This window comes from Coptis chinensis, chromosome 3, assembly GCF_015680905.1.
Source record: "Coptis chinensis isolate HL-2020 chromosome 3, ASM1568090v1, whole genome shotgun sequence".
NCBI lineage: Eukaryota > Viridiplantae > Streptophyta > Magnoliopsida > Ranunculales > Ranunculaceae > Coptis > Coptis chinensis.
The window spans coordinates 119,561,298-119,704,600 of record NC_141458.1 but is presented as its reverse complement, the minus strand read 5'-3'; the positions used below and the strand labels follow the sequence as shown (position 1 = coordinate 119,704,600).

Genomic DNA, 143,303 nt, shown 5'->3' with positions numbered 1-143,303 from the left:
ACGCAATGGTCTTAACATTACTTTTCTCAATATATGCGCACAACATATTACCAAGTGACCAACCCTAGGGCCTCAGGCCCAATTGTATATATCCAACGACATTTTGAATTTGAGGAGTTAGCAAAAGCAGAACACGCAACGGTCCCAACAGTAGAAAAACAACGTTGCCATACAAAAAATCTAGAAAGCCAAAAAACAGAACACCACTCACGCAATGGCGTCTCCAACTTTCCATCTCTCTACTCCATCCTTTTGCCTCAAAAAAATTCTCCATCCTCCTCGTTCTTCCATCATTTCCCGCCACCACATTTATCGTTCCTCACCAAACTCTCTATCTTTCCCGCCGAGTTTCATTAAATTAAGAAGAAGTAATAGTAGTTCAAACTTAATTATTACTTGTGCTTATGTATCTGCACCAGCTTCTGACCCAAACATAACTGAAAACGATGAGTCGAAACTCGACCAATCAAATTCGCCAGAAACAACTGTGCGCTCTCATGATCCCCCGGCTACTATTAGTTGGCCTCTTGTTTTTAGTCTCTTGCTTAGACACAAGTTACAACTAGCTATTTCAGTAGCTACTCTTATTGGATGTACTTCTTGCACTCTCACCATGCCCATTTTATCGGGTACGTCTTGTTTTAGATTGTATTATTTTATGTTATGTTTGTCTATTCATCAGGTTATGGTATTACTTGGTGGTTTGATGACAAAATGCAAATAGGATTGCCACTTTCTTTACATATTTTTGTATGTGTTTTTTGTAGGACAATTTTTTGAAGTAATAATTGGTGCAAAACCGGATCCTTTATGGAAACTGCTTAGCACGATTGCAGTTTTCTATACGTTGGAGCCTATTTTCACTATCATATTTGTTACAAATTTGAATACCGTATGGGAAAAGGTGATGACAAAGTTAAGGGCAATCGTTTTTAGGCGGATCCTTATTCAAAAGGTAACAATGGCCTAGTTAATACTCTTCGCACAGTATGAAGTTAATATCTTTAATGGAGCTTATTTTTGCTTGTTGTTGACTATATCGTACTAGGAAAACCACATTACTGTTTTTGTTACCATATATATTTCTGATGTTGTTCAGTTTTCATTTTGGATGAACTTTTTTTCACTCAGCCCACAAGCATCGCTGAGAATGCTTTGTTCCTCTAGGCTGGATCTTTGTACAGAAAACCCATAGTCAACCGTTCGCCATGGCCTTATGTTTTTTTCCTTGTTATGAAGGAAAAAAATTGAACTTTTTTTTGACACTTATACCATTATGTTAGCTGTCTATTTACAAATCTATATACAGAGGTCCATGTTTAACTAGCTTTTTATTGGAATATTATATTTATATTGGTATGAAAACCTATTCTTAATAGTTTTGTAAGATTTATTTTATCTTGTTATTTATTGAGATGTGCCACTATCTTCTCATTCTACTTGTCTTGTGATTATCTTTGTTGAACTCCATGACCCTCATCTAGTGCAATGTGAATATTTAAGAGCTTTACTCTTTGAAAGTTAGAGTCTAATTGCCTTGATGATAACACTTGGAGAGCCCATGCTAGAAATAAAGACGAGTATTTTAGACTAACATACAAATTAGTATTCCTGTATTCTAGATTGATCTTGTCTATTTGTTTACTTGATATATAACTGTTTCTTGCATCTCCAATTTCAGGTTGAATTTTTTGACCGTTACAAGGTATGCGTGTCATCCCTTTGTCATTATGTATTGTTGTGGTTTCTGAATTTTATATTGGTGACACATTTATAAGGAAAATATGTTGTTGTGATCTAATTTCTTGAGTATCAATAGTGCAACCTTTTCATATAGGTTGGTGAGTTGACTGGTTTGTTGACATCTGATTTGGGTTCTATAAAAAATGTGGTGAGTGAGAATATATCAAGGGATCGTGGTTTCAGGGCATTTTCGGAGGTAAGCTACTCTACCCTTGATTATAGAACTCAATTTTGCATATATTAATTTTTTTTGTTTTTTGCCGTCCTTTTTCCATACTGTAACCGAAATGCTAAAATGGTGTGGGAGTAGCAAATGGACTCTCTCTCATTTTTGCTTTTGTTTAGTAATTGACGCATTGACAGTATTGTTGCAGGTTGTAGGAACAATAAGCATACTGTTTGTTCTTTCCCCCCAACTTGCCCCAATTCTGGGAGTATTGATGATCTCCATTTCAATTTTTGCAGGTAATGTTTCTCTATGAAATAATTTGTTTCTTTTTGGTGTATACGTTGATGCGAATAGCTGTTATATCCTCATATACTAGGACCTTTTTCCTTATTTTCCTTACACAGTTGCATACTCGTATCTGTATTGCAAGTGATAGAAAGTCATCATTTTATATTCGACAATATATCACGACTCCAAAGTAAAATAAGAAGCTAAATAAAAGATGCTCGTATACGAATGTAAGTTAAAGTAACTTATTCTGCTTACAAGTGGATATGGAAGGTAAAGATGTCCAGAAAGCATCCTAAAGTATTCGGTGCTGGTTATAGCGATGTATCCAGGTATGAAAATTTAGGGTATCAGTATGCTGACTTCTCAGCTTAGGATTTTTCACTACTTGAATTTAGGAAAGCAAGGGATGCAGCAATCATATATGGAAACTGAGATCACAATGTACAGCTTAGCTCATTATTCTCAACTACCCAAATCTCCTTTCATGCCACTCAAATGTGTTCCAATTATGTTACATGGACACACCATATTTCAATAGTAATCTGTGTCGGATATGTATCCACGTGTCCGACACAGACGGACACATATTGTATGTGATATACCTCAATTTTTGATATTTCGTCATGTCAAACACTTCGTATCCGTGTCGGATATGGACACACGTGTCCGTGTCAATGTAACTTAGCGACTTCCAAACTCTTTTCATGCTACCCAAATTTGTTTTTGGTAATATTTACTCTCTGTTTTTGGGATTGTCTCTTACCTCTTTCTATTACATTATCAAGGTTTTCTTACAACCGTTGACTAACTGTGAATTAAAATCACAAGCCATATACAAGCGATCAACTGTACCTGTCTTCAAAGCTCATGGAATGGCCCAAGCATCTATATCTGATTGTGCGAGTGAAACATTTTCAGCCATCCGTACAGTAAGTGTCCAAAATACTCTGCTTGAGTGAGTGGATACTGAGTAGCCAATTCAATGTACTTTATCAAGGATAAACTGTAATATATGGATTGGCTTTCTGTACTTGTTCTGCTTTCAGGTTAGATCCTTTGGTGGTGAAAAGCGTCAAATGTCAACATTCGGTAATCAGGTAATTTACATTGTCATATGGAACTGTGGACATGTTGCCTTCTTGTCAGGAATATGATTGCTCTACCAGAAATACTAGAGTTTTAGTCATGCTATCATTCTATAGACCAAAAGTACTAAAACCTTTGATGGGCTCATTTAAACTTGACAGATTCTGGCCTACCAGTCGAGTGGCACAAAGCTTGGAATTTTCAGATCTGCAAATGAAGCTGTGACTAGAATTGTAGTTTATGTTTCGTTGTTGACTTTATACTGTCTCGGCGGAAGCAAAGTGAAAGCAGTAAGCATTTCCACGTGACTGTGACCTCTTTTTGGAGTATGTTTATTTGGATATGATTCTCAATGTTCAAATGGACAACGTGTCAGACTTTGGTAGTCGTATTCTCTGATATAGGAAATATGCAACGGCCAGTCAAAGCTTCGTAAGAGTAATTAATGCTTAATAGAAAAATGTATTTTATATGAAGAAAATCTTACTAGTTCCATTAAGTACTTTTATATTGTTTTGGTTGGCTTGTTTTGCTCGCATAAGACTTTGATGTTAAATAGCCATGTACTTCTTTTACCAAAAATACTAAAAGAATATTTTCGCAGGGTGAGTTATCTGCTGGAACAGTGGCTTCTTTTATTGGATACACATTCACACTTACATTTGCTGTAAGTCATTTTGGGTTTTTCAGGTTATCTAATTGGTTCTTTGTATCTCCTGTCTATATAATATTGGCAATGTTTTAGGTACAAGGGTTGGTCAACACATTTGGGGATCTTCGTGGGACTCTTGCTGCTATTGAGCGGATAAATTTTGTGTTATCTGGGACAGATACTGATGATTCTCTTGCTTATGGTTTAGAAAGGGAACTCAATGAAAAGGAAGTTTGCAATGAAAGCCTTAAATTGTTCTACAATGAGGGGTTCACTGAGGAGAATTTTGCTCCCAATAAGCGTTTCATGTCAGCTTTAAAATCAGCTAGTAATGGATGTAGTGTAGCGTGGTCTGGTGACATTTGTCTTGAAGGTATTTTTTTTTTAATCTCATTCTATATACTTTCTATGATAGAGCCTTGGTTACAAATGTCTGATGACATTTGTCTTGTGGTTTTGAGTGTGCACCTAGGATTAACATGTACATGACCTCATTCCTTTGTATATTGTATAGTGACGATAACCAGTAGTGTTGTGAGTGGATTTGCAGCTTTTTAGTATATGTTTTCATTTTTACTTCACATTTTTCTATCTTCTTTTGTAAAGTTGGGCTGTCCACCCCCTCTGATTCTTTTATATGTACCATTTGGAAAAGAGATAAATATGAAAAGGATAGGAAAAGTTAAGCGCAATGGTAGTTCAGTGTGTCAAAGCAATATAATTTTGAACTTTATTGCACTTTGTACACTGATGTGAAATATAGGCCGAGGTTTTTGCTTGTTTCAGCATCGGGTTTTATCTGAAAGGCAAATGAAGCTACTTTAGCTTCTGCACGGTGTGTTTTACCTTTCAGGAAAATGTGGAATAGCAAAATCTGTGTTGTTTCTTCATCTTGCAACAAAGTTGTATAGAACTGACTCTTGTTACTTGTGCTTGAACAGATGTTCACTTCTCTTATCCTTTGAGACCTGATGTCAAAGTCCTAAGTGGTCTCAACTTGACGCTAAAATGTGGAACAGTAACAGCTCTGGTTGGTTCTAGTGGTGCTGGAAAAAGTACAATTGTACAACTATTGGCACGCTTCTATGAGGTGTAATATCTTTCTGTAGGTTCCATTTTTCATTTAACGGAAAAGGGTCGAGAAAAGGTTATATTTTTCTCAGTCAGCGTCTTACTTTTGCAGCCAACCAGAGGCCGGATAACGGTATCAGGAGAGGATGTTCGAACATTTGATAAGAGTGAATGGGCTCGTGTTGTCTCTATAGTGAATCAGGTAATGTCATCCAGATGCAAAGCAAAAATGTTATGGTAGAATCACAGTAGAGTTTTGAGGAGCCTTATATCCATGACTTCTTTCAGGCTTTCAGTGTCAAAGTACTAACAGAACTTGTCGATCAATTTTCATCCTTTAACCGGTGATGCAGGAACCTGTTCTGTTCTCAGCATCTGTTGGAGAAAATATTGCATATGGGCTGCCAGATGATAACGTCTCAAAGGACGCCGTGATAAAAGCAGCTAAAGCTGCAAATGCTCATGAGTTCATTATATCCCTTCCACAGGTTTGTTCTCCATGAGATGCATATATTGGTCTTTGTTGACTCTCCCTGCATGAACCATGTAAAGTTTCATTCCAGAGTACAACTTTGACTGAATTTTTTATTTCGACAAAGGGCTATGATACACTAGTAGGTGAACGTGGAGGCTTGTTGAGCGGTGGACAGAGGCAGGTACTAAGTTCATAATTCTTGGGGGACAAAATGACTGAACTTTCATAGCAGTTTTGTGCTCTTTTTAAACTCATCCAACTTGCAGAGAGTTGCCATTGCCAGAGCGCTACTCAAGAATGCTCCTATTCTGATACTTGACGAGGTATATCATATGCGTTTATTCCATCACCTCCACTTCCCTCTTTATTTGGAAAAAAAATATGAGTCTAAAAGAAGTCTTTCAAATGTATAATTATGATTTGCATTACTGTTCTTATTAAGGCAACTAGTGCTTTAGACGCTGTAAGCGAGCGCCTGGTCCAAGATGCTCTTAATCAGCTGATGAAGGGGAGGACCACATTGGTGATTGCCCATAGGTTAAGCACTGTCCAAAATGCACATCAAATTGCTCTTTGTTCAGATGGGAAGATTGAAGAGCTAGGTACCCACTCTGAGTTGTTGGCTAGGAAGGGCCAATATGCCTCATTGGTTGGAACACAAAGGCTTGCATTTGAGTGACTTCAGATATCAGGATATACATGGTGGGTTTACTCCTATGCTAGGAATATTATAATTTTTGAAGTTTGACGCACCTATTTGCAATATATATCTCTTTCTTTTAGGTACTCCATCACACCTTACTAATACCCAGGTTGGAGATGTCGAAGGAATTTGCCGGCAGGTGATCAGCATGTATATATATATTGTTCTTTTTGTTTTTTGTTTTTCATGTATGGTTCAAGAATTTAGTTTTCATTTCAGACGGTAGTTTACCTAGGCTGACCACCTGGCTGTTTCTGAGCAGCAGGACAAGCAACAGATGCACTCTCGCTCATTATCACATTATGATATATTCTCCAGTTAGGCGACTCCCTCCCGAGTGCTGTCTCATGCCGGACACCAACCTGAATTGACTGACACAAAGATGACAAGAATTTGTGGCATATGTAAATTATGAAAATATGTAGACTTTGCCTCTGGGTTAGTGTGTTTACTGTGTTCTCGTTAGGCAAACAAGATAGATCCAATATAATTCGAAACCCAGTAGCTTTGGGATCTGGCTGCCTTTGCTAATACCAGAAACATTTGTGTATATGCAATGTCATTCTATGATTGTATCTCTGTATCCGCAGCGGATATCCAAGTGATTGTGTGGCATTTCATTAATCATTATTGTATGACTCTACTCTTGAAATTTGATTATCAAAAGAGCTTAGGCAAATTGTTATTTAAATTGAAATATGTTCAGGAGAGGAAATTTTAGGAATTAAAGAAATAAAATTAGACCTATCAGCCTTTGTAATTTTGTTTATAAAATTATTTCAAAACTTTTAGCTAATAGATTAAAGTGTTATATTCATAAGATAGTGTCTCTTTTCCAAAGAGCTTTTGTTAAGGGTAGTGGAAGTTTGTTATACAAGGTATAATATAAACTCAAACTTGACTCATTTATTAAATGAACGAGTTTGAGCCAAGCTCCGAGCTGCTCGGCTCAAATTCCACCCTTAATTTTAAGTGATAACAAACTGTCAAACTTATCCACTTGGGTTCAAAACTATGCGAGTGAGAGAGTAGTAAAGCTTTGAACCATGGCAGCTTTGAACTCCTCATTTCAGCTGACCGAGTACAAGAGAACTCACAAACGCTTAGTCACTTCTCCAATTATTTGCTCAGTGCAAACCTCACAAAACAATATCAAGGTACATTTCTAAGTCTTGTCTCTTTAAACAACTTACTTTCTTGAGTATTCCATCTATTGTCAGACTAAGGTGGCATTGTTCCCATTTTTTTTTTCTCTTTTACCTTGTGTGGAAAATAGGTGGTGATCAATGGTGCAACTAAGGACATTGGTAAGGCTGCAATACTGGCAGTAACAAAAGCAAGAGGAATGGAGATAGCTGGTGCAGTTGATTCTCATCTTGTTGGACAAGATATTGGAATGGTTTATTTTTCTTTTTCTGTTTTGTTACATTCTTCTAGTGTCTGAATTCTTACCTATAAATATTTTGTTCCTAAATACTGGTAAGATATTGGATATTCCAATAGGTATGTAACATGGAGGAAGCCCTTGAAATACCTATTATAAACGACCTCACCATGGTGTTGGGTTCAATATCTCAGGTAACTTATTCATTCTTCCTGTCTCTTTTCCAGTGTTTCTGTTCTACTGTTACTATCAGTGTTTTTCAAATTTTGCTTTTTGTGGACTCATAACAGTCGAAGGCAACTGGAGTTGTCGTCGACCTCACTGAACCTTCCACTGTATATGACAATGTAAAACAGGTTTGTGCACTTGTGCTCTTTAAGATTCATAACGTCCTCTTTGATTTCTATGACCAGTCGTTAGGATCTTCTATTCAATGATCTTTTGTTTTGTTGTTTTGACACAATTGGTCTCTAACTCCACAGGCAACAGCCTTTGGCATGAAGAGTGTAGTCTACGTGCCCAAGATTAGCTTAGATACAGTAACTGCATTGTCTGCATTCTGTGAGAAAGCCAGCATGGTGAGCTCAGGGTGAGATATAACCTGTTTTGGTTCCCTAATACATCTCAACGTTTTTGAGTGTGTTCTTTATAGGGAGACTTCGTTAAACAAGTTATTCATCTCTCTTTTTTCAGGGCTGTTTAGTTGCCCCAACTCTGTCCATAGGATCTATACTTCTTCAACAGGCAGCAATCTCTGCGTCATTCCACTACAACAATGTTGAAATTGTTGAATCAAGGGCAAAAGCATCAGTAAGTTGAACCATAATTTCTGAGAACATACATCAACTCAGTTGCTATGCCCAAAATTCAATCCCACGAAAGGCAGTCCATAGACCAAAGTGTTTTACGGTCAGGAGGTTAAAGCTTGATCGAGTTAAGTTGTATGGTTAGTTTTCTAGATGGTTCAAACCATAAATATTATTTTCACAACCTTTGGATTCCAATTTGTTAGCCCTGTAAGATATTTCTTTTGACAGATTATCTCTTCCCTCAGCGAGGCCACTAGAGACACAAAACTGCTACAACAAAGTGCTTTTATCCCATGTTGCCACTTCACTCCAAAGACCATAAATGTGAAAGGGAAACATAACTACGTATATAAAAGGGGCTGCAGGTACGACAGGATTAAGCACACTGCTCACCCCAAATAGCAACCTCCTTAGGGCTACCATCCATCATAAACTGAACACGGAAGGAAGTGTTAAAAGTTGAAATAAATACGTGGTCGTATATGATATATTGATATTACATCTATTCTTTGACAGGATTTTCCATCACAAGATGCAGTCCAAATAGCCAACAATCTATCGAATCTTGGTCAGATTTACAATAGAGAAGATCTTTCAACAAATGAGCTGGTAAGCAAAATATTGGAACAAATTATACTTATACCTATTCATGTAATGTTGGTTTACAGATGTTACAGACTCACAGTGCATCAATTACTTAGTAAATCCATTCATATTAACGCTGATCACCATTCCTGATCTTGTCTAACAAGGCAAGGGGACAACTTCTAGGAGAGGATGGAATTCGTGTTCACAGTTTGGTCCTTCCTGGGCTTCCCTCGAGTACAACTGTCCACTTCTCTGGCGCTGGTGAGGTAAGTTTTGCGATTTATTCACCAAACTAACTGAAAGATTGCTCCAAGAAAATACAATCTGATCTCAGTACAAACTGCACTCCAGGTATACAGCCTCAAACATGATATTACAGATGTCCAGTGCCTTGTGCCAGGCTTAATCCTTGCTATAAGGAGAGTCGTGCGCCTCAAGGTATAAAAGTTTCTCAGAGGGTCACGTTTTGTCATTGCCCATACTCTTTACAAGCATGAAAAGCATCACTCTTAGAAACGATAAGAAATCAGCATTTGAGCTCCTCTGTAGAAACATTACTTGATTCATTGTTGTCCTACGTGGCTCCCAAATTTGGTTTTTTGGACTGATACTTTTAACATGTATGACTACTGAATCACATTATCCTTTTCTTTGGCAGAACTTGGTGTACGGCTTAGAGAAATTTTTGTAGACCCAAAGTGTATTTCAAGCTGCTTTCCAGGACAAAAGGTTCCAGTCTATTTCCTTGACGATCTCAAAATGAAAATCTTCCCTGACTCTATGTGTTGTCCTGGATACCAATTGATGAGGGGCAGTTCATATGCAAAATTATGTTGTACATTGTATTCAGAGAACGCTCTCAAGAAGTACACTTTTTGTTCTTGATCAAAAGAAATTCCATACCTTCGAAGTACACTTTCATGTTTCACCCCTATCACGTCTGACGTCTCGTTTCCCATTTAATAGCAGATTCAAATCCAGGCGGACGTGGTCATATGTAAATATTCTCCACGTTAAAGAATATGAAGAAAACCCACATTGAATCGGTTGGTACTGTATATAAGTGCAGCAATTGACTCGAAAAAAGTACAAAAACTATGTGACAAAACAAGGGAAAAATTATGTACCTCAATTGACCACTAACTCAAAATGTTAAATCCTACTACAGATGCCTGATGCATTAGAAATCAATACACGCAACATTCTCTCTGAATTTGTTTGCAACAGCTCCTATCCAAGCTCTGTCTCTATCGCCGTATGCATAGCTCATGCTGGAGGCTAAAAGGATGAACCCCCTGATCTTCTTTTTAGTCTCATTTGGAGTCACTTCAGAAGCTCCAAGCACTGGCTGTATCAGCAAGGAACGAGTCCCTTTGGGGACAAATTCCCAAACCCCAGAATCTACATATAAATAAAATCGTACAGGTTGAATATCTAGCGAGCTACATGAATTTCTTGAAAAACCAAAAAATAAATGTTGTGTAAAGCAATATTATATCAAGTTCTCGTCAAAACTAAGTTTGAATTGTCAAAATAAGGAAGGGGAGATCCCAATATAGCTAACTATGGTCTATGGAATGGTTTTAGAATTCTTAAAATCCCTCAAGTTCCGAATATAGAGCATTTTGATGCCTTTTTCTTCATCCAACTCAAAACCAAATGGCAATGAGTGGAGACGGGCCAGGAGATTATATATTGATTGCTAGGTTGTAACTTCCCAATGCTGGACACTCAATTTCAAGAGGCAAAATAGGGTAAAACACAATCGGGCATGTACCTTCGCTCTGAGGAAAATAAAGGGTGTCCTTCAGATTAGAAAGACCAATTAGCTGAACCTCTCTCTCAAACCAATCAAGTATGTGAGCACTTGAAACTTCTTCGGGTATACTCCAATAGCCACGTACACATAATGCTTCCCGAACTGATATAAGCTGAGGACAAGAGGTGTTGAGAAGAAACGAGAACTTTAATATTCCAAACTATAAGTTTCATCTGAAGTAATGACATAGAAGCATGTTTGGCATATCAAATTGGACTTGAGTTGGAGGGAACACCACTGATATGGTATTGGTGTTCTTCAGTAAAACATATGTACCCCAGGCCAAATCCTCCTTCTGCATACCCGAAACAGATTCTGACATGGAAAAAATTTGCTTGTTTCCCTCGGGGAGAATTGGTTGATCCACCAGAGGAGCACCCTGCATTTTCCGCACTATCAGGCAAGGACCTGCCAGTTCTAGTTCCTATAAATTGTAATAAATTCACCAAAAACTGGCCTAGAAAGGTATTGAAGTAATACAATCAACTGCATTGCAGATTTTTGAAGAGGTGTAATAGAAGAAGTTCTGCAAGATCAAGAGCAATATATGCAGATAATCATGGGCAACACAAACAAACAAATGCAGCACTAAGTAACTATGAACAAAATAAGAAAAAGTTCTAATAGATATATAAGAATATATCGTTTCTTCCCCATTCCATGTCAACGCAGATTGAACAAAGAACATTCTTAAAAATCTGAAACAGACAAAAAACTTGTGCCATTTCTTTGTTAAATTTTGGGGAGCTGAAAATTAAACCTTTAATACAACTACAACTACAGGTCGACCAAAACATCACATACATGTAGCCTTATGATATTAGTGTTAAACAAAAGCTTTCCACCATCCACCACCTCAAAGGTTCATTGCACTATTCCAATATAAAAACCAAGAGTTTTATATCATGCACAAAACAGTTTAACATAATTATCTAAAAAATAATAATAATAAAATAAAAGTTAAACAGTTTAACATCGATAACAATGAGGCATCTAATTACTCATTCTAATTTTAAAAAAATTAAAATTAAAAAACACACAAAAACTCATAGTATTATTACCTTGAGAAAATTTCCAAGATAGGGAATCGCAATCGAAAAAGCCGCCAAAGAAAGGCCCATAGCTTCTGATCTCTAACAAGTATAAATATAACAAAAGTAAGTGACAGTTATAAATTAAGAAGCAGTAACGGGAAAATAAAAATAATAAGTTATTAGGCTTACAAGTTGAGCTGGGGTTGTGGGTGAATATGAACCAATGAAATGGTTCAAGAAAAGCAGTGACCCAAAAGTGTAACCAATCCATCTAGGCAAGTTCGACTCATCTAATCCACGAATACCTGAACAAAAATGCACAAAAAAAATTAAAGAAAGAATTAATTGTAAAGAGGAAATTAGAAACAGTTTACTTGACTTACCGAGTGTAAAGCGAAGGACAGAGAGATTGAGTTGTTGGTCTTGTTCTTTGACATCGTTGAGACTAACTGATATACTCAGTTTCTTTCTTTTTGTTCTTGTAATTTTATTGCTCGTGTTGGCGCGAAATTGAGATGGAAAGTGTAACGGACTTATCCAATTTGAAATTAGAGTGTTCATCTCTCTTTTTTTCGGTTGAGAGGACAAGCAGGTGCCAAGTGTGGTCTTTCCAGAGTTCAGTTTTGGTGGTTGATAGTTCATAGTTGACTTGATGTTGGAGTTATCTCTCACATGAAGAAGATGAGAGAAATCGGTTGATGTTTGCGTGGAGAAGCATGAGCGCGCCCGCGCTCAGATTAGCATAAGCACGGAGCGCGCCCGCCCTCATGTTATTAGATTTTTTGGTTCTAGGAAAAATCAAATTTTGCCTCATTAGATAAGCACGGCGCTTCGCCAGATTTTAAGCAGCCCCCTCATGTTACTAGATTTTTTGGTTCTAGGAAAATCATCGAGTGCGCGCGTGCTCGATTTTGCCTTGAGAAGGGCGCGCCCGCGCTCATGTCTAAATTCGCAATTTCTAGTTTGCTACAGTAACCACGAGATTGCGGGTTACTATATAAACAGAAACAAGGTTTTGGAAAACCTAACGCAGAGAGAAACCCAATTTTGAGAGCTATCAAAATTGAGAGATAACATTTACAGAGAGAAAAGCCAATAAAGAGAGAGAGTGATCTAGTAAGGTGAGATTAAAAAGAGTAACCCAATATAACCTAACACATAGAGAAACTCAATATAAATAGTAAGGTGAGAGACTGAAAGGAGTGATTGTAATATTCATTTCCACTTTATAAAAGGATTAGCTTTTGTGGAAATAGGCACCATTGGCCAAACCACGGTATATCTTTGTGTTGTGGTATGTTTGTTCTTCTCTTTACATTAGGTATATCTTTGTGTTGTGGTATGCTTGTTCTTCTCTTTACATTATTATTTGTTGTTGATAGTTGTTTAGAGAGTTGGGCATGGTAGCTAGGTTGTAGTTGATATTTAGAATTTGTCTGGAACAGAAGTATTTCATATTACAAATTATATGTGTAGTGGAGGATCGATTGGTATCGGATTAAACCCCAACACTTGACTCGTGAGACTTCGGACTTGGGAGCCACTCTTCCTGAGTTCGTGCAAGTCCGATTTAACTAATCGATATTCCACAATCAAATCATGTGTGCAGGACATTGTGGACATTGCCTCCAAGCATTTCAAATCTCTGTAGTTTCGGTACATCCCCAAGTCCAAAGCATGATTAGAATTAAGAATTTTAAAATGCCTCACAAAATGGCTGTTAAAATAGTTTCTTTTTACAAGTAATGTAGATTCTTGCCCAGTTGAATTTGATATTTAAAAAACCAAAAGACACGTACTCTGTCGGCAGCAACAGAATTGTTCTTCCACATATTCGCCTTTTGACTATATGGATCGGAATAAAAATAACTTTTAAACAAGGGAGATATATGCATGTGGGCGGCCAATAGGTTCTAAATTTCTAGTGGACAAACAAAGCATTTTAGCGTTCGTTAATAGTTCTTATAATACTAGTAGCTGTTTAATTTTAAAATGCTCGCATTGACGCCTACTGGTGTAGCTATCTAATAAATTCAAAACCAATGGGCGGACGTCAAACATAAACAAATACATTCCAAGAAAATCTTTATTAGCGCTATATAACTGAGATAAATAACTTGATAGTTTGCCTGTTAATAACTTATCTTCAATTCTTCATAAAATAGTTTTTGATCAGCACTAGCAGTCTAATTGTGACATTTGATCAGCACTAGCAGTCTAGTAGTGACAATAATGGTCGTAAAGAAACTAGCTTATTACTCTCAATGGAAATGGATACACGGACATCTCTTTGAAAGATAAACCTATTACCTAATACAGTAATACCTATACTAAACATTGCGGGCTGAATTTTTATATTTGAAATATCCGTTATCAGTATGTCAAACTCACCGTTATTAGCACTAAACGGCCTTAGTATCTCTAACTATACTTCCAAGACAGTATCCTATATACTTGTGGTGCAATACCTGCTTTTAATATGCACTACAAAAGTTCAAATGCATTATGAATTATGATGCTAAAAAAGAAAATGGCAGAGCCGTTTGCTGAAAATTCCACCAGCTCAATGAGGCACTATTAACTGGCATTGAGTTTAAAGCGCTGAGATGCCTACGAGTAGTATACATGCAGGTAATAATAAGTTCATTTAGCTGCAGGCAACAAAACCAAGTTCAACAAATAATCAAATTAAATATAAGTACAACGAACTAGCAATGTCACAGTAACTCTACTATGCGGGATATATACCAGTGTAATACGATTGCCTAGAAGAAACAGAAGAAAGACTTTTTGTTAATTAGCGAAAATTAACAAAAGAAATTTGCTTCACAGGCTTCACTTTTATTCGATAGGTCTCGTTTTATTACACATGTGAAGCCTTAAACCGCATTCAGAATGTTAAATGATCTAAGATTACTTTCAGATGGATTCAAGCCATTTGAAGGGCAGAATACAACCCTATAGTTACCACCACCAGGGCAGGTAAATGTGCTCGTAGGGTCATCTTGAGGATAACTATAAGCATCTCTGCACCTATCCTTGAAGAACCTGGACAAGTTAGTAGGTCCACAGCTGCCTTGCCCATTAGTGCAGCAAAACTCATTAGTCCTGAAAACAGTGCAAGGGTTGTTGCACCCACCAGGTGCCCTTAGTTCATTTGGACATTGCCCATTGATATCAGCTGTGCATAAGATACCCCGACAACCACCTGATAACGGGCTGAAGTCCATGGGAATGTTAAATCCATCAACCAGAGAGATATCGAAAAAGTCCAAGTTATTGAATTGATTTAACGCATATTCAGCTAGAGTATTTGGAGGCTGACCAAAGCCTTGGCAACTTAGGAGCCCGTTGCAGTCACCAGTTTCACAGCGTCCGCGCCCACTCCCATCAAAGTTGCAATTGGTACGGCCCCAAATGCGTGCCTGTACGGTTCCAGCGTTCACATTGAGGGTCCATGATTGGCCTGGATTGAGTTGTCGGCCACCCCCAGGGACTGCTGCGGCCCAAACTGTATATGGGCATTGATTTCGGATCTCAAAGAGGGCAGCATGGGCATAAGTGATGAAAACAACAAAGAAGAGGGAGAAGCAAATGGAATTTTAGAGGAGCTCATTGTGAAAAGTTGGATAGACTAAGCAATAAAGGGAAGTGTGTTTATGCTGTGAGCTGAAGTAGTATTTATAGTGTAAAGGCGGCATTCTGTGCTATAAGGCCAAACTTTGAAGTTAATGTAGATATTACACGTGTTAAACTGTTTGAGCGATTTTCTTGACTTCACTTGACGCCCTCAACAGGAGAAAGACAATAGATTAATAGCTGTTTTGATCATACTGGAAGTCTAGAACTCAGTGACTAAATTTGATAGCCTACCAGGGATATATTTGTGATGGGAATATAGATATATAAAATGCTTTAAAGAGCTGCTAAATATAGTAAAAAAACCAGCCAATCAGTGAAAATTTGATCATTTCAATGGAGCTTTTAAAAGTGATATAGGACTAAAAAACAAATAAAATTAAGACCACAAAAATGTCATTTCAATAGAGCTAAAAGGGGGTATTATAATAAAGTTAAGAGATCGCGGTAGCTATTATAATAAGTTTTTTTTTAACCGCCTCCGTCCAACAAAAATTCAACTTAAATTACAAAATAATGGACGGTCGGCAGAAACTATATCATCCGTATCATTTAGCACTTCAAAATAGAAAACACGATTAGATTGGTTTTTTGATTTTGGAGTGCCAAATTTAACTGGGCAAACTAAAAGGCCTATGTAACAACTTTTAGCAGCTCTTCATTGGACTTGCTCTTACGCATTCTGGGGTAAACATTATCCTACATTAGTTAGATACTTAGATCCATTCACAAGTTTAATCACTTCTTTCCACTCATCCCGTGGTTTACTAACTTAGTAACTCATAACTTGAGTGTATATAAAAAATTGTATATTCTAAGCATTTCTAACACATATTAAAGTCTGATGGTCCTTTCCATAGATTTTTAAATTTTCAAAAGCAATTTGAGTTTCGTAGCATGTGATTGAATGCTAAAAAATTTAGCAGCAGGTTGTTCTATTTTGCAATGCCGTTGGCATTTGAAAGAGGCATGCATAACCAATGAAAATTTATAGATGCTAGCTTTGTCTACCCCAAGAGTTGGGCCTGCCAGTATTTCACAGTAAAAGATCGAGATGGGTCGCCTCAAAGTAAATGAGTGTGTGCTTAGGAGATGTGTTTTGCTGGAGGCGCTGGCTACTGTGAATTCCCTGATTTTTTGTTTTTATCCAGAACCGACAATGCATATCAGATTTAAGGTAATATATCATATCCAAGAGCCACGGCTAAAGCAATATGGATAAGATTGGGTATATTATATTCATTTGATAATGTTAGGTAGACAAATTTCAGAGATTAACTACAATAAGCATTGAAATTGTTACTACTCAGGAAATACTTGTGTTTTCATACAAATAAATGATTTACAAGTCTCAACTTAATCCTTCTTTTTATTTTTATTTTGGAATCCTTCTGTAGTTACGTATTTACAGCTTCATCCTTCGTATGAATCAGTCAATCAGGCAACCACTATATCTCGTTGGTTATACTACTTGAGGAAGGCATGAGGGCCTAATATGGCACTCATAAACTATCAGCAATTAAGCATTTCGGCAGGTAGGGTACTTGATAGTTGACAGTTCGACACCTACATCTAGTTTTTCAGTTTTCCTCTTAAAGTTAGTTTTCTAGTTCACACTCAGGGAATAAACCCTGAAAATGTTTGACATTACAAGAAACCATGATTTGGACTAAGAAAGAGCTCAATATTATTACAAGGGAAAGCATCCTTACGAGAAATCCCGAGTTTACATCTGTCAGTCCGGGAATTTAATAGGACCAAAAACAAATTAAGAACCCTTCCATCTAAATCAGAAAAAAAATGCTACAGTTTCCTAATACTACGGGAAGAGATCGTGACTCGGATGAGGCAGCTTCAACTATAGCAAACAAATGCCATCTCACACCTCACTCTTCTTTCCGAGCTTTAGACTTTGCAGGCTTTGGAGACTTGATGACATTACTGATAAGTACCAATATCATGGGAATGATGGTGCCAATGTAATACACACTCCCGTACGAAGCTAGTGTCTCATGCATGCTCAATACCTTCACATCACAATTGCGGGTTGTAAGTACTTAAGGGAATCTTGAGCTATAAACAATAAATTGATGTCTGGTTGCATGGAAAATTTTCATTTCCATCTAAATTATTATCCACTATCTGATGTACATAGAAAATCACAATAACAAAATACGTGATTTGCTATATTTATTCACTATCTAATGAACTAGTGACAATTCCAAACAGCAATAATTATTTCCTGGACGAAATTTCGGAGAATTCCTGCCATTAATCCATTAAACATGGATAACAGGAAAACTTCCATGTTGTTTAGGTTATCTTGGTGGCACATCAAATAGAGGATACATAAAATTTTATGTGCAACCAGAAAGGCTCTTGAACAGAAAAAACTAAACAGGTTGAAAACTAACCAGGAAGCCAATGCAAGAATAGTTCAAAACCAGTAGCGTATATAAGATGTTTGCAAGATCCAGTATCTTCTTCACCAGACCCATATTTCCAGGAAGAGCTTGCTTCCATCTGTAGATAACTGCTCCCAAAAAATAATTAATTAATAATAATAATTAACTGATTTCCGACAAAAAATTTCTTTTATACGCTACTAGCCATATGGTCAGAAGGGTACCTCTTGAACCTGCAATCATCAATGCTGATTGGACAAAGAATATAATGTACCCAGGATAGAGTCCCTGTTATTTGATGGAAAACAGAATAAGAATCGAGCTCAATCTTATGAAATTAAATTTAAATAAAAAACAGAAATTTGGATCTCCATATAATGTACTTCTCGTACTAATATCACAATGAAATAGTTACTTATAGATGCATGAAAATAAATCAGAAACATCAGAAGATGGCAGTTTTCTCCAATAAACTTCTTAATAAGGGATCTGGGACTGATTGCAAAAATGCAAAGCTGAGCGAGGGTGCAGTAGCATCAGGTATCAGCAGTTCTCCAGATGGAACGAGAGAGAAAGATTTACACATACGCACTCCCTTGCGTGCGTGCGTGAACACACACACTGGGTTTCTGTTTACTGCAAATTCCTACGCTGAAGCCCATTACATTCAACTCTTAGCAGCTGAAAATCGGGTAACTCAAAGATGCACCTGCGAGCTGACCGGTAATGAAGCACACCTAAACCATCTGCTTACCCTTAAAGCAACTTATACTTTTAGATTTGTGACTTCTGAATCTCTAAAAAAACTTTAGATATCAAATAAGAAAGATGTTTTTTTTTTTCTTTTTGTTATTTAATGAGAAAGATATAAGCAGACTAAAAGTTTATAAAGTAACCCTCGGCCAAAGAATGACCTCATCTTCCCCATTCAGGGAAAACTGCTTAATAATAATTATAAGCTTTTCTTGTACAACCTCAAAGACTTCATCAGGTGTCCAGAGATTATTTTTTTTTTTAACCAAGGAAAAAGGTCTCGAGAAACCTATGTAACATTTTCACACCATATTTTCAAAATATTTCGTGTCAGGTACTGATACATGTGTTCTAGTCCATGTCCCTTGGCAAGAAACTAATGCATCAGTCATGCTTCAAGTATCAAAGGCAAAAACATCTCCAGGTAAATAAACAAAAAAGATCATACTCACATGCCAAACAGCACTAATAGTTTGAGTAGCCAGCAGTTGAAAGAAACCAGGTCTTTTCCCCTTCTGAACAAGTCTATCGTAAACATCTAAAACAACAAAATATGTTAGCTTGTACAGCAGGGGTTACCAATTTAATACAAGCACACAGATTTGTACATGACAACAGATTTTTTATGTAATCAAACATTATAATACCAAACAACCACGGTGCATAAGATACTGACACTGATACTGACTACCCACATAATGAGTTCCCTTTTGGATGGATATCAGGCCAAATTGAACTCAACCGAGAAATGTCGAATTCCCATTAACATACATGTGCGATGCGTATCCAACAAAGGTTTCTAAAATGAATAACTCAACATCACCAAGTTTCTGCTAGGTCTTGTGAGATTTTACACCATGAAGTACAAATGGGAGCTCCTCCTACTTCTGACTTATTACTAACAGATTTTAACATCGCAATTAGATATGTATTTTGGTTTCGATAGTGTATTAGTTATGTACATGGAGTCGGAGAAACTTACAATGTCGTAGCCATGTGCTGACTTGTATGTTCCAAAAAAGTGGTAACTGGACAGCACTCTTTGCCAACTCAACTCCAAGAATGTCAACATTTTTAGCACGATCCCATTGCGGTTTCGGTGGAGAAGAATCTGTCCAACCACTGAACCCCAGACCAGATATTATAATTGAAGCCTCTGAGATGGACCAGATAAAATAGTATTTCCACCGTGCAGTGAAACCAGACATGTATTGGTAACTCAGACGTTTCCAGAACCCCCACTCATGGTATTCTGGATCAGTGAACTTGCTCAAGGGATAATGTGGTACCAAATATAGATACAAAGCCATGCATGCCGCGGCTTGAGCAAGAGCTCGAAGGGTTGCACCATAGGGTGATGGTGATGGCCCTTTCCCAGATGAGCTCCAAATCTGCGCAAGTCAAACTTGAGCGGTTTAAACTACATAAATGTACAGAGGAATAAGAGAAAAAAATTGAAAAGGTACTAAGCCTACCCCTTTTCCTTCTGTCCATTCAAGATAATCCTTCGTTTCAAAAACTGGCCCAGCAAAATGACTTCCACAACAAAGGCAGTAACCAATATATTCAATTAATGAGGGCAACCGAAGCAAGCGATTTCTCTTCTGAGCCTCCCGAAGACCCTCTTCTTCCAGTAACCCATCTTGGTAATTAATGGCACACGAGATGACCTTTAGCGTCAAAACCATTAACGCTCCTATTGAGGGAAGAGAAGGACAAATGTAAATTTGGAGTACAGTAAATGGACGACATGAAGATATTGTCCTATTTGATCATATATCAGCTTCTTGCAATTACACAAACCACAAGATGTAATGCACAATTGCAACCTCACAATCTTCAAGTAGGAAATTATAGACAAGGGCAAAAGCCAAAAAAAAAGTATTACCAGTTGCGTCAATGCCTCCCTCCTTCCATGCATCCCCACTCATGTAATATACGTGGCTACAAAAGTATAAGACTAGTCATATTTATTTCCGAAACATGATATTGCATAAATCTCAAACAAAAAAAAAAGATACTGACCACACAAAAGGTTACATTATTACCCCTATAATAAACCTAGCTTTAACAAGATCACCCAGTGGTAGAGTAAGTAGAACAAGAGACTAGTTGTTCCGTATAACCATTTTTGCTTAAAAAAGTAGTTATGTCATAATTCATTTGATAAACAAAGTAATTAAGTAATTAAAAAGTTTAACATATACAGGGCCTGATTTCTATGGGGTGGGTGCATGGAATCAAAATAAAGTCTTCTTGATCTTCTACCAAGCAAAGGGGCACATGCTCCTGATTGGTTGGAAAAAAATGAGATACTACTGAGAAAGAAGGTGAAATGATCAGACAGAGTATTCTTTTAGCAGGTAAATAAATTCATAGGAGACTAATGCACTTTTGACAAGCATTGGTTCATCAATCCTACTTGTCAACACACATAAATCATGAATTATTACAAATTATTCTATCATAAACCAAGTAATGTCAATTAAAGCTACTACTCAGTCAAAAAAATATGGAAAACATACCAGCCGATGAGATAACCGAATCCAATGAAAAAAGTAATGATGCCGCAACGTTTACGATAAAGAAGCATAGAAGCATAACCCAACAACATAGGAACAAGAAAGTGGAGATTTGAAGAGAAGCCAAACGATAAATAAGACAACAAAGCTCCTGCAATCGCGGCATATAGATGTTTCGGTAGGGGCCCCCCTGGAATAAATCTCCATATATAACTTACAGGTATAGTTGCAATGTAACATAGGAGAAATCGAAGTACTGCTACTGAAACACCAATTGCTGACGCCATATTTTTCATGTCGAGCTCCATGACTCGGTTTTAAGTGACTTGACTCACTGAGTTTTTGGGATAAAGAAGCTTCTTTTTTTCTTGACCAGTGAAAAAAGGTTTGTGCCAGAAGAATTGTGAGAACTGAGAACAGTGTCGTTTTGGAGATTAGATTTGGTTTTTTGTATTGTGAAAGGACGAGTTTGTCCTTGAGTTTTGTTTAAACGTCAGGGAATCTGACGGTTTTTTTGGTAGTTCTGACTCTTGACACGTGTTATGCGAATCTCGATGTTTTTTTGTTTTGTTTTTAATGTAGTCTTGAAAATAACGAAAAAAAAATAGGTATGGCATTTGCTGAACTCGTTGAGTTAAACTGGTTGTTGAAGAAGCTTCTTTTCCTGGCCAGTGAAGTGAAGTTTGTGTGGAGGGGAAACTGATAAGAGGGAAAAAGTTGTTGGATTTTTACTTTGGAATTACGATTTTATCCTTTGTTTGTTGTTGAAAGTCGTTTTAAGAAACTGACGGAGTTTTCGGTAAAATGGAGAATGTGATTGATTTTGACTTGAGATGCTGCCTGGATGTAGTTTTGGAGATTTGAATTTTGACACGTGTTGATTGGAATCTCGGTGCTGTTGTTGCTTTCCGTCCGTTTCGATGAAGTTTTCATGTTTTTATGTCGTAGATGAAGAAAACATAATTAATGTTGAGCCGATCTCAGTACAAAATATTATGATATGGGGAAATTTCGATTTCAATTTCGATTTTGATTTTGATTTTGATTTCTTTTAGAGCAACAATAACCAATTTAAATTGGGTTTAATGTATTTGAGAATATGGAGGAATTCTCCTTTTAAATCTTTTGAGAAATTAAAAGATATTATGTGGAGAGATGGAAGTTTTTTTTTTTTTTTTTTTTTTTTTTTTTTTTTTTTTTTTCCGATGATGAAAGATGGAGGTGAAGAGTAGATGCTAAGTGCTTGCGTGGTGGAGGAGATAGGAATGGGAAGAGATGAGTGCAGGAGATAGGAATGGAGAGAGATGAGTGTGTGACGAAAAAAAGCTTTTTGTTGCAACTCTCAATCTAATTTACACAATGAATATCATAATTGCAGCTAAATCAAGAGATAATGTTATACGATTAATGGGCTTTTTTGGTGTTCGTTATTCATAAGTTGTGGCATGTATTCAGTAGATAGACATGACCAAACAACTAAAAACCTTATTAAGGGCCTTATTCATTATACTAGCTTTCGAACCCATCATACGAACGAATGTCGTTATATTAAATTATTTAAAAAAATACATAGCTATGAGATATGAAAATTATATTAATCACCCATTTAAATTTCTTGCACCACTCTCTATAAAAATGAAACACCAAACCTTGATAAAACTCATCGACTTTTTTTTGTTAGGTTTAATAATATAAGTTTAGTTAAAGTTTTGTGATAATGTCCAATGTGGTGAAGATAATATTGAAGTTACTTAAATATAAAGATATTTGCAATATAATCATAATAAAAGAATTATGATAAACACTACTTAAAATACAAAACTATATTTGTCGAGACATTTATTCCCCCTGTATATAATACAAACATATTTTAGGGTTATTAGTTCAATGCATTTACATCAAGCATATGATTTTTCATTAATTATTCTTTGAGGTTAGTTCAATGTTCAATGTAGTACGTTGTATCCAGTTTCTAATTTATTATTAATTATTATTTGAGGTTAGTTCAATGCAATTGCATCAAGTTTTCGATTTCCTGTTAATTATTATTTGAGGTTAGTTCAGTGCAATTGCATCAACTTTATGATTTTTCATTAGTTATTCATTAAGGTTAAATCAGTACAGTTGCATCCAGTTTTCGATGTTTCATTAATTAGTCTTTGAGATTAGTTCATTGCATTTGCATCCAAGTTCCAATCTCCCGTTAAATATTTTTTGATGTTAGTTTAATATATTTGCATCCAATTTCTGATTTCCTGTCACACCCCAAATTTTCAGAAAATTTAAAATAGGGAATTTTCCAAGATATTAATACCTCAATCATAACCCTATTCAATCATATGAAAACTCATGATGAAACGAGACCCTAATAACCCATTTTCCAAATTAACTCATAATATAAAATACCACATACATTCCACTTATTAAATACACATATGACAACTTATTTAAATATGAGTTTGATACACTTTACCTTTAAGCCAACACGTCGTCTTAGGGTAGGATATCTACGTCTCTGTATACAAGATTAACGGATCCTACCATCCTTCAAAAACAGAGTTAGACATCACAATAAAAAGATTTATCTCAACCAGTCAAATTTCCATTCATAATCAAAATCTCATTTAAGACATTGAAGTCTAATTGATACCACATAGTTTGTCCCGCATATTAGGAAATATCACTTATCATTACACTAACGGGTCACTCATAACACATTCAATGAATACCTGATTGGGTCATTCCCGCCACATTCAAATAATACATATCATAACACCAACAGGTTATTCATGACACATTCAATGAATACCTTTTTAAACCACCACTATCACGTACACAATTTAATACTAACATTTTACACATATATTTATCACTAAAACTAATATATAATATATAATATGGTGGCTACACTTTTGCTCAAAGCTGCCTACGTATCCAAATCTTTCAAGATTGGAATCAAATTTTGTTAGTTTTTAGTTTTATTTGTCTCACATAAATATCATATATCCCTCTTGTAAACTCGTACTTGTGAGTCACAACCATCTTTGGGCTTTCAATGCTTATAAAACCAAGCCTCTTATAGGCATAAAACTAACAGGTCATTCCCGTACATTCAAGGAATCCATACCTATATTCCCGTTCACTCGAGGAATAGAACAAACCCGCAAGGCGAATACCTTAGTTTCTCTCTAGGGCAGTTTCCTCCATGACTTCACTAGTCATAATTAAACATTTCTTTTTATCTCAACCAGGAGGCGTGGAGAGTTATAAAGATATGGGTGACACGTGTAATTAATTTTCTTGATGTCTAAGTGTCATAGCGTCGTATATAATAAAAGACTGAAATATCACATAATAGTTAATGCACATACACACGTATATATATAAAGTCTTATCCTAAAGCCAAGCACGTTAATATCCCTTATCCTAATATACCTAATCATTAGCCGAGTTAAAAGTCAAACTTGGTCAACTAGTCAAAGTCAACCCTGGTTAACATCAGTTAACCAGTCCTAAACTCATCTAACCAAAAAACCCAAAGACTAAGGCCCAAAGTCTTTAGCCTTTCCCAAGCCAACTAAAACTTAAGCCCATAATTGAAAACTAAAAATAAAACACTTAAGCCCACATAAACTGATTTCGGCCCAAGCCGGAAAAAAAAAAAATAATAAAAAAAAAAACCAGGATCGCTTTCTTCTTCTTCCTCACCAGCGCACCACCTCCACCGATCAGCGACCACAACCTCCACTCTTTGACCACTCTAAACCCATCGATTTTACTCCTTACTAAAAACCCAATATGTCGATACCATCAAATCTCGATTCCCTCACTCCTCACAAATCGCGTTCTACGCCATTAACGCTCATGTCAAAACTTTAACAGCACTCGAACAACAATCAACCACTACCCATCATCCCCCGGCAACCCACGAATCATAAACCAACCCAAAACAACAACCATATGAGTTCAAACCCACAATCAATAAGAGTTCAAAAAGGTAGACAGGACAATTTCTTTCTATTTGGCTTGCGCCTCCATTAATAACCATAAGCTTCAACATTTCAATCTTTCAATAGTAATTCGGCAAAATAACATACTAACATTTAACAAGTTTTAGAAATACTAACAGGATGAAAAAAAAAACATATCGACAAAAGGATAAATAGAAAAAAAAAAAAAAAAAAAATTGAGCAAAAAACTCTGACAATAAAGCTTTTTCTTCGTACCCGTAAAACTCTAGGTTAGATGAAAATAGAAAAAAAAATATAACTACTCACTCGTGATACGCTCCTGCTATCCGCTGATATCAGCTATCAATAAATCTCCTACAAGAAACCTCTCTTCTTCTCTATGTGAAAAACTCTATTTTTTTCTTCTCTGTGTAAAAATAATCTCTACATGCAAACTCATTTTTTGTTCTAAAACCCCCCGAAAAAAAGGACAAAGGTTTATCTTTTTACCTACGGGTTTCCTATCCTTAACTAATATCTATCCTATTTTTGTTTTATTTATTATTATTATTATTTATTGTACTAGTAAATATATTTAAAAAAAATAGGGTGTTATATTTCCCGTTAATTATTTTTCTAAGTTAGTTCGATAGTTTACAATTTCTAGTTATTTATGCTTTGAGGTCAGTGCGATGCAGTTACACATCCAGCTTCCAATTTCTAGTTAACTATTCTTTGAGGTTATTTCAATGTATTTGCATTCAATTTCTGATTTCTCATTAGTTAATCTCTGATTTTAGTTTAATGCAGTTGCATATAGTTTCTGATTTTCCGTTAATTATTCTTTGAGGTTAGTTCAATCCAGTTGCATCCAATTTCCGATTTTATGTTAATTGTTCTTTGAGGTTAGTTCAATATATTTGCATAAAGTTTCCGATTTCCCGTTAATTATTTTTTGAGGTTAGTTCAATGCAGTTACAACAAATTTATAATTTATTGTTAATTATTCATTTATGTTAGTTCAGTGCAGTTTCATCCATTTTTCAATGTTTCGTTAATTAGCCTTTGAGATTAGTTCATTGCATTTGCATCCAGTTTTCAATTTCCCGTTAATAACTCTTTAAGGTCAGTTCAATACATCTGCATCTAGCTTTCTGATTATTTATGTTTTGAGGTTAGTTCGATGCAATTACATCCGATTTTTTATTTCACGTTAACTATTCTTTGAGGTTATTTAAATGCATTTGCATTTAGTTTTTGATTTCCCACCAATTATTCTATGAGGTTAGTTCAATGCAGTTGGATCAAGTTTCCGGTTTCCCATTAATTATTATTTGAGGTTTGTTTGATGTATTTGCATACCGTTTCCGATTTTCCGTTAAATATTTTTCAAAGATTTGCATCCAATTTCAAATTTTCCGTTAGTTATTCTCTGACATTAGTTTAATGCAATTGCATCCAATTCCCAATTTATAGTTAATTACTTTTTGAGTTTAGTTTATTGCATTTGCATAAAGTTTAATTTCAAATTTCCCGTTAATTACTCTTTGAGCTCAGTTATGTATTTGAATCTAGTTTTTTATTTTATTTTAATTATCTAGTGTGGTGTGTAATATCAACTTCTACCGATCCATCTGTAGTGTCATTGCAAACAGCAAACATGACATTAAAAATAAATTATGCTTGATTTACTATGTGGGAATCATTGAAGATTATCCAATTTCCAATTTCCTATTAATTATTATTTAAGTTATGCATGACTCACTATGTGGAATCTTCAAAGATTATCTATGAACGGGTGTTGTTATATTAATTATTCTGAAAAATATTTGCAAATATACAGAACTATTATATATTAACATTATATATATTGATCACTCATCCCAAATTCATTATAACGTGAAAACCTCACTCTCCATTAAAAAAAAAGAACTCGCCTTTGATAAAACCCTTCAACTTCATTTTGTTGTTTAATAATAGAAGTTTGATTAAAGTTTTGTGAGATTGCCTAATAAGGCGGAAATCATATATATTGAAGCTACTTGAATAGCAAAGAGTTATCAATCATACGGAAAGAGATAAGATAAACACCATTTTAAATGCAAAACTATAATTATCGAGACATTCCCACAACATATAACCCAACTATGTTTTGAGGTTAGTTCAATACATTTGCATCCAGTTTTTGATTTTCCGTTATTTATATTTTTGAGGTTAGTTCAATGCATTTGCATTCAATTTCCAATTCTCGTTATTTATTTTTTGAGGTTAGTTCAATGCAGTTGCATCTAGTTTATGATTTCTCATTAATTATTATTTACGGTTAGTTCAATACATTTGCATCTAATTCCCAAGTTTCTGTTAATTGTTCTTTGAGGTCAGTTCGATGCCAGCGTACATGTAATATTTCCCATAGGATGATGATGTCTCTTTCCCCTATTTTGGTTGTTGAGCTTTTTGATGTGTGGGGTATAGACTTTATGGGTCCTTTTCCTCCTTCCTTTGGTTATCTTTATATCATCGTCGCAGTAGATTATGTTTCTAAGTGGGTTGAGGCAGTGCCATGTAAAACGAATGATCACAAGGTTGTAGTTAACTTTTTGAAATATAATATATTTTCTCGTTTTGGTACTCCTCGTGCAATTATAAGCGACAATGGCATTTGAATCCTTAATGAAAAAGTACTCTATTACTTATAAACTTGCTACCCCTTACCATCCCCAAACTAGTGGCCAAGTTGAGGTATCTAATAAGGAAATTAAACGGATTTTAGAAAAGACGGTACGACCTGACCGTAAGGATTGGTCTCAAAGTCTTAATGATTCCTTTTGGGCTTATATGGACTGCTTATAAGACTCCCATTAGTATGTCTCCTTCTAGGCTTGTGTTTGGGAAGGCATGTCATTTGCCTGTGGAATTAGAACATCGTGCTTTTTGGGCCATTAAAACTTTTAACTTTGACATACGTAGAGCAGGTTCACAACGTAAGCTTTAATTAAATGAGTTAGCTGAGTTAAGGAATGAGGCATATGAGAATGCCAAGATTTACAAGGAGCGGACTAAGATTTTTCATGATAAATCTATTCTTCGCAAGTCCTTTGAACCTACTCAAAAAGTTTTGCTATATAATTCTCGTTTAGTCTTTTTTTCTGGGTAAGTTACGCGTTTAGGTGGATTTGGTCCTTTCATTGTTAAAACTATTTTTCCTCATGATGCTGTTAAGATAGAGGATCCTACGGATGGTCGTGTATTTAAGGTTAATGGTGAACGCTTGAAACCATATCTTGATGGTTTTTCTAATAAGGATGTGGTCATGTGGAAGAGGTGGATCTTATTGATCCTGTTTATCATGACTGAATGAGTATGCTTGTTGTATTTTAGTAGTTTAGGTTTTGTTTTTCGTTGTTTTTAGGTTTTGTTTTTCTGTTGTAAGAGTCGCTTTGTATTGTTCCCAAATAATTCATTCCATCCCCTAGTCTCCATTTGGGTCAACCAATGAGAAACATATTATTGTGATTTTCAAGTTATGACAGGTGTTATATTTATGAAATGTCGAAAATACAAAGGAGACTCTGTCGATTTTTTTTGAATTTTGGGGCATTCATTTTATGTTTCGTTGGTAGACAAAGTGTTAATCTAAGAATTGGGTGTGCAAAGCATTAGATGCGCTAGAGATGTTAATCTGAAAGCTTATGGGGAGGCAACCCATGTTTTTATTTTTGTTGAGTCTTTTGTGCACGTGTATCATGCATTCCACTATAGCACCTTTTCTCTGCCTTTTTAGAGACGTGTAACTCTATGGGATGAGACACGTGACACATTTTAGTCATTGTAGTAACTTGGTTCCTCTTTTATATTATCATTGTTATATCTTTTGTGAGGTACTAATTTCTACAGGTGACTCAAAGATATTATTTTTCGTTTTTGGAAGCTCTTGGTAACCTCTTTCCTTATATACTTTTACTTGTCCATGTTGTTATCTTTTAAATTCCGTATCTATGTTAACATTGAGGACAATGTCTATAAGAAGTTTGGGGGTGGGAACAAAATGTTTGTTTAGCGAAAAATAAATATGTCCAACATGGTATGATTAATGGTGGTTTCCTATGATGATAAATTTAAAAAAAAATGATTTATAAAGCCACTGATTTTCAAGGAATCTATGAAGTTAAGAGTCACTTTTGAAGTCATTGTTGTTTTTAGACTATTTTCTACCTCTAGAAATAGATTTTGTTGATGAAAGTCTAAACCAAAATGGAATATGCACTATTAGCCACTTGATACATGTCAAATTGAAGAGTAATTTAATCTCCTAGTGAACTAGAAGAGAAATATAGAGACTTAACCCGTGAGACTTGAGCCTTTGAATTTCTTTGAGAGTTTTTATGTAAATTCAGAGTCCAAGTTGACTCAATCATTCTTCTATGCTTAAATTCGTTGTATGGTCTCATTTTTTCTTATTTTGGTCGATCAATGGCGATATCAACTGGGGAGATAGCCATTAGGTCTTGTAGTCTATTCGAAGCGGAATATCATACTGATAAGTCAAGTAGTGAACCAATTAGCCTTTATTTATCCCACCTAGTAGGATCATCATGTTAACCCCTTTTGAGCCTTATATATTAAGCCTTTTCTTCTCAAACCAACTATACTTAACCCAACTCCAAATAAGGAGTGTAAACCCATATTATTGGCCTTACCCATATTTCTGAGAATTTCTAAAAGACTAATGAGAAAGTTAGAAGAAAGAAGATTCAGAAGGAAAATTTACCAAAATCAAATGAAGAAAATCATTCATTTTGCTCAAAGTGATTCAATAGAAAAGAAAGAAAAAATAAAAAAAAAATAAATATATATATATAGAAAATAAAAAAGAAAGAGAAAGAGAAATCATTGAGAAGAAGTAGTGAGAAAGTAAAGTAATGTGGTCTACAAAGTGAAAACGCAACCGCACAACTGATAGGAAATTAGTCACTAATAGGAAATTAGTCGGTCTATTTAATTAGGCTAATCTAACCCTAGTTAAACCGCAAGCGCACAGCTATCGTTGAAAATAGTTGCAGCGAACGGGTCGATTCCACAGGGATTGCTACTTAGGACAAACAAGTATTAAAATTATACTTAACTAATTCGACAATATTCTTTTATGGAAGTTTGAATTACTATTAACTAAGATTAACTAATTACTATGAAAATAATAAATTAAATGGATTAACTATTAACGAAGAAAACACTAAGACATTCGAATCCACCCTAGACCGTTGTAGGTTATCATAGTCAAATCAGTTTATAGTTATCTTTTTATTACGAGTAGCATGAGGGAAAGGCAACCCTTGCTTGCTCGAAGATGTGAGCGTGTAATTCTTAAACAATTCTAACAAATTGTATTAATTGAATTTCAGCAAACAGATATAAACCCCTAGCAAAAATTGTCTTTTTATAGTACAATTTCTCACAGGTTTAACTAAACTTTAGAACCGATGCTTCGATATCAACATAAACTTAATCCAACAATTGACTAGTCTAGATATGGATTAAACATGCAGGATATAATCAATGATAGAATTTCTACAGAAATCAGAGAATTCAATTAATTATTTACTATAAAACTTAAGTCAGAGAACAATAACCCAATTAAACTTAGAAAACCTACGCAAGTCTAGGGCTTCATCTATGCCCTAGCTTGGAATTTAGCTAGACATGATAATTTGCAACACGAAAATAAAAGAAGAAAAAATCATCGACAAAACCGTAATCCACTTTGAAATCTTCTTTTCAACTTCGTCTGCTGCTCTCGCTCCAATTCGTGCCTTCCAAAGATCTGGTGTTCTGTTCTGTCTTTTGTGTTCTTGAGCGCCCCTTTCTCTTTGTTTCCCCTTGTATATATAGAGGTTTGGTTAGAGCAGTGTTTGATTTCGAATGAAATTCGAAGTCGATCGCAAGAGTTTCGGTTTCGATCCAAGTCCGAATTAAAGGAGATGTTGTTTTGGGTTTTCCTTCCTATTCGCGAGAATGAGTAGAGTTTATGGTAATGTAGTGTGTGGGTTATTTAGTTGTTTGGTTCGATTTCGATCAATTTGCCAGAATTTAAGGGGGTTTTGTGGTTCTGTTCGTGAGAAGTGAAATGGAGAAGGAACTAATGTTCCAATCCGGTGGTCCAGTAGGTAGGATAGATAGTTGGCCTTTAGTTTGAGTTGAGTGCACATGGTCCGGTCTTTCTTGGTCCACCCCTTTGCTGGTCATGTAAGCTCATGAGCCATAACTAATTTCGCTCCATATTCCCCACTCACAACTCCTTACTTTCTTTTAATTTAGCCATGTGACTTTAAGCTCATGACCACATTTTCGCTCAATTCAAATACTTGAGGCCAAATACTTAAGGTCCAACCAAAGGTCAAAGCTAGAGAATATAGGTCACGTGCTCACTTAAATTTCGTCTTCATGTGCATTCACCAAATATTCATATCCATAGCTTTGTTTCTCTATTATTGATCATCAGGCGCTGTGGTAGTAAGGTATCGAGCCCAAATTCTCATTAGTAGACAACAAGGCCAAATCCAATGCACGCAAATAATATCTTGACCAACACCGGATACCTCCACTGAACTAGATCAACGTACACACACTAATATCTTCGAATCTCGACAGTTTCAACACTTTTAATCAAGTTAACTCCAATCCTGCAAAATCACTAAAAACACACTAACTAAATGAAACAAATAAAATAAACGGACTAACTAATATAAAATTGAGCATAAATATATAACATTTATGTGCTATCAAATGCATTTGTATCCAGTTTATGATTTTCCGTAAATTATTATATGAGATTAGTTTAATGTATTTGCATCAAGTGTCCAATTTCTCGTTTATTATTTGATAAGGTTGCATTTGCATATATAGTTTTTGATTTCCCGTTAATTATTGTTTAAGGTTAGTTCAATGAATTTGTATATAGTTTTCGATTTCCCGTTAATTATTTCTTAAGGTTAGTTCAATGTATTTGCATCAAGTTTATATTTTAAGATTAGTTCAGTGCAGTTGCATCCGATTTTCAATTTTCTATTAATTATTCTTTAAGATTAGTTCCAACGCATTTGCATAATGTTTCCAATTTATAATTAATTTTTCTTTGAGGTTAATTCAATGCAGTTGCATCTAGTTTCCGATTTTCCGTTAATTTAATATTTAAGGGTTAGTTCAATGTATTTGTATTCAGTTTTCGATTTTCCGACAATTATTTTTTTATGTTAGTTTGATGTATTTGCATCCAAGTTTTGATTTTCCATTAATTATTCTTTGAGGTTAGTTTAATACAGTTGTATCCATATTCCAATTTTCTATTAATTACTTTTTAAGATTAGTTTAATGCTTGCATTTGCATCCAATTTCCGATTTATCGTTAAATATTATTTGAGATTACTTCGATGCATTTGCATCTAGTTTTTAGTTCTCCATTAATTGTTATTTGACGTTAGTTTCATTCAGTATTATATATATTTTAAAATATTTGTCATTATTGCTTTGCCGTTATTTTTTTTTTTATTTTCTATTATATATTTTGTGATGTTATTTTTTGTATAATTTAATTTTCCACATGTAATTTGTGTTGGTTTGGTATATAATTTATTTAAGCCCAATGTCCACTGAATTATATATATATATATATATATATATATATATATATATATACGGTTTGTCTAGAGTGCCACTCTAATATTGCCACTCTTATCTCACACTTCTCCTCACCGTCCGAAAATCTAATTCACTAAAAAATTATTTCAAAATTTATTTATTTCAAAATCTAAAAACGAAATAAACCAAAAACGAAATTTGAGAACTCTCTCTCTCTCTCGGCTTCTTCTTCTCCACTCAATTCTTACTGAGGAACCATTCAATTCACCCAATATGACAGAGTTCACCGCGAACAAGTGGAAAAATTAGGTTGGTTTTAGATCCCAAATTAGATCCTATCCAAAACAAATAAAATAAATAATCCTCAATTTGCATGTTTTGTTTCAATTCCCTCTCATTTTCCCCCAATTCCGTGTTGGAGTTTAAACTCAAACTAGTAGTATTGTTTTGTTTCAATAAGGGTCGTGTGATGTGTCACCAAGTCTTTTGTTGGACCGTCTTTACACAATTCACAATCTTAGATAGATAGTGCCACAAATATAGGAAGTGGTGATGGCTTAGTTGAGTTTTCTTTAGGAGCAAGTAAGAGTCTATAAACACCTATAAATTGGTGTAGTCTTTTTGAATTGAATATGATAGTAAGTATTTGATTAAAGTCTTCACTCTTTCTAAACTTTTCTGCGGCTTTATCTTTTCAGTTTTTGATCATTTAGATATTAGAATTCATATCTAATATCTTACATTTGGTATCGGAGCTTGGTTATCTAGTGTTCTTATTGTTTTAGATTGCTTGAAAGCAAGTTACAATGATGAATGGATCAATTCAACCTCAACCGCCGAGGTTTAATGGAAAGAATTTTGATCAATGGTGCATCCAGATGAAGGCTTTGTTTGGCTTTCGGGAGCTATCCAGATAGCTTGGGTATGTTGAGCCTATTGATCAAGCTTGAGCTCTCCTCCAGCCCGAAAGGAGAGTTTGAAAGAAAAACGAAAGAAGGACAAGAAGGCTTTGTTTTTCTCTATCAAGCCGTGAAGAGCGAGATTGTTTTGAAAAGATTTCGATATAATCGGCGTCTAAGGAAGCATATTGCAGAAAACTTATAAAGGAGATGAGAAGGTGAAAAGTGTAAGGTTGCAAACTTTTCTCTTTATATGAATGATTCAAACTATCTTTATTTTTCAAAGTTCAATCTTGTGAATCAATTACGGGTTAACGGTGAAAAATTGGATGATTTTTGTTCTTCAAAGATTATGAGATCCTTGGCGGGACGTTTCGATTATGTTGTTGCTGCAATTGAAGAAGGAAGAGATCTTTCAGCCATGACAATTGAAGGGTTGATGGGTTCTTTATGTTCTCATGAGCATAGGATGAACCAAAGGAATGCAGGGTCGTCTGTAGAACGAGCTTTTCAGATCCTAAAGATCCAAAATTGACCACTAACAGATCCAAAATCCAAATTTCTATTCTAGATCCCTAATTCACCTAAAATGCATCATTTCATAGATTCCCAATTCTCCCATTCAATCCATACATTTTACCAAAAATAAAAAACAATTAGCGATTCTAATCCCCAAATTTGAACTATAGATCCCTAATTCACCTAAATCCCCAATTCTCCATTCTCTATCCATCAAATTTTAAAATAACGTCAATTTCAATCTACTAGCATTAAACAATATAAATAACAACAAATATGATTAAATTATCACAATCAATAGATCCAATTACATTAAAATCCCCGATAAAAAAAACAATAGTAATCTCTAATTAGTTAAATTTTCAATGAGAAAACTGACCTTCGAATTGGGGAAAAGGAGAGGGAATTGAAACAAAACATGCAAATTGAGGATTATTTATTTTATTTGTTTTGGATCGATCTAATTTGGGATCTAAAACCAACCTAATTTTTCCACTTGTTCCTCTGTCATATTGGGTGAATTGAATGGTTCCTCGATTTGTGGAGAAGAAGAAGCCGTTCTCAAATTTAGCGTTTTTGGTTTATTTAGTTTTTTATAATATTACTGAAATTTTGAAATATCGGATTTTTTAGTGAATTAGATCATCCTTGAGGTGGGATCCGGACGGCTGAGGAGAAGTGTGAGATAAGAGCGGCAATATTAGAGTGGCACTCTAGACAAACCGTATATATATATATATATATATCATAAATTACATTATAGGGTTCAAAATTATAAATTCATAGATTTAATTGGAATACGTTGTAATTATTGTGGCCAAAATTGTGATTTTTGGAATCTTTAACTATGAATAAATATTTAAATCCCACAGTGGATGACGCATCAAATCGAAAGGGTTTTAGGAAAATCGTTTTCGGTTGAAACTATTGTTTTTAGTAATTTAGTTTTTCGTATTCTATTTTTTTTTTCGTCATTAGCTACATTGTTTAGGAAAATGTGAGATTCTGTGAAACTCTAGATGAGATTGTTTTTTTGTAATTAGCTATAGTGTTTAGGAAAAATTAGAGACTATGTGAAACTCTAGATGAGATTGTTTCTTTATTGGAGTCTCTTTGTTTCAAAAAATAGATTGGTGAGGATATAACTATAATATATATCTAAGGATAAAGATAAATATTTGTTTTCTAATTTATCTCATATTTTGTCTTAATTAGCCATGACACGTGGACACTCTAGAAACGCTTCCTCAATTGAAGAGGGTAGAGCTATAATATATATATAAAGACAAGCTATCTAATCCATGCCACCAAACAGGCCCTTAGGGCGAGTAAGACATCTGCTTAAGGCCACAAATTTTTAAAGGCCTCAAATTCCTTGAGCTTTGAATCACTGTTCTAAAAATCGGTATAGGCGCCGCCTAGGCGATCTCTAGGTGCTAGGCGGTGCCCAGCCGACTTGCCTAGGCCCAAGTCGTTTAAAAAATTGGCGGACCGATTAGGCGGGATAGGCGGTCTCTAGGTTGCCTCTAGGCGGTCCAATCATTTTTTTTATTATTATTATTATTTTTGAATGATTAAATGTTGAAAATTAAAGGCCCGTGTAAACTTAAGGTTTGAATGAGTTTAAAAACTAAAATCTAATGTAAATTATATGCCACTATAACAAAGAGTATGTTTTTATTTGAAGTCGATATTCTTTAACTATTACGCATTTTTGTAATAAATATATTTGTTTGTGTTTATTTTTTGAATTATGGTATATGATTTTATTAATTTCTTGTAGTATATGTGTGTATTATTATACATATTAGTAAAAAAAAACTGCCTAGCGCCTAGGCGCTCTCCCACCTCCGACTACTTATATATTGTCTTGCACAGCTTATATAGTGTCTTGCACAGCTGCCCATGAACAAGTTAATTATCGTAAATTAAAAAGTTGTTCAAGACACTATATAAGTTGCCCCACAAACATGTCTGTAGACATATCCATTTAAGAGAAAGCTTGTAAGGATATTTTACAATATGCTGGTAGTTATCATGAGTCAGAATGGTGTCTATAATCTTACCGGCCTAAACCAGAGTGATGTTTCTTCATCCAAGTTTCAGGTTGTTTATGTAATTATTTCCATGTCCCTTGTTTTCTACGCACTTAAGCACTAGTCGTGCTTCTCTTGTGATCTGTAAAAGCTACTCCGTAGGGTTTATATCCGGATTGTATGTAACTTGAAAGCTAAAGAAATGAAGTACGTACTCATTATACATTACAAATTCGCTTATAGATGTCATTATAGGTGATAGGCGCTACCATACGTTGATGCCCTCCCGTGTGAATTTCCTCTTAAAATCTCCCATTTCAACTTTCCAGATTTATGACAATGGGTTGAGTATGGAGATTGTTCCGGCCCCCACAAATGTGGCCCAATAAAAGCCCAATTCAATATAAAGCCTACGCTCAGAGTCCATGCTACAAAAAAACTCACGCTTAGAGCACATGCTCAGAGCTTATCTACAAAAAGCCCACGCTCAGAGCCCATGCTCAAAGCCTACATACCTACACAACTTCGTCCACATTCAAGAAACAACTTCCACCAACTAACTTCATCCCACGAGCTGACAGATGTCCAGCCAGTTCTCCAACTTCATCCCACGACCTGACAGTTCTCCCGCCAGTTCTCCAACTTCATCCTACGAGCTGGATGTCCCGATTCTCAACTTCATCCCACGAGTGACAATTCTCCCGCTACCACTGAACTTCATCCCACGACGACAGCTCTCCCGAATCTCCAACTTCATCCCACGAGTGCCGGTTGTCCCGCCAGCTCTCAACTTCATCCCATGATTGGGCCAGTTCTCTGCCGGTTCTCGACTTTATCCCACGAGATGACCGGTTCACCAACTTCATCCCACGAGCTGACAGTTATCCGCCAGTTCTCCAACTTCATCCCACGAGCTGACAGTTCTCCCGCCAGTTCTCCAACTTCATCCCACGAAATGACGAGATGTCCCATCCAGTTCTCAACTTCATCCCACGAAAGGCAGTTCTCCGCCCGGTTCACTCTTCATCCCCCCGGTGGCCGGCTCTCCCGCCCGGCTTCTCAACTTCATCCCATGGTTGTTGTCCCGCCAGCTCTCCAACTTCATCCCATGATTGGACAGTTCTCCCGCTAGTTCTCCAACTTCATCCCACGATTGGAATATTGGAGAACGAGGAAGTAACTATCACCAATCCTACCTATAAAATCGAACCTTCGTCATTTTTCCAGAACTACGCGATCGAGACTTGATCCCAAGCAATACATTTGGGTACGTAGGCAACTTCAAAACCGAAGTCCAGTCTCATCTTTCCCCAACCACCATCTCCTTCACCATCTCCAAAAAAACATTACTTCCAACCTTCAACTGGTGTGTTTTGGCATATCTTGCTGAAACATATTTGGCGCCATCTGTGGGGATACCCTCAACCACAAAAAAGTTGCGTCAATATCTTCACAAAGAACAAACAACTGTGAAGGCTCTTTTCTTGCCGCTCAAGTTCAACACTTAACTTCTGCCGAATGAGAATTCCCTTTCCAAGGCTGATGGTTCTCAGCCATCTGCGACTGGGAGAGTGAGTATTCATATTGCAGATCTAATAACTCAAGTCGACCGTCGTCTCCGAAAATTGAAGAAACATATACATGTATAGTTGTCGGTCGAAGTAACTACAGAATCAAAGCACTTCCTCATGCACCAAAAAAAATCGTGCGATTAAAGGAAGCGAACAAAACTACAATATGAAGACGCATAGTTTCAAGTGTGATCGTGACTGAGTTCAAAAACTCTTCTGCTAACTTTAATGTCGACCACTCATGGAGGGGTAGACAACTCATCGAAGATATGAAAAAAAATAATGTTAGTGTAGCCAATCCTAGCCAAAAGGCTATAAGAGATCGACTCTTTCCTAGAAGAAATTATCTGTATGTATCACTTACCATGCTTTAGTAGTCCAACCTCTTTGAAAGGTCCCTCTCCAAGTCGTGGTCCCAACCCTTGAGCTTATTATCGACCAATGCATGTTTCACAGTTCATTGTCGACTAATGCATGTTTCACATTACATGGTTAGTTGACAATAGTAGTTCTGTAGATGGTGACTCACTTACAGAGGACTACAAAAAGAGTGATTGGATCCTAACCTTCCGTCCATATACTCCAAATGTTCACCCTAGGCGAAGAAAGAACCAATCTTCATAATTGGCTCGGTCTTTTCCATTGCCAATTTGCAATATCTAATTTTACCTACCTTAAAAAAAAAAAAAAAAAAAAAAAAAAAAACTTGCCGAACAAATGTTTTAGAGAATATTTTGCTGATCCAAATGATCAAAAAAAAAAAAAAAAATCTATCAATTTTTTTTCAATTTTGGCGCTCCAAGAATTTTATTTCTAAAAGCTCTTTCAAGTTGGGCATCAAGCAAAAAGATTCAATTTGATGACCAGTACACTAGTTCAACAATTCCGATCTGTTTGCCATCAATTCATATTTAGCTCGATCATCAAGATATAACTACGAAAATGGTATACAACAAGGACCGATGGTTGACCTCGTCATGGAACTTCGCCACGCAGTTGATAGTAGCCCAAACCTTAGGGCTCATCGGCGTGGTTGATCTGTTCCATATGATGATGTCGATAGCGTTCTAATTGTAGCCTCACTAAAGAATGGATCGGCATATAACAAGGAGTGGTTGATTTGTCATGGAACTCGTACGGTTGATAGTAGCCCAAACCTTAGGGCTCATCAACATGTTGATCTGTCCATATGATGGTCAATAACCCTTCTATTTGTTGCCTCTCACTGAAGAATGGATTGGCATATAACAAGGAGTGGTTGACTTGTCATGGAACTCGCACAGTTGATAGTAGCCCAAACCTTAGGGCTTATCAACATGCTGATCTGTCCATATGATGGTCGATAACCCTTCTAGTTGTTGCCTCACTGAAGAATGGATCGACATATAACAAGGAGTTGTTGACTTGTCATGGAACTTCGCCGCGGTCGATAGTAGCCCAAACCTTAGGGCTGATCGACATGTTGATATGTCCATATGATAATGTTGATAACTTTCTATTTGTTGCCTCACTAAAGAAGGGATCGATATATAACAAGGATAACTTTCTTTGACCTCACTAATGGAACTCGCCGCGGTAATGGAACTCACCGCGATGTCGATAGTAGCCCAAATCTTAGGGCTCATCAACATGCCGATATGTCCATATGATGATGTCGATAACTTTCTATTTGTTGCCTCCCTAAAGAATGGATTGACATATAACATAGAGTGTTTGACCTTATAATGGAACAAGAGTTGATAGTAGCCCAAACCTTTACCAATTGTCCATATGATGATGTTGATAATCATTTGTTGTCTCCAAAGTCATATTGATTCACTACAAAAAAAAAATAATAATAATAATAAAAAATCTTGCAATAACGAGTATCACTTTGTCATCAAATAAAAGACCTTCCATTCATACATGGGGTGTCTTAAATATCTTTTACATTTATAATTCATTTGTCATTCATACATACATGCATATATTTAAATTAGCATTCATAACATTTCATTATATTCATACATTTTAACCATTAAATTAAATCATTATATTATCATTACACTTGGGGGCAGCGATACCCCAAATTTCATTACGTTATCATTACACTTTGGGGGCGGCAATACTCCAAATTTCATTACGTTATCATTACACTATGGGGGCGGCGACACCCCAAATTTAATTACGTTATCATTACACTATGGGGGCGGCGACACCCCAGATTTCATTATGTTATCTTGGGGGCGGCGACCCCCCAAAATTCATTACGTTATCATTACACTATAAGGGCTGCGACGTTATCATTACACTATGGGGGCGACACCCAGATTTCATCACGTTATCATTACACTATGGGGGCGAACACCCCAAATTTCATTACGTTATCTTGGGGCGACCCCAAAATTCATTACGTTATCATTACACTATGGGGCTGACACCCCAGATTTCATTATATTATCATTACACTATGGGGCGACACCCCAAATTTTATTACGTTATCTTGGGGGCGGCGACCACCCAAAATTCATTACGTTATCATTACACTATGGGGGCGGCGACACCCCAAATTTCATTACGTTATCTTGGGGGCGGCGACCCCCCAAATTTCATTACGTTATCATTACACTATGCCCCCAAATTTCATTACGTTATCATTACATTATGGGGGCGGCGACACCCAAAATTTCATTATGTTATCATTACACTTTGGGAGCGGCGACACCTCAAATTTCATTAAGTTATTATTATATTATGGGGGCGGCAACACCCAATTACGTTATCTTTAATTCTTATATCTCTTTTGCCGATCTACCTCAAGGCCAGATTACCAGACACTTATATCTTTTGACCGACCTTTTATATTTCGATCTATTTTGATTACCAATCTAATAATAAAAAAATAAAAAAATAAAAAATAAATAAATAAAATCTAAATTTCATGAATACAGTGGAAAAAATAAACATAATCGAGAAATAAAAAACCGTAACCTAACCTCACATCATCCTAACAATAAAAAACAAAAACTTCACTCAAGAAGTTGTGGCATAATGCTATCCTCCAATGGAACTGGAACACCTTTTAGATCCGACGGTGATACGTCTTCCAACTTCCTATAACACATAGTATAATAATCTAACAGCTGTTGCAATTTTTCCCGTTTCTCCGAATCTCTCTCGATTTCCAAAGTCCAAAGAATTGCCGATGCTTTCACGCAACAACAACGCCCGATTTCTTAGTTTCAACTGCATGCTTCTCAATCATATCATCATTCTCTTCACACTCAACCCTAAAATAATCCACCTTTTCATGATATTCATCTAATATATGTAACAATTTGAGCCGCCTGATCTAATATATGTAACAAGAAGTTGGTCTTGGAGGCAAGCCTTATCTAGTATATGTAACAATTTGAACCGCCTTCTATATCAAATACCTTCTCCACATCCAATTAGTATTGTTAAACTCGGACCAAATTTATTCAAAAATTGACCGACCGCTTCAAGTTGCCGACCAACAACGCATTCAAAAACCCGACCTACTTTATGGCCTTGTTTGCCGATCAAAGATAATGATTTAATGTGAATACCCAATTCCTAACGGATTTTGGAAACCACTTCTGCCCCGATCACTTTGAATTACCACCATAAGATTTGCATGAATGGCCGCTACTTTCGATTTGCTGGCTATAGTTAAATTTGTCACGGGTCGTACTTGACTTACCACGCTTTTTATTTGCCCTCCGGAAATCTTATAGCATTCTCTTGAAAATCGGTGTCGACCACCTCTGAAAATTGTGGAAGCGATGTCAATGAGATTGGAGCTGATAGAGTTGGATATCTATCCCATTATTTTGAAGTGAGCCCACAACATTTCCTCATTGCAAGCCGTGATCATGAGCTCACAAACCGAAAAAGAGATGTTGTGGAATGTTGGTTCCAATATCAAAGTAGTTTAGAGAATGTTGATTTGATCCATGAAAAGATTACTTGCTCCATGTTCAGTGTAAACCCCCAATGTCAGCTCCATGAAATTGCATTATTGTCATCGTGCGGGTTTGAAGCAAAAGATTTTCTCCTTTTCTTTTGCCTTTACCTCAAACACTGACAAAATTTATGGTTGCCCATTCGAACTGTTTGGGGGAGATTGCCGTGTTTGTACCCGGACTTAATTAGGACCCCTAACCCGTTGATCTCTCTCAGCCACTTGGTGATAACTTGTCTAAGAATTTAGTGGAACACCTCTCTGGTCTTAGAACTAGAATAGTTGTCATGGCTGGCCAAGAAGCACCAGCAACAACAAAACCAAGGAGGAAAACAGCTACACAACATGGAGGCTCATCACTAGCTGATCCTCAGCAGGCTCTTGAAGATTACTTACCAGTTCTATTGGGTTTAGTTAAAGAAGGAAGCTTGTTATAGCACAAATTGCAATTTGTTTGGGTTAATCAGGAGGATGAGGCAGAGGAAACGGTCTTATCTAATGCTTGGTACGAAATGTTGTCAGTTTTGCATTTGATGGCCATGCTATCATTATCACAGGCAAACTTATTGCTACTTCCTAAAACCTCTGCTGATGGCTATCAGCCAAAAGTATCAGAAGAAAGCAAACGAGCTGCTGTTGATTTTTTTTGAAAGGTGCAGATTGTGATCTTCGACATGTCCTACCTCAGTTGCCCCTTGAACTCAGAGATGATCTTCCAGTGGACTTAGCTGAAGGAGTACTTCGAGCACTTTCTTTGCAAGCGCTAGGGTAGGGTTTTAACATTCAATTTGCCACATCTGCATAATCCTCGATTTATAGCAATGGTTTCAACTTATCGCAATTTTTTTGATCCCGACTATGATGAGTACTCAATGCACACGACAATAAGCCTTCTCTGTTGTCGCACAGTTGCAATAATTTTCATGGTTCTCCTGATCCTACGCAACACTCTGCCGATCATAATAAATGGGCTTGTTGAGAAGAGTATGCAAATTGTCATAATCCCTTCGAATTGAAATGCCTCTAATCAATATTTATGAAGTTAAATTTGCCGCTGGATCTACTTGATTTGCCGCTGCTTGATTTGCCGCTAATTAAATTGCCACTGTGTTTTCTAACATATGAAGTTGATTTGCCACACTTACCGATGATCCTTTGATTGCCGATCCTATGAACTGCCGATGCCGATTCTTTGAACTGCCGATGCCGCTCGATACTTTGAATAGCCGCTGAATGAATTGCCGCTGAATGAGTTGTCAATCCCTTTGCATTGCCGCTGTATATTGTTGCAGTTCTTTTGTCGATCCTTTGATAAGAAAAGCCGATCTTCTAACTTAGAATAAACTTGGTGAATGCATTATTCTAAGTGTACCAAAAATTTTAAGAACAAACTTCAACAGAGACAATCTTCAACATTCCCGTTCCATTATTGCCAATCTTCAAACTTCAAATTTACCTCTAGTGAGTTTACCTTTCCAATCTTCAAACAAACTTGGTGATACAGCCAACGTCTCCTTCCCATATTTAAAGCAATCATGTTTAAATGTAGCCGATCTATTTCTTAGCTTTTGTTATTTGAAGGCCCAACCATCCAAGCCAAACTACCCTATTTACCAAACTGACATGCACTAACTAATTGCTTAAACTGCCGACCCTTTTGCTTTTAATTGTTCTTACCCACTATATTTAACTATTCATAGACTATATCAAACTTAGCTTTGACCTTCGATACACTTATATCGAACCCTTCAAGATATTTCCCCATCAATTATATTTTACCCGTTAATATAATAATTTACATACCTACCAAGTACAAAAAAAAAAATAAAAAATAATAATAATAAATTACTTCTTTGCCACACAGGCTTTGCCCATGTAACAAAGAGAGGGTGATGTTCCGGCCCCCACAAATGTGGCCCAATAAAAGCCCAATTCAATATAAAGCCTACGCTCAGAGTCCATGCTACAAAAAAACTCACGCTTAGAGCACATGCTCAGAGCTTATCTACAAAAAGCCCACGCTCAGAGCCCATGCTCAAAGCCTACATACCTACACAACTTCGTCCACATTCAAGAAACAACTTCCACCAACTAACTTCATCCCACGAGCTGACAGATGTCCAGCCAGTTCTCCAACTTCATCCCACAACCTGACAGCCAGTTCTCCCGCCCGGTTCTCAACTTCATCCTACGAGTGACAGATGTCCCGCCCGATTCTCCAACTTCATCCCACGAAATGACAGGTTCTCCCCCCATTCACCAACTTCATCCCACGACGATAGCTCTCCCGCCAAACTCTCCAACTTCATCCCATCGAGCCGATTTGTCCCCGACTCTCCAACTTCATCCCATGATTGGACAGTTCTCCCACCAGTTCTCCAACTTTATCCCACGAGATGACAGTTCACCAACTTCATCCCACGAGCTGACAGTTATCCGCTAGTTCTCCAACTTCATCCCACGAGCTGACAGTTCTCCCGCCAGTTCTCCAACTTCATCCCACGAGCTGACAGATGTCCCGCCAGTTCTCCAACTTCATCCCACGAGCTGACAGTTCTCCCGCCAGTTCACCAACTTCATCCCACGAGCTGACAGCTCTCCCGCCAGCTCTCCAACTTCATCCCATGAGCTGACAGTTGTCCCGCCAGCTCTCCAACTTCATCCCATGATTGGACAGTTCTCCCGCTAGTTCTCCAACTTCATCCCACGATTGGAATATTGGAGAACGAGGAAGTAACTATCACCAATCCTACCTATAAAATCGAACCTTCGTCATTTTTCCAGAACTACGCGATCGAGACTTGATCCCAAGCAATACATTTGGGTACATAGGCAACTTCAAAACCGAAGTCCAGTCTCATCTTTCCCCAACCACCATCTCCTTCACCATCTCCAAAAAAACATTACTTCCAACCTTCAACTGGTGTGTTTTGGCATATCTTGCTGAAATAGAGATATACATAATCCAGTGAGAAGCTCAAACATTGCATTCATCCGATGCTAGTTATGAGGTTTATTTTATTCATATATTCATATGTTAGGTTGCATTGAAGCCAATTTTGTATACAAACCAGTTTTTGTGTGGGTTTCTTGTATTTAATAAGAGATATTGCTTTCAATTTGAGCATGAGCCTCTTGCTGAGAAAAAGGTAAGATGTTCAAATTCATTAAACGAGCATGTTTACATCATCTGATGTATGTATCTTTCCTTTCCAATGCACTGGTAAAGTGTAGTGCTTTTAGGTTTCATTAGGAACTGATGAAGAAATTAATTGTTAAAGAAATCAAAAGACCCAGATGTCATTACTAACTTGAAGAATCGTAAATCTTGCATAGTGAGTTATACCAAAACTGGGAGAAGGGCAGAAGGCACTATGCAAACAGTTCCAACTACGCACATGCAACTTTTACATTTTTCATCTGCCAAACTTTTGGCTCTGTAACTGTAACTGGATTTCTCAACCGAATGGTAAGGAGGAGGAAAATAAGAAGAAGAAGAAAGAGAGAGATAGAGCACTTAAACCTATTTGGCATATTGTATCTCAAATCCTAATAACAATTTATCGTCTAGTTTGATGTTATCTAATTGAAAACTTTCCGACCTAAATTTAGTAAATGGAGACATCTGATGTTCCTCTCAGCTTATAAATTTGGTTTGTTTATATATTTGAATAAATTAATGTTTCCACATTCAAATTTATGTAACGTCTCTTACGATAAAAATACTTGTCCACTCGGGTGGAAAATACTGACTTTTACACCTTACAAAATAATTTGGACAGGTGTCCACATATATAACCTTCAACTTACGGTGAAATCTGGAGAACAAAATGTCCACAATCTCTCCCTCTTATCCTACAGTCCTACTCTCATATATTTCAACGAAAAAAAACCATTTTATTATTACTCCAAAAAATAAATAACTTGGTGTTTGCTTTATTTTTCATTTAAGTAGAAAGACTTGATTTGCATTTAAATGAGAAAACCTACACTTACTTAAATTCAGTGAACTTGTAAACATATATAGTGTTTTCACTCTAACTTAGGGATGTCCAAACGGGTATTCTTGAATTATTAAGAACCGATTTTTTCGGTTTTGAACTTATATCGGGTTGCCACCCCATTCTTTCTTGGTCGGGTTAAGTTTGGTATTTTGTTGGATACATGTGACCAAACCCTAATAACCACTATATTTGGTGCATTTGAGACTCGGGTTAAAACTTGGGGTATGGTAAAAACAAATATATGAAATAAAAAATATTAAATCTCTTCATCGGGAACGTCATTTTAGTTTATTAGATCTCAAGATCTCAAGAAAAAACCTCTTTTTCATCTAATTAATCAAAATTCAATCTTCTTTTATTGGATTTGATATGTTTAACTTTAACATCGTAAAAAGTTCAAAGATTCAAAAACACACGAGATTGCATTTTTTGAAAAGCAAAAGACAAAAAAGTAATCAGGTTAAAAGCAAGCAATTCCAAGCAAAAATAACTTTAGATAAGATTGATGGTTTTTGGGAGTTTCGAAAAAAGGTGGTGGTGTGAATCCGAACATGATTTGACAATAAGATTGATGGCCTTTTGGGAGTTTCTGGTTCTTTTGGTATGATATTTTTGTTATCCGAATTAATTGATTTGCTTTCAGACTAATTTTTTTCTTTAGAAAGAGATATTTGAGGAGGTCTTTAAAAATAGAATGAATGCAAATTTAAGATGTGTCATCAAACCCAGAGCTCTTCATCATGAGCGTGTGATTAATGGTTTTCATCTTGTTCTTGGGGAAAAGTTGGAAGGAAGAGAGAAAGGTAGTAAGGGTAATGGAAAGGTAATTTGTTTTTGAAGACCAAAAAGTAAATAGTAATGAGCAAAAAAGACCAAAAGTTTGTTGAAGATAAATAGATAATAAATGAAAATATAGTTGTTGGGAATTATGGTCCGGTTCGGGTTGGGTTTTGATCGGCATTTTAACCTATATAAGCTGGTTTTGGGTTTTTTTTTGTTGGATATGGTTTGGGCTTTTTAACCCTTTTGTTGTTAGGGCCAAATTATCGGGAACTATGGTTGGTCGGTCCGGGTTTAGATAGTGTGACCAAACCCGACCCTATGTATTTCGTCATGATGTGGGTTCGGGTTTTGTCTAACTCGATAATTGGTCCTTATTTTTTTCGGTTTTAAGATTTTTATTTTCAAAGTAGAATGGACATCCCTACTCTAACTCTAACTCTTGTATTCTTGAATTATTAAGTAGCTATATTGTTCTGATGTAACTTATGTTCATGACTTGCCACTTACATTATAGTGCTTAAAAATGAATCTAAGACAAAAATGGCTAACTGGATCAATTGATATTGAAAAAGAAATGATCTCATCAGAAATCGAAAGGTTATTTGAGCAAATTTCATAAAACTTACAGTTAATTAACAATTGGGCAGTGTGATTGTGGAGATAAGCAGGCACGGAATCTTTCCTAATTTGTAGTGATTTTTTTTTTTTTTTTTTTTTTTTTTATCTCACTCTGTTAGTTTCATTTATTCTGGTGTTATATAAATGGACATATGTCCAAATTATTTCGACCCCAAAGTTGTAGTTTTGGTTTACTAGTATATATACCTTTTTTTAATCAGGTTAATTTGCTGTGATTAATGGGCAAAAATAATTTAGAAAACATTGCATCCACTTCAAGTAAAAAAAGGTTTGATGAGAGTGATGAACATGAATCCTCCTCAGAAGAGGTTGGTGGTATCTTACAACTTAATTGTGATATTTTTGTTATTAATTAATCATTAGTCAGACTAATTTTTTTCTTAAATAGGAGGATTTAGAGATAGAGCAAGAAATAGAGAACAAACTTGCTGATGTGTCACTTGAAGAGCTTCAGAAAGCACGTTCTAATGGTTTTCATGCTATGCATCAAAAGATTAAAGAAGAGAAAATGGGCGGTCGGGTTAATAAGAACAGGTACTTGTTTTTTATCTCCTCATTGTGTAGATGATTTTTTAAAACTCATATGCTTGTTTTTAATCATGGCGAAGGCCAATGGAGATCAGCAGCAAGAAGCCCGTTGGTCGGTTTAGAGAGGTGATTCAAGTGCCTAAACAAGTGAGCTGCAGTTTCTATTTTTTTTTTTTTTTTTAATAATTGCCAGTGACTTGAAATTATGAAGAGTTTTTGTTGTTGATTGTAACCAATGACCTAGAACTATGGCAAAATGACAGAGAAAAGTTTCTAACCATAGTGTTGACCTTAGCCCAACTGCGTATCAAGCAACATGATGTAGGATTACTAGCCCCTCTTTCTAACCATAATTCCTTATTTTGTGCTAAGATTATTATTTTCAAAGTAGAATTATTATTTATTAGGAATTTGGAATATTTAGTATTTTCTATTTAGAGTTTAATTAGTTTTAGAAGTGTAGGTTAGATATAGAAGTTTAGGTTTCTTGGTTATCAAGTATGGCTTATCTATATAAGAGGTCATTGTAGTTTAGTTCAGGAATTCAATTATCAATTATCAAACTATCAAATCTCCAAAACCTAATATACTTTTCTCCCTCAACTTCCACAATTATTCTATTCAATCTTCTTCCTCCTTAAATCAATTTTCCCTTTTGAAGATCTCCTCATCTTTTCTTCTAAATCTTTTTATTCTGCATCAATTGGTATCAAGAGCCCCACTTTTTAGATTTTGATCAAGAAAACGATCCACTACCACCACCACTTCTGCAAACCACCAATTTTTTTTTTTCTCTCAATGGCTGAATATGTTACGAAGAAAGAACTAGTAGACACTAGACACTATCGGCCAACCGGCCAACAAACTTAAGTTAGAATTGAACATTGATTTAAAGTTTGAAGCTTTGGAGACGAGACTCACGAATATGTTCAAAGAAGCATTCCCTCACACTATAGCTTTTACAAACCCTAACACCACCACTTTTACAAACTCTAGCACCTCTACAATAATCCATAAAACCTTGTTCCTATATCCCCACCGAAAATTTTCCTCACCACTTCAATTATACCTCAACCCACACCAGTCTCTACTCTTTAAGAAATTGAAACTATGAACGAAAAAGATGTTGTTTCTTATGTTGATTCTCCACAAGTTACAAAGAATACGCTACATATTGCTTATGAAGATTCCAACTTTCAAAGTCTACAAATTGGACAAAAATGTAAGATTTTTCAAGAAGGGGAGTGCACACCAACTTTTATTTTTCCATCTTTTGAAGATCCGTTTGCGTTGTTCTCTTCTCTAATGGTTACATGTTATTTGAAGAAGCACAAGAAATATCGTAACAAGTGTCGTCGAATGAAATTCCACTACAACAGAGCATGGTTTTAGCAGCGCCATACTCCATCGCTAAAGGTGCCTTTGAGCGTGGCAAAAGATCTGTCGCAACGCACCAGATGGCGTTGCAAAGGCGTGGCTAAAAAGTGCGTCTCAAATACTCAAATGCAACGCCAAAGGTGGCGTGGCAAATGTTCCTAGTTTGTTGCGACGCCTGAGGGTGCTGCTAATACACTAATTCCGTTGCTTGCTACTTCATTTATTAAAATTAAATTAATTTCAAATTTTTTCAAACTATTTGCGGCCACGTGGCGTCAAAAAGAGAGCTTGTAACAACTAGGATGGCGTTGCAAAAGTGATACCTTTAGCTACACAACTAAATGCATAAAAGGCAACCTTTTGCAACACTATTTCGATTCTTGGAAAGTTTAAATATTTGCCTACAGTAGTGGAAAATTTAAATATTTAGGCGAACATTTATGGCAAAAGGCGTCCAAAAATTTAGCCACACACCAAAGCGTGGCAAAAGATGTCTACGTTACTATAGAATCAAAGCTTTTAGCTACACTAAAATTGTTGCGAATGATATAAACTCCGGTGCTTTATTTGGGGCGATTTAGCATTGCAAATGGTGCAATTCATACATATACACATACATTTCCATTTACATAATCCTGCCCAAAACATTTTTATAGAACACAGAACCCTATAACAATTCACCACAAATCATAACAAAATGAATTTCATTACTAAATCATTCAATACAAAAGATCTTAAAGAATTCACATAACTATTTTTTATTAAAAACATCGTCTCACATAATCTTAACAACGTTCAACTAAATTTAGGCGAATTATTCAAAACTAAAATTCCACAAATAATGTCTATAACATGCTAATTTGAAAGCAAAGATCCACTTTCGGAGCTTCTTCTTGATTCTACTACTTACGGCGACCAATAGACCAATCGCACAACAAATTTAAAAAAAATAAAATCAATTAAAATAAATTTATTAGAAACATTAATAAACCTAATATACACTCAAGTTGGCAATGCATGTGAAACTATGCACCTCCTATATCGTAAATTGGTGCCCATGGCTAAAAGCTTAGAAAGAACTTATCAAAGTTATAACTTCGATCACATTCATGAAGGTACGGATCAAATAAGAAGACAAAAATAGTAAAAACTAATAGATTTTGAACTAAATTGTACATGTAAATGCCAAACCATTAAAAACCTCGTGTCATAAAGTTATCACCAATGAAACAATAAAATAAGCAAGGCTAAACATCAAGTAAATCAAAACAAACAAGCTCAACTACAAAAAGCGGTTCCAACAAATGGCGAGTCGGATGTAAAGGTATCAACCAACCTATAATGAGATTTTTAACCCCTACCTATGATTTAGAAGTCAGGAAGTCCCGCCTTATTATTCCTTCTATCCCTTTGCTCTTGTTTAGAGGCGGAATATCCTTTGTCCTAACCTTTATCCTTCTCGGCTATTCCTTCTATCCTTTGCAACTATTTTAAAAGTACCAAGTTCTACTCAAAGAAGTTTATCGGAAGAAAATTTACAATTTCATACCTCCGATGTCCCATGGCCAAAAGCGAGAATCGAGATATAGTGTTTCAAAATAATAATGAGGAATCTATATGCTCATAGTTGTAGAGCTCCCCCAAGAAACGCATATGTGCAATGCGTCTTTGCTGAAAACTATAATCGTTCAACTCTAAACCCAATCTAATCTCCTCCAGAACCTAAAATAATCATAACAATCTATAAGAAAGCTAGGACAAAGTGAAGGTATACACATAACAATGATCAACTGATATAACTGAAGAACTGCAATTAATCACGTTTGAATATCCATATTTTAAATAGTAACACTTGATTGTCAAGTGAAAGCCTAACTATGAGTGAGTCTGCATGTTGTGGTGTGTGATTGTCAAGTGTCTAGTAGCTCAACTAGTCATGGCCCTGGTGGTTGTATTACTAAGATTAAACATATAAACGGGAGAAAATCTACCAAAATACATTTATAAGATAAACTGAAACTTGTCACTAAATATTAAATAAAACAATATTAACTTTGAGCAACTTGAACTAAAGGTAGACAAGTTCAAGGGGAGCGATCATGGTTGATCCGGACTTAATTTGTTCACTTGAGAACTCTCAGTAATCAGTGGCCTACTAGGCTCCTTAAAGTGCAAGTTGTGTGCCATAATTAGGAGGTCACTTCCCAGATGCCACTTCCAGGCACAACACACCAAATTCCTAGGTCTACATCTATCAAATTTAATGTGCCCATGACCAAATCTCAAAATCAAACAAAATCTTTCTTGTACTTAAAGAGGGGGTTGGAAATGCCAAATTCACGCCTAGATGCACAAAGAAACAAAATAGTAGAATACCAGTGGACCTGTGTCCCTCGAAAAAATAGAATAAGATCTAACAATAGTAGTATACTACTATCAAGGAAAAAAAGAATGATTTCTGTGTAAACTAAGAACAGATCGTTGAATGTGCTATCCCACCACTCAACATGACTTAGACACCTATGATGCTTGAGCTCTATGGAGAAGAGTAGATGACAATAGCATCAACAATTATAGTACGGAGTGCGGACATGTAGTGGGATGCTCTTGCACGAAATTTCATGCTTATACTTTTTGGCCGGCTTTTACATGTTTCCATGTGCAAATGCAGTCGTTACAAATATTCAATCACGGTATCGCCCGATACAAATGATTGACAAGTTTGTAGTTGTACAAGTAGCTCGGGCACGTGATATAGTGTCTTGACTTATAAAGCGGGGCACCTATATGGACTCTGTCGATTGCATGCTTTAAAGAATAGCTTGGTCCACTATTAACATCTTTTTTGATTCAATATACCACAGCCAAAAAAATTTCAGTCACATCCTCGAAAAACCATTCAAAGGATTACGGTAGGTCTAACAACCTTATCGGATGATACTCTTCTGCAGCCAATAACACCTTTCTCTTGAAGTAGAATACCAAATGTAATTGGATGAACTTACCTTCGTGCAATCTTTTTCAAAATGACTTCACTAAAATGTGGCGGTATTTGCAAAATGGTGCATTGCCTTGGTTGATCCATGATCCCTTTCTTGCACTAAGAGGAACGGCCTGCTCAAAAGAATGTTAGAGACCCGGCTATATGGCGGTAGGGTTCAACACTATAAAGTATATTGTATATGTGCAACAAACTGTACAAAGAAACTTCTTCCCGCATCGACAATACGAAACACTAAAGGCCACCATATGGTACGTGAACTTCTATGTAAAAATTGAGAGGGGCTATTCTTTGGATATAATAGCGGCAGATTGGGGACCCGGGGATATCGGTGTAACTTGCATTTAATTTTGCATAGTTTTGTTGCCTCTTTGTTTACATTGTGATGAGATTCCCTCACACCCCTTCAATATTTCTTATCGATAAAGGCTGATTTTAAGTATTGTGTTAACAAAGAACCAATTATTGCGAAGAATGCGAATATCGCGATGAGTAAATTTGCATTTTGTGACCATTTTGTAGTGGAAGGAAGCGATATCTGGATGATGAATTGCCTGATCTAGTACAAAAGGAAACTGTAGTAACTAGTCCTTCCAAAAGCGATTACCTGAATGACACTTTGAAAGCTCGACAATCCCAATTCGGGCCTCGACCATCCATGCCCACGAGGAGTTAAATTACAACTACCATCATTATAAAAACAAAAACAAATAAAAAGGAAAGAAAAATAAGTATTAGTGGTTAATATCTGAACATGGTCATTATCGCAAAAAGCAAAGCCAAGTATTTGGAACCAATTACAGAAGCAACCACACAAATGTTCCTTCCGGCTTTAAATATCTGATCAAATCATAACCATAAATATAGGGTATCGCCCTGCGTATCGGTAATTAGGTAAAGAAAGCTACTTACGGAAGAGGATGTCATACTACGGGTTGTGTTGGAAAAGCCCTAGCACCGCGAGGGGTGAAAGTATTTTAGTCCCACATCGTCTAGGTTCCTACAAGACCGGGGTTCTGATCATGGCATCTACTGTTCACCCGAGCTTTCAAAGGAAAACCTCACCTCTCATTATGGGGAAAGGCGGTTAGTGGGACACTAACAGCCCGGTAGGAATGGGAGTTGTCAAGAACAGCCCATAAACATAAGGATGCTACAAAATGATATTGATTGTCAAAAAAAAAAAAAAAAAAAAAAAACTTGCAACTTTCAACTTCTACCCTATTCCAAATCCACATAAACCAAATGCTTAAGAGATACTTAGAGAACTTGAACAATGTCGTCTGGATGAAACAAACCATAAGACATGAAGGGAATAAAATGAAGGGAACAAAACTAAAGTTGTCTTCAGGTAAGAATTATCTACCTCCCAACCACAACCCTTAAAGATCACCACATATAGTTCACAGCTCCGATTTACGTGGATTGCGTAGCTCAATAAGTTTCCTCCCATATTTTATAACTCCTTAGCCTTCCCGGACCTATATACATTTAAATGCTTAACTTCAGACTTGCAAGGAGAAAGAGTTTGTCATGAAGCAAAGGGAATGTTTGTGATCCTAACCATGGCAAGCCACGGGTCCATAGCTAAGGAAGTCATAGAACCCCCGCTAAAGAAAGGCCTCTCCTTGGGATCGTGGTAATGTTTCTCGTGAACTCCTTGTTAGGAACCACCGAACCCACTAATTTAAAACCTTTAGCTCAAAGCGTGACATAATTTCTGCGATCACGGTCAAAAATGAAAATGTTTAAGGCGTGTCCAAGAATGAAAAGAAGCGATAAGGAAACCCGATAATCGACTCCAAGAAAGGACGGACTTCGAAGTTTTCAAGTGATGAGTTCGACAAAACAAATTGGGTTGATGGAGGGATAGAAGAGATATTTCTAATAATGTACCATACTCAAATGCAAAATCCAAACTAATAGAAACAGTCTAGTCCTTTGGAAAAGGTGGCTAGTGTATCTGATCTGTGACTTAGGTGGTTACGCAAAATAAAATATGTCTAGAGACTTACCAAACCTCTCTGCACTCCATCGGGGTTTAATTGCAATAAAAATGTGCTCCATCTGAATAAACAAAGTGCAAATGGATGTTAACAAGCGATTATAACAAAAGTGTGCAGCCCGAGAAGATTCATCTAGAGTAGTTCATACCTCTGCAGCATATACATCCTGCTCCTTAAGCATGTAAACTACAATAATAGACCATTAATTGAGAATCGAAATGAACAAAAGCGGGATTTTCTAATTAAGTCACATAGTTAAGCTTTTTAAATCACAATGACAAGACATTAGCCAGGGTTTGAGGCTATGTTACATGGACCGCGACATATTATGAAGGTAATCCATGTCGTCAACTTATCCACATGTTAAATTAATGGGACACAAAGCATGTAATATACCTCGATTTTTTATATTTAAGCCATGTCGATCACTACATTTATCTGTTCAATGTAACTTAGCTTTGAGCCTAGGTACTAGTAAGGGTGGAATTGAGCCAAACAAGCCGAGCTTTACCATGCTCAAGCTCGACAAGCTAATTACACAAGCTTTAAATTGAGCTCGAGCTGAAACTCCTTATAGTTAAGCAGAGTGAGCTCGAGTAGAGCTTAAGCGAGCCAAGCCCAAGCCGAGGCTCCGAGGGCCACCGGTTATTTTACACTATAAATATGCTATTTGAACTAAGCAAGGCCGAGCTTCATCAAAGCTCATTTGTTACGAGATAGCATATTTATGGATAACATTTATAGTGTAAAATAACAAATGAGCTTGATGAAGCTCGGCTCGTTTAGTTCAAATAGCATATTTATAGTGTAAAATAACCGGGGGGCTCGAGCTCGGCAGGCTTGGCTCGTTTAAGCTCGGCTCGAGAGCTCGCTCGTTTAACTATATGGCCGAGCTCGAGCGATTTAAAGCTTGTGTAATTAGGCGAGGCGAGGCTTGAGCATGGTAAAGCTTCGGCTTGTTTGCTCGAATTCCACCCTTACTGGTACCCAGGCTCAAAGCTAAGTTACATTGAACGGATAAATGTAGTGATTGACATGGCGAAATATAAAAATTGAGGTATATTACATGCTTTGTCGGAGCCTACATGTGGATAAGTTGACGACATGGATTACCTTCATAATATGTCGGTTCCATGTAACATAGCCTCAAACCCGGCTAATGTCTTGTCATTGTGATTTAAAAAGCGAACTATGTGACTTAATTAGAAAATCTGTTTTGTTCATTTCGATTCAATTAATGGTCTATTATTGTAGTTTACATGCTTAAGGCGGGGATGTATATCTTCAGAGGTATGAACTACTCATGAATCTTCTGAATCTTCTGACTTTTGTTATACTTTTGTTATCTTGTTTGTTAACCATTTGCACTTTGTTTATTCAGATGGAGACACACTTTTTATTGCAATTAAACCCGATGGAGTCTCGACAGGGTTTGGTAAGTCTCTAGACATATTTTATTTTTCGCACCACCTAAGTCGGCCAGATTGTATACACTAGCCACCTTTCCAAAGGACTAGACTGTTTTCTATTAGTTTGGATTTTGCATTTGAGTATGGCACATTATTAGAAATATCTCTTCTATCCCTCTCCATCCCCCAATTTGTTTTGTCGAACTCATCACTTGAAAACTTCCGGAGTCCGTCCTTTCTTGAGTCGATTATTGGGTTTCCCTTATGCTTCTCTTTTCATTCTTGGACCGTCTTAAACATTTTCATTTTTGACGGATCGCAGGAAATTATGTCGCGTTTTGGCGCAAAGGTTTTAAATTAGTGGTCATTGGTTTGTGGTTCTAACAAGGAGTTCGGCGAGAAACATTACTACGATCCGGGGGAGAGGCCTTTCTTTAGCGGTCTCTATGACTTCATAGCTATGGACTTTGCTTTGCCATGGTTAGGATCCACAAACATTCCCTGCTTCATGACAAACTCTTCTCCTTTGCAAGTCCGAAGTTAAGTATTTAAATGTATATAGGTGCGGAAAGCCGAAGGAGTTATAAAATATGGGAGGAAACTTATTGACTCTGATTACCACGGCTCGAGCGAGGAACTATATGTGGTGATCTCGGTTGTGGTTTTGGTAGATAATTCTTACCCTGAAGACAACTTTAGTTTGTTCCTTCATTTTATTCCCTTCATGTCTTATGGTTTGTTTCATCTGTCGCGGACATTGTTCCGGAGGATTCTCTAAGATCTCTTAAAGTATTTGGTTTATGTGGATTTGAATAAGGGGTAGAAGTTGAAAGTTGCAAGTTTTTTTTTTTGACAATCAATATCATTTTGTAGCATCCTTATGTTTATGGGCTGTTCTTGACAACCCATCTCCTCACTGGCTGTTAGTGTCCCACTAACCTTCCCAATAATGAGAGGTGAGGTTTTCATGAAAGCTCCAGTAATGAGTAGATGCCATGATCTGTAACCACGGTCTTGTAGGAACCTAGGCGATGTGGGACTAAAATACTTTCACCCCTCGCGGTGTGCTAGGGGCTTTTCCAACACAACCGTGTAGTATGACATCTCTTCCGTAAAGTAGCTTTCTTACCTAATTACCGACTGCAGGGCACCCTATTTATGGTTATGATTTGGGCGATATTTAAAGCGAAGGAAGGAACATTTGTGTGGTTTATTCCATAATGGTTCCAAATACTTGGCTTTTTTTTGATAATGACCATGTTCAGGATATTAACCACGAATACTTATTTTTCTTTCCTTTTATTTGTTTTTTGTTTTATAACGGATGGTAGTTGTACCCTTGAACTCCTGGGGGCATGGATGGTGAGGCACGCAATTAAGGATTGTTGAGCTTTCTCAAAGTGTCATTGGTCTTGTTTTGGAAGGACTAGTTACTCTGAGTTTCCTTTTGTACTAGATCGGGCAATTCATTCATCCCAGACGCTTACTTCCTTCCTTGCTTACAAAATGGTCACAAAATGCAAATTTACTCTTTTGCATATTAGGCACTCTTCGCAAATTGGTTCTTTTGTTAACCTGATACTTAAAATCGGCCTTTCTTGATAAGAAATATTGAAGGGGTGTGAGGAATCTCATCCGCAAACAAAGAAAGGCAACAAAACTATGCAAAATTAAATGCAAGTTACACCGATATCCACGGTCCCCTAATCTGCCCGTTACTATATCCAAAGAATAGCCCTCTCAATTTACATAGAAGTTCACACCCATATGGTGGCCTTAGTGTTTCGTTATTGTCGATCTGGGAAGAAGTTTCTTTGTACAGTTTGTTGCACATATACAATATACTTTATAGTGTTGAACCTTGTCATCATATAATTTGTCTCTAACATTCTTTTGAGAAAGCGGCTGTTCCCTCTTAGTGCAAGAAAGGGATCCGGGCGGATCAACCCGGCCCGATGCACCATTTTTGCAAATGCCACATTTTAGTGAAGTCATTTTGAAAAAGATTGCGCCAAGGTAAGTTCATCGATTACATTTGGTATTCTACTTCAAGAGAAAGGTGTTATTGGTAAAGAAGAGTATCATCGATAAGGTTGTTAGACCTACCGAGAATCCTGAATGGTTTTGAGGATGTGGTACCAAATTCTTTTTTGGCTGGTATATTGAATCAAAAGATGTTAATAGTGGACCAAGCTATTCTTTAAAGCATGCAATCGGCGAGTCCATATAGGTGCACCTTTATAAGTTCGTTTTGCTATATCACAGGCCGAGCTACTTGTCTGACTACAAACTTGTCAATCATTTGTATCGGGCGATACCGCGTGAATATTTATCATCAGACCTGCACATGGAAACATGTAAAAGGCTGGCCAAAAAGTATAAGCATGAAATTTCGGGCAAAAGAGCATCCCACTACATGTCCGTACTCCATTACTATAATTGTTGATGCTATTGTCATCTACTCTTCTCCATAGAGCTCAAGCATCATAGGTGTCTAAGTCATGTTGAGTGGTGGGATAGCACATTCAACGATCTGTTCTTAGTTTACAACGAGAAATCATTCTTTTTTCCTTGATAGTAGTATACTACTATTGTTAGATCTTATTCTATTTTTTTCGAGGGACCGCGGTCCCTTTGGTATTCTACTATTTTGTTTCTTTGTGCATCTAGGCTGAATTTGGCATTTCCAACCCCTCTTTAAGTACAAGAAAGATTTTGTTTGATTTTGAGATTTGGTCATGGGCACATTAAATTTGATAGATGTAGACCTAGGAATTTGGTGTGTTGTGCACGGAAGTGGCATCGGGAAGTGACCTCCTAATTATGGCACCTGACTTGCACTTTAAAGGAGCCTAGTAGGCCACTGATTCTTGAGAGTTCTCAAGTGAACAAATTAAGTCTGGATCAACCATGATCGCTCCCCTTGACTTGTCTACCTTTTAGTTAAGTTGCTCAAAGTTAATATTGTTTTATTTAATATTTAGTGACAAGTTTCAGTTTATCTTATAAATGTATTTTGGTAGATTTTCTCCGTTTATATGTTTAATCTTAGTAATACAACCACGGGGCCATGACTAGTTGAGCTACTAGACACTTGACAATCACACACCCGACATCGGGACTTCACTCCATAGTTAGGCTTTCATTGACAATCAAGTGTTACTATTTAAAATATGGATATTCAAAGCGTGATTAATTGCGGTTCTTCAGTTATATCGGTTGATCATTGTTATGTGTATACCTTCACTTTGTCCTAGCTTTCTTATAGATTGTTATGATTATTTTAGGTTACGGAGGAGATTAGATTGGGTTTAGAGTTGAGCGATTATAGTTTTCAGCAAAGGCGCATTGCACATATCGTTTCTTGGGGAAACTCTACAACTATGAGCATATAGATTCCTCCTTATTTTTTTGAAACACTATATCTGATTCTCGCTTTTGGCCATGGGACATCGGAGGTATGAAATTGTAAATTTTCTTAGATAAACTTCTTTGAGTAGAACTTGGTACTTTTAAAATAGTTGCAAAAGGATAGAAGGAATAGCCGATAAAGGTTAGGACAAAGGATATTCGCTCTGTTAAAATTAGCAAGGGATAGAAAGAAGGAAGAAAAGGATAGAAGGAATAGACTTCTGACTCCTAAATCATAGGTAGGGGTTAAAAATCTCATTATAGGTTGGTTGATACCTTTACATCGACTCACGCCATCTGTTGGAGCGCTTTTTGTAGTTGAGCTTGTTTGCTTGATTTACTTGATGTTTTAGCCTTGCTTATTTTATTGTTTCATTGGTGATAACTTTATGACCGCGAGGTTTTTAATGGTTTGGCATTTACATGTACAATTTAGTTCAAAATCTATTAGTTTTTACTATTTTTGTCTTCTTATTTGATCTGTACCTTCATGAATGTGATCGAGTTATAACTTTGATAAGTTCTTTCTAAGCTTTTAGCCATGGGCACCAATTTACATATAGGAGGTGCATAGTTTCACATGCATTGCCAACTTGAGTGTATATTAGGTTTATTAATGTTTCTAATAAATTTACTTCCATTGATTTTATTTTTTTTAAATTTGTTGTGCCAGTTGGTCTATTGGTCGCCGTAGTAGTAGAATCAAGAAAAGCTCAGTGGATCTTTGCTCAAATTAGCATGTTATAGACATTATTTGTGGAATTTTAGTTTTGAATAATTAGATCTAAATTTAGTTGAGCGTTGTTAAGATTATGTGAGGCGATGTTTTTCGCAAAAATAGTTATGTGAATTCTTTAAGATCTTTTGTATTGAATGATTTAGTAATGAAATTCATTTTGTTATGATTTGTGGTGAATTGTTATAGAGTTCTTGTGTTCTATAAAAAAAAAAATTTTTGGCAGGATTATGTAAATGGAAATGTCTGCGTATATGTATGAATTGCACCATTTGCAATGCTAAATCGTCCCAAATAAAGCACCGAGTTTATATCATTACGCAACAATTTTAGTGTAGCTAAAAGCTTTGATTCTATAGTAGCGTAGACATCTTTTGCCAGCTTGGTGTGTGGCTAAATTTTGGGCGTCTTTTGCCCCCAAATGTTGACTAAATATTTAAATTTTCCGCACTATGTAGGCAAATATTTAAACTTTCCAACCCGAAATAGTGTTGCAAAGGTTGCCTTTTTATGGCGCCCTAGTTATGTAGCTAAAGGTATCACTTTTTACAGCGCCATCCTAGTTGTTACAAAGCTCTCTTTTGTGACGCCATGCGGCTACAAATAGTTTGAAAAATTTGAAATTAATTTAATTTTAATAAATGAAGTAACAGCGGAATTAGTGTATTAGCGGCACCCTCGGCCGCAAACAAACTAGGAACATTTGCCCGCGCCACCTTTGGCGTTGCATTTGAGTATTTGAGGCGCTTTTTAGCCACGCCTTTGCAACGCCATCTGTGCGTTGTAGCCAGGATCTTTTACCAGCTCAAAGGCACCTTTAGCGATGGAGTATGGTGTTGCTAAAACCATGCTCTCGTTATTCGTTGAAAGTTCGTTTTAAGCTTCTTTTGGGCATGTATTTAATTCAAACAAAAGACTACGGAAATTTCACCAAAAAAGTTGAAAGAAGCGTTAGAAAGATTGTGAAAATAATATTTTTGACAAAACAATGTTATTTTTTTTTCGTATCATCAACTTGAGGTCGAGTTTTTCAAAAGAAAGGAAGAATGATGTAGAATTACTATCCCCTCTTTCTAACCATAATTCCTTCTTTTGTGCTAGATTATTATTTTCAAAGTAGAATTATTATTTATTAGGAATTTGGAATATTTAGTATTTTCTATTTAGAGTTTAATTAGTTTTAGAAGTGTAGGTTAGATATAGAAGTTTAGGTTTTTTGGTTATCAAGTATGACTTATCTATATAAGGATGCCAATGTAGTTTAGTTCAGGAATTCAATTATTAATTATCAAATCTCCAAAACCTAATATACTTTTCTCCCTCAATTTCTACAATTCTTCTATTCAATCTTCTTCGTCCTTAAATCAATCCTCCATTTTGAAGATCTCCGCATCTTTTCTTTTAAATTTCGTTTATTCCGCATCATAGCAAGTCTGTGATCAAATAAATTATTGACGGGATTAAGGAGCCGTAAAATGGTTTCAGCAGATACGTACTTGTGTTCGCTCCACGCTACTCTGCTAAGGGCTTTAAGCTATCATTGTATATACTGAGGAGTTTAAAAAATTAAAAGGAATGTTAGTAGTGAACTGGTGTGGCGTGTAAGACTTGGAGTTGTATATTTATGTAGTAAAATATAATTTGAGTTTTGCTATTAGTCTGATAATATGACATGTTTCTTTATTCAGGTGTCGTGATCCTCGCTTTGAATCATTATGTGGAAATCTTGATCTTGATTGGTGAGCCTTTATCACTCTCGATACTTGTTTGTTCTCGTAAAATTTGCTATGCCACTAACTTTTAAGCGTGTGTAGGATGTTAGAACTCTTTGGTTTATCATTTTCAATGCCATCACTTTCGTACTTTCTGGTTTGTCACATTAGTTTTAATATGTTGGTTAGCTTCGGTGTGATTAATTTTTTTTTTTTTGCTTTGCTTCATTGCACATTGTAGTAATCGTCAAAATCAGTGTGCTACAAGTCCTTTTCCCTTTGCTTGGTTCTTCTTTGGCGAGTTTCCCTCCTCACCTCACTGATTTGTATATTAGTATCAAATCAACATGAATGATAACCCTAGTTATCATACTTTTCTTCTTCTTATAGTAAATTAGTATATAGCCCGTGCCCGACCTTTTTTCAAATTAGGCCAAAAGAACCACAACTAACGAGATGATAAAAGCCCAAGTCCACAAAAGCGCCATTGTTGACCAAATCAACAATGATCCAAGGTACTCTTTCAAATTAGAATTAATGTATGGCGATGGGGAAGTGAGCATAGCAAGGGTAGGAGATGAGAGGAGGAAGATGAAGAGAAGGGGAGGAGAACAAAGATAGTGAGAGGAAGAAGATGAAAAGAAGAAAAAACTATAAAAGGGGGGGGACGGACATTTTTCATGTTTTAACAAGGTCCAAATAAACCTTGAGCAACACAAGATTAGCTCAAAGTCGAGGAGAAAAATCAGGCATGAACATAAGCAATAATAGTCATGCATATCACGATAGCCATAATCAGACCCTTAATGAAAATAATCCAAACTCGACATATACTTCATATACTTGATTCAATCAATAATTGTTTACCCGACCACTTCCATAAATATATTTCCATGAAGACACATAGAGAACCTTGGGGCACCACCGGGTTTATCCCATGTTTAACAATCAAATAATATCATTTAGTTAAAATTGTAATCTATAAGCTTTTTAACCCGTAGCTATAAACAACTTTTCCCAAAATCCAAAGGTTCTAACATGAAACACTTCAAGCAAATAAAGTTAGGGCTGTCAATGGACCCGGACTAGGCCGATGCCGATTGAATCTGTATAGACCCCGCTTGTGGCTCATTAAATACGCGAATCTAGCCAATACTAGGCCTAGTCCGGTGGTTAAGCCCGCGTGCTTAATCTAGCCCATCCATTCTTGGTCTATTTATGAATATGTCTGGGGTTCATTATTATAGAAGATAAGGATAAAAGTTCAAAGGGTAACAATTCTTTGGACAAACAAATCTGATCCTCTTAGGACTTCGGTCTCTCGATTCATAAAAAATACTCTCCACAATAAGGAACTACGTTGAAACTTGATCCACTAGAGAATAGATCTTGGGTACATAAGAAACCATTATTTGGTTCAATTTTATCTCCCCAACATCAAATTCCTTTTGTTTCTTAGTGCGTTCTTTACCATTGCTCGTTATGTTGAAATGAGTTCTTGCCGAAACATAATTGGCGGCCGTCATGGGTTTTGAATCCATTATCCGTGAAACAATCAAAATGGTAAGCCTGAAAGCCGGACCAAGCGGTCAACATATTCCTCACGCGATAAGAATCGCAACCCTCGAAATTCAAATTCGATCCCGATGCAAGAACCGTTGAACAATCGGGTTGCTCCCTAGTGGTAGGATCAATTCTCAACATCCAACTGCCGGCGGCATACGCCAAGGTGTTATTTCTCAACCACCGATCAACCCGATTGCGCTCTAAGAGTAATGACCTTATTACCCAAACTTATGGGAGAATCCGGTTAGCCGGGGATAACTACCCCTGACATGTCCAGATCTCGAAAGGGAAGATTTACTTTATAGAATCAATTTCGGGGAAGACCAGCCATCAGATATGTCGACATGGTAGAATCACGGGCACCATGACAAGAGCAACCAAATATGGAAGGCGGTATAATTATACCGCCATGCTAAATTATTCTGACTAAGGCCTAAGCGGTTTCTGAGGGATAGAAAGACAATCACCGTCGAGACTAATCGTCGTGCCGCCAAAGATCTCTAACCTCGATAAGAACAATGGAAGGTATCTTTCTCCGCATGAGCATGGCCAGGCGTCTATCTGTTTGAGCAAATACTTTAACTCGGACGGAACAACAATTGAAATAGTTGATTGCAAAAGAACTTAGATAGAGTCGAGGGATGTCGAGAATTTAAAATTTAATGGTCAAGGAAATGTACTTGATAAGTTATGAAAAAATGTCATCGGGCGGGGTTTGACTGTGGGGGAAGACCGACATCCCCTAGGCGAGTCCGACCCTAACGGGGAAGGCCGACCTCGGCCCGATTTGAGGAAAATGCGCCATCGGGGCAGTGCGACCTAACAAAAAATATCATAACAGAAAAAACTATAAGGAAGACCATCATCCTGGAACGGGATGGACCTGGCGGGGAAAGGCCGACCTCAGCGATTTGAGAAAAATTGCCATCTGAAGCGGTCGACTAGAAAGGCTAGAAGAAAAGAAGGTGTCCGCGAAGAAAGTATAAGGAAGACCATCATCCTAGGCGGGGCCGGACGATAGGGAAGGCCGACCTCATGGTGAGGAAAATCGCCATCCTAGATATGAGTCCGACCCGGGCAGTCGGAAAAGAAATTATCCGCGGAAGAAAGTATAAGGAAGACCATCATCGAGTTGACCTCGCAGATTTGAGAAAAATTGCCATCCCAAGCAGTCGACCGGGGCGGGGAAAGAAGGTGTCATGGAAGAAAATATAAGGAAGAACAATATCCCAAGCGAGACCCGACTTGGCGGGGAAGGTGACCTCGTTGACTAGAGGGAAAATCACCATCCTAAATAGGTCTGATCTGATTGGGAAGGAAGGTGTCATAGAAGCAACTAGAGGGAAGACCCGCGATCTCCGGACAAACTACCGGCTTAGATAGGTTAGTTACTTTCCAAAGAAAAAGGCGGTCTCGAGGCGGACCGAATGTGTGTATCACCTAAAATCTCCAACTCTTGTAAGAGATAATGGCAAGTGTCATCCCTCCATGGAGGCTCAACTAAGGGGCTATTTGTTTAAACCAAGCTTATAGAATTGGGAAAGTTTGGAAAATTGTCAATGACCCTACATCATAGATCGTCCGGCATCTAAAGGGTCATATTTCCTCCGTACTATTTGGAAGAATGATAGAGAGTCATGGAATGCTTACCGCAGCCACCAAAGTTTTCCGTTAGGAAATCTTTTGCATTTTTTAGCGTTTACTCCATCAATAACAAATTTATTCATCTATGTAGTTAGTTCTATTTTATCTATCAATAAAGACATTCAATTTCCATTCTCCTATGTTTGGTTGTCATTTTACATTACTCTATTTTTAAATACTCTTCCTTTCAACAATGTCATTCATTAACTTTAATTCGGAGAGGTCATCCATATTATGCCTTCTTGGTCCAAGTCGATTCGCATTCATGCCTACTTGAAGGAAATCCAAGTCATTAAGATGGTTATTCTTGCTTTCGGTACAATTATTGCAATACTCCCCATTTACAATATCCGTGCAAATTCCACTACTAAAGGCAGCGGCGTTGTGTTTTAGTTTGGTCAGTCTGGAGGGTAGTGACCTTGCACACAATGAAACTCGAAGTTAATCGGGAGCCTTGCCGCTGCGTTAGGTATAACTATTTTAGCCTGAATAGCTACATTCATTGAGGGCGATTACAGCCCTTTTGCCTTTCAATCACACTTTCTCAATAGATTTTATATTGAGGCGTCTGCATTCCCCTCGTTATATATAGCTATCATATATTTCTATCCATACTCGTATCAACATACAACACCGACGGAAGATCAAAAGCGAGATGACATATTATTATCAAGTTATTGCCGACAATGCATGTTCATTCAAGGTTGGTAATATTTTTTACATTTATTTCAAAATCAAGTACTGTCTATTAAGTTATCTACGGAAAAGGCACACCTTTCGGAGCAACTTTAACAATCTCTATATACATTTGATATAATTTATTATAGGTCTTCTTTCTCTTCTAGAACATCTGCCTTTTGCATAATTGCTTGCATCCTCTCCATCTCCTTATTTCCTATCTCTAGGGAAGCTTGTGTTAACAATTTCTTATTTTCCACATTCTCTTTCTTAGCAACATTTAATTCTTTTTCTAACCCCAACACTTTTGCAGTCATCTTTTCGTTTTCTTCTTCCTGCGTTTTCACCCCGGCTTTCAAATCTTCTAATTATTCGGTCCTTCAGGGTGGCGTTCCATTCCTATTCTTCCATCTCATTTAATTCTTTCATTATTCTCATTACCTGAAACATTAACATAACTTTAAAACGCATATTACAATTAAATAAATAAACAGTTAAACAAATAGAACAAATAATTTACCTCGTTCCTTTTCTCTCGTTGCATGCTAGTTGTCACTTGGATTAAATTGTTGGATTCATTTTGCGTTTTGTGATTTTCCTTTAGTGCTAAAATGCCAACTCGGCACAATCTGTCTCGTCTTTCTTCTCTAAAATTTTTAGCCCGCGTTTCTCATTTTTCTTTTATGCTCTCTTCTCTCCGTAATCATCTTAAAAATTTATAGGTTTCAATATTTAGTATTTTCTATTTAGAGTTTAATTAGTTTTAGAAGTGTAGGTTAGATATAGAAGTTTAGGTTTCTTGGTTATCAAGTATGGCTTATCTATATAAGAGGTCATTGTAGTTTAGTTCAGGAATTCAATTATCAATTATCAAACTATCAAATCTCCAAAACCTAATATACTTTTCTCCCTCAACTTCCACAATTATTCTATTCAATCTTCTTCCTCCTTAAATCAATTTTCCCTTTTGAAGATCTCCTCATCTTTTCTTCTAAATCTTTTTATTCTGCATCAATTGGTATCAAGAGCCCCACTTTTTAGATTTTGATCAAGAAAACGATCCACTACCACCACCCCTTCTGCAAACCACCAATTTTTTTTTTCTCTCAATGGCTGAATATGTTACGAAGAAAGAACTAGTAGACACTAGACACTATCGACGACGCTGTCAACAAACTTAAGTTAGAATTGAACATTGATTTAAAGTTTGAAGCTTTGGAGACGAGACTCACGAATATGTTCAAAGAAGCATTCCCTCACACTATAGCTTTTACAAACCCTAACACCACCACTTTTACAAACTCTAGCACCTCTACAATAATCCATAAAACCTTGTTCCTATATCCCCACCGAAAATTTTCCTCACCACTTCAATTATACCTCAACCCACACCAGTCTCTACTCTTTAAGAAATTGAAACTATGAGCTAAAAAAGATGTTGTTTCTTATGTTGATTCTCCACAAGTTACAAAGAATACGCTACATATTGCTTATGAAGATTCCAACTTTCAAAGTCTACAAATTGGACAAAAATGTAAGATTTTTCAAGAAGGGGAGTGCACACCAACTTTTATTTTTCCATCTTTTGAAGATCCGTTTGCGTTGTTCTCTTCTCTAATGGTTACATGTTATTTGAAGAAGCACAAGAAATATCGTAACAAGTGTCGTCGAATGAAATTCGTTGAAAGTTCGTTTTAAGCTTCTTTTGGACATGTATTTAATTCAAACAAAAGACTACGGAAATTTCACCAAAAAAGTTGAAAGAAGCGTTAGAAAGATTGTGAAAATAATATTTTTGACAAAACAATGTTATTTTTTTTTCGTATCATCAACTTGAGGTCGAGTTTTTCAAAAGAAAGGAAGAATGATGTAGAATTACTAGCCCCTCTTTCTAACCATAATTCCTTCTTTTGTGCTAGATTATTATTTTCAAAGTAGATCGAATTATTATTTATTAGAAATTTGGAATATTTAGTATTTTCTATTTAGAGTTTAATTAGTTTTAGAAGTGTAGGTTAGATATAGAAGTTTAGGTTTTTTGGTTATCAAGTATGACTTATCTATATAAGGATGCCACTGTAGTTTAGTTCAGGAATTCAATTATTAATTATCAAATCTCCAAAACCTAATATACTTTTCTCCCTCAATTTCTACAATTCTTCTATTCAATCTTCTTCGTCCTTAAATCAATCCTCCATTTTGAAGATCTCCGCATCTTTTCTTTTAAATTTCGTTTATTCCGCATCATAGCAAGTCTGTGATCAAATAAATTATTGACGGGATTAAGGAGCCGTAAAATGGTTTCAAAGCAGATAATCGTGATTTGTGTTCGCCTCCCGCTTACCGCTAAAGGGCTTTAAGCTATCATTGTATATACTGAGGAGTTTAAAAAATTAAAAGGAATGTTAGTAGTGAACTGGTGTGGCGTGTAAGACTTGGAGTTGTATATTTATGTAGTAAAATATAATTTGAGTTTTGCTATTAGTCTGATAATATGACATGTTTCTTTATTCAGGTGATACGTGATCCTCGCTTTGAATCATTATGTGGAAATCTTGATACTGATTGGTGAGCCTTTATCACTCTCTGATACTTGTTTGTTCTCGTAAATTTGCTATGCCCTGAACTTTTAAACGTGTGTAGGATGTTAGAACTCTTTGGTTTATCATTTTTCAATGCCATCACTCGTACTTTCTGGTTTGTCTGTTAGTTTTAATATGTTGGTTAGCTCGGTGTGATTAATTTTTTTTTTGCTTTGCTTCATTGCCTGTTGTAGTAATCGTCAAAATCAGTGTGCTACAAGTCCTTTTCCCTTTGCTTGGTTCTTCTTTGGCGAGTTTCCCTCCTCACCTCACTGATTTGTATATTAGTATCAAATCAACAGATGAATGATAACCTAGTTATCATACTTTTCTTCTTCTTATAGTAAATTAGTATATAGCCCGTGCCCACGACACTGTTTCAAATTAGGCCAAAAGAACCACAACTAACCGAATGATAAAAGCCCAGTCCACAAAACAGCCATTGTTGACCAAATCAACAATGATCCAGTACTCTTTCAAATTAGAATTAATGTATAGCAGTGGGGAAGTGAGCATAGCAAGGGTAGGAGATGAGAGGAGGAAGATGAAGAGAAGGGCGGAGAACAAAGATAGTGAGAGGAAGAAGATGAAAAGAGAAGAGAAAAACTATAAAAGGGGGGACGGACATTTTTTCATGTTTTAACAAGGTCCAAATAAACCTTGAGCAACACAAGATTAGCTCAAAGTCAGAGAAAAATCAGGCATGAACATAAGCAATAGTCATGCATATCACCAATAGCCATAATCGAACCCTTAATGAAAATAATCCAAACTCTGACATATACTTCATATACTTCAATTCAATCAATAATTGTTTACCCGACCACTTCCATAAATATATTTCCATGAAGACACATAGAGAACCTTGGGGCACCACTGGTTATCCCATGTTTAACAATCCAAATAATATCATTTAGTTAAAATTGTAATCTATAAGCTTTTTAACCCATAGCTATAAACAACTTTTCCCAAAATCCAAAGGTTCTAACATGAAACACTTCAAGCAAATAAAGTTAGGGCTGCCAATGGACCGGACTAGGCCCGATGCCCGATTGAATCCTGTATAGACCCCCACCTTGTGGCTCATTAAGCCCACGAATCTAGCCCAATACTAGGCCTAGTCCAGTAGTTAAGCCCACGTGCTTAATCCTAGCCCATCCAATTACTGGTCTATTTATGAATATGTCTAGGTTCATTATTATAGAAGATAAGGATAAAAGTTCAAAGAGGTAACAATTCTTTGGACAAACAAATACAGTCCTCTTAGGACTCAGTCTCTCCCAATTCATAAAAAATACTCTCACAATAAGGAACTACGTTGAAACTTGATCCCTAGAGAATAGATCTTGGGTACATAAGAAACCATTATTTGGTTCAATTTTATCTCCCCCAACATCAAATTCCTTTGTTTCTTAGTGCGTTCTTTACCATTGCTCTCGTTATGTTGAAGCAGGTTCTTTTTAAAACATAATTGGGCGCCGTCGTGGGTTTTGAATCCATTATCGCGTGAAACAATCAAAATGGTAAGCACAAGAAGCAGATCAAACAATCAAATATATTCCTCCCCGCCAATAAGAATCGCGAACCCTCGAAATTCAAGTCGGGCCAATGCAAGAACGGTTGAACAATCGAAGTTGCTCCTAGTGGTAGGATCAATTCTCAACATCCAACTGCAGCAGCGCCACCGCAAGGTGTTATTTCTCAAGCACAATCAACCAGTGCACGCTCTAAGAGTAATGACCTTATTACCCAAACTTATGGGGAGAATCGGATTGACAGGGATAACTACTACCCTAGACATGTCCGATCTCAAAGGGAAGATTTACTTTATAGAATCAATTTCAGGGAAGACCGCCATCCGAGATATGTCTGACATGACTGGGAATGCAGGCACCACAGACAAGAGCAACCAAATATGGAAGAGCGGTATAATTATACCGGCCGCCCTGCTAAGGGTGACTACCGGCCTAGGCAGGCTGGTTACAGGGATAGAGAAAGACAATCACCGGTCGGAGCTAATCGTGCGTACCGCCAAAGATCTCTAACCTCAATAAGAGACAATGGAAGGTATCTTTCTCCACATGAGCATGACCGGGGGCGTCTATCTGTTTGAGCAAATACTTTAACTCTGACGGAACAACAATTGAAATAGTTGATTGCAAAAGAACTTAACGATAGAGTCAAGGGATGTCAGAATTTAAAATTTAATGGTCAAGGAAATGTACTTGATAAGTTATGAAAAATGTCATCCTCGCATGGTTTGACTGGCGGGGGGAAGACCGACATCCTAGACAGGTCCGACCTAACAGGGAAGGCCGACCTTGCTGATTTGAGGAAAATCGCCATCCCAGACAGGTCTGACCTAACAAAAAAAAAATATCATAACAGAAAAAACTATAAGGAAGACCATCATCCTAGACCGGATGGACCTGACAGGGAAGGCCGACCTCGCAGATTTGAGAAAAATTGCCATCCTAGACAGGTCTGACTAGAAAGGCCGGGAAAGAAGGTGTCACGGAAGAAAGTATAAGGAAGACCATCATCCTAGACCGGACGGACCTGATAGGGAAGGCCGACCTCGCAGATTTGAGGAAAATCGCCATCCTAGATAGGTCCGACCAGACAGGTCGGGAAAGAAGGTATCACGGAAGAAAGTATAAGGAAGACCATCATCAGGCCGACCTCGCAGATTTGAGAAAAATTGTCATCCCAAACAGGTCTGACCAGACAGGGAAAGAAGGTGTCATGGAAGAAAATATAAGGAAGAACAATATCCCAAACGAGACCGACTTGACAGGGAAGGCCGACCTCGTTGACTAGAGGAAAATCACCATCCTAAATAGGTCTGATCCGATTGGGAAGGAAGGTGTCATAGAAGCAACTAGAGGGAAGACCACGATCTCAGACAAGCTACCGGCTTAGATAGGTTGGTTACTCGCAAAGAAAAAGACAGTCTCCAGGCGGACCCGAATGTGTGTATCACCTAAAATCTCCAACTCTTGTAAGAGATAATGGCAAGTGTCATCCTCCACATAGGCTCAACTAGGGGCGTTTCTATTTGTTTAAACCCAAAGCTTATAGAATTGGGAAAGTTTGGAGAAAATTGTCAATGACCCTACATCATAGATCGTCCAGCATCTAAAGGGTCATATTTCCTCCGTACTATTTCTGGAAGAATGATAGAGAAGTCATGGAATGCTTACCACCTTCGCAAGTTTTACCGTTAGGAAATCTTTTGCATTTTTGCGTTTACTCCATCAATAACAAATTTATTCATCTATGTAGTTCGTTCTATTTTATCTATCAATAAAGACATTCAATTTCCATTCTCATATGTTTGGTTGTCATTTTACATTACTCTATTTTTCTGTACTCTTCCTTTCAACAATGTCATTCATTAACTTTAATTCCAGAGAGGTCATCCATATTATGCCTTCTTCGGTCCAAGTCAGTCGCATTCATGCCTACTTGAAGGAAATCCAAGTCATTAAGATGGTTATTCTTGCTCGGTACAATTATTGCAATACTCCCAAATTACAATATCCGTACAAATTCCACTACTAAGGCAACGACGTTGTGTTTTAGTTTGGTCCCAGTGCAACGGCCTTGCACCTGTGGAAACTCCGAAAGTTGTCAGGCCTTGCCGCACGTTCGGTATAACTATTTTGACGCCTGAATAGCTACATTCATTGAGGACGATTACAGCCCTTTTGCCTTTCAATCACACTTTCTCCAATAGATTTTATATTGGGGGCGTCTGCATTCCCCTCGTTATATCGCTATCATATATTTCTATCCATACTACGTATCAACATACAACACAACACGGAAGATCAAAAGCGAGATGACATATTATTATCAAGTTATTGCCGACAATGCATGTTCATTCAAGGTTGGTAATATTTTTACTACATTTATTTCAAAATCAACTGTCTATTAAGTTATCTCTGGAAAAGGCACACCTTTCGGAGCAACTTTAACAATCTCTATATACATTTGATATAATTTATTATAGGTCTTCTTTCTCTTCTAGAACATCTGCCTTTTGCATAATTGCTTGCATCCTCTCCATCTCCTTATTTCCTATCTCTAGGGAAGCTTGTGTTAACAATTTCTTATTTTCCACATTCTCTTTCTTAGCAACATTTAATTCTTTTTCTAACCCCAACACTTTTGCAGTCATTTTTTCGTTTTCTTCTTCCTGCGTTTTCACCCCGGCTTTCAAATCTTCTAATTATTCGGTCCTTACAGTGGCATTCCATTCCTATTCTTCCATCTCATTTAATTCTTTCATTATTCTCATTACCTGAAACATTAACATAACTTTAAAACGCATATTACAATTAAATAAATAAACAGTTAAACAAATAGAACAAATAATTTACCTCGTTCCTTTTCTCTCGTTGCATGCTAGTTGTCACTTGGATTAAATTGTTGGATTCATTTTGCGTTTTGTGATTTTCCTTTAGTGCTAAAATGCCAACTCCAACCTGTACAATATCGTCTTTATTCTCTAAATTTTTAGCCACAGTTTTCTCATTTTCTTTTATGCTCTCTTCTCTCCCATAATCATCTTCTAAAAATTTATAGGTTTCACCATCGTCCTTCAACGGTAACTCATAATATTTTCTTCTTAACGTTCTTCTCTTTTTTGAAGTATTCACCTGTTCCTCTATATCACTATTACTATCTTCATCTTCTACGATTATTCGCTTATTCCTAATAATATTGTTTTGGTCTTTGATTTTATTTTGTCTAATTAATTGTCCACTCATAACTTCAAATTCTTTAGTTCGCTTTTTCTCCACACCTTTTTTATTATTTTTCCTTTCTACACCTTTACAACTCTTATCTTCATCCTCTCCTTCAACACTTCCTTCTTCTTCTCCCTCATCACTTTCTTGCCCTTCACTCTCATCATCTTTTTCCGCCTCTTCCTCCACCTCACATAGGAAGTCCATAATATCATCTGGGAAACTTAGATCATATACTTCAGATGGTATTTTCCCATGGAAGTAAAATTTTAAGTTATCCTGTGTTTTGCTATCCATGTCTACCATATCAATCGGCGGATTTTCCTCTACAAATACCACCAACAACAGAAACACAATTAGTAATTAAGTTATTGCAAAATCTTCCTTTCCGAACACAAACATAATATCACCTATACGTAAACACAATACAATTACTTACCAGTAAAATTGTTTGGAACGTCCCTTCCTGTCGTGTTCCACTTCCCTCGTATGCGATACAGATAATCTTCCCAATATTTGTAGCTATCCGGAAGACCACTAAACCTCTCCCTTCTATTTTTGAAGTGCACGCCAAGCATTATGAAATTGTCTTTCGGAGTGACACGAGGGCTTGCAATTGCGTAAAGCTCTTGACACCCAAATCTTTGTTTGTATCGTAATTGTAATCTTCGCATTCTTGAGATTATTAACCAAAATGGAACTGACATCTGTGCAGGTGTAACATGCCACCATTCTAAGATCCTTGCAACAGTATTGTCCAAGGGAAATTTCAAACCATATGATAATTGGTGCCATGTTGCTACTACTTCATCTTCTTTGGCTTTTTGTAAAACACTTTTCACACTGTCCACATTGAATTCTTGTAATGCAAGCCGTTTCTTCATCTCCGTTATTGAAGTCTTCCTTGGTTGACCTCGTATGTATAGAGTACCTTTTGTTTTGGTCCATCTTCATTGAAGTTGAATTCTCGCCATTACCGTTTCAAATTTTTGCTTCCAACAAATAATAATAATAATCCTTATTACCGGTTTCGTTCTCAATTTTTTTTTTTTTTTCTATTTAGTTTGGTTCTCCAACCCCACCTGGTATGTTGTATTTATAGTGGGTTCTAATAGTTTAGCTAAACAACAATTCTAAATACTATTCCCTTGTGTATTAGGACTCCTCAGCGTGGAACCCACCCTTTCATACATTACCTTTCTTGTTTTGTTTTTATTCACTTCCTTGTTTTGTTTTTATTGTCAATCTCAATATTTCGCCAACACCAACTTTTACGTCAACTTCAGTCAAGAAATTCGCATGGTAAGCCGGACCTACACTTTCATATGGGTCCCGGTCATGCTCTTTTCACATGGACAATCTTTTAGCCCTTCTTACTAATTAAAGTCGGTCTTACGTAATATAACTCCTCTTTCCAACAAATATTTTGTCATAAAGCCGGTCCTACCAATACCAATACAATACCAATACCAATTCTTTTTTGTTTTATTAGCACTCCAACTTTTTCAATGATTCTATTCCTATTATACTCACTTTTACTTATCAAAGCCGGTCAAACAAGAGTACACAAAACAAATTATTTAGGCCGGTCTTACTACTCTTTTACCTATTTCATTTGTTTTTTCTTATAACCAAACAAGTTCCAAACCCATATTATTACTTTTACAGCTATATTATTCTTAGCTTTTTAGCCGACCTCACACAATTAAGTTATGAATTATTTTCGCCAATAACTTCCTTCCTTCCGCCAATAACTTCCACCCTTTCGCCAATATTTTTCGCAAATTATTTCCACCAATAAACTTCTGCCAATAATTTTCGCTAATTATTTCCTCCAATTTCCGCAAATAATTTCTGCCAATAATTTTCGCTAATTATTTCCGCCAATAAACTTCTGCCAATAATTTTCGCCAATTATTTCTGCCAATATACTTTCGCCAATAATTTTTGCTAATTATTTTCGCTAATAATTTCCGTCAATAATTTTCGCTAATTATTTTCGTATTTTGTCGCCAATAATTTTTGTCTCCTGTCATCGCCTACTGTCGCCTTTGACAATGAGATTACGTCCGCCAATACTTGGTAACATTTATTCTATTTTATTTTTTTTTCTTTTAAATCAATGTTCTTTTTTTTTTCTATATTAACTTTTTTGCCACATGGGCTTTGCCCATCCACCAAAGAGAGGGCGATGTATAGACCCCCACCTTGTGGCTCATTAAGCCCACGAATCCAGCCCAATAATAGGCCTAGTCCAGCAGTTAAGCCCACGTGCTTAATCCTAGTCCATCCAATTATTGGTCTATTTATAAATATGTCCAGATTCATTATTATAGAAGATAAGGATAAAAGTTCAAAGAGGTAACAATTCTTTGGACAAACAAACACAGTCCTTTTAGGACTCAGTCTCTCCCAATTCATAAAAAATATTCTCTCTCACAATAAGGAACTACGTTGAAACTTGATCCCTAGAGAATAGATCTTTAGTACGTAGGCAGCCATTATTTGGTTCAGTTTCATCTCCCCTAACATTAAATTCCTCTGTTTCTTAGTGCGTTCTTTACCATTGCTCTTGTTGTGTTGAAGCAGATTACTGCTGAAACAAATCCGAACCGATAAGATAGGGACTTAGAACTTAAATGTTGTCCGATAAGACTATTGGGCCAGTTATGGACATACCCCCGTCCGACCCGAAAACTAAGGTTATTTTTTTAGTTTTTCGAATAAGTACTATTAAATTTGTAATTACTAGTATACAAAAATGTTAAAAGGCTTGATGGATTAGTGGTGTAGTGCCACATATAAGGATTGGGTTCGAGTCTTACTACACCCTATTTCAGTTTTTTTTAGAGAAATAATAAAAAAATACACAATTTCCATATAACCTTATTGGACCTAGGCCAGGCCCGAATCCGATCATGTCCAACAGGACCTAGACCGGGACTTGGACCTTCTAAATGTAAACGGGACTTGGACATAGGTGAGTCCTGTTCAAGTCCGGCCCATTGACAACCCTGAATAAAGCCTTGCCAATGCTCAACCATATAAACACCCATGAAAACCAAAGTATCTTAATGTCCATAACATAAAATTGATAGTTGTGATATATGTATTATTCAAGATGCTTCAAAATAAATAAAAATCATGCATATAAACAGTTCAAGCAATGCATTGACTCTCGCACGGGTTACCATCGAAAATCTAAGTTTACCCACGAACCTATATCTAAAAAAAAAAACTTGACAGCAGTATAACAAGCGTGACTTCGAGCAACTTAATATATATTCATCTCATAGATCCAAATAAACTAAGTCAATTGTTAATCCATAAAAAATTATAGACTACTTACTTTAAATTGAGAACCAAAACCAATTCCTAGAAGTGAATTTGAATTATCGCGCTTCGCTTCGTCGACAACAACATGGTCGCTTCTATCTTCTCCCACTTCTAAATAACAACCCTCACCAATTTCGAGAGAGAAACCGAGAGACGGAGCGAGACTTACAGCATGTGTGTGTGTGTTTTTTCCTTTTTTCCCAATCCTAATCAAGTGGCAAGATGAGAGGAGGAAGATGAAGGAGGGAGATGAAGAAAAGGCGGAGGAAGATAAAAAGATAAGAGAAAAAAGAATCTTGTGGGAGGGGGGGGCATAATACGCATAAAGAGCCAAGAGTCATTTTACACCCTCTAAAAAAACTAACTCAAAAACGTTCGCATACCCTCACTTGATTAACATTTTAAATTGCACATATCCTATAAGACTTTGGATCTGCCATGTTATAACTTGTGAGAAACATTTGTAGCCGCTGCTTTAAGGGCCCCACACGAAACTTTTTTATTAGATAAATAGTTAAAAAATTGACTGTTACTTTCTTGTGTGAACAGTACTTGTTTGGAATCAGTACTTGGTATATAATTTATTGTTTGGAATCATCACCATCGTTGTTCAATGCTGTTAGTTAAATGTGGATATGAGAAGTAATTAATGGTTGCTTGTATTGCTGGCAAAGGTACAAAACCTCAGTTTTAAGAAATTTGGTTTCTCAAAAACCAACATTGGTCATGGACATTTAAGATATTTTAGAAAATGATGGTACCGCACCTCAATCAGAGTGATACCTTCACTTGCAAGTTTCAGCTCTTATTTGTTCCACTTCCATGTCCCTTGTTGTCATCGATTCAAGTAGTCTGATTGGAAAGCTATAAATATCAGATGATGGCCCTTCCTACTGCTCGAGCATTGGTGCTCTTTTTCAAGAGGGTCACTCCCCTTGGTCTTTAAAACATATACTCTTTAGGGTTTATGATGTGGACATCTAGTCGAGTCTAAGCCCATGGGTTGTGAGCCCAATAGTTTAGTTGTTGCTTTATTGTTATTAGTATAAATAAGGGCTTGCATTTATGTTTGGGGGTAGTTGTGTTTGTGTTTATGAATTATTGAGTGATTATGAATAAATGTGAGACTTTTAGGGTTCTATAAAGTGCAGATTTTGATTAAGTGTTGCTTCCGCCACTTCAATTTACATTATTTTGGTATCGGAGCAGATTGCTTTTTGGGAGATTTGTGCAGAAACATTGTTCACGAAACACTGGTCACAACACTGTTCACCTAGGTTATTGTTCACTGCGAATTTAATTTTATTCTTGCAAATTAAGATATGTCTACAACGTCAGAGATGAAGAATTCATGGAGAACTCATGGATTCATATTAACCCCTAGAGTACGGATTGCTCGACTAGAATAGTGGAGAGAAGCAAAATAGGTTTTATCGATTAGAAGAAGCGACTAGTCGACTTAGGGAGGTTATGGTGGAGCTTTTGCAGCCCAACCCCCCCATCGTTAGTAGAGCTTCTATAACCCAACGTAAAACACCGGTTGTTGTCGATGACAACAAAGAGAAGAAAAGAATTTATAAAGTTGTTGTGTTATGTCTTGAGCGAGATAACAAACGAAATCAGCAAGTTCATCACTTTCCTTTGCAACAAAGACGTCCTGCTAACCAGATCTATGAAGGTCTTGTTCCTCCAATTCAGCAGGCACAAAATGGTGGTTATATCGATCATTTTCTATCCAATTTTGAGAAGGTTTTTGCTCGCAACCACAAAGCACTTCAACGCATATTTCATGACTTCCAGTATCCATTGTGTTTCAAGATAGGAGTTCTAGTAGCATTGTGGTGCCATGTTATTCGTTTGAGCTGATATTTGGGCAAGATTCGATGTCGAATTCCTCAGAACCACGGGAGGGTGACGTATACAAATTTGAAGTTTGAAGAGCTTTTGCATATTGGTGGGTTTTCATGTCAACAAGCTTTTGGTCAAACTTCTTTAACCTGGAGAGTGTGATGTGGACATTTAGTCGAGTCTAAGCCCATGGGTCGTGAGCCACTAATTTAGTTGCTGCTTTATTGTTATTAGTATAAATAAGGGCTTGTATTTAGGTTTGGGGTAGTTGTGTTTGTGTTTGTGTTTATGAACTATTGAGTGATTATGAATAAATGTGAGACTTTTAAGGTTCTATAAAGTGTAGATTTTGATTAAGTATTGCTTCCACCACTTCAATCTACATTTGTTTATATCGAGCTTTAAAAGTTATGACTGAAGAAATGGAAGTACGCATTCTAAATTACAAGGTCACTTATTGGTGACAGTAGGAAAAGTGAGATTTATTGCAAAACTGAAGGTCATAAATGCTACTATACGTCTTATCAGATCCCTCGTTTCAATCCTAGTAGTTTAATGATATGTAGGAAGATAATCGATTGAGTATCTACATTTGTCCTAATGAGAAGGTCGAACACTATATTAATCTGATACTAGTTATGGGGATTTCTTCCAAATGCTAGGTCGTGTTGAAGTCATTATTTATTAAAATATATTCATTTGATACTGGTTATGGGTGTCTCTTGCATATGTTGGAATGGAGCCACTATTGTAACACCTGCTTATGGTGGTTTTTCTTAGGTTCAAGAGAAGATATGGCTTTATTTATGAGGCTGAACTTCCTGCTGAGAAAGAGGTTATATATATGATTTTAATGAATGAACAATGCGTACATCTTAACAATCCGTGTCTTTCTGTTGCCATTACTTTGCTAAAGCATGTTGCTTTTATGGTTTTATTAGGAACTGAAGAAGTTATTAAAGAAATCAACTGACCCAGAAGTCATTGCTGACTTGAAGAATCGGTTATCTTCCATAGTAAGTTATCCTATAACCTAGAAAAGGCTCTATTGAAAATAATTCCTTCATTACTCATCAAAATTTCCCAATTTTTCATTTTTGTGTTCATTTGTTACTGTTTAGGATAAACAACTGAAAACAGGACCCTCAAAACACGCTGCAGACAAAGCTATTGTGGCCGAGCATATGAGAAGTGAGAGAGAAGCAGCAAAAGAAGGGAAACACCTATATCATCTTAAGCAATGTACGCTCTCTCTCTCTCTCCTCTCCCTCCTCTCTCTCTGTCAACAAAGCCTGACTAAATTATTATCTTGCAGCGGAAATACGTAAGAGAGATCTTATGAAGAAATTTAACAGTCTCAAGGTATGCTTTGGATTTCAATGTGTAGTTAATACTATTGAAAGCAGTGGAATTGTTGTTGTTCTTCTCTGAATTCCCTTTATGTCGCAAATTTTGCAGACAGCTGGAGCTGGTAAACTTGAAGCTTTCATTGAAAAGAAGCGAAGGAAAAATGCTTCTAAAGATCATCTATGTGCCTTACCGTAGGCCAACAATTTAATCAAAGTGAAGCCTTCTGTTATGATTAAGAACTTGGTCGGGATGAATGCGCCTGTGACCAGCGGTGTTTCTTTCCAGGATGGGTTTGGGAATTTTGAGGTAATGCATAGCTGAGTAGATTCAGTTTCAGGCATGGCAATCATGGAATAAATCTTCATTGCATTTTTTTTTTCTGACGTGGCATGAAGGATTCAGTTTAGTTCAACCTCTTGCTAATCAGATCTGTTATTTACTGCACCCCATAAGGCCATGGAAACTCAAGTATTCAGCCTAGGATTCTCTGTGATTTGGGAAAATTGAGAGTTTTGGTATTGCTCTAAAGTGGAGATATGCTTTTTGGCTTATCATGCACCTGGAGAGCATGAAAGTTCTCGATTTACAGAATTACAGTAGATACGGAGATAGTAATGGTGGAACACAAAGTAGGAGCTCAGTATCACTAAACTATACGATGCGGAAAAAAAAAAAAAAAAAAAAAAAAAAAAACTGGTGTGGAAGAACTGATCAGTAGACCTCATCAAATGGAAAAGTCCATAGTCCAAACTACAATGGTTCGTGCCCCATGGGGGATCCTAGCTGTTATGACGGGTGTTAAGAGCAAGAAGGCCATATAGCACCCAAACACATTATAACTAGGGCTGGAAATGGAATGGGTTCAGGTCGGATTTTCACTCAAAACTCTTTACCATATTAGGATCTATCTGGATTTGGATCGGATTTCAGATATCCATATTTATTAAAAAACACACAAAAATATACTATTTTAATGATTTTCATATATAATTTTGTACTATATAAATTAATTTTTAAGCATCAAAATAAAAATCTTGTTAAAATGGTTTGGGTTTGGGTCGGATGCTAGTCATAAACATAGAAACCATATCTAGTAAAATGGTTTTGGGGTTTCGGATATGGTCGGATTTGGGTTGAAACTTGTACCATTTCCCGCCCTAATTATAGCCGTTCGAATGGGTTGCTCGATGGGTAATAAATCTATTTCCAGCTCTAATTATAACCGTTCGAATGGGTCACCCGATGGGTAATAAATTTGGCTGGTGTGATAAACCTAGCTAAATTTGTGGCCTTAGTTGTTGAAATAAATTGGTGGAGACCGATAACACAATCCCATGTGTTAAATTGTAATGGACAGTAGAAATGTGCAGATGGTATCGTTTTAACACTACGGAAATTAAATCTTGCAGGGATGACTTGCGGAGTTTTCATATACCAGGGGTGGTGTAAGTGCTAAAACAGTGGTGTGGCACCTAGTCAGTGCCGGCTCATCCTCCATAAGGCCTCAAATTTAGAAGGCCTCCAAATTTCCTTATTTCTCCTTACATAAATTTGATATTACCATCTTCTATAAAGAAAAAAATAAACAAAAAAAGATAGTAGGAGTCTATTTGTTTTCTCCCCACGCACTAAATCTCAGGAGTGAATTGGTTTGAAGAAAGTTTAATCCAATAGACAACTACACAATTTGCATCTCGGAGTTCTAGGATGAATCTAATGGTTGCTAGGGTCCTCATTTAGTTAGATATCTTAATTAGAAAGAATCAAAGAAAATATAAAATTCCACAATATATGCGAGAATCTCCACTTTCTATGGCACATTTTCCACTCTTTATCAACTTAACTAATTAAAGACATATTAACCAACGTCTTTCCTTCTCAACATCTCTCTCACACACACTATTTTCAATTTTTCAATAAATTTTTAAAATAAAAAAGGCCTCGCTTGGATTAGTCGTCTAAGGCCACATCTAGGCTTGAACCGGCCCTGCGCCTAGTTGGCAAGCTATATATTAAACCTCCCATTGGACTTGTTCTAAGCTGTTTGTGGCTGTTATGAGGCCCAGTCGTTTCCTCTCATAAATGTTGTTCATTAAAATATCGTTAGTCAATTTAAAGATACACTTTGGCATCTAATACGTAGATGTCTAAGATGCTTGACATATCGTGTGCGAGTTGGATCGACATTTTTGCTAAACAATGAAGCGAAAGATGCATTAGGAGGAGACATACGCAGGCGGAAAGCGGATGGGGACCTTATTCACCACGTCCAAACTTACTTATTCAGTTATTCCTATAATACCTTTCCTTTTCTGTATTTGCAGTTGAATGACTCTTACCTTTTAGATTTAATTTGGTTATACTTTTCTGTATTCAAACCGTCTTTATAGTTCGTCTTTATCTCCTTATCTATAGGGGGCAGGCAAAATGAACTTGTGAGGAGTGAGGAGGAGGAGGAACTCTTACTTGATTAGTTTTCTTAATGCAATCGCCTAATAGGGCAGGCAAATGAACTTGCTAGAAGTGAGGATTCCGAATTTTTCATAAACCAAAATATTCAGTGGAATTTCAAAATTTTATTACAGTACAATTTTTTTAAAATTCCATTAAATATTTCAGTTTTTGATAAATTTGGAATTCCAATCAAAAGTCTAAAAATCCTAAATTTCAAAATGTACTCGGAATATAATGGAATTTGAAATTTTGAAAATTCCAAAATCTCGAACTATGAGTACACTATATGAGTCTGTATGATTAATCTTTTTTGGTAAAGAGCTGAATTGTTCATCACTCTGCAAGTTTGCTAGCTCTTCTTTATACGTAATTCACCAGTTACTACTTACTACTTTACTAGTGCTAAAAGGTGAAATTATTCAATAACCACCAATATTAATGGCTAAACTAAAGTGGAAACCAATATGTAAACAATGGCAACTACAGTTCCAACTGAAGAACCAAGTCCAGCTTGCTAAACATAATAGAGAGGACACTAACAAATACAAGCAACCCGTACTCCATCTCATTAATCTCATTTCCAGGAAGTAGGAAGTAGGAACTGAAGAAATATAAAAGAATTGAAATATATTCATTAAAAGATATTTTATCATTTCTTACGTAGAAGAAGAACTCAATGAGGACAAGAGATATTAAAAGTTTGGTAGGCAAAGTTCACACGTGGGACTCTCACACGTGAAAAACCAATGGTCACTTTCTCATCATTTCTTAATACATTCTAAGATCGCCTCAACTATGCAGCAGGGTAGATCACTCTACACCCTCCACTAAATAAACGACACGTCGTATTTAATATCAACTTCCGACATATAACAGATACGTGTCCTAGTATTACAACAGACGAAAACAAGTTGTTATTATGCAAACTGGAGCAAGTGATTACACCTTTCCTCAATACACTAATCCCACCCCTAACTTGTTATGTCAGTGTCCAACCAATACCCATTCCCCACGTTTCACCCACACTTGATACCGACTGGAAAAAGGCATACATTTGTTAACCGGTATAGCCGGTTAAACTTTTGTTATCACACTCGTCAATAATAAATACGCGGCGATCCCGGTTCCGAAGAAACCGAGTTGAAATAAAAAGTCTTTTTCCTTCTCCACTCGGTGAGGCATCTTAGTTTTTTAAAATTTAATTGAAGTATTTTTATATAAAGAAATAAATAGCTGTGATCTATTTAGGGTTTTTGAGTAGGCAGGTTGTTGTTGTTGTTGTTGAACTGGTAAATGTTTCAGGTGCTGTTTTTTGGAGCTTGATTTCAGCCTTGTAAGTTTCTCTCTCACTTGAATTAACTCTTAGTATCATTTTATAAGTGATTGAGTAGAAAAATTAGGGTTTGTTTGTTTGTTTGTTCAGTGAAGGTCATTTTCGGGAAATTTAGGTTGAAATTGTTCTTCCTTGGGTCATACTTTATTTGCTTATGAAGAATATTTTTGAGCTTGGCAGATTTTGTTGTATTGGAGATAACAAGGGATTTTGAACTTTCCCGGTTGTTGCCGACAGTGATTTATTAGGTATATGGATCTTTGGGTTGTGAGTTTGTTTTGTGGGCTGTTATATTGAGTTTTAATTTTGATAAGGAGTTTTAAGGCTGGCACTGGATAGCTACTTGGATTCCAGCCACCAGTCGACGGTGCCCCTTGCGGTACCGTCTCGGGTGGCTGGCGGGCCAACTCAGTCATCTTCAAGCTCTGGTATATTTTTCCAAGGAGATGGGCAACCGCAAACACAGTTGAACTCTCACTTGACTTCATCTTTTGGAAACTCATCTAATTCTATATCTGGAACGGGGGTTTCAAATTTGGTCCCGACTTCTGGCGACATGAACCGTGCAGCCAACTCTGGACCAAGTGTTTGTGCAAGTTCTTTGGTTACAGACGCAAACTCAGCACTATCAGGTGGACCTCATCTGCAGAGAAGTGCCAGCATCAACACTGAATCTTACATGCGATTACCTGCTTCACCTATGTCATTCTCGTCCAATAACATCAGCATTTCAGGTTCTTCAGTGATGGATGGATCGTCTATAGTGCAACAAGGCTCTCATCAGGATCAGAGTCCTCAGCAAGGTCAGAAGAGGCAACATGGGGCATCTACTGCTTCGTCTCAGCCGGCATCACGAACAGGCCAAGTTTCATTTCCAAATGGCCAGGTCCCCAGCTCCTCAAATCTAGAGGCGAACTATTTGACTCAGATACAGAAAAAGCCTAGATTAGACATCAAGCAGGAAGATATTTTCCAGCAGCAGGTCATGCAGCAGCTGCTTCAGAGACAGGACCCCATCCAATTACAAGGACACAATCCCCAAATTCAAGCCTTAATTCAGCAGCAGAGACTTTTACAGCGGCATCAACAGCAGCCGCAGCAGATTTTGCAATCTATAGATGCAGCGAGTGCAATTGCAACAGCAGCAGCAACAACTGAGGCAGCAAATGCAACAACAAGGTCTGCAATCTGTATCTGGAGTTAAGCGCGCCTATGAGAGGTGTATGTGCTCGCCGATTAATGCAGTACATTTATCATCAACGCCATCGCCCTCCTGTAAGTTACCTGTACATTGATCTTAAGCATACCGTTTCTCTGCTCCTTTACCAACTTTTCAATCTTTGCCAAGTCAAAACTTTTTATATGGTGTTTTTTTATATATGTTGCTTGGTGAATTCACGTAAAAAATTCTTCATTCAGTTACACAAGTAATCTCTAATTGTGTGCTCTTTCCTTTTTTAGGAGAATACAATTGTTTATTGGAGGAAATTTGTAGCAGAATATTTCTCCCCTCGTGCCAAGAAAAGGTGGTGTCTATCTTTATACGATAATGTTGGACAGCATGCGCTAGGGGTATTCCCTCAGGCAACGAAGGTTAGTTTTATTGGCCAGTGTCTTATCGTTGAAGTTAATGACATCAGCACCTCTGGTCATTTGTTCAGTAAAAATCATTTGAATGTGTAAATTTTCATGCGGATATCTTCACTGTATAGATCATCACAATACCGATCATTTTTTTTTCTCTTTGGTATCCTATCTTAATCATTCTATTTCATGTTACCTCATGAACTATATCATGTTTGTTTCAGGATGCATGGCATTGCGACATCTGTGGTTCTAAATCAGGAATGGGGTTCGGTAAGACTATTAATATTATTATTATTATTGTTTATTTTTTTTTTAAATTAAATTGCAGAGTTTGATCATTTCCGTATCATGCTAGAGTGTCCATTGCTGCTGTTATAGACATTCATGCATAGGTCTTTTTTCACTTGAGGAATTATGCTGATTAGTCCCTAGGTTAGTCAAATATGAAACTTTCTAAACACAACCGATTACTTAAATTATTATTCCCACATTTTTCGCTACCTCGTACGCTAGGCTTCAAAACATGTAACGTTAAGGCAGTACCCATGCAGCATATGCTAGAAGCATCACTTTTGACTGTTTAATATGATTTGAGTACATATCGTGAAGGGTTAACTGTAATATTCATATCCCTTACTCGTACATATGGCTTGCCTTGAAATTTATGGGACAAGGGCAATTGTGCCTAATGTTTGCCTACACAGTGTATGATACCTTCTGGATGATATGTTTATTGTACATTTTTCAGACGTTTTGTTTTAATAGTTTGAATTGGTACCTTCCAGATGTTCCTCTTCCTGTGGGGTATCAACATATGATTGCATATTTATATCAGAATTTCAAAACTGTTGCATAGTGATGATAGCTTTTAGGTTCTATCGCCATTTTTAGTAGGATTGTACTTGCCTCGAAAGAAAAAAAAAGGAATACTTGTACTGAGCTTCTACTGGTCTGTAGTCTAGTAGTTGTGTAAAAAATGTTCTCTTACTGTTTTCTCTTATTTCTTTCATGGGGACAGAGGCAACTTTTGAAGTACTTCCCAGGCTTAATAAAGTCAAATTTGATAGCGGGGTTATTGACGAGCTTTTGTATCTTGACATGCCACGTGAGTGTCGGTTCCCTACTGGAGTAATGATGTTGGAGTATGGAAAGGCAGTCCAGGAGAGTGTTTTTGAGCAACTTCGTGTTGTCCGTGAGGGTCAACTTCGTATTGTATTCTCTCCTGAGCTAAAGGTAAATACAGTAGTTGAGGTGCTAGATGTGGCTGGGTGATTTCCATGCTTTACTGTTAATATGTAAACCACTTTAAGTAGTGTGGACATTCACTTTCTCATATATATATTAAGTTGTGTCTTGCATAATCATTTTTAGATACTGTCATGGGAATTTTGTGCTCGGCGTCATGAAGAACTTTTGCCTCGTAGAATGGTAGCACCACAGGTATATGCCTTCTGTTTCTCACATTTTACTTCATTTTCATTTTAATTTTCTCTTGCTTGTGTAATGTACCTGCTTTTCCCATGGATGAACCTATGTTTTATCCCTCAAAATGAAATATTTGGTGTTTTTTCTAACAAAATTCCAACTGAGGTAACACCTATTCAATTGATCACCGATGGCAGTGAAATAAGGAGTTTTTAAGTATGTCTCTGTGGTTGCTGTATATTGTTGTTCTAGAAATCATACATCTAGGAGGTGGTCAAATCTTCTTTTCAAGAAGTTGCTCCGTTGTGTTTATAGTTTATACCCATTGCACCATGTGACTTCATTAGCAGCTCAAATACAGTTTAGTTTCTTCTGTAAATTACCCTTTTCTGATATCAGTCTAGTCCGTAAAATACCCTCGGAATAGGGTGGTGTACTGCTTGTTGGGTAGCAAGTGACAAAGTCAGGGTGACACTTTTGATGTCAGACACAGCTGCTTCTTTATGATTTTAAGGCCACACCAGTAACAAACAACATAAATACGTGGGACTCTAATAGAAAAAGGAGTGCCGAAAGCTAGAACGAAGGTTAATGAAATGCCAAAACAGATCCCGTCTCGCCCTCTTTCCTCCTCCCTCAACCTCTCAAGAACAGCCTATTGAACGAGATTTTGCTTCAAGTTAAGGAGAACAAGATTCAAAATCCAAACTTTCTTTGTCCCCCATTCTTTTAAGTGATTCAAACACTGATACACAAACTTTTCTTTTTTGTCTCTGACCTCGTATTCTTTTGATTTGTTGATGGGTCGTGGAGACTTGAATGTATTAAATAAGCCTTACATTATTTTTTCAAAGTAGTTGTCAGAGGCAATTAGTGCTGTAACTGGAACATTTCTTCTGATATGCAGGTGAACCAGTTGTTGCAGGTAGCCCAGAAATATCAAAATGCCGTCACTGAAAGTGGATCTGCTGGCGTGTCAACTCAGGATTTACAAACGAATTGGAATATGTGAGTTTTGAAGAGTTGCAGGTTTCTTTCTAGTTCTGTCATGTTGGTTCGCTGAGGAACCCGATTATGTTACATACTTACATATTGTTAAAGCTTTCAACATGTCTGCTTCAGTATCGTTCTTATATGTTTACACTTTTTAATTTTGTTAATCTTAACTATTCAGCATTCTGTTCCCTTACTGTTTTCTAGGTTTCTTACTGCTGGGCGTCAACTTGCAAGAAATATGGAGTTGCCTTTGTTGAATGACTTAGGGTTTTCGAAAAGATATGTTAGATGCTTGCAGGTATCTATGATTTTCAGTGGTAGTGTTCATATCCTGCTACGAGTGTAATTTTTTATTTTTTATTTTTTCAGCTGCAATTGCTATCTCGGCTTTGGTAATAATTTTTATCTGTTTAACCTGCTGACAGATATCTGAAGTGGTGAATAGTATGAAAGACTTGATTGATTTCAGCCGAGAACACAACTTCGGACCTATTGGTAAATCTATGAGGCTGTGGTTACATAGTGCATTGTGATGTTCCATGTGAATGTTTGATTGATTATATAGTGCATAGTGCATTTTGATTTTGTTACATAGTGCATTGTGACGTTCCATGCGAATGTTTAATTGGCTTATGTGCTGCATTTTTAGTACTATGCATTTGTTCATCTAAGCAATTTGTTAGCAATATGGCAAATAAAAGGTATAATGAGATTTCTTGAAACTTTCATGTAGTAGGGTTTTGCTTCCGAAGCCTAGGTGAAGTTCCTAGCACGTTTCAATAACTAATAATCTCTGATGCTTTTACTGTTTGATTCGTTTGTATGATGTTATACATATGCAAATGTTTCTTTGCTACGTTCCTCTTTTCTGAAAGAATTGGCGGCTGTTTTTTTTGTGCTTGTGATTGTGCCATGCAAAAAGTAGTCAATTTTATCCATTCTTGAAATTTCCTACAGCAGTTCATGGTTTTCTTTCAGGATACTGTTGGCTCCCTTCTCTTACACATGTTAGAATCTATAGAAGTTATCAGCTGCCATTAGTTTCGGATAATTTTGCTTCCAAACTATAATAGTGTAAATGACAAGTTATACCTGTCACCCCCCTTGTATGTCTCTAATTGTTTCCATTGGTTCTCTTTACTAATCCTGCAATGTTGAACATATGTTTCAACCGTGCTAATTAATTATAATTTCTGTTTGCACTCGTTTCGGTGACTTGTGAACAAGAAGAAAGGCATTTGATGTACAATTAATACTTTGTACTTGCATTATGCAGAGAGCTTGAAGAATTATCCTCGAAAGGCTGCTGCAGCTAAGTTCCAAATGCAAAAATTGCAGGAAATTGGGCAGCAGGTTGGTGGTGCTCATGGTCTACCAAATGATCGCAACACACTGAGTAATGTTATGTCAATTCATCCTGGTCTTAGTAATCATATGAACAATAACAACCACATGGTTGGAAGTGGAGTCTTGAATACTTCAGCACAAACTGCATTGGCACTCAGCAATTATCAGAACTTGCGTAGGCAGAACTCCATGAATTCGAATCCTAATGCGCTTCAACAAGAGGCTTCTCCCTTCAATACTCCAATTCAGACACAAACTTCTCCATTTCAAGGTCATGCATCTTCGATTCAGGGATCAATGCAAAACATACCTGTTAATGGGTTGTCAAGCCCGCGCCAGCCTCAACAGCAGCAGCAGCACCCAATAAGCGGTGCACTACAGCAGAACCATTCACAGTCTTCTCAAGGCAGCCAGAATTTACAGCAGCACACGATCCAGCTTTTGCTTCATGAGATGATGAATAACAGTGGAGGAAGGGTGCAACAACAATCACCTGGTGGGCATAATGCAAATGGACCTGTAGGTGAGGCAACCTTTAATGTATTAAATGGGGTCACAAATGGAGGTCTGCCAATGAGGGCGGGTGCTACAGGCATGGTTGGGATGCAGAATAGGAACAGCAGTAATGCTTCTGGCGGTATTATCAATGAGATGCAGAATAGGAACAACAGCTTTAAGACCTCGGCTAATATCAACCCTATGTTTGGTGGTAATGACAGTTTCAGTCTGAAATCTTCAGATGACACGAAGAATCTTCACTTGCCTGAATTGGAACAGGATATAACTAACGAATTCCCTGAGTGGGACGTATAAAGGCTCCTGGCCATGGCTTATGGCTGGAGGACAGATCTGATGTCATTGTTGTTGTGGGTGCATCTGCATTTGTTGCAAGATGCACCGTGTTTGTACAGGACCATTAGGCAAATCAGTAAATGATTGTGGGGATTATATAACCTGGATAATCTGGGATTTCTAAATTAGGGGTTTGGCAGTTTTGCAGGTTTGTCATTTCTAATTCATCAAGTGTAATCTATAATCTAACAGTTGATGTGACTCCATTAATATCTTGATATGATATTGCAAACCTGTCTACTTTTTAAGTTGTGTTTTCTGTATTCAGCTGATTGTCGGTTTCAACTGTTTAGCTGTTAAAAAAAGTCCAGGTGCTCACGCAACACTTCAAAAATGCTCTTTCCTTTTTTCCCCAAGATCTTACTGTTATGAAAACGTTTATTTGTTGACTACTATTTTTTGTGAAACAATTGACTAAAAGTCTGGCTGTTGGAATTTCATTGCAGCCATGTTATTAGATGATTGCATTTGTCTCCGAAGTCAGTCCAAGAATCACAGGTGAAATCTGGTTAGGCCGATCAGTTCAGACCATCAGTTTCTTAGTCTGTACCAGCATTAATTATGGTAATATCATCAAACAGAAAAGTTCATACAATCTTCATAATATCCATTGTCAGAGATTCTCATCGGACGTATATCAAATATCGTCTTTCGCTGGACAAGTAAATATGAATAGGAACCAATACTTTTGCGATCATCCATAGTATTTCGCTGAATTGAATGGTTTTGTGACAACGGAACTTGTCCTTTTCTTATATCTGCCGGTCCTGGTGGCGGTATAGTATTTCAAAAAACCATCTATGCGAGGGCATTCCTTTCCAGTTTCATCTAGCAATGTTCATTAGTTCTATCCTTCAAGAGAATTTCAGTACAAGTTAAACCCATATGCCGCGGTATCCACAAAGTTTGCGACTTTGGGGCAAATCTCGTAAGTAATTCTGTGACAGCCTTCTTTATTTAAGGAATATGTAACGCAAAAGAGTGCTAAAATTAAATAAGACGAACAAGTTAATAAGAAGAATAGACTGCTGCAAAAGTTCATTTTCAACGTCAAAAGACTACCAACGGCAATATAAACAAAATTTTATATGGCAGAGCAGGAACATATATATACTTTTAAATAGTTTTGATTCCAGAGTACACAAAATCTCCACATGGGCACTTCTGGCCATTACTTGGTCCAAACCAACGGGCATTCGAATCTAAGAGTTATTATTCACTAGGGGACCTTTCTAAACTGGAAACCTCCACAGACCGGAGTACCTAAATATGATTTCACTGAATGTTCAAGAAAGAATGACAACCAACTTGACGTGAAATAAAGAGAACACCAAGATCCTCCAGCAATTCCAACTAGCCTCGCTTCCAGCTCAGAATTATTTACAGTGCGCAATGTAAGAAAACTGACTAAAAATTTATTACCACCTAGTAACAATAAACAAATAACACATTAACCCTGTCAATATTAATCAACCATCTCCTCATCAGAATCATTATCACTGTAATCTTCCACATTCCCAAGCAATGTATTCATTATTACTCGCTCCCAACCCCCAGCTCTCCTCATAAACCTTGCTGTGAGTGAATTCTGCCGTGAAGGTTCACCATGATCTACTTCACATGCTCGTTCAGTACAGTCACTCTCACAACAGTACTTCAGCACACTCTTTCCTGAGTGATTAATGACCTCCGCAGCAAACGGTGGTAATAGTGGCCGACCCACAACTTGAACATGGGACACACTGCAACATAACCAATGGCGAAAATAACGTAAACAGATCTATAAAGAAAAATGATACAATTAACAAAAAAGGAAAAACTACCCCTCTAATGTTTTTGTCTTAGGAAGGTAAAACGTGAAATTTTAAATACTTTAGAGGTGCAGCTCCTGGCATATCTTACAAAGGTGGCTCCGTAGCGTTTGTAAAGCAAATAGTTGTATAAGTTCAGGGTATACGTCAAGCGTATGGGAGTATATGATGGCAATAGACAATACTCATTTGGACATATTGAACTCTTACTTTGTTTTATCAGAGCTTGTCCTCAGCAACCTAATGAGAAACTATCAGGATGATAAAATACCCTGAATTCTCTCCCCTCCCTCTCCCTCTCCCTCTCCCTCCCGAGGTGAATCATAGAGCATCCTGCCAGAATCCAAAGGAATAACTTGGAATGCAGGTTGATGATCGAATTCCTCGGAAGAAAATTAATCTATTACTAAACTTTCATTGAAATCATTTTCTGGCATTACCTTCGCAAAACCACAGTCCAAGACTCACCTCATCCCCCTTACCAACCCCCCCTCAAAAAAAAACAAACAAACACACCACACACAAACGCAACATTCCAGAAAGGGAAATATATCATTCGATGTTCATAGACCCGCAAAAATTTTATGGGCTCGCAATCAGATTATGAAAAAGAAAAATAATTTATTTAAAGGACTAACCATATGTAGAATAAGCCATCCAATTCTTGTCTCTGAACCCTACCTAACAACTCAATCTGCAGAATTCCACCTATGCATGGTACAGGCTGCGGTAGCTTAAATTTCTGTAAGCAACTTTCCTATGCATGCCAAAAACAATATAAAAAATAAATGTAAGATTAAAAAAAAGAAAAGAAAAGAAAAATCTATGTAGCATAATCAAAATATTATTTTATACTGACATTCAACCAGAATCTAGCCAGCACTTCTCAAAACAGTGTCTCTGTATTTACTCTGAATTCTACTCTTGAAAAGTGTTAAGAAGATATTAAACAGCTATTCCATGCTAAGCTCAACGGAGAACAAAGGGAAAACTTTAAATGTATCCGGTGGGTAAAAGTCTTGGAAGTTCCGGACATCAAGATTACTAACCATTCCATACTTCTGTCTGAACATTCTTAAGGTTAAAACATGTCTTGCTGATATCCAGTAAGATACATATTACAGTCTGTGCAGTGGCCATAGCCTAAAGTAGAAGAAGCTCTTCTTTTGCCTATCATCTTACCTACTTAATTTGCTATTTAAGTCACAATAAAGCCATATAGAGAACATTCAAGATGTGTAAAGAAAAGCTCTACTTGAACTGCAACTCACCTGAGTCATTGGAAATTCGGGTGAAACATATGTCCACACAAAGTAGTCATCAGTATGAACTGCATCCACAAAACCTGTTTCCATTTCTAGTAGTGACTTAAGATGGCCCATTCTGAATCGAACAGCCTTTGCGGAATATATAGGAAAACCATATTGGAAATACGCTGGGCAAAGAGTAAAACTGGTATTAGTAAGGAAATGGATGAATGTCTAAAACCCGCTAAAAACAAATGAACAAAAATCTAGAGGAAAACCTTGGAATGGTTGTATGTTGATTTCTGTAATAAAACACAACTTTGAGGACAATATATATGTTAATCTCTCAGGCACCCCAGCATCACTTTCTCCTTCACTTGACCAGTAAGAAGCTCTGTCATCAACTCTATCCCTCGGTTCTAATGTGTTTTCAATGCTCTCTTCAGGATAATTATCAGTGCTGGTTGCGCTAATGGACTTAGCTATGCAATCTGTTGTCAGTGTAGGTGACAGACCACGAGCTAAAATTGCATAGACTCTATGATTCCTCTCAGAGGTTTCCAATACCACATTATTGTTAGAGCCCAATCTAATAATAGGTGCTATCCTGTCTTCCACTTCAATGGCATGTACAGCACTTAATACTTCAGGGAAAAGTTTAAGACACAGGCTCTTGCAGAAACCATTTTCAACAACTGCAAGAACAACAGTGAAAGGTTTTCAGACAGTAACCCATGTTGTTTACAAGGAAAATTAAATATACTGACCACATTGACGCCAAGAACGAGACACAGAACTAGCACGAACAATATCAGACGGGTCATCCATACACGATAAAATATTTGACGATACATCAGTGTCGAGAATTTGCAGGAAATCGCCGTAACTCTCCATACCTGATGAATACCATCAGACAACAAAGAAACATAGGAGAATCAAAATATCGAGTCTTTGTGTTTTTTCTGTTGAGAAATTTGAAGAAATTAAGACATGGGAAATAACGTACCTTCGATCTAATAAAAATAGACCAACAACTTAAGATATGTGCAGTGATTGATTTTGATAATGGCGAGAGAGAGTTTGTCACAGAAGAAAAAATTCAATTGAAAAATGAGAAATTGAGTTTGGGCGAAAGAAGAGATTAGATTATTTTTTATATTTTACCAAATTACCGGGATATGCCAATGTAATTTTTGAAATCTAAACTTTTAGTTTATTTTTTTAGTGACAATAATATGCAGTTTACTTTCTAAATCTCTACTATTTTATAAAGGGGGCGTGGATGAGTGAGCCATGGAGCTGTCCATCGGTTATGCGGGTTCTGTTTTTGCATAATTTCGTGACGTGTTTATTTTTTATTTTTTTTGGCCACTAGAAAATAAAAATATGAGAGAGAGAGAGTAAAAGGAGATATAGAGAGGCATTTGTGTTTTGTATGAGAGAGAGGCCACATGGGCAGTGGCGGAGCCAGGGGGTCCCAGAGTATACCCTCGCGCACCCTCAAATTTCCTTAACAAAATATATATACTTCGCTACAAACCTTTGAGGTCAGTGACAAAAAATGAGAGACCAACATCTCTTTTAGTGATGTAAGAAAATATGTTTAAAACAAGAAAAGACAAGAGCTAGTGAATGAGGGAGAGTTGAGTTGGCAAATCTAAACCTGATCGTGTCTCATTTTCTCAGTGAGGAAGATGATGACATCATCTTTCTTTTAAATCAAGTCTTAAGTTGGGAAGCCCATAAGTCTAACCCCATATATATCAAGTCTTAAGTCCATACAACTGTTAAAAGTTCATGGACCCTACTAGAATGTAATTTCTTCCGGCCCACATAACATTAAATCATATTCGGGCCTTATTTCATTTTGACCGATCACACTCAAGCATGCTAACTATCCAACCCATTTACTAGAGTAATAATTAAAAAAATCAATAAAAGTCAACAAGGAAAAAAAAAATTAAAGGAAAAGATATTCTTTACAATTATTAATTACTCTACTTAAAGATATCTCGTGGACTCATTTTACTATGGAGGAGCATGAAGAGCATATATTTTGATAGCTTACGTATTGTATTGAGATATTGCCACACCAAGAATTGTACGCTAAGTTCAGCTCACGCTTTAAGATTTGTAGACGCAAAAATAAAATAAAATAAAAGATATTTGTTGTCAATTTGGGGGGGGGGGATTTAAAATTTCGTTACCTAAGCCATAATATGATTTTGTAATTGAAAACATACGCTGCAAAAAAAATTGATTGTTTGCATAATAGTATTAAAAAAACAAATAAAAAAATAAAATAAAACGATAGACTCACAAATATTAAACTTAAGAGAAAAACAATAAAAACGCGTGTACGTTTTAATTGAATTTGTGCTGAAAAATTTATAGTGCTAATCGGCTCACCCTGGAATAAATTTCTGGCTCTGCTACTGACTACAGCTTTATTATAAAACTCTGGAGATCTCTCATTATTCACCATATCTTTTTTAGTTATTTGTTTGATCAGGAAGGCTTGGAAAGAAGAAGAATAGACAAAAGGAAGATGCAGATATTCGTGAGAAGTCTAGAACGGGAAACCTCTACTCTTCAAGTCATGGCAAAGATTGAAGCCGAGAGAGGTACTCCCCTTTCTTTTCAAAAATTGATTCTTGTTGACATGCTTATGTGGTGGCCACCTAGTCGAAACAATGAGATAACCGAAACCCGTGATCAGATCAAGAAGCTGGTTGAAGAGATGAAGGCTATGGAAATTCAACCAAGGAAGTTTACTTCACAGCCAAGATGAAGTAGCCCGCAGATAAAACGACTGCAGATGGATGACAAAACGTGCGGCCAAGCGATACAACCATTGAGGGTGGTTTTATTCTGCGTGGTCTTTGAATACTACATATTAGTGTTATAATGTTTATCTTTCGCATTGTTTTGTTTCTTTGGAACTTAGGTGTGGCGTTTAGTTCCTTTTATATATTTGCCGGTGTTTTATACTTTTATATAGGCTGTTATCGTTAGTTTATTCAATCAAGCGCTATTTTTAGTATTTAATATTAAAGCTCCCGTGTGAGATATTTTTCTAACTCTTTTAAAATTTCACGTAATCAATTCCTATTTAAATTAAAACGGAAATATTTTTCTAGTATCCAACTCCTGAAATTCCTTTCCTACTGAAAAGAGAAATTTTAGCATTTTTAATTAAAACGGAAATCCTTCTCCTATTAAAATTTCGTTGCCTAAGCCATAATATGATTTTGTAATTGAAAACATACGCTGCAAAAAAATTGATTGTTTGCATAACAGTATTAAAAAAACAAATAAAAAAATAAAATAAAACGATAGACTCACAAATATTAAACTTAAGAGAAAAACAATAAAAACGCGTGTACGTTTTAATTGAATTTGTACTGAAAAATTTATAGTGTTAATCGGCTCACCCTGGAATAAATTTTGGCTCAAGCATCGACTCTGACTTTATTATAAAACTCTGGAGATCTCTCATTATTCACCATATCTTTTTTAGTTATTTGTTTGATCAGGAAGGCTTGGAAAGAAGAAGAATAGACAAAAGGAGGATGCAGATATTCGTGAGAAGTCTAGAACGGGAAACCTCTACTCTTCAAGTCATGGCAAAGATTGAAGCCGAGAGAGGTACTCCCCTTTCTTTTCAAAAATTGATTCTTGCTGACATGCTTATGTGGTGGCCACCTAGTCAAAACAATGAGATAACCGAAACCCGTGATCAGATCAAGAAGCTGGTTGAAGAGATGAAGGCTATGGAAATTCAACCAAGAAAGTTTACTTCACAGTTTCGCATGAAGTAGCCTGCAGATAAAACAGCCTGCAGATGGATGACAAAACGTGCGGCCAAGCGATACAACCATTGAGGGTGGTTTTATTCTGCGTGGTCTTTGAATACTACATATTAGTGTTATAATGTTTATCTTTCGCATTGTTTTGTTTCTTTGGAACTTAGGTGTGGCGTTTAGTTCCTTTTATATATTTGCCGGTGTTTTATACTTTTATATAGGCTGTTATCGTTAGGTTATTCAATCAAGCGCTATTTTTAGTATTTAATATTAAAGCTCCCGTGTGAGATATTTTTCTAACTCTTTTAAAATTTCACGTAATCAATTCCTATTTAAATTAAAACGGAAATATTTTTCTAGTATCCAACTCCTGAAATTCCTTTCCTACTGAAAAGAGAAATTTTAGCATTTTTAATTAAAACGGAAATCCTTCTCCTATTATAATGAAAATTACTCCCTATTGAAAAAAAAAAACAATCTAACACTTCTAATAAACGGATTTTTAAAACTTAATTAAAACAATTTGTTGAGAAATTAAAACGGGTTTTTAAAACTTGATTAAAACAATTTGTTAGAAAATTAAAACGGATTAGCAATATATTAAAACAGGAATCACAATTATTAAAGTATTTCTATATGGCTGGCTCACCCTCACTTTTTTTTGGGAATATATATATATACTCCACTCGAAACCAAGAAACCCGAGGCAAAAAAAAAAAAAAAAAACCCTCCCGACCCGTACTATCTCTCTCCATTCTCCAAAAAACAAAAATAGACCGTACCTTCTTCTTCCAAAGTTTTAGATCCTTATTTGTAGGTTTTTTTGCCTTGAAGAGCTAAAGACGTCTTGTAACTTCTTCTTACATCCAGCATTTAGACCGTACTCTTTGTGTTGATTCTAGTGGTGGTTTAGAGTTTGTTGCTTCACGAGTAAATTCATGTCTTTGGCAAGAGTTTTTCTCATGTAAACCAAAACGTTATTCAATATCTTGATGTTAGTATGTATTTTGATTGATTTTAGCTCAATTACGTACTAGATATAATTCCAACATCTAGCATGTTTTCAAAGTTCAAACACATACAAAAGGGAGATTGTGTTTACTGAGTTTTGATGGGATTAAAAGTGTTTAGTGCTGCTCTTAAATGGTTCCAAATTTTGAATCATTGGTTATATTTCTTTTGAAGTAATAGCATTCTGATGTACCATTTTAGAGATTTTGCTTAATGAACCTTGAAAATGGCGGGACTTGATTGTTATTAGTTTTAATGCGTAGGCTATCATTGTTACCATAGTTTCCTCAAAAGTTCTCAATATTTGCAATTTATTTGGGACTGAGTAGACTTGCTTATCTCTTTATATGACTACAATTTCTTCTCTTTCAAGTCTAGTTGGAAAACCTATGTTTAAAGTTATCAGATATATGCTCTTACCTGCTTGGTGGGACATGTTTAAGTTGATTGTTCTTCATCGCCCACTATATTTTGATGTGAATATTGACCTCACTCAATTTCCTAGCTCACCCTCGCTCATTTTCCTGGCTCCGCCACTGGACGTGGGAACCAAGTGTCCATGGCTAGTTTGTATAATGACTACAACGAGTACTATTCTGTCCAAAATCTTTCACCGGATTCAGGCGAAGGGTGATATGACATACGATGTTGGCTACAACTAATTGCAGCGTATGAAATACTAACTAATATTAAAACAAAAAAAGACACGCATCAACTAACTTTATCTGCATAACTAACACATTATCTTCTTCTATTTTAAACTTCTTCTTCAACTCATCGTTGGTTTTTAATAGTTTTTCAACCATTTGCACGAGTTGGATGGGCGTTCCACTCAACCAACTTTTTTGAAGACGGATGATTGATGCAACGGAAAAAATGACAATAGCGACCAGAACACCACAACCACACAAAGGTTTCGAATTGATAGACAAAAGTTGTGAATTGTTTGAGTTTAATGACCTATTGATCGAGTTTGATGACATTTCTTGAACAACGTACTTATATTCAACAAAAACTAAATGAGAGACTTCAATTTTAGCAAGTTGAGCGCATATAATATGGGGTTGTGTTTCACTCAAAAACCCTAACTCATAAAAAAAGGCGAGTTGTGTTTTTTTTTTGTTTTAATATCTAAAACCATTATTGCACAGTGGGCGAAAATGCTACTAAGAGTTTTCGGTAGCGCACGCGTCATTACAATTTTCAAGTGGGTACCTGAGAGTTAATTAAAAGTCGGGACAATATTTTGATTATTTGTGAGTCGGTCCTTATTACAAATTACATCAGGCGGTGGATGTTCTCGAGATTGGTTATATGCTTTGAGATACAAAAATTATGAAAAACAATTACACGCCACTCTCCAAACCAATTAGGTGGTAGAACTACAAATCATACAAACACAAAATTTGATTCTAAAGAAAAACCATCCGACTTTTAAACTATAAGAATCCTAAAACCCAAAAACCTTCGACTCTTTGTATTAACCAAAAAAATAGAACACCCAAAACATCTTCTTTATCCCTTTTTGGAAGTATCGAGGAAAGTGAAATTAATTTTGGGAAGACCATCCGAAAAGCGTTATTTTTTCGGGATAACGAGTTTGACGATATGAAATTAAATACTAGACCGTTGTTATTTTTCCGAGTTTAGGTCATTATCGGGATATCAAGGAGCTTGCTCCTCATTGCCTTGCCGAGATCCGTCACTACTTCATTGAGGACTGTATCCACTTTCATTCTTTTTATTTCTTTCTGAGTTCTCTTGGTTGTTCAAATTAAGGGAATTTCGTAACTCTTAACTCGAGGTATCCGGTCCGTAAGTTGATTTGCTAATATATATTGCAGTAAAGTATTTATTTCCTTAACTCATTGCTTTAACAAAGATAAGAAGAATGAGAACAAAGAAGTTGCAATCAATGACTTCCTCCTGGCGAAGATCTTTGTTAAAGCAATCAAATACTCAATGTAAGTTTCTGAAGATCCTACATTTGTAAAAAAAATACATAGTTATAGATACTCTCCATTTCAAATTTGGTATCATCAACTGTTTAATTCTTTTGAGAAATGCTACTAAGCCTACTAAATAGTTGGTTATGTTGGTTATAGCTTAATGAACCAATATTAGGAGGGGGCTCGCCTCTCATCAATCAAAGTTTGCGCCGCTATACTCTTTCTTAGGCGAATCTCAACATTCGCAGCCGGGCCTATGGATCAAAAACAGTCAGTCATCCTAATCCCCCACTGGTATGCAAATTCGCTTTCCCCTGTTCATTAGAGATTGGGTTAATCGATTAGTTATCTGGGTGCAAAATATTATATTCATTGACATGTTTTCAGACCCTTTTATGCCTTATGACGTCAAACAGTAGGTTTATAGTGGTGTCAGAATATGTGGTGGCATGGAAATAAGAGAGTTGCTTCATCTTCAAATAAGTGACTATTAAGAAGGTTTTTCTAGAATCTGGAAATTTTGTTTGTCATGGATTTATTTTGCGTACAAGAGAGTAGTTGTAACAATCAAGATACAAAAGAAGAAACTATAAAAAAAAACAATTCTAAACACCAGCTTTTTATAAGCTTAATTTGAAATAATATGTTTTGGAGCTACCATATATATACTACTGCAGAAGGTTAGTTTGAACCCCTGTAAGAAAGTGAGCTTTTACTATGAACCATGTAAGAAAAATGAACACAAGCATGATAAAATAATAGCTATAAGATCTATTCCACTATTTTTGTTGGACACTTGTGTGAACTCTATTTTTTTGTGTTTGTAAGTAAAGCGTGAGAGCATCTTTAAGTCTCGATGATCCAAAGGGTAAGGTTGGTGTCCTTTGGCAAGTGGAAAGGGATTGACAGACTTCCAAAGGAGGGACAAACACTTGCATCTCAAGGCAGGAGGTGCTAAAAACGCATCTAATAAGGGGATTTACATTATCTTTGCTCTTTCCGTTCTCTCCTTTGCCCGGACTACATATATGAAGTCGGTCAGTCATCTTTTGTGTAAACATGTAACTCTAGCTTATTTTTCATAATTTAATATGAATTTATAAGCCGCTATGGCAATGAATCCAAAGATGGATCATAATCTTTAGCAATCAGGTCTTCCTCAAGTAGCTTTGCTTTTTTCTACCAAATTCCATTTGCCGCTAGGTAAATTGCTTTTTGTGGATGTGCAAAACGCATTGTGTCATTAGAGTTGAAAAAAGGCTATCATTGAAAAAATTGTGGGGAATATGTTATGAGCTGCAAGATGACATTGTATCTCTTCTTCCAAACCTTAATTTGTGACCATTATTTCTATCTGAGATAGGTATTCAAATGAATGAGGGAAGTGCATCTATTGCAAATGGATCACATGAACTAAGATATGATTGAAAAAAGATTGTCTGGACACGCCAATCTTTGCAGCCTAACAGCTATACAAGATTCCGCCAATTAGTTCAACCTTTGAACAACAACAATCTTCCCATCTTGCAAAGCATGCGGTTAACAAGCGAGAAGTGGTAACGAAGTACTTATCTAAAAACATTTTAACTCGAACTTAAAAGATCCTCATTGAAGATGAAAATTTAGAAGTTTATACTTGACGAGAAATGTGTTGGAAGTCTAAATAATGTTCTAATTATTAAGATGGCAAATTGGTATCAAATCATGAGTATTAGTAAAGGGATTAAAATCACCGAAGTTTCCTAGCTTTTGAAAGATCTAGACGATGGTGAATTTGGTCCAAGCTCAATGATTTGTAACATGAAGAATAAGTAAAAAGGTAAGTTCTCAAAGCTTCTTCCTTGATCTTAGTCTTGAGCATCTCAAGAACATCATCTCTCGTTCGACAAGCCGCCCGGACATCAAGGGACTTGATGACATTGAAGGATTTCTCGGAAATCTCCCTTGCTAAGGGCCCTAGTGGTACGCCATAATGTGGTCACGAACATTTTCGTGTATTTGTAGAATGTCGTCTCTCGCCACCAAGCAAGCGGCCCTACGGAATGTCTTGCTTATGATTTTCCGCTTTAGCGTCAAGAGTGTTTCCTGCCATGTTAGGAACTTCCAAGAGCATAGCACAAATCAGATTGACTTCGAAGCTCAAGATTTATGTGCATGTGATAAGGCATCCGCCTCCTTCGTTCCAACTTTTCCCGATGAACACAAACTGAATATTAGTACAAAGTGCGACATATGAAACTCAAAAACTAGTGACCATTATCAACACAGAATAAAATAAACCAAACTCTCACGATCGTAGCCACATTCAACAAATAAACTATGCATAGCCCATAAACAAGTGTAAAACTAAAAAAACATCAACTACATATATATAGAGCAATGGCACATCATATGAGTAAACTTTAAGTCTCCATCAAAACCTATCAATTTCAGTTGCTCGGGATAAACCAAAATTTCAAACTAGAGCCTTGCAACAAGCGTGGTGAAAAAGTAACAAGATGACTTAAGGCTGGCAAGCACAAGCATATCTTTAATGCGGTCGTTCCGAGATATGTTTTCCGTACCATTGGTTAGAATCTTGGGTTAGAGAGCTACAGAATCTATCTTTGTTTAGCATCTACAGAATTTATGGAAGTTGTGTCTAGGTAAATAACCTGTGTAGCAAACCCGCCCGACAACATAAGGACCTGAAAATAAGCAAAAGCAAAAGTCCAAAACTAAAAACATCTAAATTACTAAGCCTAACCATAAGCCCAAAACACAAGTAAAGCTGAACCTTTAAAGCATACTATGCAACAATCCCGGCCATAGGCCGGCTCAATGGCTAGTTAGTTGGTATTTCACACGTTGCAATTAGTTATGGTCCACGTCGTATGCCATGTCACCTTTCACCTGAGAAGAATTTTGGAGAAAATAGTACTCATTGTAGTAATTGTACAAATTTAAAATAGTACTCATTGTAGTGATAAGAACATTGCTTATCACTAAAAAAACGAACAATGTACTAAAGTTTAGATTTCGAAAAATACATTGCATATATCCCCATAATTTTGTCTTTAGATTTTGCTGGGATGTTTGGGTATTGAATAAGGCTTTTTAATGGGCCTTTTGTGATTTGGGCTTAGACTAAAGAGCCTATATTGTAGCGTAGTGTTAACGACTGAACGCTAAGGTTCAATATAAAGGTTTACTCCTTGCTCGAACGTGTAAAAACTGAAAAGGCTTGCAAAGTTTACGGCAAGAAAACCCATTCTTAAGCATGATTGATGGCAGGATTGTATTTGGTTTCACCTATTTAAACTCAACAAGTATCAAGTAAGGTAAAGAATCAGTTTCTCTGACCAGGTCCAATCCGAAAAATTCTCGATCATGACCAGAAGTCTCTCCATTTCAACTTGGTTGACGTCATAAAAAGTTACCATTTGTACGCTGTTGGTCAAGGCCTCAATTTAAGCCCTTCTCAAACTTGATGGGCTATTTATTTAATAGTATACCGTCTGGGCCCTGAAGTGTCTATTCAAGTATGCAGCACCAATTTGGGCTTTCTCAAAATGAAAAAAAATTCAATTACAAACTTAACAAGGACATGCTTCCCTCCCCCCAGCCCACCCATAATTTTTTTTTTTTTGTGTTTGTAGTCTCTCTTTCTCTTTTTTGGTCTTTTATTTACTACAAAAGCATTACTAGCCGCAAGATCCTTCCATTAGCAAAATATCTCCATTTGACAATACAGCACATACTAAAAATATCTTTTTAGATTCAATATAGTGAAAGAGGATATGTTTAGGGCAACATTTCAAAGGGTGGAAATAGGCTTTCCCGGGAATAATCCAAAATCTTATTAGTACGGCTTTGAATGTATGCTCTGGGTTCACCATCGTGGATAGGAATCATAGGAGTGCCCACACAATGAGTGGTGTACTCTTCACTTCATTTCTTTATCCTAATAGGTATCAATCAAGTGCTTGATTGTTGCATTAGGAATGGATGTGTGATGTAGGAAAAGGGTGGTCTACTCTCCTCACACTTTGGGGACATTTCACATTTCAGTGGTTTCAAACATAGGAATCTTCATTTGCTTAAAATTTACCTGAATGATCAGTATCTGGTATATTCTCTGGATGTTCCTATGGAAGAAAAAAACCAGCCGTTGATGATAGATGTTAAATATGATGATTCAGATGTAAGATAGCAACAGCTTACAAGAGAGATATCCGCGTAGCATACAGTTGGTTTGGAGTGCACCGACACCCCCTGAACTCCTGAAGCCCCGTCTATGGGCCGGTTCCAGCACCCGTGGTTTGACTTCTCTAGCCTATGTTCTACTTGCTAGCCATTAATAATAATCTCAGCCTCTCAGGTATTTTACAGACATATTAACGACCATAACCTGTTTTTTTTTTTAATGAAAATGGTAATCGCTGGTTTTATTTGGACATAATTGACAAAGGCATTTGGAATTTCGACAATGCTATATATATCCGTGTCTCTCCTGTTCCCATGGAACCCAGTTTCATATTTTAAATTTCGATCCATTGCACATTTGGATGCCGTATCATCAACAAACACATTTTCTATAAAATAAAAAAATGTGCTAATATTCTCACCCCCTCAACCTGATAACCTCCCTCCCCATAACTTATTTGCCTCATATACCCCTTCATCAAAACACTACTACGACTAACTTCACCTTCTTTCTCTCTGTAAACCATGTATATATCTTTGTGTAAATTAGGAAACATGTATATACTCCTAAGTAAGATAGGAAACTAGATTCTTTGATTTAATGTTATTTTTATATTAGTGTGTACGCACCAATATAAAAATAACATTAAATCAAGGATCTAGTTTTCTATCTTAGGAGTATGCACATGTTGGGGATGGTTATGTGAACTCTACTAAAACGAACTCCAAATGAACTCTGCCATTTTACTCAATGAATTAAAAACTAATTTTTGGTAGAGATGATCTCCACACAATAGAGATCATCCTCACAAAAAAAATATAGTTCATTTGAAGATATACAATCTCATCAAAAATCATTTAGAGAGTTATAAAATTATCCAACGGCAGTCCATATTTTTTAAAATTTTGATACAACCTGTGACAAGGTTAGATGTATTTAATTGAGCTGATTTTTTGTCGGAGTGTTCTCCATCATGAGATGTATACATCTACAAAAATTTAGTCCTCAATTCATTCTGTAAGTTCATTTTCAGGAGTGAAGTAACTTTGGAGTCACTATAAGGTGGAGTTCCTATAACCATTTCCAAACATATTTCCTAATTTACACAAAGATATATACATATTTTCTAATTTACTGTTTTTTTTTTTTTTTTTTTTTTGCGATAATTAGTCTAATTTATTTTTTTTTTTTGGTAAATATCTTTAGCATGTTTCTATATCTTCACATGTTGGTATATATATAACTATTTAAAGTAAATACGAAAATACGAAAATCTTATCAAAACATTTCTCATCAAGAATAACTGATAGTTGATCATTCCTCCTCCGAGATCAACTGACGTGGCTACCCGCCCCTTTAAAACTAATGAGGATTTATTGTTTTATTCTACTCTAAATTCATTTATTTGATCTTCAATCACTACAGCACAACCAATTACTATGGGGGTAGCATAAACGATATTCTATTTTTCTATTAATGGACAAAATCACTGAATGTCTAATGAACAGAATATGTTGAAGGAGAAGACAGATGGGTTGATATAAAATAGAGGAGTATATTGAATAATTTGTTTTTTTTGGTCGGGGAGGTTATAAAGTTTGGGGATCGAGGTTATCAAGTTGAGGGTAGGGATGTAAAAAATACCTATGGAGACCCGACCCTAATATGGAGGGTGCTAAATGCGGATGGGGGCAGGTATGGAGATCTCCAACTTTTTCCAAAATGGGGCGGATACGGGAAATGGGATCCCCTACCCGAACTCGTACCCCACCCATTTAAGTATTTAGTGTATATAATATGCATGTATTATGTATATTTGTTAAAATGTTGCAAGAGTAAAATTAAACTCATTTCTTTATTCTTGAAACCATGACCATTTTTCCACTAGGCTAATGTCAAATTCATTAAATGTCTTTAATATATAGACAAAAAATAGTTAATTTAGGTGAGTATAATTTTTTTTTTTTTTTAAGTTGGTTAATGGGAAGGGTATGGGGACGGGGCTCTATGGAGACCGGACTCTAATGGGGCAGGTATGGAGGGTACTATATGGGGATGGATGGGGGTGGGTATGGAGATTCCCGACTTTTTCCAAACGGAAATGGAGCAGGTACGAGGAATGGGGTCTCTTACCCGACCTTGTACCCCACCCATTTAAGTATTTAGTGTATATAATATGCAAGTATTATATATATTTGTTAAAATGTTGCAAGGGTAAAATTTAAACTCACAACTTAATTCTTGAAACCATGACCATTTTCCACTAGGCTAATGCCAAATTCATTAAATGTTTTTAATATATAGACAAAAAATAGTTAATTTAGATGAGTATAAATAAAGTTTTTTTTTAAAAAGTTGGTTAATGGGAAGTGGGGCGAGTATGGGGGAATTCCCGACTGCCTCTTAAGTGGGGATGGGGCGGGTATGGGGAATGAAATTGAAATCGGAGATGAGGATAGGGGTGATAAAAGAGCCGGCTAGCCTGACCCTCAAACCATAAAAGCCCTCATGATTGAGGGCCCGGTCTAATTATACTTTACTAATTTATTCTTTTTTTTTTTTGTAATTATTTATTTATTTTTATCATACTTTGATTATGTATATCAATTTTAGCTAAGTATACAAAACTAATTCTTATGCCTTTAGAAAAACAAAAAAAGAGATAGAGATGGTGGAAGAAATGATACTCTTAAAACATCTACATTTTTCATATTTAACTATGTTGTTAGGTTGGATTTGCTTTTATGTATAACTTATATACCTATCATTTAATCAATTACAAAAAACGCATATGTTATGTTATGTTATATTATAATTTATCTTCTATTGAAAACTAATTTAGTGATTTTTTTTTATACAACTTAAATAATTATAGTATAATACATAAATGTAATGTAAAATAACAATAAAATATATAAGGGCTGATGAGGGCTTAATGAGGGCCGGACTCATGTTTCAGAACTTAGACCCTAGTCCGCCCCTTACAAGCATGAGGGCCGGGCTGGTTGTCCCTCAAATCTGTGAGGGTTAATATTTGAGGGTTTGAGCATGCAATTCTAAGAGCCTGAAAGCCAAATTATATTCCTAGATGAGGGGGTGAGAATATTTACACCCGTAAACAAACCTAACGAAAAAGACGGTGAGATGATTCTACGACCAAAAAAAAAGCACTGGACCGCACCTAGCGGTATAGCCTAAGGTCTTGACAAGAAGTCCAGCTCTCTTCTGGCTGTCCGTATCCCCAATACACCATGACTTTTCACGACACCTTCTCACCAGCCACTTTCTCCAAAATTCAAATAACACTACTTAAAGGTTTTTTATTTTTTTGATAATCCATTACTTAAAAGTTAAAACAAAATAACCTCCATCGTTTTCCCAACTGTCTGTTCAAGAAACCTTAATTAATTAGAACTTATTCCTAACCAGTTCTTACCACATATAAGACATCAATCAATCAATCAAGGCATCAACTGTCTGTTCAAGAAACCTTAATTAACTAGAAAGTTATTCCTAACCAGTTCTTACCACATATAGGACATCAATCAATCAAGGCATCAAGCATGCATAACAGACGATGGAAAAGATAAGAAAGGGTGTCTTTTGTTCCGCACTCAAAACAAGTGAAATATAAGTTATCAACCAATACCGTAGTACAAAATTTTCATACAACATTGACGTCAAAACACTCTATAAAGATTACAAAGTAAAAAAAAAAACTCTCAACACATGAATTACATTTCTATGGATTTACAAATGTACTAACAGGTCGTAAACACCTGGAAAAAACCTGCCTGTCGTTGATTCTATTTCTCCTGGAGACTGACTCACCCTATGTATATGACGCTTGCTTGCTATCTAAACTGCAAGGTTAACTACAACTCAAAAACGCTTTAACCTTTCCCTAAACTCACTGGGGCATATTAACACAGAGTCCAAACAGAGACCACCTTTGGTATGTGTGCAATCGATCTGGATCATTGAGAATTTGATCTTGGTTGGTACAGTTGGATTCTCGACAACAAAATCTCCCACATGGTAATTGATCCAGTTGCCCGGTTCATCCAAAAAACATTGGGATATGGCCTGCTGGCCCTCCGATGTCGAAAGCTGGAAACGGACAGGTTTTACATCCCAACCATGGACATGCTCAGGGTTACAGACCCGGCGACCAAGTCTCTTAGAGGCTCTACCCAGTTGAAGCCTGAAGAACATGCTGTAAGTGCCAGCTGGGAAGTGAAATTCAATCTCTCCGTCCACCTCTAACCACCATATTTGCTGAAGATATGCAACTGTGTGAAACCTATAAAAGGGTAAAACTATATCAGTTCTGCCAGATAAATTTCTTCTTTTTGGATAAGTTTACAGGTCTTCTGTTCAGCTAATTTGCCCATTCGGTTATTTATTTTGTTGCAAGTTGAATTCTAAAAAAAGGAATGAAGAACCAAAATGCACCCACAAACTGTCAAAGGCATATACTTGTGTTGAGATCACGGAGAACTGAAAACTAACAAATTAAGAAGCCAGTGTACATATCTAGCATCCCTAACAAACTTCAGTCAAATCAGGCTTACTCCAGAACAACCAAAAATAGATCATGTAAAGGAACACAAGATGTTCCAAATCAAAGACCAAGATTCGATTGATAACAAGTGCCTTTCTTTTTTCTCGTAATAAGTGACCTCATCAGCATAATAAAAGGCCTCACTCCACATGTTTAGGGTCTAATGAATGTGAGTTCTACTTCCATTCAAGAAATGAAAACTATGATTAGGAAGAGTTTAGCAATCAACAGTCATGTGCATCTGTGCCTAATATTTGGTTAAATAACGAAGTCATTTGTAACTCTATATAACTATATCCATGGCGGAAACATAAAGACACATGGGTACACCAGGAAATCGACATATATTCAAACAACTGTTTTAAAAATAAACTGCTAGTGAAAGATAGTGATGAACATCCATTCTCTGTAAACTAATCTCCTAATTTACCAAAAGCGACCGTCATCTGGCAAAAAAATTTAGTTAATTCCATATAGTACAAGTTTTAGGGACGTTGCACTTTCAGGCTTTTAAATAACAAGGCACTGCGTCAAACAACGTGGATTTCATCAGATCTTGGCACATGTCTGTATCCTCATCAAGTAGGGCGGCTAAGCAAATTTAACTATGCTATTTTTAAAGTACAGGTCTATTATCCTATTTAACATAAAAACCCCACCAAGAGGTCCACTAATAAATTTCCTCCTCACTAAAAAAAAACAGAGAGACAAACACGAAATCCTCAAAAGGAATTTTTTATTCTTTTCCCACTTTCCAAAGATGTTAAAAAGCTACATCAAGAGTTTTCAAATTACCAAATGCAAGAATCTAAGATTCATCGATTGAGATAAATATTTGCAAACTGATTGTACATGAAAGCTCTCCTTCTATAACTCCATGTCCTAAACATGGTCATTATTATCATCAATAAATAATCCTAAACTCAGTAACATATCCATCTAACTCTACATAAATTCACTTTTAAAACATTGAACTAAGAATACTCTACAATTATTGTATTTATCCAAATTTCATCAAACAATATGAACACGTGAATAAACATAATTTTTCAATTTCAATTTATCAATATAAAAACGCACCTAGATTCCTCAGTTGGAATGTGATTCCAATATCTCCGATCATCGATCCCCGTTATCGTCAACCCTTTTGCCGAAATGGACAAACAAACTCCACCTGTACTCTTCTCCAGCCAAATTGCCTAGACAAAATCCAAATTCAACAAAAGTGCAAAATAATAAAAAAAAAAAACCCCGAAACTATGAATAATAAAAACAAGAAGCCCCACCTTGGTACCGCCATCGAAAGGGTTGGGCCGGCAAAGTCTGGTGTAAATATCCTTTTTACTCAAATTTGAAGGAAGCCCATCACCTAGTCTATCAATAAGATATTGGTAAGTAGAAGGAAGCTTTGATTCCCAAATGAAATCAGATGTTGACGCGTCACGAAAAGTTCGATTCACCTTTGCTAGTTTACAAATATCTGGTGGATCAAGATTTGTTAGAATAGAAGAAATACAACCTTCAGGTATATCACCAAGGCTAGTTTTATTTGAGAGGAAAGAAGAAGAAGAAGAAGATGTAACTAAATTAATCTGTGTTGAAAAAGTAGAAAAACCAGCCCCCATATGAAAAAATTCACGATTCAATGAAGAAATGGGGAATGAATTAAAGAGGGAAAGAAGAAGGAAGAAAGAGATAAAGAGGTGAAGAAGAAAGTGGATTTATGCTTTCCATTCTTGTGTAGAATAAAAACTAGGCAGCATCTAAGAATCTGTTTGCCTTTTTTTTTTCTTTGTTATAAAACAGAGAGAGAGAAAAGAAGTCGGGTAGAAATGGGGTTGGCTCTATTGGATAAAATGGACGCGTGGATGTGAGGTGACGCTGCTAGTTTTTTTTTTTTAAGGGAGGAATGCTAGCGAGCAGATCAATTGTGTGGTGGGCTCCGAAACACTCCGCTAGATGCCAAATAAATCACTTCTTACCACTTGAATGAATCAGTTCACACCCATCTCTTTTTTCTTTTTAACACAATATCCATTACTAGCACCACCATTCCCTTATTACTACTAGAATAACTACATAGTAGTGGGGAGTGAGCGTAACCCCCCTACAGGAAAAAAGAGAGATGCCTTGGCAGCAAGATATTGGAGGAGGAAAAAAAAACAATCATGAAAAATCAATACCTAATTCACTCAAAATCAGTTCAACAAGCATTTTCATTACACACTAATTAAAATAAAACAAAAATTTTGATATGCTTAACTTCCAATTTCTTCAAGTTTGTGGTTCCATCAAAAAAAATTTACATATTATATTCTTAAATTGGGAGTTAATAAAGTTATTCTTCTAACTTCTACTTGGCGTGTTTATACTCAATGAACTATAATGTAACTAAGAAAAAAATTGTGGACTGAGAAAATGGAAAAACTCACCTCACTATGGCCATTTTAAATCCTAGAAAGAGAACCAATAAAAGCCAAATGAAGAATCAATTACAAAAAGCAAAGTGCAAACATAACAACTTATAAAATCCCAGTAAAATAAACCAAAGAATAAATTTTTTGCTAGAATAATGGAATATAAATAAAAAATAGTAGCATCTTCACCAACTTGAAATTCATCCATCACAATCGAACTCTTTCATTTTGTTTATTCAAGTGAAGTTCTAACCCGAATTCTACTTTAAAACTTGTTGAAATATAAAGGGGTTGTTTGGATTTCAAATTAAATGTGTTTTGAAGATGGATATTTTGAATGGTATGTGAAAAACAAATAATATTAAATTGAGTATAACGGTGAGTGAGAGATAAGAGTGGGTTTGAGCAGAGAGAGAATGATGAAGCGTAGCAGAGACGAGCGTGAGAGAAATTTTGAGCAAGTGTGGAGAGATTTAGTACAGTCAGATAGAAACCCACCAAACAACATTCTGGGCTACCCCCGGTACAAGAACATTCGCTCCGCTCACTTGACCATTAATACTTTGCTCTTTTTTATTTCACCATTTTTTTTTTGTTATTGGGTTTGTTAGGATCCTATTTATTTATTGTCATTAAATATTTATTAGAAAAAAAAACATTTTTTGAAAAAATAAAAAACATGTTTGTATTTATTTTTGTAGAAAGTAGTTTTTCACCAAAAAAAATATATTTATTGGTCCAACAAAATTGTTTTATGATAAATTACAAAACCTTGTTTTTCAAGTTAAAAAACTCTTTTTTATTTTTGTCATTGTGTGGGCTTGTTGCACTAAAGGCAAATGGATTGTCCGTATGTTATAACCAAATGTTGCAATATATTGCGAAATCTGCTGGTTTTGATAAAATAGTTTTTAGAAAAATCTCAACAAAACATGTTTATTCAAAATTGTTTAAAAAAAACACTTTTTAAGAAAAAAAAATCGTTTTTTGAAAAAATAAGATCCAAACACCTGCATAAGACTAAAAAATAATACCCATTATTTTTCCATGTAAATGGGATATAATTGCTATATAAAGAAGAAAAATATAATTCAACTTATTATCTCAACAAATCTGAAAGAAAACTATGTAAAAAAAAATGTGAAAAAAATTACATTTTTCAATTATGAAGAATCTTGAAATTTATTGTCTTATTAGTTTGATTTGTCATGTATTGAACCATTGAGGCTTCAAAGAACTAAATTGTAATCAAATCTATAAAAAAAAATTGTTTGATACGATTGTGACACAGCTAAAATAAATAGTGAATAAAGACAACAAAAAATGAAGGAGGATTAAGAGATTAAGTAGGCAATAGTCTCAAACTTGCTTGGGGGGTGGGGGGGGGGGAGTTGGGAAGATAAAATAGATGAGAGAGAATGGAAAAAAAGAAAAAACTTGTTCAATTGGTACACAGTCACTTTTTTTTCTGGCTTCTAGTGGAGTGTTTCCAAGCCTATTACATAGGTGATGGGCTAGCTAGTATTTCTCTTTTTGAGGCAGTTGCACAATGCGGAATATTTTGTTGTCAAGGTTTGTGTAAAGACTAAATCACCATTTTTCATTCTTGGCAAGTTGGCAAAGTAACAGCGGGATCAAAATAGGCCTTTTCTGTTTAAGGCCACGAAATATCTAGATATTCGATATATGTCGGACTCCTGAACGTACGACCAAAGTAATTTTAATGGAAATATCGATAATAAGTCCAGCATGGATATTTCTGGCTATGTTTTATGCAATCCTTCATTCAGAATCTTTCCACGGTTCCACAACCTGGATTTTTTGACAAGCGACATGTAGATTTTTATTGAGATTAGAGACCCCTTTTATTTGGTACTTGTGATACTAGCCATTTATGTGATACTTCTAAATGTCTAGACAAAACTCTATGCATGTCTGAATTGTTGATGTCAACATTGAAGATGATTTTAGATGAATTTAGACTTTTCAGAGTTTTTTTGGTCGTCGTTCTCACAAATGCTATAATATTTAAGTAATGTATACTTTCAATGTAAAGTCTCAATTACTGATAATGGCTTCCTTAAGGCTTAAAGAAAGGAAAATAAATTATACCTAATCCAGATTAATCTAGCCTTGAAGAAGAGATTTTGATGGTTAACACGCAAGCTTAAAGACCGACTTCTTGTTCAACAATGATGCACTATTCAGTAAATGTTTTTTCTTTTTTCGCTAATTAGTTAATTTATTTTCACACTTTGGGTGCGCAACTCCATTTCTCAAATTACCTAAGATGAAGTCAGCTTCAGTGTAAAATAGTAAAAATTCGACATCCACGACTACCATGAAGTAGCTTGAAAGATGTCTATCACTCTATTGTCTGAAATAAATATCTAGATATAACAATGAAAAAACTTTGCAGAATCAATGGTAAACTAAATGTACTTAAATCTTGCCTATATAAACGAAAATAAAAATTTGGTTACCTTGCCAACGTGAACAATATATATTCCACACACAAAAAAGTGTGTGGGTTTATTGACTGGTTTTCTAGAATCTTAGTCGGGAAGAATTAGTCTAGAGTTTTATAAATGTCTAGAGTCTAGACATTGTCAACTGACTGTCATGTGAATTATATATTCACTTTACCCACATGCATACATCAAAATATAACAAAATATAACTGAGACATCAGGGCCATTAGTAGAATATATAATTATATCAATCAACTCTATAAACTTCAAATCCTAAATCTAAAACCAGAGTTTTATAAATGTCTTGATTCTTACCAACTTCAATTGGCTTAATAAAGAAAATCAGTCCATGCTGGTTAGGCAATGCATTTTTTAGTTATCAATAACCATGCAAAAGATTTTTTATATAATAAATTAATAATTTAGAGGTCCATTTCTTTCCCCTAACGAAGTTAGGATTACTTTACTTTGTGATGTACATTTTATAATTTAAAGTTTGGTTGTCATGCATTATCAAATAAAGCAATCAATAAAGAAAGACTATGTAACCACACTTAAATAAATAAAATATTAACACGCTAGCAAAGTCGGTAAAATTTTTGGGTGATAATATTAAAAGTCTAAAATTTGAACCCCACTAGCATCAAAGAGTTACTGATCTCATTTAAAACAGGCTTACTAATAAATAAATAAAAATTATGATTTAACAAAAATGTAGTGAAATGTCAAAATGACGCCAAGACATAGAACTTCATACTTTATAATGGTTTTAAGCTGTGGAACTTTATTTTTTTTAAGTACAAAACTAATCATTTTTTTTTAGGTTGTGGAACTTATATTACAAAACTAATGGAAAAAAATGCTAAAAATAATAGTAGAATGCTTCCTCGTTTGCAATAAGTACAAAAAATGATATGGGTCATTCACATGAATCACATCTAAATGATCTTTTTGTTATTTAAAATGAGAGGCACCCACCACTCAACACGTACAGCTTGGTCTCCCAAAGCGTGGACCCATGTCATCACAACACTTTATCCACAATGTTAAGAGAACTAATCAGGTTGAACACAGTCAGCAAGGCCTGCCTGCCTATATATATATATAGAATGTTTTATAATTGAGTGTGCCGTTTAACAATGTTTTATATGGGTGATTTTTGACACACCCATAAAGTTTTTGCAAATGAAATTCTTTACTATCTCAGTTATTTATAAAGACTCATCATTGGATTAGTTTAAGGGGTTTGTTGATGCTATACTTATTGATGTCAAATATGGAAGATGTATTTTACTTGTGCATGAGATTTTTGTTTTTTGTTTTTTTTTTCTATAGAAAATAGAGCGGGGATTTTATAAAATTGTTGAAAAAATGATGTGTGTTGTTGTTTTTGGTTGTTGTTGTTGTTGTGTTTTTTTTTTGCTCCTATCGAAAATACCTCAAATTTATGTAGGAGATATTATTGGATTAAAAATGTTGTTGGGGTATGACAAAAACTTTACTTAGTTATGGAGTATGAGACTATTTTTATGGGTGTGTCCAAAATCACCATTTTATAATTGATTATTGTGCCATTTAACCATATTTTATAAGCAAGTTGTACTTGATTTTTACCAAAGAAAAAATTGTATTTGATTTCCAAGCATTCTATAATACATATATATTTGATGTTTCGTTCACAATGTACCATGTTCAATTGAGGAGAGACCAAGATTTACCTGTGTTCCAAATTATTCTATTTCGTTTGAAACTTTCTCATCTCACAAAACCCATGTACGTAAAGAGTTTTTAAACAATGAAAACTGCCCCATAGGTTTTTTTTTAAGTAGAAATTTTATTGATAACTAGGGTATGCCCGTGCCTACGGCCCGCGAGACCTCGACGCGCCTGCGACATTACCCCGACAACTCATCGCGCCGCAAGCGCATATTACCACATCTTTAGGCGTAAAATATTCAAAGACAAGACCAAATAAACAACTCAATTTATAAATATGTTACCGCAAGGCCATCCCAATTACCCATTATCTATAAGCCCAAATCAATTGGAGGCGCTTAGCAGGTTTTATAAATTTGCTTAACGATTTATAAGTCCAAACCGCAATTGTTGAGTTTTGGTTGATTTTTGGATAGATCTCATAGTATTGATTACACTTAACAAAATTACACAAACTCTCCAAACACTTGGATTTGCCATGTCACAACTTAGAAAAGACAATGACGATGTAAAGTCTTGAATTCTCGTAAGGGTATTTTCGTAAATTTCATATCAACTCTAGGGTCGTTATGTAAATTGGTCGTCGGGTTTATTTTTCAAACGTACGTAACTGGATGAAACTTAACTCCGACTCATAAGTCACGTTAGGTAAGCGACCATAGGCGAAAATTTGGCAAAACAATGTCGGTTAGCGGTTTTTCCGCGTCGAAGCTAGCACGAGTTAACAGCTTACACGCATGAGTGGGTTATTGGCATAGCCTGCGGTGAGATAGAATATAAAAGATTAAATTTAGCGGGATGGGCCGAAAAATAATCAAGACACTAAGTCGAATTAGTGGTGGTTAGGAGTGAATTAGGACTTAAGTCTAATTAGGACATATTGGGCTTGGGCCTTAACCACACAGATCGGCCCAAATTAAACAAATCGCACGACCAAATTATCGCACCCAAATTCCCTATCTTTCCCCAAATCGCGATTTCTGAAAACCTAAGAGAGAGAAACACGAATTATCCCCAGTCCATCGATTCAACCCTCAATTCCTCACACCCAAACCTTGTCAACACTGAACGCGAGAGTGGGGATTCGAAATTTTTGGAAATCGCGTCATATCGAGATAAAAGGTGAGTTAGTTCGCCTCAATCAAATAATTTGAACTCGATTTCGTTATATTTGGTTGTATTGATGAAGAATGATTGAAATGGGGTGGTTGTTATGTCGACAACAGCTGTGGGAGGAGACAAAGTGGAGCGATTTTGGTGGAGCAGCAAGCTAGGAGCGATTTTTTGCTTGCTGACTCGGTAAGAATTGCTATATTCACTTTAATTTAAAGAAGTTATGTTAGTCTAAACTTGTTTAGGATTTGATTCAGTAATGCACGATTGATAAGGAACACGACAGTAATTGTTGTTAGATTTAAGATGAACCGAAGGGTGGGGAATGGGTTGTAGTGGAAATTTGGACTTGGATTGGGATCTTATTACAAATGGAAATTGTGTGGGATGGGAGGAGAGTGAATACGAAGCATCTAAAGGGGTTAAGTTACTGAGAAAATATATGTAAGAACTGGAAAATGGTTCAGAGTCGATCGCTCGACGGTTGTTCTTTGTCGGTGCGGTTCTCAGAACGGTTTGTGGTGGCCTATAGCAGTCTAGAACAAAAATTTTGGTAACTAGAAGGGTAGTACGTTAATAATTACGTTAGTGGTTAATATAATCAACGAGTAATTATTTCTTTCGACTTATGTTGAAAGGAAATATTAATTGTCTTCTTCGGGTTCTAATAGATTTACGATTGGGCTTATATGATTTTATAGGAGTTGGATTCGGTTAAGCGGGCTGGATTTAGTTAAGTGGGCTTGAGGAGAACGGAGCTTGCTAAGGTAGGAACCTACATACCAATATATAGCATGCTTATTTTCATGCATGATTTGAATTGTTTAAATAGGAAATAGATAGTTGCGTAACAACCATGCATGTATATATGATATTCATGTTTTGCACTGTATTTCCTCGATATAAACTGTATATATAGATAGTTTTCGTGTGAAATGGTTTTTGGTAAAATCGGGGTAGCGGGGATTTGTTTTCGGTATTAAAAGAGAAAAACTGGTTTTGGGAAGGGTTCGCGTCTCTTGTCTCAGTAAGGAGACAGAGAGATGGATTTTGTATGCGGGTGAGGATTACCCGGTTGTTTGTAAATATGTGTGAGGTTCTGGATTGTCCCCGAGATACAGTTCGTTGTTATTTATGATGATTCGCCGTTTGGGAATCATCGGTTGTCATTTACTATGACTGGCCCGTTTGGGAGTCATAGGTTGTATGTGATCGATGGGGGACATCCCGGAACTCACATATGAGACCAACGATTTTAAAACAAAATCTAAATATGTAGCTATAGTATTTGGAAAACAATCGGTAATCTGAGTATATATATAGATATTACTATGCTTTATCACGAGGGATTTAGAAAAGGAATTGTGAATTCCTAAAAGAAGGAACTGTTGTCGATTCCTGAGACGGCAGTCATTTTAGATTCCAACCGTGGTGTACACCTTCGAGGTGGTGGGCCACCTTTAAAGGGATGCATCACCTGGATGTAGTCCGGGAATTCCTTTTCTACTTTTCTAGATAACCATGCCAGATGCGTGTCACCGTATGGTGATTAGCTTGTGTGGGGTTACATGCTATCTCGATGAGGTTTAGACGCGAGGAGTGAGAGTTTAGTCCACTCGGATGTGTGTCGAGGATCTGGCGGTCTGCGGTCATCGAACGGTTGACCACCGTAAGTTAGGTGACGACCAGTATGGGGGTCGTGGTCACAGGGCCCACCGAGCTCTAAAAGCTTTTGGGATTTTTTGTGTATACGAACACAACAACGGCATTTCAGCTTCCCCGCCAGTAAAATCGAAAACAACGGTGCATGGTTCATTGCTGGAAAATCTTGAACCGAGATTGCCAATGGATCACCGAAAAGTACCAGTCGTACCCTCACCATTCTAATAGGATGCAGCGGCCACAATAGTTGTATGATGAATGTGAAAAACTCTATTTTGTATATTAATGAAGCATGTCGAGATGATTTCTGCTAGTTAGTGATGTATATATACATAGTCACAATATTTGAATACTATTATAGAAACCCTGCATGTTTTAAATGTTTTCTATAAGTAGACTATTTATTGGTTATGTGTGTTTCTACTGGGCATCGTTATTGCTCATCCTACTTAACATTTCAGACGAGCCAGTTGCGGAGGAGGTTTTTCCTAACCCTAGCGATGAGGGTTATGGGGATTTGGGAGGATTCCCTTATGCTTGACGAGAGACAGAGTCAAGTTTATACTTTTGGGTTGTATAGAGATAAGCTAGGTTATTCTTTTGCTGTATATAATGAGCATAGCTCTTTTCTTTTGGTTGTATATTTATAGAGCTCCGCTCCTTTTGATGTATTTATTTGATGTATTCGAGTAGCAGTTACACTTAAACAGTGGGTGGATGTATATAATGTTGTTTAGAAGGTTGGGTGATATATATATGGTTGTTGGAAGGTTGTAGTTTAGGATTTCCAGGTTATGACAGGTTTATGACAGGTTTTAGGGTTTACGAAGGTCGATTAAACAAAGGAAACTCTGTCGAAATTTTGGTAGAATTGTGATGGTGTCAGCCTCGAGATTCACTCTCGCCCTCGGAGAGATGTGTCTTTGGGGTCTCGGATTGATGATAAACCATTGGATGGAGTCTCTGTGGGCTCCACACCATTGCTTTTTATTAGAAAGATGATAACGAATTTTACAAATAATTAGAACAAACGTGCAACAAGTTGCGCCGCAAATTCTTTTTGAATAGCAAATCCTATTTTTATAAATACAAACTCGTTAGAACCAGCCAGCTATCATTACGTTACTGTCCATAACTTTTTGAAGTCTCTTGAGAAGCTCAACAGACTGTTGTGCCAAGAATCCAAAAGTGTCGGAATTGAACTGAATAAAATAATGATAATTAGCCTTACACGCTTCATCGTGCTTCTCTATATTTTTTGTCGCTGCTCTGTTGGCTGTTTCTCCTACCTCAAAGCATAGTTTGTGATTCCGAATGAAACTCTCCGGAATTCTGCCCGGAATTTCGGTTTTTAAAAAAAACGGAATTCCAAATATAGAGTCGAAATATCTGAAATTCCGAAATCATCCGAAATTTCAAATGTAATAAGGGTCTTAAATTTCGGTTTTTAAATTTGTCGGAATTCTGAAAATTCCGAAATTCCAAACTATGCCTCAAAGTTACTATTCTCCAGCTCTACCAGCGGCGAGACTCCAATCACATCAACACATGCATGTTTTTCTCAGACCAATTGTAAATCAAGTCATTTGTAGGCTTTTTTTTCCCGATACATAACTGCTCTGTAGGCCTGTATGCATACACGATGACACAATTAGTGAAATTATAATGACAAGTTTGAAACTACCAAGATGATCAACAATAAAGTCTTAATGTGTACCGCGGATGCAAGCACAAAGATTAGCTCGTTTCATTACTGTGTCTAGCATCACTTGATGCCCTTTTCTACAAATCTTTTGATGCTCTTTTTTCATAGGTTTTGTTGTGTGTCGTTAAATAAATTGTTCGGAGAAGACATTACTCACTTTGTTTTGTTCGGTTAATAATGTACCAAATCATCGTACAATCTCCTGCCGTTGAATTGTTCATGAGATTCTTTCCTTGCAGGTCAAATAAAACATTTACAATTTTATTTATATTTGTTTTTCCGATGATAAACAACTTTAGATCGTAGTTTTACACTTCTACCCTTTGTCGAAATGAAAAAATAATAATAAAAAAAAACAAATAATGGCACTTTTCTGCACAATATCATACAAAAATCTATAAAATGACTCAAGTCCATATTTTAGCGGGTCGCATTCATATGGACCCAATCTTATTGGCCTGCTGTTGGCGAGCCCATTTTTGCTGCAATTGCTTATGGCCGTATGGAAACGCAACACGTGGACAGCCAAAACGGTACTCCGTTCAAACTTCTTAACACATTTCACATTGTAATTACCTTAGTACCCTGTTGTCGTCTTCTACATTCCGACCCAATTTGTTCTTTAGACATACATACACAATTCAAACAAATGGATGGAGAAGGCTAATATATAACTTATTTGAAGTTTAGGATGAAACAAATGTTCCTTCTAATGTTTAGCAACAAATCAGACTACACAATTCTTATTGAAGGTTTTATTTTGGGTTTTCAAATTTTAACCAAGTTGGTTGTAGGAGTTCTCATTAATAAAATGGGTTCATGATAGGGGTGGGCAATGGGCCGGGTCGGGCTAGCCCGGTCCTAAAGTTTCTATAGGGCCGGGTCATAAGTCTAAATTTCAAGCCCTGACCCTACCATAAGTCTTCTTTAACAGTTTTAGCCTTTTGACCAGCTATATATATTTTATTCTTTTTACTACATCGGTTTTAAAACTCATTTATATTACAAAAAAAAAATTCAAAGATTTCAAACTCAAAGTCCCACCACTTTGAAATTTGAATAACAACCAATCTAAGTAATAATTCTCGATAAGTTCAACAATTTAAAATCGATATCCACAATCTAATAAACTAAAAATACATGTAGACTCATATTTATATTTCAAAATTACGGTTAAAACGCGACAAGACACATTTTGGAATGAGCTTTCACCGACATAAACCGATATTTTCAGACTTCAAATCTCACCAAAATTACATTTAACATTGAAGAACACAAAAGACAAATAAGAGTATGTAATGAGTTTTCTTGACGCCAACCTATTTTTTCATTATTTTTTAGTGCCAGGTGCTCATTATTGTTCTTTGGCGACTAGGTTAGGCGGGGAGTTGTGAAGTGACGTGAGTTGTGAGAGATAAACAATTAGGTTTACAGTTTTTTATGATATAAAGACAAGTTATTAGAAGATCCATACGGTAAGTGATAAATTACAAAAGATAGTGTTATTTTAATTGAAAATATGTGAATAAAGGTTGGATAGTTTTAGTTGTGTATTTTATAGCGAAATTATAACTAAGGCTTGGTTAGGGCTTGGTTAGGGTGGGGCCTATGTTTCAGAACCTTAGCCCTGACCCTGCCTTAGAAGGCATTAGGGCCGGGTCTGCCTTGCCATAAACTCTGTGAGGGCTTTAGTTGTAAGGACTTTATAGGGCTTAGGATCGGGTCGGTCAGGGTCGGGTTAGAGTCGTTAGGGCCAAATTCCCACCCCTAGTTCATGATATTCGGCTAATTCTATTGACTTTGTTTTACCAAGTAAACTAATAAACTATGAATCTCATTGCTGGTTATATATATTTTTTTTCTATTCATCTACATTTTTAGTTTGTTATTATTGAAGTGGGACCGCATTGATTATTTTGGCTGGTGGAAAGAGAGGGCAAAATAGGAAGATTAGTAATTCATTACAATACAAAAATTGTATTACACGTGTTGTTTAGTATTGAGCCAGAAATAAACTAACCAATACAAAAAGATCTGGGCTACCACGAGGATATCCCTATAGGGATGAGTATTTCGAGACCGTTGGATCCGAGATCCAACGGTCCGAAAATCAAAAACAAAAAGGAAGAGAGAGAATATGGATTTCATACAAAAATTGCGGAAAAATAATGGGAGCCACCGACGAATTGACACGTAAACACGAAAGCGTGGATCCATGTCAGACTACACATTATCCACCACATCTAGATCCTACTTAGAAGTTAGAACCAATCCACACAGTCAGCAAAGGGGTAACGCTTGTTTCTTTCCCTTTCATAAATCACGTTGGTCGAGATCCCACAATGTCTCATCCTTGGAAGCTGTAGACTGTAGTGTATTTTGTTTTGTTTATTTGGTCGTAATGTTTGGATTATTACCAGCCTTCTGAAGTTCTGACACACTACTTCTCTTATAAAATGGACAAGGTAGTTCGTCGATTCTGAATGAGCTATTTGTTCTCACTTGTTATGAAAGTTGAAAACTAAGCCTCAAACAGTAAGAACGAAAACAAAACTGTAATTTGAATCAGAAAAGAAAAAATGACCTAAAGTGGACAGAAATTTTAATGTAAGTGCGTTACAAAATTATCTTCGAATTTAACCAAACGCTGAGTACTGCTACGAAAATGTGTCTAAAGCTTAAATAATGCAATTTATGTTTGCCTGGATTCTCATTGAACTACACGGAAAGTCCTCACATGCGTACACGCACAACTTAATTGAAAAAAAAACGCATACACACGCATATCACATGCATAATAGAATTGATTTTAAAAAGGCACTTTTCAAAATATAAAAATAAATAAATATGTTTATTGTCAGTTCGTAATACATTCTACCCTACATTCTAAGACTAAAATGACAATCGACAATCCTACACAGACGTCGCGTATCAATGAGGACCCTATGTCATTATGTTTTTTTGAATTCTTATTAATGATTAGGCAAAATTGGATGCTAAGGAGGCGAGTCCATCCACATTTAGATGTAGTTGGAACATCAGATATTCAGATGGACCATTCTAGAATCTAGAGTGGGTGCAAGCCTGCAAGGTGACAAGGGACCCTCCTCTTTTTTAAATGTGTTCAACACTTTAAACAATTTTCCTACAAAAGTCATATGCCAAGTGGGTATCTGATGATTTGATCTGATCCATTAGAGAAGCTTTTGGCTCACTTTTTTTCTTTAGTCTCACTCTCTCTGAGTCTCAAAATGATTATATTGTTCGTGGAATCGTGCTAGTTTTTCTTTTGTTGTGGTTAGGCCGTTAGGTAAAACAAGCGGGCTAGTTACTGGAATACTGGAATGTAGGACCAAGCATTATTTCCGGTTGGGGGCTGTATTAGGCAAGGTCCAAATAACCACAAGTTATTCCTATTCCTTAGAGCATTTGCAATGCAGGTGATAGAGGGGGGTTTGTGAAAACTATCACCTAGTTGGGTCCAAAAGTGCTGTACAATGCAGGGTGATAAACTCGGTGATAGTTTTCTCCAGTTCAAAACAAGGTGAAACCTTCCACCGAGTTTTTCACTGACTTGTTAACTTCGGGATGTTGGATTCCGCTTCGTGTATTTTTTTAAAAAAAAAATGGTTTTTTTTTTCGGACGGGATGTTAGATTCCGTCTCGCATGATTTTTCGACTTTTTTTCGGTTTTTAAATTTCGTGACGGGATGTTTCATTCCGGTCCGAGTGTTTTTTCGATTTTTACGCCAGGGCGGAATCCAACATCCCGTCCGAGATATTTTTTATCACCTTTTCAGATTCGCGGCTTCACTTTGTTTTTCACGGGTTGGTGAAAGGGAGTGAATAAGTGATGAGGTGGCAAAGTTGATAGAGGGGAAACTATCACCTGCATTGCAAATGCTCTTATAGTGATTCGTGACAAGACTCAGGTATATTACACTATTACAGATTTACAAGCACAAGAATATTCAAGTGTTTGAATTTCGATTTCGATTGACATATCTTGCATCCTCAATTTTGTGTACAGAATATAATAGGGTGATAATATATCATATTAATATTCTTCGCATTCTTACTTGAGACAATGAATCAACATGGCCCACCCGTTCGATCCATAACCTTGCTTGGGGGCCTTTTACCATTTTAAAAGTTTTTTTTTTAAGTATTGAAAGTTTGAAATTATGGATGCTCTAAGATGCCATAATAAATTAAGGCTAAATCTATGGTGCGCAGGTCGTATGGTATGCTATCAAATCTGGGCCATTCATACTAAGGGGTGCGTGTGTATTGCATGACAAAAGTACTGATCCAAAGGCCCACATTACTTGCGCACCATACATCTCGCGCACTGAAGACATGCTCATAAATTAATAACTACTCAAAACTTAGTTCCAACCATTTGAATATTGCTGGTTTTAGAAGACCAATCCAAAGGCGACTGTAAAGGAGTAAAACTTTACATATAAACTAAGGTTGTGATAACGAGAAAGTCACTGTACTCTTCCTTTGGAGAAGAGTTGCCTACGTATCGAGTCTTTTTGCCAGACTCGAATCAAACCAATCTTCTATAGAGATTGAAGATTGAGAATGTGACAGGGAGAAGATGGAGAATGGAGATGAATCATAGAATTCCCCTCCTCTCCTTTGGTCACCTCTTTCTGTTTTATAGCTTTCTTTGGTACTCTATAAATATCAATTAAATGAGATGACCTTTGGTGCTCCCTCTCATTGATGACCTTTGGTCCTTGTGTAACTACTTAGTAACTCATGACTCTTTAGATGTCCGGTTGCTATGATCTAATAGGTCGGTCATTAGTTAAGTTGATCAATGATAAGACACGTGTCGTTAATATATTCAATATGAATATATGTCCCTCACATAGCCCCCTCTCGTTAGGTTGTGCTTTTAGAGAACGATCTGACGAGAGTAAGTTAATCTATGACACGTGTATTGTTGATTAGTAATTGAAGATCTTATCTGATTGATTATGGAAGTACGTATAAACCTTGAAGAAGTTAGGCAAGAAATGAAACCACGTGTTGATCTTGGTTTGTAGTAGAGATTATTGCGAACTGTATCCCGTTTTGTAAGTTGGATAATGTTTGTTGCTTGGAGCTTTGTTGTGAGCTGATATGTTAGCTTGTGCTCTTAGATCGTGGGTTCGATGATTTAATTTGACTGATTATTAGCTTTTGAGTAATAATTACAGTTGAATCTAACTTAACCCTTGTATTAGCGCTAAGTTGATTTGTGGGTTTTTTGGTGGCACTTTTGATTGAATTTGATTGATAATTAGCTTTTGAGTAGTAATTACAGTTGAATCAGCCGTAACTCTTGCATAGGCATTAAGTCGATTTGTACGCATTTTGGAGGCGTTTTTTATTGAATTTGATTGATAATTAGCCTTTGATTGACAATTACAGTTGAATCGGGTTTAACCCTTGCATAGGCGTTAAGTCGATTTGTACGCTTTTTGGAGGCGTTATTGTTGATAGCTAGCCTTTTGGTTTGGGGTCACTATGGTTGATTCCCGTTGAGCGGCCTTGATTGCGATCTGACATCGTAGTTCGTGGTTCAAATTTGATCCTTAGCAGGGCATCAAGCTGATTGGCCAATATTGATGTGCATCAATATGTTTGATTGATATTGAGCTTTGTGAGCGCACCAATATGATTGATATGGAAAACTTGGAGATTGTCTTCGCCATTTTGTATGGTATGGTGAACTACTTAGCTTAAGTAGTGCCGAATTTGTAGACTCCTTCGTAGCCCTCAGTTTGGAGTGTTGTTGATGTGCACTAACTCGCTACTACCAACAAAGAATTAGTACAAATCAAGTGTAATGATTTTAAAGATATATAGAGTATTAAAGCCCAAATTATAACTTGACTAGACAGCTTTAGTTAGCCCCAGTTCGAAGTGTAAGTCACATGTGTTACGTCTTGGTCCAGTACTTCGGGGGCGCGCTGGAACTGTAGGTCGATAGTCAATGTGTGCCTCTACTGAGTGACGACCTTGGCCCAGCTCTGAAGCTTTGTTGATGCACCTTAGTTTAATGCAAGTGTAGCTCGCATTTATGCTTATTAAGCTCTTGTACTGTAAGACATTGAGGTCGTTTGATTTAGCTCCTTTATTGCTCGGACCTTTGCTTGCTCTGTGCACGACTTGAAAATTATGTTAAGATGCAAAACTTCTTCTGGTGTTGTGTCGAGTTGATGTACTGAGGGTACTCGAGATAGAAAGAAGGTGCAAAAATTCTTCCGGTGTTGTGTCGAGTTGATGGACTGAGGGTACTCGAGATAGAAAGAAGGCCAGCTCCGAAGGTTCTCCTTTATAAGAAAACCATGTCTGTGGAAAACAGCTAGCACTTGACTCCTCCATAGCCCCCGGTGGAGTTCTTAAAAATGTGATTTGATTTCACTCTTCAAATTGTAAAAAATGTTCTGAAAAATTGTTCAGCTGGTTATTTCTTTGACTGGCTATATTGGCCATGGTCCACGTTCAAATTGATTGGACGTACAATAATCCAAATTGAGAGTGGAGACGTAACCTCAGATGAACTCATGAACCAGTAGTGGAAACCAGGTCGCCATTATTAAGTCGTCCCATCTAGTAGACAACTGATGTAGCCCCCAGCTTGGAATGCAATCGACCTGTAACAGTTTAGCGTCAAGTCGAGTGATCATAGGTCTTGATTGATGCTTGAAACGGTCTGATTTCAGGTTGACACCATAGGCATTAAAGATGATGAATATTCCTAAAAAGAGAAAAAAAAAATATTATCTCCGTTGTCAACCAATCATTAATCAAGACGTTGCTTGAAACTGGTCCAATAAGTTGGATGTTGAATGCTAAATGCAATTGGCAATTTCTAATGATCTGCATAGTTCCACTACAGTTCCAGCCCTCCTTTTGAATACGAATGTAAATTGGTGACGGTCGTGAATAATGGTCTCTGGAGGATTAGAAACGCAAGATTGCCAACGTTTGGGATGGTTGGTTAGTACTCCGGTAAATGTCTACGTGACAATTCGGAGACAATATTCAGTTCTGTGATCTTAAATAGTTTGCTAGGAGAGCACTATGGTTGTAGTTGTACACGTACCAAATTTAAGATCAGGTGGGGATAACTGATAATTGACTGTTAATGCTACCTTCCTTGTGGTCATATCTGAGGTGGAGAAGTGCGATACGTTGTCCATTGAGAGGGGGTGTTCACATTAACACTCTTTTGGTTGTCCAGTGGGCAGTGGCCCGGTGTGAGCTTAGTCGACAGGTCAAGGAACAAGACTATAATATGCTAAGAAATGCTTCCGGTAATAGATGCAAATTGCAATAGAAGACACATTGTAGCGGAATTACCCCAATGTCTACGAATCTGCAGTAAGATTCCTTTTAAAATCCGTCTAATATAGTCTCAGCGAACAAAACATATCACGCTATTCACATCTTGCATCCGCTCTTGCAGGATTATATCAACCTAGGGGGAAGAAAATGATTTCATTTTTATACTGTAAAGCTAATCTAATACCCTAGTCCAAAAGACTTTATGTATCTGTCCACTAAAAATGCCACCATGTTTTCAAGAACCTAAGCGATACGGATGCTGCAGTATTCTCTACATGGAGGATAGTAAAGGAGTCAAGTCATGGCAATGATGGACACCTCTTTTTGTATGATTTATATAATTAAGAAAACCTCTGGAACTGTAAGGATACATCAGATGGTAAGAAACTACAACATCCCAAACAATTATTATGACAACTCCCTATATAAATTAGAGCTCCAACAAAGACATGCACATATATGTCCTACAAGCAAACTGGTTACATGTAAATGATATATCATCATATTGGAATATTAGAATGACAAAGACAGCTCACCTTTAGCATAACAATTACAATTTGTATGTTCAATTAAAAATACTGCATATGAGTGTATAATTCAAAGCGCATCCATGAAACACTCTTATTTATGTCCATGTCATCATCTCAAGAGATGTCTAGCCCCTTTTACATTTAAATTGCATACAAAGCATTTACAAACACCTATCTCATACCTTTAACGCTAGCCTTTCTTTGGATCAGGATCCAAACACCTCCTCATTGCACACTGGGCATGCCTGATCGAGTAAGAGCACATCACTTCAATGGGATCAAGTAGTAAGAAATAGGATCGTATAAACGAAGCAATGTATTTCGTTAAAAGAACCTCCACGCAATACAACTCATTAAACTGACGCAGACAATAAAAAAAACTGATAGCAGAAAATGCGGCTTGACAAACAAACTCGAGAGAAGATGAGAGAAACTATACCCAACTTCTATAAATAGGACTACACAAAATGTGATCAAATAAGAAAGTGATTTACCTTATTGAGCTTCAACCATGTCGTGACACATTTTGTATGATATTGATGTTGGCATGGCAATGTGGTCAACCTTTCTCGGTTTTTGTATTCCATATAACAGATAACACACCTGCATGCACCCCCAACTCCATAGCGTTTAAAGGCTGCCAATGCTGATGATTGCAGATAATCAAATTTATTATGTAACTTAAATACGATATTCTTGTTCTGTGCCTGTTTATGAAGCTAGACCATGCCCCAACAAGAACAAGATCACTAAAATTAAACTGGGATAGATTTGCTCAGAATGCTTAAGCAGTGATTATTCTGTGGGAAGGAGAGTCATGGTCTTTATGCACGATAATAAAGCCAAACTGAGCTGGGATACAAAGCTTAATACATTTCCATGGAAAGCTTCACATGTTTGTGTCCTTCACGTTCTATAGATGAGCCATGACTGTATGAGTATCCTTGAATTTGAGGATTGACATTGTAGAGGCTTTTGGGCCAAAAGAGTTTCGTGTTAACATATAAGCCAATAGGTGTGAGAAATGAAATATTCCATTGATATGGTATGGTAACTTGGTAAGTGGTAATTCTTCTAGGAAAATAAAAGAATGAACAAAGCATAAATAAGCAAAAAAAAACTTACTCCTCATGTTTTTCCTTCTTAAAAAATGCTGTTTTATACTTGTAAGATGGTAAAAAGGCAATGAACTCGTCCGACAGTCCCCGGCTCTCGGTGCCAATCTCTTCACCTAGTGATAGAATTTCCTGAAAAAATAATGAAGAGTTGTAAACAACAGACTGGAAGTAGGAAGTTTAGCTATCTGCCATGAAAAGGGAAAGAAAAGGGATGTGGTATACAACAAGAGTATTGGAGTTCAATATATAATACTGCGGGATTGTGTATTACATAATTTGAAGCAAATGTACGGACAGGTTGAAGAAGTTTGAGTCTGACAATCTAAATCACAAGGCACAAAATATTACTTGCCAAGATTATGTAATTTTAAATAAAATATCAGATTATCCCTAAATGGTGCTTACAACTGGATGTAATATGTTATATCCAATATAATTACTGAGATACTTCACTTCTTGACATGCAAGGCTGCTACCTCGCAGAGTTGGGGGACATGGAATTAAGTGAGCCCCCCAACATATTGAACTCACAATATATATTACATAATTGAAATACAATTATCTTTATAGAATTTCACCTGGGTGCTTGAATTGTACCAGCCCTTCCTAGATGTTAATGATTGCTAATTGTGGTTGCAAATAATTTATTAACAAACTAGCCATCCATATGTCAGGCCTCCTAACTGTTTTTAACCTCATAAGAATTGTCTCTGGATCTACGTTCCACATTCGAACATAAATCTTTTGATTGATCCCAAAATGATTGAATTAAGCACTTGTGAGTTGTGATGAGCAAACTAACAAAAACATGATGTCCCAAGTTTATCGAGCTGGTTCTTGTATTTAGCTGCAATTAACCCTAAAGCAGACACCTCATTTCTCCCAAACTCACCTCATAAGTCATGTTATCTGGATCAACATTATCTTCTCTCACAACCTGCTTCAGCATAGAGAAACTCAGGCATTGATATACAAATCCATCTTAAAACATAGTAAAAAACCACTGTATATGGAGGTTACCTGGGTTGAAGTTTCCACAGAGTTGACTTCAACATTCACTGCAGAAGATGGTATGAAATTTTGGTGATGTATTTCTTATAACAAACGTACTAAACAAAGATGACAGTAGGGTTAGATGACTGCAATAGAAAGTAGCATAGCAGAACCTTTGTTTAATGATCTGATGTAATTGTGACCATTTTTGCTTTCAATCTCAACAAGTATCTAAACTTGTCTTTGGGTAATTTTAGTCTAAAAGAACCGCAACGTCTTCCCAGGTCTAAGAAAGAACGCTATGAACTACATTTTGAGAATAAGTAGTTGACTGCGGAATACCAGATCATAGTGCCAAAATCTTCTTTTCTGGGTTCTTTTGAGGTCTAAGAAAGAATATAGCAAGAAACTAAAACATTGCCAAAGATAGCTAGAAAACTGAACAGTTACAGCTCAATCAACTGCTCCAAAAATTACTTTAACATGAAAATTATTTGAATTTCACAGCACAGAGACGTTTAGGGAAACTATTGCAACTACAATTGTTAGAGCTAGTAACTTAACAAAAAGCAAACGGACAAGGTGCACACAACAAAGAAACACAGGAGAGAGGAACTCAAAGAAACTCCAGTATCGTGTCAATAACAGTAACCACACATATGTGCACCAAATTGAACCCATTACCAAGAGAATAAAACAAATTCCAGCAATCAAAACATCAAATCATGAAAAGAACTTTGTGCATGTACATATAAACTTACCCACTTCAGTTTCAGTATCTCCATTAAGGGAGGCACTGCCAAGTTGGTGTTCCAACTCCTGCAAGGTCATAGCTAAAGCCTCATCCAATTCTAACTGTGACTTGACATTGCTAACCTGCAGAGACTCTCCCTCTTCTTCCCCAATCTGTCGGTGGCCACCAGTTTCTTCCTGATTTGTAGTAGAAACAGAACTTGCAGAAGCATTAGCCCTTTCACTTTGCCGATTTGCTTGAAATGACAGGTACACACTTTCCTATAGCATAACAAATAAAACATAATCAGAAATCAGAAAGATCACCTTTAACTTGTTACTAATTGATGAAATGTGCTACCCTAATACCCTACACACCTGATCTTGGAGAACCTCCTCAAGGGAAAGATTGCCATGCTCAGGAAAATACAGTTCAAAATTTTCTTCAACTATGCCAGGGGTGTCACCATTCACATAACGAATTTCAACCTGATGCGTCCCTGTTGTTTCCAATATGGAACTCATGGCAATCACCTAAGATATAAACCTGTCTGATCTTCAACAATTCTCTAGTATTATTCACAAGGACCCTTTCACCTCCTCCTTTGAAAATGATAAATAGGTCAACAATAAAATACTGAAACATCTCAAACAGGCTTAAAAAAATTCTGAAATATACAAATCAGGAAAAAACATCAATAAATGCTTTTCTAAATTAAAAGTCTTTTAAATTTGGTTGACCATCACAAATAATCTAACTCATGATCAAGAATTTCATGCATGAACATCCTAAATTTGGTCAACCATCATGAAAATCCCATAGAGAAAGAGAATTTTCTTTCTTTCTCCTTTTAAATCATTGTAAAGGCAATCTATGTCAAAATTCCACATGGCCATCAAAAGATTTTTACAAAAAACAAATGATAATAAGAATGAAACATAATCCGCAATATAGAATTAAACACTTAAAAGTAGTACCTTAGGTGAAGCTGATGAAAAAGGTCCTTTCAAAGATTATTCTGAAATAATGGAACACAGTATGGAGTTATTGACAGATAAGTTTTTGTATAGCATAGACAATAGACAAATAGGAAAGTTGGTATCAAATATTTTTTTTCTTTTTCACAGTTTTACGTGTGTGAAAAAGTGTCTTTTCATTGTGCTTATTTGTCGTTGCGTGTTTAAGAAGCTGAGAAGGTTCTTGTCACTGTGTGCGACCATGTTACTTGTGGTACGCCGTGAGTGTTACGCAGTGAAACAGTTAAACACAAGTAGATCTGCCGACAGTTGACATTGACAACCTTGGCAAGTTGGCATGCTGAGAGTGACCCGAGTAGCAGAACAGACTACTGTGGTATCGTACTACTGATTTGCTGATATACCAAAATATCAAACCTGGAATATAGGATACACTCAACTAATCAAGTATTCAACTCGAGGCAAGCCATTTCATATTTCTCAAACTTTCAAAAAACTAATCACAGTATTCAACTTCTGAATTGATAAAAACCCCAAGAAAGGTGGAAAGCAAGAGGTGCTCCCTTAAGGGGCCTTATCTTTTCATCATCTACCCACTTGTACAAAGGAAAGCTTACTTTTGCACGAGACAAGAATCACGACAAAAGCACATCCTATTGACCAACGTTCACTTTCAATATTATCCTCTTTTATTTTATTTTTTAACTGATTTTCTTGAAGGACGGATGATTAAAGACAGGCTGACATAATTTATCTCACAAGAGGAATTTGCCAATTACATGCAATACAAAGTGTCCACTAAAACAAGTACAACAGGCATTCAACTGCAAGCCATAACTTTCAGTCTATCAACCCACAACAACTACACATAAGGTAAGTTTAGACTGAATATGCAATTACAAGTTTGCAGTGAGGTCTGTCAAACGTTTAAGCATACTGGCTCAAGCCTTCCAACAAAATCTGCACAAACTAAACATCATTCTCTCCAAAACACATGTCCCAGAGACCATATTTAGACATCACCAAGCATTTGGATACTCATAAAGGTCCCAAAGAATGATCAATCACCACCGACTTGCCTCTTCCAGGAATCTTCCACAATCAGTTCATCGACTCCCCAATCTTCGTAACTGTTAAATTCCACGTGGTCAGACAGTCGGTAAAGAACACAGCAAAGGATGACAATTTCTTTTCCCAATAAAATAATCTATTTTCTTATCATGTATGACAATGAAGGTGGTACTAGAATCGGTTTATCTAACCTTCCATCAGGTAAGTAGCGCCGTATGGTGAAGGGTATCTTTCGCTCCCGCAGCTCCTTCATTGCAATCTAAAATATTCACAGAAGATGTTTATAATTGACATTTATAAGAGATATTTGCATTACAGAATGACAAGGCTATCCTAAAATATAGTGAAATTGAGGTTCAATAGAAGCTACGAGCAATGTGTGCACAGGGTGTTATGACATCTACAGAACCAATCATGACATTAAAAAAAATAATAATAATAAATAAATAAATAAACATCTAAAGCCTGCAAAATCTGTGGACAAAGAACAAACAACATTCTTTTTTTCTTCTAAATGCCACAGCAAGTATATAATGCCCAGTTGTTACTTGATTTGGTTTATCAAGGCTGATCTGGACTTCGGACTACAGAATGAAAAAGCAAAATCTTTGGAATACTATTTTAGTTTACTTTTCAATTGACCTACTGGGACTTGGAAGTCCTCAGATATGAGTTTCTGGCTTTTATGATTGTACAAGTAGAAACCTCTAATAGAAGGATTATCTTAAGATATGTCCTTCGAACCTCTGAATTGCACCGAAAGAGACCACAAGTAAAAGCTATCAGCTAAACCATTCCCTTTATTTGGGGTTCTTTTTAAGTTACAGGCTTTCAGAAAATTTACCTCGAGAGGATCAGTTTCACCCTCCAACTCAACCATCACAGGAGCATTCATGCTGTTCAACCAAAAATTAATGATTATTAGGAAAACCATCAACCAACCAAGCAAAACAGCATGAACACCTTAATTCCAAGAAACAAATGTGTACCTAATCTGCAGAGCACGGGTCCCGAGGATTCTTGCACGCTCATACTTTGTCATATATTTTGATGTTTTACGATCTTTTTGTACTGTTTTCTGCTCCTCTTTTTCTTCATCGTCTCCAAGCAAAGGATCAGGAATGTCTTCGTTGTTGTTGTTGTTGTTTTCAACATCTTCCTCCACTCCTTCCTGATAATCCCACAAACAAATATAAAGAATCATTCAAAAAAAGCATTTCGACAAGGAAAAAAAAAAAAAAAAAAAAGTTAATGCATATTTTTTTTAACCTCAATATCGGCCTCCACTGGCTCATCCTCATACCTGAAACAACAAACCTTAGAATTCCATATTTGTTCAAGTACCAACTAATAATCAACTACATTAACTTACAATGTTTACTTCCATGTAAATCTAGTTCAGAACAAGTTAAGACTTTAAAATTCTTGAGAACATGTATTCACTTGTTAAAATTCTGTATTGGGATTACTATTGAAGTGACAAGTAAAAGTCTTAAAATTCATTTAAAAGTTAAAACCCATTGAAAGTTAACCGTACCTCTAAAATCCCGAAAGAAAACAGCCGACACACAATTACAATAAGTAGAGAGAACTGACCCCATGTCCATGTCGTTGTAATCTTCATCGGCCATGGTTGATAAGTTTTCCTGTTCTTGTTCAGAAGCCTTTTCAAACCCTAGAAAATTTTATTGCTGCGAAATGTGTTTGTGCCCGTATTTATACCTCGATTGTCTTTTTCTAATATGGGCCTTATTTTTCTAATAGCGTTAGTGGGCCTGACAAGCCTTTAATTGGCGTGGGTACTTTTAGGAGCAAGTAATAATCTACTACCTATGGCCCGAATGTTCCAAGTTTTTTTTTAGCACTACCAGACAAAATTACAAACAAAGGACGGTCCAGATCTATTTTAGACAAATCTAACGACTGTGCAAAACCCAACAATTTCTTTTTAGAAAAACCCCTTCCTTTCTTCTCCAACAGGCGTAAATTAAACCCCAACAATTTCTCTTCCCCCTCGATTTTGAAAGTGCGTACCCTTTGTTTACATGCGTAGTTTCGAACCAAAGCGTGCGATTGCCTTGGTTTGATTGTACTATTAGTTTTTTCTTAAGTACTCCTTTCTTCGTGAAGTGGAACTAGATTTGATTCTGTAAGCCTTGTCCCGCTTAAGGTGGAATGCTTTAGATCTCGCTACATAAGTTTCACGCTTACCATTTCATTATTCTATTCGGAGGAGCTCACAAGCTCTGCTTTCTAACTTAACGCATCAGCCACTAGATTTGTGCGTCCCAATAATCTCCAGTCCAATAGCTGCTTCAGCAGCTGCAAAGAAAGCAACAAAGAAGGCTTGATTACCAGCAGAGAAGGCATCAATTACGTGAGTCTATTTTTAGAATTGAATGTTTCAATAGTAGAATTGAATGTTTTAGAAGCTGGGTATCATTCATGTAGTGTCATTCATGTAGTGTTACAACTGTTGGAAGAAATAAAGGTCGTATTTATGTAAGCTGGGTATCATTCATGTAGTGTTATTCATGTAGTGTTACAACTGTTGGAAGAAATAAAGGCCGTATTTATGTAGTGTTACAACTGTATCATTCATATAGTGTCAATAGAAGTTGGGTGGGTTGACAATCATTAGTGTTACAACTGTAATAATCAAGGAAGAAATAAAAAATAGAGGATCATATTGATCTATCAGTAAAGTTATTGAGATCTTCTGTTGCTGGAGATGCTTGCGTACCATTCACATTAGAGGCGACCAATTTCTTCCTAGGTTATTATTTTAAAATGGAACTGAACAGTAGATTTTCATCTTTGCACTTTCACAATCACGTCGAAAGATATTTCAATTATCCATCTACATTGTTCTTACCAAGAAGCAAGTTCTCTAGATTGATGACCATGTGTAGTTCGGATTTTCGATGACAATTTAATATTGTCTATCATGAGAATCAATCTATCAGTCTATTACAACATTGCTTGAACTTAATTTGATTTTTGTTGGGAGGATATTCATGAACTTCTCGAGTTTTCGAAGTTGGTTAGAGCTCCCCTAAACCAATATTCCAGGTATAGTATTTCACCCGCTTTTGTCCAGTTACATATCTATCATTATATTGATTGTTTGTTATTTACAGGAATCGAAATGTCATTTGAATATTGTCTATCATGAGAATCAGTCTATTACAACATTGTTTGAACTTAATTTGATTTTTTGTTCAGGAGGATATTCATGAGCTTCTCTTGAGTTTCACAAAAGTTGGTTAGAGATCCCCTAAACCAATATTCCAGGTATAATATTTCACCTGCTTTTGTTCTCAGAACTCCCCTTATTAAACCATCATTTCAATTATTATACCATTTAACTTTCTGCATAATTTCCTTCCTAGGCAATCATGGTGAAAGAGCGAATTCAGGCTGTGCAAGAGCGTTGTATGAAATACTATTATGTGATTTCACTTTGTGTCATAACCACTTTAATATCTATCACATACATATATTTGTTCACACATATATATTTGTCCAATTACATATCTATCATTATATTGATTGTTTGTTATTTACGAGTACAACTATATCAACATATTAACGCATTATCTTAGGTCGCGACTTCATTACCACAAACTGGAGAAATGAAAAAGAGAGGGAAAGGAGTCGTTAATTCACCGCGATCAATTCCACGACCACGACATCTGTTCGCCTCCCAATCCGATATATGTGCCTCCCCATGAAGATATGCTACTCCCCAATTTAGTATATGTGCCTCCTAATCGAAGATCTACTCCTTCTCCATCGATGTGCTTCATAATCGAAGATCTACTCCTTCTCCATCTGTTGTGCCTCATAATCGAAGATCTACTCCTTCTCCATCGGTTGTGCCTCATAATCGAAGATCTAATGCAGCTCCCAATAGACTATCTGTTGTGCCTCCTAATTGAAAATTTTATGCAGCTCCCAATAGGCTATCTTTGTGCCCTAATCGAAGATCCATTGCAGTTCTCACTAGGCTATATGTTGTGCCTCCTAATCGAAGTTTTATTGCGGTTCCCAATATGTTATCTGTTGTGCCTCCCAGTCAAAGATCTATTGCACCTCCTAATCGGAGATCTGTTGCACAATGTCTTCGAAGAGAAAGGGAAATGCAAGTGCCTCTAAATCACGATCAAATGACTATAGCACAACAAAATCGGAGACAGAGAGAAAAAGATGTTATGTCTGATTACATAGCAGATTCCTTTAAGAAGACGAGGTCAACGTACGAAGTTGGGTCCTCTTCATCAATGTATGATATCTCTTACAGAGAAAACCAGCCTCCAGTCACAAAAGATGTAACAATGCAAAGTTGTGAGGATAACACTATGTAAGTTAAGCACTTAAATTCTCACTCTTATGTTAGGTTTCAACATATCGTAAAGCGTGATATATCATAGGTCTATTTTGCAAATTGATCATGATATAAGCGTATTTGTGAAAGTGAAGAAGAAATTCTTAATTCTCATAGAGGTCATGCGCTTCCAGTTCCAAATCGCCGTCACTTTTTGGGAAAGATGGATGTTCTTTGTCCATTTTGTTCGGCCCTTCATTGGAAAGATGAACAGTTATCGAAATCAAAGTATAACCGACCTTTATTTGGAACTTGTTGTTTACAAGGAAAAGTTAAGCTACCGCTTCTTTTCTCCTTGCCTCGGCACTTAAATATTTATTCGAAAGATCTAATAAACGTGCAAGATTATTCCGTGAGCAGATTCGGCAATACAATGTGTGTAATGCCTTTACCAATCTTGGTTGCAAATTTAACGATCGTGTGTTACATAGGCATGGTCCAACCTCATTCACTGTCCATGGGGAGTTGCGGCACCAAATCGGTTCATTGTTGCCTGATCCGGGGATGGAACCTAAGTTTTCGCAACTTTATATTTATGATCCCCTAGCTACTTTGGATCACCGCCACAATTGCAACCTGAATTTGTCAAGGGAAGTGTTGAAAAATGTACAAGAAACTCTTCTGCAGACCCACAAGTTTTGTGATATCTATAAGCAAGCATTTGAGGTTTTAACTGAAAATGCTTCGAGAATAACAATGTTCGGTCCATCTACACTATGATCCGCGTTGGATAGGCGAAGGTACAATCTTCCGACAAACCGATGAGATCGCAGTTGATATTGCCACGGAGATGGGAGTAAGGTTGATGCCGTTGCGTGATATTGTACTTCGCTTGAGAGGAGGTCATGAGTTGGAACGGATAAGCGAATGTCATCCCGCTTATTTGCCTTTGCATTATGTTCTTCTGTTTTCTTATGGGGATTTGGGTTGGTCACCTGATTTAAAGTTGTGGGACGTCAAAAGAAATGCTCCAAGCAATGCAAGACTCACCCAATTATTGTATTACGCCTACCGTTTGTTTGAACGACCCACAGAGTACTCATCCATCTTGCTGGGGTGTAAATTGTTGCATGAATTTTTGGTTGATGCTTGGGATACATATGAACAGAACCATCTACGATATATTAGACTAAATCAAGACACTATCCGTTCGGATGTGTACAAGTGTTTAACAGATGTTGCACTTGAGGGATTAAGTCCTGATCAAATTGGCCAACGGTTCATTTTGCCTTCCTCACATGTTGGAAGTCCAAGGCACATGTACGAGATTTTTCAGGATTCAATGGCTATCACCGGCACTATAAGTACCCAGATATTTTTCTTACGGTGACTGCAAAACCTAATTGGCAGGAAATTAAAGATGCGCTCAAGGAACACCAAACTTCGACACTTCGGCCTGAAATAGTTGCACGGGTATTCGAGCTGAAACGAAAAGCAATTATGAAAGAAATCTTGAAGAATGATATCTTCGGCCGGGTGGTTGCATATGTCTATACCATTGAATTTCAGAAGCGCGGTCTTCCACACATGCATTGCCTTTTATTTCTCGCATGATGATGACAAGATCCAAACAGTGAGCAAGTGGATAAATTTGTATGTCTTTGAATTCCCGGACCCGACACCCACCATGCATTGTTTGAAACAGTGAAGAAGTGCATGGTTCATGGCCCCTGTGGTGATCGAGATCCGAGTGCTTCATGTATGGAAAATGGTCGATGCACCAAAGGCTATCCAAAAGAGTTTGTGGAGGAAACAATTATGGATAAAAAAGGGTACTCCATTTACCGGGAAAGCGATTACAGCGGCAAGAAATATTTTGTGAAGAGGAAGAATAAAATGGTTAAAGTTGATAATGGAGATGTTGTTCCCTATAATGCATATTTGTCTGAAATGTTTGACTGCCATATCAATGTTGAAGTTTGTGCATCGTGTCAAGCTGTTAAATATATTAACAAGTACATCTACAAAGGCTATGACAAAGCAACCGTGGTGGCGGCAGGAACAAATGATGAGATTCAACAATATATTGATGCAAGGTACATTGGACTAACAGAAGCTGTATGACATCTATTTCAGAATCCAATGCATAAAGAGTTTCCAAGTGTCCAACGATTGACGCTTCATTTGGAAGGCATGCATATGATTGTTTTCAATAGCAAAGAGCCCATGGATGCAATTCTTGCCCGAGCCAGAGACCAAACTTCAACACTGACAGCTTTCTTTAAGCGTTGTGCTGAAGATCCAGATGCACGAGCATATACCTATCAAGAATTTCCACGACACTATGTTTTCCACAAAGACTCTCAAGAGTGGACTCCTAGGACTCAGGGACCTTCCATTGGTAGGATGTATTTTGCAAGCCCTAATGCTGAGGAGAGGTTTTATCTACGCTTGCTACTTACTATTGTAAAAGGGCCTACCTCCTTTGCATATCTTTATAAAGTCGGTGATACCGTGTACAACACATACAAAGAAGCATGTATTGCCCGGTGGGCTGTTGGAACCGGATGATGAGTGGATACAATGCCAGAAGAGGCGGCGATTATGAAAACTGGATATCAACTGCGGAGGTTGTTTTGTGTAATTCTTTTAGAGTGTCATCCGTTCGACCGGATCTACTTTGGAGCAAATTTGCATCGAAAGTATATGTGATGATCTTGGACGACTTGAACAAAACATGGCATCCCGGATCCAGTGATGAGCAAATAACAGATTATGGCTTATATTTGGTGGAACAAATCCTTTTAGAATATGGGAAGACATTGGAAGATTTCCGCCCATGCCAAAGCAAAAGGAGGATTGGAGCAAAATTGTTGGCAATAGGCTCATTTGGGAGCAACACCAACTTCAAAGCATGAAGGCATATGAGAAGAGGATGCAGTTGATGTGAGTCGTCTTAATGACGAACAACTTCATGCTTATCGGCTTGGCCGATTCGAAGATATGGTGACAAGGGAAACTTTTCTTTTTGAATGGAGCGGTGGTGCGGGAAAATTTTTTTGTATAATACAAATTGCAAAGGCGCGCGCAGACATGGGCCTTATTGTTATCATGGTGGCATCATCGGAAATTGCATCTTTGTTATTGTCTGGTGGACGCACTGCTCATTCTACATTTAAAATTCCAATTAATGTGATGGATACCACTTTTTGCGGCTTTGCTAAACATTCCGACCTTGCTGACCTATTTAAAGAAACAAAACTAATTGTTTGGGACGAGGTGCCCATGCAACATAGATACTGTGTTGAGGCTGTGGATAGAACACTTCAAGATATTTGCGGAAACAAGAAGATATTTGGTGGTATCACTACAGTTCTTGGTGGTACATGTTATACAGTTAGGCCAGAGAGAGCAATTTGTTGGTGCATCACTACGGCGCTCTTTCCTTTGGAGTTATTTAGAAGTTTTGCACTTGGTACAGAACATGCGGCTTGAAATGGCGGAGTCTGAGAATGTCGAATTCGCCGATTTTTTGTTGGAGGTGTGCTATTAATGCCTTCTAATTAGAATGAGTTTTCTCTATTAGTTCCATATATAAACGAACTATTTTAGAAACTAATGAATTCATTTTTGCTTTGATTCATTTAGATTGGTTGAATCCCAAAGAATGCGTACAATTGCGAATGGAATCCATAAAGTGTACCAATAACCAAGAACTCATCTTCTCTGTCTATCCCCAATTGGATGTTATGGACACATCGTCTCCAACTTTCTTAAGCGATCGTACTATTATTCTTTGCGCCCGTAATGATGATGTGAGTGCAATTAATGAGATTGCACTGAATTTGTTCCCCGGTGAAGCCGAAAGTATTTGGCTGCAGATAAAATTATCGAAGATGATATTGATAATCCAAGTGGGGCTCACTATCCCACCGAAGTTTCTCAACTCCTCGACCGACCCTTCTAGCTTACCACCTTTCAATCTCAAGTTAAAACACGGATGCCCTATAATGTTGCTTTCGGGAACATAGCACCTAAAGATGGCCTTTGCAATGGGACACGACTTATGGTGCTTCAATGTCTTGATAAAGTCCTTCAAGCCAAAATTTTGATTGGAGAGAAAGCTGAAAATCGGTACTCATCCCAAGAATATCTCGGCTCCCTCAAATTCAGAGTTGCCTTTCAAACTATCAAGGCAACAATTCCCTGTTCGACTAGCTTATGCCATGACAATTAATAAGTCGCAAGGTCAGTCAGTGAAATATGTTGGCATTGATTTGAGGACACCGGTTTTCAGTCATGGGCAACTCTATGTGGCCATGTCCAGATGTACTTCTTCAAAAAGAATATCCTTTTTTCTTCCACCTAATGCAAGAAATTATACCACAAATGTTGTATACCCAGAAGTTCTTCTCTAAGAACATCGATACCAATGAGAAAAGGTGAGTGAGAAATTAAAGAATGTTACTTTTATTGGTTTAGAAATTAAAGAATATGTTGTATCCATATATATGCTATGTAAGTTTTTATGATAGGTTTTTTTTTGATGATAGCGTGGATACTTAAAAATAAGAATAGAGATTATTTTATTTTGAGAACCATCTCTTTCGTAAACAATATGCTAAATGTATCAAGTCTAAAAAAATCATGTGTATGTGGTTTGTTTGCAGGTACAAAGTTAAATTGCCATAATTTTTCAATGACATGATTGTAGTCTTTGCTCCATGGCATTTATCCATATGGTAGCGAGAATGGTGTGAGCGGTATGCATAGAGGGAGAATGAGAGAAATGAGGAACTTCGATCGGAGCGTGGAGTATTTATTTTATTTTATTTTTCCCTTTCGTTACTATAATTAGTCCTAGGTGAAAAATTATGCAAAGTCTTCTTTAATGTTTAATGAGTTGTCTTTTAGTTTTAGAAGTAATTTGTGTTATGTATAAATATGAAGTTATATATTTTGGTATGGTTGATCTATGAGAATTGTATTGTTTGATTTTCGAGGTTATACAGATTTAGGTTTTGAAATGTTGAAAATACAAAGGAGACTCTATTTGGATTTTTTTTTTAAAAAAAAAATGATGATGCTCTTAATTGAAGACTCTCTCCCTTTATTTTCATCATTCTCATTCTGTTATGTATTGAATTAATGAATGTGTAAGGGTATGTGTAATGAGTTGGTTTGTGAGAAATGAAATGCATATAATTGCAATAATTAAGCTCACTTGAGTATGGGTATGAAATGATTATGAAGTATAAAACTGTTGGAAATGGTTATATCATCGATCTAATGCTACCATAGAGATGGCCACTTGGGGTGTTGTTCAAAAGCAATGTGTCTAGAGTGCCGACTGGCACGGGCATTCACTAGTATATATATCAGGCAAAACAATTGTCAGATTATTGGTTTTTGTTATAATTCACAGTTATATTCTTCAATTATTGGCTTTCCAATTTCAGTGTCTTAAATCAAATTGGTCACACTAATAAATTCTGGGATTGAATATTTTCAGTATATTTATTTTATGTTATTTGATGGTATTCTAATTTTAGGACATTTTTCATTCATTGTACTTTTGGGCCTAATAATTACAAAGAGTGGTGTCTCGAGTTTTTGATGCAGTGTAGACGGTACGCCTTGCATTTGATGAATCCAACGCCGTCCTAGGATGGCGTTGTAGAACGAATTTGATGTCCAAGACAACGAACGCTGCGATTGTTGAAGGTGACTTTATCCTCGTGATCCCATGGCTGGGGAGTATAACGTCACCGATTGGGTCGGCTCTGGAGCCATTGAACCCATAAAGAGGAGCGATAGGATCTATGAAGACTGACTTGGGTAGGTTCATCTCCTGAATTGTGTGGTAGAACAAAATGTCACATAAGCTGCCAAGGTCTATCAGGATGCGCTTAACTGTTCAGTTGTTGATCCTAACATGGACGACAAGCGCATTGTTGTGAGGGAGGCAGACCTTGGTGAGGTCAGGTCAGCCTCTATGAAGGTGATATCCCCTGAATGGCGACCCGAATGTCGCGGGGCGTGTGCTGCTAGTGAAGAAAAATGATAGACTTCTTAAAAAGCACCGACACGCCTTCGTTTCTCTCTGGAAGAAGTAATAGAATCATCTGGGAAAGTGATCATATGGATGGTTTTGCCGTTGTCACGATCTGACAAGTGCGGGTGGCGATCTTGATGAGAACGGTCAATGGGGCGTCCTCTGCTGCGGGAGCGAGCTTGGATGCTTTGGCGTTCCCGGTGGGGTGGGTGGAGATCTGCTACGCATTCGGCAAGCCATAAGCTTGTGGCGCAAGTCACCGTCAGCAATGTTGGTGTACTATTTTATCTGTTCGGCTTCAATGAGATCTTGGAGATAATGTTTGAGCCCCCAGCAAGCATCGGTCTCGTGACATTTTGCTTTGTGGAATGCGCAGTAGGGCATGTCGAGTCAGTCTGCAGGTTGCCGTACGCTAGGTTGGAAGTATGAGGCTCGCTTGATCTTTTCCAGTATGTAGCTGGGAGAGCGTGTCAGGACAGCGAACTCTCTGTTGTTATCAAGCGGTTGCCTGATTTGGGTGCTTGCGACCTAGACCGTTTTTTGGCGGGTGGAGTGTCGTCAGAGATCGCCATGACTTCTTGGTCGCCTGATAGACCGTGGTGTCGTAAACCTTCTTGCTGCTTAATATATTTGTCGACCCGAGCATACAGATCTGACAGGGTTTCTGGACGCGACCTCATCAGCGACCTGGAGAGGTCTGTGTTACGCACCCGACAGGCGTTGGAGAATGCCAGTGTGGCAAAAGACTCTTTGAGGCCACTCTCCATGCATAATAGTTCGGCTTTGAACCGACCTAGGAACTGGCGAATGGTTTCATCCTCTCCAAATGATAATTGGAAGAGTGAATCCAGATCTGCTTTTTTACGTCTGTTGTGCACGTACTGGCTGGCAAACAGATCAATGAGCTGCTCGAAAGTCTTGATCGAATCTGACTCGAGTGAAAAAAACCAATCAAGTGGGCCATCTTTGAGACTGGCGGGAAAGAGCTAACAGTGAAGATAGTCAAACTCCGGGGAGCTATAAAGGGCCAAGCTTTGAATGTAGCGGGATACATGTTGGCCGGGACACGTGCTGCCATCGTACATTGGGAAACGTGGTTGGACAAAATCCTGAGGAGAGGGTTTACTGAGTACCTTTGTGGTGAACGGGGAACCGCGGTATGTCTTGAGCATTTTCTGAACGATCTGAGACGCATCTTTGCGTACTGTGCTCTGGTTGATCCGTTGCGACAACTCATTAATCTGCTGATTAACTTCGTTGATGCCGTTCTCAGTGACATTACCAGCTGGCTGTTGTTGAGCGTCAACTTGTGCACGAAGAGCAGCATTTTCTTGCCTGAGCAAGGAAATGCTCTCATTGGTTAAGCATAGTTGGTTTGCAAGGCCTTGAACTTGAGCTTCGAGGCTTGCCATGCTT

At 36.7% G+C, this 143,303-nt stretch overlaps 11 protein-coding genes and 1 pseudogene across 30 annotated transcripts; 5 read left to right on the top strand and 7 right to left on the bottom strand.

Annotated features, from left to right (window-relative positions):
- The first annotated feature begins 157 nt into the window (after positions 1–157).
- On the top strand, positions 158–6,833 carry ABCB28 (non-intrinsic ABC protein 8). Of its 12 annotated transcripts, none has more exons than XR_015215602.1 (18): positions 158–629; positions 768–955; positions 1,682–1,705; positions 1,838–1,939; positions 2,118–2,208; positions 3,032–3,132; positions 3,250–3,300; positions 3,451–3,579; positions 3,894–3,956; positions 4,035–4,314; positions 4,883–5,031; positions 5,125–5,214; positions 5,366–5,500; positions 5,612–5,668; positions 5,754–5,810; positions 5,930–6,189; positions 6,271–6,329; positions 6,456–6,833. XR_015215602.1 is itself a non-coding variant. In XM_086596920.1 (17 exons), the coding sequence occupies exons 1-16, from the start codon at positions 215–217 to the stop codon at positions 6,164–6,166; spliced, it is 2,169 nt and encodes a 722-aa protein (XP_086453046.1). In that variant the 5' UTR covers positions 158–214; the 3' UTR covers positions 6,167–6,189; positions 6,453–6,833. The 12 variants fall into 12 exon arrangements, 2 of the variants coding, with proteins under 2 accessions (XP_086453046.1, XP_086453047.1); XR_015215599.1 differs by having other exon boundaries at positions 6,410–6,833; XR_015215600.1 differs by having other exon boundaries at positions 6,271–6,340; positions 6,453–6,765.
- A 272-nt stretch (positions 6,834–7,105) lies between these two features.
- CRR1 (Dihydrodipicolinate reductase, bacterial/plant) lies at positions 7,106–9,884 on the top strand. Its single transcript, XM_086596924.1, has 10 exons — positions 7,106–7,347; positions 7,467–7,589; positions 7,694–7,768; positions 7,865–7,930; positions 8,057–8,152; positions 8,268–8,384; positions 8,900–8,992; positions 9,136–9,237; positions 9,323–9,409; positions 9,630–9,884. The coding sequence occupies exons 1-10, from the start codon at positions 7,237–7,239 to the stop codon at positions 9,660–9,662; spliced, it is 903 nt and encodes a 300-aa protein (XP_086453050.1). The 5' UTR covers positions 7,106–7,236; the 3' UTR covers positions 9,663–9,884.
- Positions 9,885–9,994: 110 nt separating this feature from the next.
- On the bottom strand, positions 9,995–12,592 carry HCF208 (chaperone (DUF2930)). Its single transcript, XM_086596923.1, has 6 exons — positions 12,208–12,592; positions 12,014–12,129; positions 11,852–11,923; positions 11,026–11,169; positions 10,749–10,902; positions 9,995–10,372 (listed from the first exon to the last, which is right to left on the bottom strand). The coding sequence occupies exons 1-6, from the start codon at positions 12,464–12,466 to the stop codon at positions 10,152–10,154; spliced, it is 966 nt and encodes a 321-aa protein (XP_086453049.1). The 5' UTR covers positions 12,467–12,592; the 3' UTR covers positions 9,995–10,151.
- A 1,949-nt stretch (positions 12,593–14,541) lies between these two features.
- Positions 14,542–15,423, bottom strand: LOC147513715 (thaumatin-like protein 1; the record flags this gene model as incomplete). The annotated part of the gene is made up of 1 exon (XM_086598946.1): positions 14,542–15,423. A coding segment is annotated over one exon (720 nt), but the record flags the coding sequence as incomplete, so codon positions are not given.
- A 1,703-nt stretch (positions 15,424–17,126) lies between these two features.
- On the bottom strand, positions 17,127–21,821 carry LOC147513714 (lysophospholipid acyltransferase 1-like). The gene is made up of 8 exons (XM_086596922.1): positions 21,147–21,821; positions 20,510–20,565; positions 20,097–20,317; positions 19,604–20,012; positions 19,074–19,159; positions 18,093–18,156; positions 17,878–17,996; positions 17,127–17,490 (listed from the first exon to the last, which is right to left on the bottom strand). Exons 1-8 carry the CDS (start codon positions 21,449–21,451, stop codon positions 17,350–17,352), a joined length of 1,401 nt encoding a protein of 466 aa, XP_086453048.1. The 5' UTR covers positions 21,452–21,821; the 3' UTR covers positions 17,127–17,349.
- Positions 21,822–41,848: 20,027 nt separating this feature from the next.
- On the top strand, positions 41,849–42,522 carry LOC147513713 (uncharacterized; annotated as a pseudogene).
- Positions 42,523–47,319: 4,797 nt separating this feature from the next.
- On the top strand, positions 47,320–81,398 carry LOC147513712 (rRNA biogenesis protein rrp36-like). Of its 2 annotated transcripts, XR_015215598.1 has the most exons (10): positions 47,320–47,451; positions 47,532–47,677; positions 47,752–47,818; positions 67,727–67,779; positions 78,512–78,566; positions 78,673–78,747; positions 78,853–78,973; positions 79,047–79,093; positions 79,190–79,387; positions 80,491–81,398. XR_015215598.1 is itself a non-coding variant. In XM_086596918.1 (9 exons), the coding sequence occupies exons 1-9, from the start codon at positions 47,362–47,364 to the stop codon at positions 79,274–79,276; spliced, it is 741 nt and encodes a 246-aa protein (XP_086453044.1). In that variant the 5' UTR covers positions 47,320–47,361; the 3' UTR covers positions 79,277–79,493. The 2 variants fall into 2 exon arrangements, 1 of the variants encoding a protein (XP_086453044.1); XM_086596918.1 differs by lacking the exon at positions 80,491–81,398 and having other exon boundaries at positions 79,190–79,493.
- Positions 81,399–82,714: 1,316 nt separating this feature from the next.
- Positions 82,715–89,323, top strand: LOC147513711 (putative transcriptional regulator SLK2). The gene is given in 12 exon segments (XM_086596915.1): positions 82,715–82,868; positions 83,049–83,987; positions 83,989–84,084; positions 84,086–84,143; positions 84,330–84,461; positions 84,677–84,725; positions 85,474–85,688; positions 85,827–85,895; positions 86,788–86,888; positions 87,081–87,174; positions 87,302–87,371; positions 88,153–89,323. Coding segments are annotated over 11 exon segments (2,331 nt in total). The 5' UTR covers positions 82,715–82,868; positions 83,049–83,424; the 3' UTR covers positions 89,037–89,323.
- Positions 88,303–93,516, bottom strand: LOC147513710 (F-box protein At4g00755-like). The gene is made up of 6 exons (XM_086596916.1): positions 93,140–93,516; positions 92,901–93,029; positions 92,412–92,828; positions 92,158–92,321; positions 91,525–91,643; positions 88,303–90,817 (listed from the first exon to the last, which is right to left on the bottom strand). The coding sequence occupies exons 2-6, from the start codon at positions 93,025–93,027 to the stop codon at positions 90,541–90,543; spliced, it is 1,104 nt and encodes a 367-aa protein (XP_086453042.1). The 5' UTR covers positions 93,028–93,029; positions 93,140–93,516; the 3' UTR covers positions 88,303–90,540.
- Positions 93,517–106,686: 13,170 nt separating this feature from the next.
- On the bottom strand, positions 106,687–109,540 carry PP2-A14 (phloem protein 2-A14). The gene is made up of 3 exons (XM_086596914.1): positions 108,936–109,540; positions 108,730–108,848; positions 106,687–107,388 (listed from the first exon to the last, which is right to left on the bottom strand). The coding sequence occupies exons 1-3, from the start codon at positions 109,272–109,274 to the stop codon at positions 106,968–106,970; spliced, it is 879 nt and encodes a 292-aa protein (XP_086453040.1). The 5' UTR covers positions 109,275–109,540; the 3' UTR covers positions 106,687–106,967.
- A 15,019-nt stretch (positions 109,541–124,559) lies between these two features.
- Positions 124,560–130,799, bottom strand: LOC147513708 (E3 ubiquitin ligase BIG BROTHER-related-like). Of its 8 annotated transcripts, none has more exons than XM_086596903.1 (9): positions 130,435–130,635; positions 129,835–130,059; positions 129,486–129,738; positions 128,752–128,789; positions 128,624–128,668; positions 127,739–127,860; positions 127,108–127,216; positions 126,796–126,858; positions 124,560–125,493 (listed from the first exon to the last, which is right to left on the bottom strand). In XM_086596903.1, the coding sequence occupies exons 2-8, from the start codon at positions 129,979–129,981 to the stop codon at positions 126,820–126,822; spliced, it is 753 nt and encodes a 250-aa protein (XP_086453029.1). In that variant the 5' UTR covers positions 129,982–130,059; positions 130,435–130,635; the 3' UTR covers positions 124,560–125,493; positions 126,796–126,819. The 8 variants fall into 8 exon arrangements, 7 of the variants coding, with proteins under 7 accessions (XP_086453029.1, XP_086453031.1, XP_086453030.1 ...); XM_086596905.1 differs by lacking the exon at positions 124,560–125,493 and adding an exon at positions 126,386–126,442; XR_015215597.1 differs by lacking the exon at positions 124,560–125,493 and adding an exon at positions 126,489–126,558 and having other exon boundaries at positions 126,796–126,880.
- Positions 130,800–131,160: 361 nt separating this feature from the next.
- Positions 131,161–133,234, bottom strand: LOC147513707 (DNA-directed RNA polymerases II, IV and V subunit 6A-like). Its single transcript, XM_086596902.1, has 6 exons — positions 133,102–133,234; positions 132,775–132,808; positions 132,495–132,676; positions 132,350–132,401; positions 131,697–131,764; positions 131,161–131,564 (listed from the first exon to the last, which is right to left on the bottom strand). Exons 1-6 carry the CDS (start codon positions 133,134–133,136, stop codon positions 131,495–131,497), a joined length of 441 nt encoding a protein of 146 aa, XP_086453028.1. The 5' UTR covers positions 133,137–133,234; the 3' UTR covers positions 131,161–131,494.
- Between the last annotated feature and the right edge of the window lie 10,069 nt (positions 133,235–143,303).

Coding starts and splice junctions, on each gene's coding strand:
- CRR1 (XM_086596924.1), top strand. CDS start 7,237: ATGGCAGCTTTGAACTCCTCATTTCAGCTGACCGAGTACAAGAGAACT. Junction 7,590..7,693: donor TTGGACAAGATATTGGAATG/GTTTATTTTTCT, acceptor ATATTCCAATAG/GTATGTAACATGGAGGAAGC. Junction 8,385..8,899: donor AATCAAGGGCAAAAGCATCA/GTAAGTTGAACC, acceptor ATTCTTTGACAG/GATTTTCCATCACAAGATGC.
- LOC147513710 (XM_086596916.1), bottom strand. CDS start 93,027: ATGGAGAGTTACGGCGATTTCCTGCAAATTCTCGACACTGATGTATCG. Junction 92,322..92,411: donor CAACATACAACCATTCCAAG/GTTTTCCTCTAG, acceptor CTCTTTGCCCAG/CGTATTTCCAATATGGTTTT. Junction 90,818..91,524: donor GATGGCTTATTCTACATATG/GTTAGTCCTTTA, acceptor GTTATGTTGCAG/TGTGTCCCATGTTCAAGTTG.
- HCF208 (XM_086596923.1), bottom strand. CDS start 12,466: ATGAACTATCAACCACCAAAACTGAACTCTGGAAAGACCACACTTGGC. Junction 11,924..12,013: donor CCACAACCCCAGCTCAACTT/GTAAGCCTAATA, acceptor TATACTTGTTAG/AGATCAGAAGCTATGGGCCT. Junction 10,903..11,025: donor ACACCAATACCATATCAGTG/GTGTTCCCTCCA, acceptor TCTTGTCCTCAG/CTTATATCAGTTCGGGAAGC.
- LOC147513707 (XM_086596902.1), bottom strand. CDS start 133,136: ATGGCCGATGAAGATTACAACGACATGGACATGGG. Junction 132,402..132,494: donor ACCCGTGCTCTGCAGATTAG/GTACACATTTGT, acceptor TTGGTTGAACAG/CATGAATGCTCCTGTGATGG. Junction 131,565..131,696: donor CGCTACTTACCTGATGGAAG/GTTAGATAAACC, acceptor GGAATTTAACAG/TTACGAAGATTGGGGAGTCG.
- LOC147513714 (XM_086596922.1), bottom strand. CDS start 21,451: ATGGAGCTCGACATGAAAAATATGGCGTCAGCAATTGGTGTTTCAGTA. Junction 20,566..21,146: donor TTCGGTTATCTCATCGGCTG/GTATGTTTTCCA, acceptor ATACTTTTGTAG/CCACGTATATTACATGAGTG. Junction 17,997..18,092: donor GATGATTGCAGGTTCAAGAG/GTACCCTTCTGA, acceptor TTTTGGGAGCAG/TTATCTACAGATGGAAGCAA.
- PP2-A14 (XM_086596914.1), bottom strand. CDS start 109,274: ATGGGGGCTGGTTTTTCTACTTTTTCAACACAGATTAATTTAGTTACA. Junction 108,849..108,935: donor CTTTCGATGGCGGTACCAAG/GTGGGGCTTCTT, acceptor GATTTTGTCTAG/GCAATTTGGCTGGAGAAGAG. Junction 107,389..108,729: donor ATTCCAACTGAGGAATCTAG/GTGCGTTTTTAT, acceptor ACCCTTTTATAG/GTTTCACACAGTTGCATATC.
- LOC147513708 (XM_086596903.1), bottom strand. CDS start 129,981: ATGAGTTCCATATTGGAAACAACAGGGACGCATCAGGTTGAAATTCGT. Junction 128,669..128,751: donor CTGTGGAAACTTCAACCCAG/GTAACCTCCATA, acceptor ATGCTGAAGCAG/GTTGTGAGAGAAGATAATGT. Junction 127,217..127,738: donor AAGAAGGAAAAACATGAGGA/GTAAGTTTTTTT, acceptor GGGTGCATGCAG/GTGTGTTATCTGTTATATGG.
- LOC147513712 (XM_086596918.1), top strand. CDS start 47,362: ATGGGCAAAAATAATTTAGAAAACATTGCATCCACTTCAAGTAAAAAA. Junction 47,452..47,531: donor ATGAATCCTCCTCAGAAGAG/GTTGGTGGTATC, acceptor TTTCTTAAATAG/GAGGATTTAGAGATAGAGCA. Junction 47,819..67,726: donor TGATTCAAGTGCCTAAACAA/GTGAGCTGCAGT, acceptor TTCTTTATTCAG/GTGATACGTGATCCTCGCTT.
- ABCB28 (XM_086596920.1), top strand. CDS start 215: ATGGCGTCTCCAACTTTCCATCTCTCTACTCCATCCTTTTGCCTCAAA. Junction 3,133..3,249: donor CATTTTCAGCCATCCGTACA/GTAAGTGTCCAA, acceptor TTCTGCTTTCAG/GTTAGATCCTTTGGTGGTGA. Junction 5,811..5,929: donor CTATTCTGATACTTGACGAG/GTATATCATATG, acceptor GTTCTTATTAAG/GCAACTAGTGCTTTAGACGC.